We start from the raw sequence: 122,438 nt of genomic DNA, 5'->3' as shown, positions 1-122,438 counted from the left end.
CTGCCCATCATTCGCTGCACGTGGTGGGGTGTTGCTCCAGGACCTTGCTTCACACGTGTAAGCTCCCCCCTCCATTAAATCACTGATGTCTCTGTTGCTGACTCCGAGCTCGCTCTTTGTTCTTGAAGCTGGGCAAGCACAGGCCTCGTAGGCCTGCGGGGTGCAGCCCAACATATTATTAACTATATTTCCAAAACGTGTTTATTGTTAATGGCTGTTAGACTATAAGCTCCATGAGCATTGGGACTATCTTGTTCGTATAACCAGTAACAAGTATGACATAATTTATTTAACCATTTTCCTATTGTTTGACATTTAGGTGGTTTCCAAATTTTCACTGCCATAAATATTACAGTATTCTTTTTCTTTTTTTTTTTTTTTGCGGTACGCGGGCCTCTCACTGTTGTGGCCTCTCCCGTTGCGGAGCACAGGCTCCGGACGCGCAGGCGCAGCGGCCATGGCCTACGGGCCCAGCCGCTTCGCGGCATGTGGGATCTTCCTGGACCGGGGCACGAACCCGTGTCCCCTGCATCGGCAGGCGGACTCTCAACCACTGCGCCACCAGGGAAGCCCTACAGTATTCTTTTTTTTTTTTTTTTTTCAGTATTCTTAATGTATGACTTTTCCCAGTCTTTCCCCATTACTTGACAGCTGTTTTGTTTCTCTCTCTCTCCCACCCTCAGAGGGGAGCTCTATTTTGCCTGTTGAGTCTGAGCTTTTGTGATGCAGATTGAGAAGGAAAGAGGTGAAGCTGAAGTTGAAGAACAAGAGGTGTGTGGGCGCTAGGAGTGCAAGAGGGATTTTCTGAGAATTTTAGAGGACAAGAGATGTGGGAGGTAAAAAGTATTGCAGTGGTCTGTGTAGCCTCTTCACTGTGTTCTTAAAATGTAAGTACAGAAATTGAAGTGAATCAGGTGGGTTTCTTTGCCTGCCCAACATTCATCCTTTAGGATTAGGGAATCCTAGCTTCTGAAACAAACAGCCCCCAAATCTCAGTGGTTTAACATCATTAAAGTTTAGGACTCGCTCACGTCACTGTCCTTTGGGGTGTTCAGTGGGTGAACTTCAGGTGGTGACACAGGAACTCAACTCCTTCTATATGGTGGATCTGATGTCCCACAGGGTCTCCGAGTCTTGCACTGGTCCTTCTACATCCTGCCTGGAGGTAAGGAAGCAGAGAGAGCACCAAGGCCTCGGCAGGAGGTTTAATGGGTCAGACCTGGAGGTGGAGTACATCGCTTTTGCTCCGTTCTGTTTTCCAGAATTCAGTCAGGTAGCCCCCATCTAGCTGCAAGGGAAATTGAGAATGTAGTTTATTGTGTCCCAGAGATGGCTAGTCTCTGTTATCACTTCCTATTCTCTGAAGTCTTGATGAAACTGTTACTCAAGGTGTCTGTGTTCTCTTGGCCAAATGGTAGACAGGGCCCAAGTAAGGCTATTCGGAATCTCCTTCCTTCCCAATTATTTGAATCTTGAGTAAAGTGACAAAAAGATGGAAAACATTTGGGGCTGGTTCATTCTGATGACAGTGCCCTGTAATAACCATTCCTTCCAAGGAATGCAGGAACCATTCCTTCCTGCAAGGGGGACCACCGTAGCCTGGGAACTGTCTTTTACAAGAACTAGATATTCGACTTTTCCTTCATATCCATAATCTACCCACATCCTTACAACAAATTCCTTTGCTGCCTAAGTTAGCTACAGTTATTTTTTGTTGCTTATAATCAAAGGACCCTAATACAGAATTTGAACTCTCTTTGAATTATGTTCCTTTGTTATTATTACTCATCTGTGTTTCTTCACTTATAGCACCACTTTTGGATGATGGTTTTATAAATGTTACAGAAATAATGTTGAGATAAACTGATGTGTACATAAATCTTTACCTTATTTCCAATAATTTTCCTAAACCAAATGCCTAGACCAAATATATTTTTAAAAAGCATTTTAACCCTAATTATGTATTTCAGTCATTTAAAGACCAATACAAAATCTTTTCACATCATAAACATTCCATTTCAGCTTCAGAAATTGTGTTTTCAACATTATAAGTAATAGCAAACACAAGAAAGCACTCATCACACAGCCTAGTGTTAAAGTTAGGTGATGAATCTAATCATAAGTGAGGAAATCCTTCCAGAAACTTTAGATACAGTGTGAGTTTTCTAGAATGCTGTGTCCTCAGTTGCAATAGGATGGCAAGAAAACTTGTGTCATATCCTTAGTGAGCCTTCAGTCGCTTATTTGCTTTTGGTCATGGTCAATTCAGATCTCAGTTTCAGTGGAAGCCATTCTTGGTCCTCTCTCTTTTATTCGTGTCTCTTTTCCTCCACACTGGGACATCTCTTAACCTCCGTGAAGCACCAGGCCATTAAGGTCTGCCCACATAAGTCAGTCAGGTCTTTATGAAATTGCCCATGAGGTTTTGCTGTTGCATGAAGACAAATTCTTTCATAGAGGGTTGGTTTGTCTTCTTGGTTTAGGAAAGAAAATAGGAAAATCTGGCATACAGATATTCATGTATCCCAAAAAGAAAGATAAAGAGAATTTTTCTTTTTAATTTCCAAAAAGAGGAAAAGCTTTTTTGAGCCCTGCATACCTTGGGCAATTCTTTTTTTTTTTTTCATCTACAGCATTACACTTTATTGACATATAATAACCAACTTTTAATAACACTTTATCATTGTAAAGATCTCGCCCTTTTTTTTTTAACATCTTTATTGGAGTATAATTGCTTTACAATGGTGGGTTCGTTTCTGCTTTATAACAATGGGAATCAGTTATACATATATATATATGTTCCCGTATCTCTTCCCTCTTGCGTCTCCCTCCCTCCCACCCTCCCTATCCCATCCTTCTAGGTGGTCACAAAGCACCGAGCTGATCTCCCTGTGCTATGCAGCTGCTTCTCACTAGCTGTCGATTTTACGTTTGGTAGTGTATATATGTCCATGCCACTCTCTCACTTTGTCACAGCTTACCCTTCCCCCTCCCCATGTCCTCAAGTCCATTCTCTAGTAGATCTGTGTCTTTATTCCCATCTTACCCCTAGGTTCTCCATGACCTTTTTTTTTTTTTATCTTAGATTCCATATATATGTGTTAGCATACGGTATTTGTTTTTCTCTTTTTGACTTACTTCACTCTGTATGACAGACTCTAGGTCCATCCACCTCACTACAAATAACTCAATTTCGTTTCTTTTTATGGCTGAGTAATATTCCATTGTATATATGTGCCACATCTTCTTTATTCATCATCTGTCAATGGGCACTTAGGTTGCTTCCATGTCCTGGCTATTGTAAATAGTGCTGCAATGAACATTGTGGTACATGACTCTTTTTAATTATGGTTTTCTCAGGGTATATGACCAGTAGTGGGATTGCTGGGTCATATGGTAGTTCTATTTTTAGTTTTTTAAGGAACCTCGTCTCATAGCGTTGTGGATGGAAAAGATACTTGATACGATTTCAATTTTCTTAAATTTACCAAGGCTTCATTTGTGACCCAAGATATGATCTATCCTGGAGAATGTTCCATGAGCACTTGAGAAGAATGTATATTCTGTTGTTTTTGGATGGAATGTCCTATAAATATCAATTAAGTCCATCTTGTTTAATGTGTCATTTAAAGCTTGTGTTTCCTTATTTATTTTCATTTTGGATGATCTGTCCATTGGTGAAAGTGGGGTGTTAAAGTCCCCTACTATGATTGTGTTACTGTTGATTTCCCCTTTTATGGCTGTTAGCATTTACTTTATGTATTGAGGTTCTCCTATGCTGGGTGCATAAATATTTACAATTGTTATATCTTCTTCTTGGATCGAGCCCTTGATCATTATATAGTGTCCTTGTCTCTTCTAATAGTCTTTATTTTAAAGTCTGTTTTGTCTGATATGAGAATTGCTATTCCAGCTTTCTTTTGATTTCCATTTTCATGGAATATCTTTTTCCATTCCCTCACTTTTCAGTCTGTATGTGTCCCTAGGTCTGAAGTGGGTCTCTTGTAGACAGCATATATACAGGTCTTGTTTCTGTATCCATTCAGCCAGTCTACATCTTTTGGTTGAAGCATTTAATCCATTTACATTTAAGGTAATTATCGATATGTATGTTCCTATTCCCATTTTCTTAATTGTTTTGGGTTTGTTATTGTAGGTCTTTTCCTTCTCTTGTGTTTCCTGCCTAGAGAAGTTCCTTCAGCATTTGTTGTAAAGTTGGTTTGTTGGTGCTGAATTCTCTTAGCTTTTGCTTGTCTGTAAAGGTTTTAATTTCTCCATCAAATCTGAATGAGATCCTTGCTGGGTAGAGTAATCTTGGTTGTAGGTTTTTCTCCTTCATCACTTTAAATATGTCCTGCCACTCCCTTCTGGCTTGCAGAGTTTCTGCTGAAAGATGAGCTGTTAACCTTATGGGGATTCCCTTGTGTGTTATTTGTTGTTTTTCCCTTCCTTGGGCAATTCTTATACAATAATATGCAACTGTGAAATTGGAATAACTGTCACTGGGTAAAATTTACCTCAGCTGTGGCCAACTCAGGCAAGTATTTTGTTATTGTTGTGCAACTTGTGTTGCTTGAAATACATTCTTTATCAAAATGTTAGCATAAAATGTTTAATTAGTATTTAACCCAAAATAGTATATAATATATATATTTAAAGAAAAACAGGCACAAAATTAATTAACAATAGAAAATTTTAACAAAGCAATACAAAAGTAGGAGTGAACACTTTTAATAAAATTAGACTGAAACAAGTCTTTCTTAACTTGAAAGAAAGAAGAAAATGAAAAAGCTTTTAAAAGCCACTTAGCAAAAAGTCCTCATAGAATAATTTTGTGAGCAAATTTTAAACATCTATACAGAATAAATTTTGTTACTGAGCCCTGGAACAGTTTAAAGGAAAAGGAAATATTCCAAATACATGGTACAAACAACATTACACTATTGCCAAATCTTACTAAACTAAAAGAAAGCTACTGACCAATCTTACTTATGAATGTCAACAAAAAAATATCCTAAACAAAATGTTAGTAAATAGAATTGGATAAGACACTGAAAGGATAGTAGATCATGAATAAGTGTCATTCATTCTAGATTGCAAGGATAATTTGATATAAGTAAATAAGTTAACATACTCTTTTAGCTGCCAAAAACATTTAATTCCAAATCTTTTCCTGATTTTTTAAAAAATTTGTGAAGTTGGATGGAATGGATATTGCCTGAATGTATAAGATAAATACATATTGAAAATTTAAGGCCAGTATTTAGTGGATAAATAATGGAAATGTTTCCATTAAAGTCAGAAATAAGGATTTCTTAGATCGTCGCAATTATTTAGTACTATTCTGAACATTTGAGACAATGCAATTAATCAAGGAAATGAAATAAGAGGTATCCATCCTTGAAGGGAGGATGCAAAATTATCATAATTTCCAGCTAATATAATTTTATACTCATAAACGCCAGGAAAACAAACTGTAAAACTTTTGGAACTATTAAGAGTATCAGTAAGGTAGCTAGTTTTAAAATAAATATACAAAAATGCAGTCAGTCTTTTCGTTTACCAGTGATAACTAGTGAGAAAACTACCATGTTTACAACAACTAAAAACAAAGAAAATCAAATAGAAAAATAACTGAAAAGAAATATACAGTAATACAAGTTATAAAACTCTACCAATGCACAAAAATTAACTCAAAATGGATTAAAGACTTGAACATAAGACCTGAAACCATAAAGCTTCTAGAATAAAACATAGTCAGTAAGCTTCTTGAAATACATAGGTCTTGGCAATGATTTTTAAATCTCATACTAAAAGCAAGAGTAACAAAAGCAAAAATAAAGTGGGACTACATCAAATTACAAAGCTTCTGCACAACAAATGCAGCAATCAACAAAATTAAAAGGCAACATACTGCATAAGAGAAAATATTTGCAAATCACACATCTGATAAGGGTTTAATATCCAAAATATATAAAGAATTCATACAACTGTGGTGATCATTTCACAGTGTATACAAATATCAAATCATTATGTTGTACACCTGAAACTAATATAATGCTTTATCAATTATACCTCAATAAAAATGAATTTAAAGACATACCTTGCTTCTGGACAGAAAGATTTGGTGTTGTAAAGATGTCACTTCTCTTTAAAATAGACTACAAATTATATGAAATTTCAATAAAAATCCAACATGACAAAAATCACTTTCAAGTTCATCTGCAAAGACCATAACAAAGGAGAGGTAGGGAGGGGACACGCACTTTCCCTATTAGATAGTAACATCTTGTATTTAGCAGTAATAGTAATAACAACAACAGCAACAACATGGATGGTATTGGCATAGGAAAAGACAGACTGTGAAGCGGGGCGGTGAGGGAATAGAAAATCACAGAAACAGACTCAAGTATTATGAAAGCTTAGTGTTGTTGGTTTGCAAACTCAGGAGCTTCCTGGGTGACATTTGAAACTGTCCCCCCCACCCCTCCATGAGGAGGCAAGCCACTCCCTATTGGTGGGTGGCAGGTTTAATAAGGAAGGGAACTTAACGATGCTTGCCATGGGTGGCTGCAAGATGAGTAGCTCTCTGCACCTGCCCCCCAGAATCTTAAAAGTTTATACAGAGGCCTTAACTGGGTTCAGTCATGCATACAGTCCAGATGGTCTCAACAACACAATACTCTCTCAAAGCTGTATCCTTGAAGGGCTTCTAGGTGGGCAGAGTAGGTGGTACATACATTCTGAGGATAGGGGAGGGGGCAAGAAGTCTCTGATTGCCCGGTGTCCAGCTTGCAGGTCAACTAGTAGTCAGGTCCTCACCATGACCTCCTCCAACAAGTGTATGATAAATGTGGCATTTCAAATCACAGGGGAAAGATTTGCTATTCACTAAATAATTTGGGACAACTGGCAACTTAAGGGAGAAATTACATCTCATGAATTCAATTCCAGGTAGATTAAAATTTTTAATAAATGTCAAAAGTGAAACAAAAGTCTGAGTACACATTTTTAATAACAATAAAGTGCAACAAGTCTTTCCTAACTTGACACCAAAGCCAGAAACCATAAAAGAAAATGCACTTACATAGAAATTAAGTACTTCCTGGCAGCAAAAACAAAAACAAAATAACACAATTATAGAAGTGTAAAAAACTTAGAAAAAACTAGTAACACACAGGATGGACAAAGAATTACTACGACAGGATGAAGAGCTCTTACAAATCAACTATAAAAAGAAAAATGGTCAAAGACTATGAATAATCAATTCATGAAAGAACAAATTAAAATGGGTGAAAAGTATGAAAAGATGTTCAGTTTCATTATTTTCTAAAATAAAAAAAGAACAACAAAAAACAAATCCTTTTAAACCATAAGATTGGCATCAGGTGAATCAAGTGTTGGTCTAGAAGAGGCAAATTTTTACCTCCACCCTCTTACTATTGTTGGCTGGGCCTGAGAATTGAACTGACATAGACAGATTAACAGGAGAAAAGTATACACATTTAAATTAAGTTTTACATGACACAGGAACCCTCATAAGGAACGAAGACCCAAAGAAATGGCAGAACCTACATGCTTTTATATTAGGTTGAAAAAAAGAAGCAATTGTGGAAAAGTAACTGAACACTGTAGAGAGGGTAAAGGAAGGTAAGAATTATTTGAACAAGGTCTGTTTGTACAGAGTTCTTTCTGTCTCAGTTCCATGTCTCTGGTGATAAGAACGTCTTCCTCTTTCCTGGCACAGAGATCACACCTCTCCCATGGGAGTTTTATCTCCTGCTTTCAGGAATAAAAAGGAGGGTCTGAATGCCCATCTTGCCTCTGCTGTTTCTCACGTGCCTTTAATGCAAAATAAGCAATATGCCAAATCTGCGTATTTTGGGGTGACATGCTCTGAACTCCTTCACTGGCAAAGGGGAAAAAAAAACTGGCATTTTTCCAAAACTTCTGATAGGAGTATGAATGGATATCTTTCTGGAAGGCGTTTTTATCAATCCATATCGCAATTATAATGGCACAACTCATTCAATCCAAGATCTCATATGGAGAAATTCTCCACAAAGACATAGTTACAGCATAGGGGGGAAAATGCGTAAACATGCCCGTTGTTTTGATAATGATAAAAGCAAAACTGAAAAAACAAAACACAACAAAATGTCCGTCACTAGGTGATCGGTCAAGTAAATGAGACACTTGGCTACCATTAAAATTTAAGGCTGTAGTTTTTTATCTTTTGAGGTGGAAACACGAAATCAGCACATTTCTGAGTGGGGAAAAACGTAGACTGCAGTAAAGGATGAATTCATTTATAAAGCATATGTCCACATATCTATACATGTGTCCGTGTACATTTAGAAATCTGGAAGTTTATCTCTGGATGGTGAGATTTGGTGATTTTATGGTCTTAATGGTTTTTTTCTCATTTGATTTTTATTTATTTATTTACTTGCTAAATGAGCATGTACCCTCTTAACTATAAAATATTAAGCTTTTCCAAAATAAGTCACCTTGCCAACCAGTTCCCCAACCCTTTTGGTTCTGTCCCTCCCTCTACACCAACAGTAGCACATTTCTTCAGTACTAAACTGCACACTTTTTTTCTCACTAGGAGCCATCTTAAAATATATGGCATCTCACAATTGCTGTTGGCCAGGAGGCTGACATGACATAGCTGTCAGTGCCTGTGTATGTGCAAACGTGGTTATAGTTATTCATATTGTCATCACTTCAGTTAATTGCAGACATCACTGGTACTACATCTGTTGAGTATAACTGGCATTTAAAATTGCTTTGGTTACTGTTGCTACATAACTAATCACCTCAAGACTTAATGGCTTAAAACAACCATGATTTTATTATCTCTCACAGCTTCTGTGGGCCAGGAATTCAGGAAGAGCTTGATTGGATGCTTCTGGTTAAGAAATCTCTCATGAGACTGCAGTCCCATAGCGGCTGGAATCAGAACAGCAGAGGCGGAGGGTGCAGGAGCACCTGGAAACTGACAAAGCATCTTTCTCTCTTTGCTAGTCTCGGGGCTTCTCCATGTGATCCTTCTGAGTTAGAATAGTTTGGGCTTCCTTGCAGCATGGCGGCCACAGACCAGCCAGACTGCTAACATGGAAGCTCTGGGCTCTAGAGCAAATATTCCAGCAAACGAGGTGGAATTTGTATCATCTTTTTCAGACCTGGCTTCAGGAGTCATGCAGTGCCACATCGGATGCTTTCCACTGGTTACACGCAAGTCACAAACTAGCCTAGATTCAAGGAATGAGAAACTAAACTTCCCCTCTTAATGCGGCAGTAGTAAGCTTCTAGAAGCACATGTGGGAAAAGAGTTATTACCGTGATCACCTTTGGGGAAAAAAATATCTGCCACAAAATGTTCTCAAAAAGATTATACTTGCTTTTAGCATTAAAATGTAAAGTTATCGGGCTTCCCTGGTGGCGCAGTGGTTGAGAGTCCGCCTGCCGATGCAGGGGACACGGGTTCGTGCCCCGGTCCGGGAGGATTCCACATGCCGTGGAGTGGCTGGGCCCGTGAGCCATGGCCGCTGAGCCTGTGCGTCCGGAGCCCGTGCTCCACAACGGGAGAGGCCACAGCAGTGACAAGGCCCGTGTACCAGAAAAAAAAAAAAAAAAAAGTAAAGTTATCTTAAATCCAGAAAAGTACTACATGATAAAAACAAATCCCTTTCTTTATGTCTAACAGAACTCTTTCAATAGGTTGTAAAATAAAACTTTCAAGTGATAAGGGAGCAGTGTCTCATAATTTAATTGGCAGAATTTATTCTGTCTTGGTGTCTGTTGCAGAGATGTCTTCCATTCGCCCGTTCGGGTCCACTTCCCACACTTCTCCTTGTGAAGCGCATAGACGTGCTCCTGTGCCCACTGGCTTCAGGTTGGGTTGGACCAGTGGAGAGGCCTGGCAGGAGATGGGTGGGAGGGTGGGAGGGAGGGAGGGCAGGCGGACGGAGCATTCACTTACCTGTTCTCTGCCTGTGAGCTCCTGACTCAGGCTGTCGCTCTACAATTCGCTCCCCTTCCAGGCTTATGTAACATCCCGCATCCCTCTTTCTTTTATACTAAGGTAGTGACAGTTTCTCAGATGTTAGCCCTAGGTTTCTACACTTTCCTTTCTGTTCCCCTACACCTGTGTAATTAGTGCCTTTGTAAATAAGTCCCTGACTGGTCAAGAGGTATATAGAATAATGCTGCATTTTACAACTAACGGCATCTTAGAATAGATTAAACACAGCTTTAGAAGTGACTTCACTTTACACGTTAACAGGATGAACAGAGACTGGCCTGTCCAAGGCCTTCCCACTGTGGGGAGGTAGGCTGGTGAAGCTGGAAGCTAAGCGGGGAGACATCAGGCAAATTCCCTCCTGTAGAGAGGCATGGCCACTGGGCTCTATGGGCGTGATCCACTGTAATATTTTCTGTTGCAATGCCCTTGTGCTACAAACACACTTTCAGTTATGTTTGCTTGGTGTTACAGCCTGATCTCCTCTATAACATAGGCAAGGCCCAAACCTACCCTTGTTGTGTAGCAGAAATACAAGAGCAGCAGGAAGGAGAGACTGTTGCCAAAGCAAGAAACGACCTAAGCAGGATGGAGAATGCTCACACAGAAACAGCTGACTGGAGGGATAAGTAAGAATCAGAATGGACAGGACATGGATGCTTTCTTCGTGGAGTCTCAGATACCTGGGGAACCTCTGCTGCCGTATGTGACTCGGGGTCTCAAAGGAGAGGGGAGCTCCCTGAAGTCTGGGGACACCTAGGTTTCATAGTTTTAAACCTACTTAGGTGAGCCTATTTGTTGAACACTTTTAGGCATGAGCCCACTCTTAGCCATCTCTCTGTGTCTTACTGGTGGGAAGCAAGCCAGAACCTCCTAAATCACCTTGAAATCTGCTTAAAAATTTTAGCCATTTCAGTTCTGCCAGATACACCAGTGGTACACTGCACTGAAAACTAGGCATATTCTTTGCAAGTAGAAATGGGTAAAGGGACATGTTCTTGCTTTCATCTGACACATTACTGATTCTTCTGAAACTTACCAAAATAGAGCATGCAGACTCTAATTGGTTGTGGAAACTGCCTTATAAAAATGCAGTTAACACTTTTTTGAGTAAAACATTATTTCAAAGGTGACTGTCAAGTTAATTTCAACAATTATGAATCCTGTTTTTTCAATAATTCTAATTATTGAAATGTCAAGGAAAAATAGATTATATTCCCAAAAAAGGGATTAAAAAGATCATTAGGAGAGCCAGAGCTTTGGCGCACCGTGTACTGTCTATACTGAAAGAGCTCTTGCAACTCCCTCTTTCTCCACTAATTTGTCTCTTTCCCATATTATAAGAATCCTCTATGTGCAAAGATCTCTGTTTCCACAACTGCAGCAGTTGTTACTTAACTTTCTTCCCTCAGGGTATTTATAATGTCTCCTAAAGATTAGCTGTGATGTTCCATTTTGCCAAAGGTGCCCACCTCCCTTGAACAAGACCTCCTCCAGGGGCTTCCCTGGTGGCACAGTGGTTGAGAATCTGCCTGCCAATGCAGGGGACACGGGTTCGAGCCCTGGTCTGGGAGGATCCCACATGCCGCAGAGCAACTGGGCCCGTGAGCCACAACTACTGAGCCTGCGCGTCTGGAGCCTGTGCTCTGCAACAAGAGAGGCCGCGATAGTGAGAGGCCCGCGCACCGCGATGAAGAGTGGCCCCCGCTTGCCACAACTACAGAAAGCCCTCGCACAGAAACTAAGACCCAACACAGCAAAAGTAAATTAATTAAATAATAAACTCCTACCCCCAACATCTAAAAAAAAAAAAAAAAAAGACCTCCTCCAGCAAGATAATTCTTTAACATTTCAGAGTTAAAAAGAAAATGTACTGAAAATGAGAATTATCTGTAAAACAATCGCATTCTGAGGGCTGTCTACTTTCATTTGTGAATGGATTAATAAACATGGAAGATTAAAAAATAGGTTTATCTTTATATCATTTGGCCCCGACTTAAGATCATTCAGGTCTAGAAAACCTACCTGCAACAGTAACCCTGGGCAAATAGTCCCAGGAATTCCAATTGTCCACATATGCCATGTTTGATACATACATTTTATGTCATAATTAGTAGGTAGAGAAATATAAAATATTATACAATGTGGCTGGTGAGGCAAAATGTTCGCTTTCAAAAATCTGAACTTTGAGACCCTAGAGATAGACTGGGAGAGCCTCTGCAATATTCTTTCAGCAGAGCTTCTCTATAAGTCAGGATTCTCCTAGGTGCTCATGTCAGAAACCCAATTCAAACTAACTTCTTTCAGAAACTCAAACTTGTCTAATAAGATCGTTCTAAAACCCTGGTTAAGATATTTTTCAAAAAAACATGTCTTTTTCTCAGCTTTCCTCACCAATGGTAGATAAATTAAATAAATGAGTGCCCTTTTTTATCTTTGCTGTGGTGAAATGGAAATGAAAACATTTTACCTCAGCCTATATTAGGTAGTGTTGCTATAAAAGCTCACGCTCCACTACAGTTCATGTTATAATGTTGAAGAGATAGTTTACATCCCAAAGATCTGTGCTTTGCATGATCCAAATGGATGATTGGGAATTAGGCCAAATGTTCCCTTAATTGATTTAATTTACTGAATTTTTTACTTTTGCAGATAAGTTAAAAGCCAATATTTAAAAGCTTGCTACAATTAAATTTCTAAGAGCCAAGCAAACAAGTATAAAGAGTCATCTTTGACTATGCACCCAGAAATAGTTTCAGGTGTTAATTTTATCTCCACGTCTAAAATATATTCTAACATTCCATTCAGAGCCATTGATGAGAAAGTCGATGGAGTGACGGGGATGAGAGGCAACATTCCTCAATAGAATTGCTCTCTTGAGCCAGAAAAAGCAGTCAAAGCTGTCTCACAGGTGCAGATCTCCCAAAGACCAGGACTGGGGGCAACTGGCCAAATCTTCCTGACAAACCTCAGCTATTACCTAATTACCCCCATTTGTCTTTGCTTTAAAAAGCTAGGGAATTCTCTCAGTTCTCAGCTTCAATGGAGCGGGAGAGAGACCTGGCCCATGGCGTAGATGGATTTGGTTAACAGCTTGCTTTCAGCTGCAAGGGACCGTGGGGGGTCTGTAAGTAACTGAAAAAGGTCTGATTTGAGCTACTATTGCCAACACTGTCTGAAATTTCTATAAACACTCTCTCAGGTTCAGACATCGATCCAAGGAATGTATCTTGTAAGAAGGGGACATTGCCTCTGAATAATGGATTAGTCTATTTGACCAACTGGCTGACCATAAAGAGACAGCAAAAGAGGAGAGAATGGGACACAGGTGAGTTAAGTTTTAATAAGGAGACTATAGAAAGGCACACATTAAAGGGCAATAGCAGTTAGAGCAGTGTATTAGGGTTCTCCAGAGAAACAGAACCAGTGTTATTTTATATATATTATATATAGGTTTTTAATATACATACATCATATATATTTACATACATATCAACCAATATTCTATTGAGAGATATATATGCATATATATAGATATCTATGTCAATATCTATACATATATAGGGACAGAGAGTTTTAGACACATACATATATAAAGAGATTTATTATAAGGAATTGCTCACATGATTATGAAGGTGGAGAAGTCCCTCGATCTACCATCTGCAAGCTGGAAACCCAGAAAAGCTGGTGATGCAGTTCAGTCTGAGTCCAAAGGCCTGAAAACCAGAGGGCTGATGGTCCCATTTCAAATGCAGGAGAAGACTGATGTCTCAGCTCGAGTAGTCAGGCACAGAGTGAATTTTCCCACCCGCCATCTTTTTGTTCTATTTAGGCCCTCAATGGATTGGATGAAGCGCACCCACATTGGGGAGGGCAATCTGCTTTACTCAATCTATGGCTTCAAATCTCATCCAGAAACACCCTTACAGAAACACCCTGAAAAAACACTCAGCCAAATATATGGACACCCCATGATCCAGTCAAATTAATACACAAAATTAACCATCACAGGCAGGCTGCAATAGAAAGGGATAACCAAAGAAAGCACTGAGATACTAGGTACCTAGAAATGCAGGAATCCAAGAAAAGGATTTGGAAGCAGGAATCACAACCTTTGTTCCCTTCACCATGATCTGGGATTTAACCTTGAACAACTGCTTTTGGGTATTCAGTGTAATATGAAGTATTTGGAAAAGCAAGAGTGAGTCCCCTCTGAGTTCAGATGCATATTTCCAGGCCCACAAAAACAGTCAGTAACCAGTGAGATGCATTTTGTGGAAGGGAGAATGTAAGGAAGAGTACACATCAGCTGGAAAGCTCACATTTATTACTTACAAGTTAATGTCCTTGAGCTCCGTAAACCTCAGTCCCCTTACCCAAAAAATGGAGATAAGACCTTTTAGGGTTGTTTTGAGGATTAGCAGAATGACTGGTGAGTAAAAAACACTCAATTAATGTAAGCTGTATCAATCGCTGCCATAACACACACACACACACACACACACACACACATGATGGTGAAAGCCTGGATCTTGGCCAAGGTCAACATCTCATTCTCAATGGCTAATATTCAACACATATTTGACAAAGATCAACTCTTTGTTTTGTTGACAACATTCTGATCAGCTGCTTGGCCACGGGGACAGAAATATGATGCACTGATTCTTAGCCGACCCTGTGCTAGCACCAATATTAATTAGTTTACGCCAGGAATTCCTCAATAATGTAGGAATTAGCCAGGTCTGCACTTAAACTTAAAACCCATATGTCTTTAAATATAACTGAAAACTATCTAAGATGGCCTGTGGGTTATTTCCTTCCACAAGCTTGCTGGATTTTTGGTACCAAGAGTAGCATGGAATCCTAAAGGGTACTTACAAGAGAGTTTGTGAGAATCTTGTGTATTCCTCTGACAAGATTCTGTAACCATATACAAATGATTTAAATATTATTTCACACTCATCATGCTTTCCATACTAATTGCACACAGAATCAGCTAGATGATTCAGTTTTCCGGCATCTGTGGGAACAGCGATTCTCAACATTTGGAACCCGGATGAGCTGTACCAGAATCATCTGTTAGGCACCCTCCACTGCCCCCCAGGGCATAATGAATCAGAATTTCTGTAAATGGGGCCCGGGAATCTTTACGTTTAAGAAGCTCCCTGGATCATTCTTATTCAGAGTGAAGTTCAGAAAACACTGGGTTTAAGATATAAGGTGGTATGGCTAATGTTAGAATTAACATTTCTAGTATCAGAGCCCTTCGCCTTCAAACTCTGTGGCTGACATTCTAACAAAATTCAGTCTCTTTCTTTGCCTTATTTAAGAACAATTCAGTTAACAGAATCATTCAAAAAATTAAACAGTTTTCCGTGCCTTTGGGTCAGCATTCTGGATTCAATTCAATTGTAGATAATTAAAGAGCAGAAACACAGAAGTGGGGAAAGTTCAGTTGTTTAAAGGCTGTGATTTGTGACCGTGGGTAACTTCTCTGCACTTCTACTACCCCAGGGATAGTTCTCAGGGGTGAGCTGTTCATCACCCACCCCATCAGTACACTCTCCCTATATCACGCTCATCACGTGTTGCGTCCTGCCTTGCATACGTGCCTTGCACACTTGGTGTTCTGCACATGTCATGGTTATGCTACAGTCATTTCTCAGCTGGGGAAGTGCTAGGCTTTCCCTAATTGAGTAACTGCACACTCTCAGTGGAGGATGGTCAGTTCTGTGATTCATTTCTTTTCCTCCACGTGATGTTTGCTCTGACCATATTTACTGAAATGCAGTTTTACATCTATTGAACTTAATAAGGAAAAAAATTGAACTTATATTTTGTAGGTTTTTTCACTTCATTTTTCTTGTAATAATCATTTTTATTATATTTTTAAATGCATAGCTGTGTCACAGATTTAAAAAACATTCCTTCGCCAAAGATAGTTTGCAAAGCGCTGCTCTATATCACATTTTGTCAACAACTTCAGACAAAACAGCTCTAGTTTACCATGTTCTCACTTGCTAACCAGGAGGGGGTTGTATTAGATCAGTCATGAGCTTCTCTAGGTCTGTAATTCTCTGTGTATACAGTATATCTCGTTTACCTATGGGTGGATTATTCACTTGTGAATCATCCATGACAAACTTTTATATCTCCACTGATGTTTTCCTGCCTCTCCTCATAGCTCTGCACCATCTCTCCCACTGTGAGACTGTGTAGGTCTAAAGAACATTTTAATAATAGCCCAATCAAAATATAATTAAGAAAGGTAATTTGGCACTAAAAATATATAATACATAACAAAAACGAATTCTGGATAGTTCTTGCCATCTGCTATTTTGAATTATCACTTCTCTCCCCCACTGAGATTTAAATATTTATATCAATGTATTGAAGTATGCATTTCTTTTTGAACTCCCTGCATGTGCCTTATCACAGTAGACATCATAATTTATTATAATCATTTGTGTAACGTTTCAGCTTCCTCGCTAAACATTTAGCTTCACAAGAATGGAATGCATTTCTGTCTTACCACTTAGTTCTACTGTTTAGATAACCTCTGACATATTAATAAATACTTATGTGATTGAATGAGTGAATGGATGAATAAGTGAATTTCTTAGAGGAAGAAACATGGATGGATTAGTCTTTCATTTCTTTATTGTCTCCTGAGTATTTCTTGTCCACTGCCTTCCTTTTGTTCCATAATCTCTGAGCACAAATTATATAGTTTGAATAGAATCTAAGATTTCACGAGTCTGTTCAGGGAGCCATAGTTACAAGATGTCTTAATTCCTTCTCAGGTTTTTGTAAAGTGTCAAATGCCCAGAATAACTGTTATCTGTTAAGTCTACTTCTGATAAGTTATCAACCTCTCTCCCTTTCTGTTTTGGATTAGACATCATAAATTTTGCTTTTAGATTTTTATTGATGATCACATCACATCTCTCTTGCTTGCATTGTATAAGCAGGGTTTTGGTTTTGTCTTCTTTTTTTAATGTATTTAGCCAGCAGGAGCTTAAAAAGCGAAGTGTTTTAAGTTAAGAAATTACTTTTTTTCTCCAGAGAAAGTGTAGACAAAGCAAGTTGAAAGAGAGACCCAATTAAATAAACTTCTGTCTCTGGGCATGAGATCCCAAGGTCTGCATGCTTCACATGTAATACTAACAAGGCCTTCCTTTTTGGATTTACTCTGCTTGGAGTAAGAAATGACATCACAATATGCATTACTCCCAGTGCTTTCAAAATGTGCTGACTTGCTGAAAGTTTCCAAATGGCTTCTTTGTAAGCTGTTAATGACCATCTGGCTTAGCTGTAGATAAACAAGTTTCAACATATGGACCGTAACACATACAGGGCACTGCTTCACTCGTGCAGAAAATTAAGAAAAGGTCACTCTCCTGACATGAGAAACTCATGCTAAAGATGCAGCACCATGTAGCGGAGGAACTGCCCTCAGTTGCACATAGGAAAGCTTAATTCCAGCTCCTTCCTGCCCACTCACTGCACGTGTCACTTGATTATACCAAGTCTCCTGGATTTCCTCATCTGAAAATTAAAAAGAATATCAGGTCAACGTTGGCTTTCCTCCTTCTCTTTCCCTCCTTCTTCCCCTCTCTCCTTTTTTTCCTTCCTTCCTATTAAGAAATATTTATCGATGTTTTATAGTTCTCAGCACATGGGTCTTTTACGTCCTTTTTTAGGTTTATTCCTAGGTATTTTATTGTTTTTGAAGTGATTTTAAACAAGATTGTTTTTTACTTTCTCTTTCTGATATTTCATTGTTAGTGTAAAGAAATGCAACAGATTTCTGTATATTAATCTTTTATCCTGCTACCTTGCAGAATTCATTTATTATTTCTAATAGTTTTGTCTGGAGTCTTTAGGGTTTTCTCTATACAGTATCATGTCATCTGCAGATAATGACAACTTACCTCTTCCCTTCCAATTTGGATACCTTTGATTTCTTTTTCTTGCCTTACTGCTGTCATTAGCACTTCCAGTACTATGTTGAATAGAAGTGGTAAGAGTAGACATCCTTGTATTGTTTCAGATTTTAGCAGGAAGGCTTTCAGCTTTTCACTGTTGAGTATTATGTTGCCTGTGAGTTTGTCATAAATAGCTTTTATTATGTTGAGATATGTTCCCTCTATACCTACTTTGGTGAGACTTTTTGTCATGAATAGATGTTGAATTTTATCAAATGCTTTTTCTGCATCTATTGAAATGATCATGTGGTTTTGTCTTTTTTTTATTAATGTGATGTATCACACTGATTGATCTATATATGTTGAACCATCCTTGCTGCCCTGGAATGAATCCAACTTGATCATGGTGTATGATCCTTTTTATATATTGTTGGATTCGATTTGCTAAAATTTTGTTGAGGATATTTACATCTATATTCATCAAACGTATTGGCCTGTAATTTTCCTTTTTTGTAATACTACAAAGCTACAGTAATCAAAGCAGTGTGGTACTACTGGGCATATACTTAGAGAAAACAGTAATTCAAAAAGATCCATGCACCCCAATGTTCATTGCAGCACTATTTACAATAGCCAGGTCATAAAAGCAACCTAAATGCCCATCGACAGACAAATGGATAAAGAAGATGTGGTACATATATATAATGGAATATTACTCAGCCATAAAAAGGAACAAAATTGGGTCATTTGTAAAGACGTGGATGGACCTAGAGACTGTCATACAGATGAAGTAAATCAGAAAGAGAAAAACAAATATGCTATATTAACACATATATGTGGAATCTAGAAAAATGGTACAGATGAACCAGTTTGCAAGGCAGAAATAGAGACACAGATATAGAGAACAAATGTATGGACACCAAGGGGGGAAAGGGTGGGGTGAGATGAACTGGGAGATTGGAATTGACATATATGCACTAATATGTATAAAACAGATAACTAATGAGAACCTGCTGTATAGCACAGGGAACTCTACTTCATTTCACTGTACACCAGAAACTAACACAACACTGTAAAACAACTATACCCCAATTAAAAAAAGAAAAACAAAAGTGTGGTATTGGCACAAAAAAAAAGACATATAGATTCAACAGAACAGAATAGAGAGCCCAGAAAGAAACCTATAAACCTATGGTCAATCAATCTTAGACAAAGGAGGCAAGAATATACAATAGAGAAAGGACTGTCTCTTCAGCAAGTGGTATTGGGAAAGCTGGACAGCCGCATGTAACTCAATGAAGTTAGTGCACATCCTCACCCCATACACAAAAATAAACTCAAAATGGTTTAAAGACCTAAATATAATACATGATACCATAAAACTCCTAGAAGAGAATATAGGCAAAAGTTTCTTGGACATAAATCATAGCAATATTTTCATAGATCAGTCTCCCAAGGAAAAGAAATAAAAACAAAAAAAAGTACATGGTACCTATTCAAACTTAAAAGCTTTTGCACAGCAAAGAAAACTATCAACAAAAAGAAAAAACAACCTACAGAATGGGAGAAAGTATTTGCAAACAATGCAACTGACAAGGGGTTAATTTCCAAAATATACTAACAACTTACACAACTCAATGTAAAAAGAAAAAAAGCCCAAACAACCCAATCAAAAAATGGGCAGAAGACCTAATAGACATTTCTCCAAGGAAGACATACAGATGGCCAGCAAGCACATGAAAAGATGCTCAACATCACTAATTATTAGAGAAATGCAAATCAAAACCACAATGAAGTATCATCTCACACCGGTCAGAATGGCCATCATCAAAAAGTCTACAAAGAGGGACTTCCCTGGTGGCGCAGTGGTTGAGAGTCTGCCTGCTGATGCAGGGGACACAGGTTCATGTCCCGGTCTGGGAAGATCCCACATGCCATGGAGCGGCTGGGCCCGTGAGCCATGGCCGCTGAGCCTGCGTGTCTGGAGCCTGTGCTCTGCAACGGGAGAGGCCACAACAGTGAGAGGCCCATGTACTGCAAAAAAAAAAAAAAAAAAAAGAATCCGCCTGCCAATGCAGGGGACATGAGTTCGAGCCCTGGTCCAGGAAGATCCCACATGCCATGGAGTAACTGAGCCCGTGAGTCACAATTACTGAGCCTGTGCTCTAGAGCCCGCGAGCCACAACTACTGAGCCTGTGTGCCACAACTGCTGAAGCCCAGAAACCTAGAGCCCATGTTCCACAACAAGAGAAGCCACCGCAATGAGAAGCCAGTGCACAACGAAGAGTAGCCCCCACTCGCCACAACTAGAGAAAGACCACGTGCAGCAACGAAGACCCAATGCAGCCAAAAATAAATAAATAAAATACATTAATTTTAAAAAAAGTCTACAAACAATAAATGCTGGAGAGGGTGTGGAGAAAAGGAAACTCTCCTACACTGCTGGTGGAAATGTAAATTGATATAACCACTATGGAAAACAGTATGGAGATTCCTTAGGAAAGTAAAAATATAGCTACCAAACTAAAAATAGAGCTACTATATGACTCACCAATCCCACTCCTAAGCACATAACTGGAAAAGACAAAAACTCTGATTTGAAAAGATACATCCACCCCAATGTTCACAGTAGCACTATTTAAAATAGCCAAGACATGGAAACAACCTAAGTGTGCACCAACAGATGAATGCATAAAGATGTGATACACACCCACACACACTAGAATATTACTCAGCCATAAAAAAGAATGAGATAATACCATTTGCAGAGATTGGTTCAAGATGGCAGAGTAGAAGGACGTGCTCTCACTCCCTTTTGCGAGAGCACCGGAATCACAGCTAACTGCTGAACAATCATAGACAGGAAGACACTGGAACTCACCAAAAAGATATCCCACACCCAAAGACAATGGAGAATCCACAATGAGATGGTAGCAGGGGCGCAATCACAATAAAATCAAATCCCATAACTGCTGGGTGGGTGACTCACAAACTGGAGAAAACTTATACCACAGAAGTCCACCCACTGGAGTGAAGGTTCTAAGCCCCACGTAAGGCTTCCCAACCTGGGGGTCCGGCAACAGGAGGAGGAATTCCTAGAGAATCAGACTTTGAAGGCTAGCGGGATTTGATTACAGGACTTCGACAGGACTGGGGGAAACAGAGACTCCACTCTTGGAGGGCACACACAAAGTAGTGTGCGCATCAGGACACAGGGGAACGAGCAGTGACCCCCATAGGAGACTGAACCAGACCTACCTGCTAGTGTTGGAGGGTCTCCTGCAGAGGTGTGGGGTGGCTGTGTCTCATCGTGAGGACAAGGACACTGGCAGGAGAAGTTCTGGGAAGTACTCCTTGGTGTGAGCCCTCCCAGAGTCTGCCATTAGCCCCAACAAAGAGCCCAGGTAGCCTCCAGTGTTGGGTCGCCTCAGGCCAAAGAACCAAAAGGGAGGGAACCCAGCCCAACCCATCATCAGGCGAGAGGATTAAAGTTTTACTGAGCTCTGCCTACCAGAGCAACAGCCAGCTCTACCCACCACCAGTCCCTCCCATCAGGAAACCTGCACAAGGCTCTTAGATAGCCTAATCCACCAGAAGGCAGACAGCAGAAGCAAGAAGAACTACAATCCTGCAGCCTGTGGAACAACAGCCACATTCACAGAAACATAGACAAGATGAAAAGGCAAAGGGCTATGTACCAGATGGAGGAACAAGATAAAACCCCAGAAAAACAACTAAATGAAGTGGAGATAGGCAACCTTCCAGAAAAAGAATTCAGAATAATGATAGTGAAGATGATCCAGGACCTCAGAAAAACAATGGAGGCAAAGATAGGGAAGATGCAAGAAATGTTTAACAAGGACCTAGAAGAATTAAAGAACAAACAAACAGAGATGAACAACACAATAACTGAAATGAAAAATACACTAGAGGGAATCAATAGCAGAATAACTGAGGCAGAAGAACAGATAAGTGACTTGGACGACAGAATGGTGGAATTCACTGCTGTGGAACAGAATAAAGAAAACAGAATGAAAAGAAATGAAGACAGCCTAAGAGACCTCTGGGACAACAGTAAACTCAACAAAATTCGCATTATAGGGGACCCAGAAGGAGAGGAGAGAGAGAAAGGAGCCAAGAAAATATTTGAAGACATTATAGTCGAAAACTTCCCTAACATGGGAAAGGAAATAGCCACCCAATCCAGGAAGTGAAGAGAGTCCCAGGAAGGATAAACACAAGGAGAAACACACCGAGACACGTAGTAATCAAACTGGTGAAAATTAAAGACCAAGAAAAATTATTGAAAGCAGCAAGGGAAAAATGACAAATAACATACAAGGGAACTCCCATAAGGTTAACAGCTTATTTCTCAGCAAAAACTCTACAAGCCAGAAGGCAGTGGCATGACATATTTAAAGTGATGAAAGGAAAGACCTACAACCAAGATTACTCTAACCGGCAAGGATCTCATTAAGATTCAATGGAGAAATCAAAATCTTTACAGACAAGCAAAAGCTAAGACAATTCAGCACCACCAAACCAGCTCTACAACAAATGCTAAAGGAACTTCTCTAAGTGGGAAACACAAGAGAAGAAAAGGACCTCCAAAAACAAACCCAAAACAATTAAGAAAATGGGAATAGGAACATACATATCGATAATTACCTTAAACGTGAATGGATTAAATGCTCCAACCAAAAGACACAGGCTTGCTGAATGGATATGAAAACAAGACCCATCTATATGCTATCTACAAGAGACCCACTTCAGAGCTAGGGACACATACAGACTGATAGTGAGGGGATGGAAAAATATATTCCATGCAAATGAAAATCAAAAGAAAGCTGGAGTAGCAATACTCATATAAGATAAAATAGACCTTAAAATAAAGAATGTTACAAGAGACAAGGAAGGACACTACACAATGATCAAGGGATCGATCCAAGAAGAAGATGTAACAATTATAAATATATATGCACCCAATATAGGAGCACCTCAATACATAAGGCAACTGCTAACAGCTATAAAAGAGGAAATCGACAGTAACACAATAATAGTGGGGGACCTTAACACCTCACCTACACCAATGGACAGATTATCCAAAAAGAAAATTAATAAGAAAACACAAGCTTTAAATGACACAATAGACCAGATAGATTTAATGGATATTTATAGGACATTCCATCCAAAAACAGCAGATTACACTTTCTTCTCAAGTGCGCACGGAACATTCTCCAGGATAGATCACATCTTGGGTCACAAATAAAGCCTCAGTAAATTTAAGAAAATCGAAATTATATCAAGCATCTTTTCTGACCACAATGCTATGAGATTAAAAATCAATTACAGGGAAAAAAATGTAGAAAACACAAACACACGGAGGCTAAGCAATACGTTACTAAATAACCAAGAGATCAATGAAGAAATCAAAGGGAAATCAAAAGATACCTAGAGACAAATGACAATGAAAACATGACGATCCAAAACCTATGGGACGCAGCAAAAGCAGATACAAGAGGGAAGTTTATAGCAATACAAGCCTACCTCAAGAAACAAGAAAAATCTCAAATAAACAATCTAACCTTACACCAAAAGGAACTAGAGAAAGAAGAACAAACAAAACCCAAAACTAGCAGAAGGAAAGAAATCATAAATATCAGAGCAGAAATAAATGAAATAGAAACAAAGAAAACAACAGCAAAGATCAATAAAACTTAAAGCTGGTTCTTTGAGAAGAAAAACAAAATTGATAAAAAATTTACAAGACTCATCAAGAAAAACAGGGAGAGGACTCAAATCAATAAAATTAGAAATGAAAAAGGAGAACTTACGACAGACACCACAGAAATATAAAGCATCCTAAGAGATTACTACAAGCAACTCTATGCCAATAAAATGGACAGCCTGGAAGAAATGGACAATTCTTAGAAAACACAACCTTCTGAGACTGAACCAGGAAGAAATAGAAAATATAAACAGACCAATCACAAGCACTGAAAATTGAAACTGTGATTAAAAATCTTCCAACAAACGAAAGTCGAGGACCAGATGGTTTCATAGGTGAATTCTATAAATCATTTAGAGAAGAGCTAGCTCCCATTCTTCTCAAACTCTTCAAAAAACTGCAGAGGAAGGAACACTACCAAACTCATTCTATGAGGCCACCATCACCCTGATACCAAAATCAGACAAAGATACTACAAAAAAAGAAAATTACAGACCAATATCACTGATGAATATAGATGCAAAAATGCTCAAGAAAATACTAGCAAACAGAATCCAACAATGCATTAAAAGCATTATATACCATGATCAAGTGGGATTTCTCCCAGGGACGCAAGGATTCTTCAATATACGCAAATCAATGTGATACACCATATTAACAAATTGAAGAAGAAAAACCATATGATCATCTCAACAGATGCAGATGTTGACAAAATTCAACACCCATTTATGATAAAAACTCTCCAGAAAGTGGGCAAAGAGGGAACCTACCTCAACATAATAAAGGCCATATACGACAAACCAACAGCAAACATCATTCTCAATGGTGAAAAATGGAAAGCATTTCCTCAAAGATCAGGAACAAGACAAGGATGTCTACTCTCACCCCTATTATTCAACATAGTTTTGGAAGTCCTAGCCCCAGCAATCAGAGAAGAAAAAGAAATAAAAGGAATACAAATTGCAAAAGAAGAAGTAAAACTGTCACTGTTTGCAGATGACATGATACTATACATAGAGAATCCTAACGATGCCACCAGAAGACTACTAGAGCTAATCAATGAATTTGGTAAAGTTGAAGGATACAAAATTAATGCACAGAAATCCCTTGCATTCCTGTACACTAATGATGAAAAATCTGAAAGAGAGGAAACACTCCCATTTACCATTGCAACAAAAATAATAAAATACCTAGGAATAAACCTACCTAGGGAGACAAAAGACCTGTATACAGAAAACTATAAGTCACTGATGAAAGAAATTAAAGATGATACAAACAGATGGAGAGATATACCATGTTCTTGGATTGGAAGAATCAATATTGTGAAAATGACTATACTACCCAAAGCAATCTACAGATTCAATGCAATCCCTATCAAATTACCAATGGCATTTTTCACAGAACTAGAACAAAAAGTTTCACAATTTGTATGGAAACACAAAAGACCCCGAATAGCCAAAGCAATCTTGAGAACGAAAAATGGAGCTGGAGCAATCAGGCTCCCAGACTTCAGACTATACTACTACAAAGCTACAGCCATCAAAACAACATGGTACTGGCACAAAAACAGAAATATAGATCAACGAAACAGGATAGAAAGCTCAGTGTTAAACCCATGCACCTATGGCCCACTAATCTATGACAAAGGAGGCAAGGATATACAATGGAGAAAAGACAGTCTCTTCAATAAGTGGTGCTGGGAAAACTGGACAGCTACATGTAAAAGAATGAAATTAGAACACTCCCTAACACCATACACAAAAACAAACTCAAAATGGATTAAAGACCTAAATGTAAGATCAGACACTATAAAATTCTTAGAGGAAAACATAGGAAGAACACTCTTTGACATAAACCACAGCAAGATCTTTTTGATCCACCTCCTAGAGTAATGGAAAGAAAAACAAAAACAAACAAATGGGACCTAATGAAACTTAAAAGCTTTTGCAAAGCAAAGGAAACTACAAACAAGACAAAAAGACAACCCTCAGAATGGGAGAAAATATTTGCAAACGAATCAATGGACAAAGGATTAATCTCCAAAATATATAAACAGCTTATGCAGCTCAATATTTTAAAAAATGAATAACCTAATCCAAAAATGGGTGGAAGACCTAAATAGACATTTCTCCAAAGAAGACATACAGATGGCCAAGAAGTACGTGAAAAGCTGCTCAACATCACTAATTATTAGAGAAATGCAAATCAAAACTACAATGAGGTATCACCTCACACCAGTTAGAATGGGCATCATCAGAAAATCTACAAACAACAAATGCTGGAGAGGGTGTGGAGAAAAGGGAACCCTCCTGCACTGTTGGTGGGAATGTAAATTGATACAGCCACTATGGAGAACAGTATGGAGGTTCCTTAACAAACTAAAAATAGAGTTACCATATGACCCAGCAATCCCACTACTGGGCATATACCCAGAGAAAACCATAATTCAAAAAGACATGCATCCCAATGTTCACTGCAGCACTATTTACAATAGCCAGGTCATGGAAGCAACCTAAATGCCCATCGACTGATGAATGGATAAAGAAGATGTGGTACATATATACAGTGGAATATTACTCAGACATAAAAAGGAATGAAATTGGGTCATTTGTAGAGACGTGGATCAATCTAGACTGTCATATAGAGTGAAGTAAGTCAGAAAGAGAAAAACAAATATCGTATATTAACGCATATATGTGGAACCTAGAAAAATGGTATAGATGAACCGGTTTGCAGGGCACTAATTGAGACACAGATGTAGAGAGCAAACCTATGGACACCAAGGGGGGAAAGCGGTGGGGGGTAGGGGTGGTGGTGTGATGAACTGGGAGATTGGAATTGACATATATACACTAATATATATATAAAATGGATAACTAATAAGAACCTGCTGTATAAAAAAATAAATAAAATATAATTCAAAAAAGAAACAAAAAAGAAAAACAGAAAAAAATAAAACCACTTACAGGCATCTCAAGCACATAACATCATGGTAAACGCTTTAAGAATTTATGAAACAATTTCCAGAAAACCTAGGCTCTATGAGTGCCTCTTGTTTAATATTTACAGAATCAAACTAAGGCAACAGTCACTATGTTATCTCTTACAAGTACATTACTGCTCAGTAATCCTTTCCCAACATTCAGCCTTACCAAAAGATGATAGCTGATATCCTAGAGTGAGAAGAGAGATTAGAATAGTCATTCTTGCTGAACAGTCCAAAACTATATGTAAAATGTTTATCTCAGTGATCTTCCCAATTCTTAGTTAAAACAAAAGCTGTACCTTTGGCACAAATTATGTCATAGGTGAAATAGTATAAATTGTTTGACATTTTTTCTCATTCTCTCTCAATTTCTACCTTTTCCTTTCCTTTGGCTGCCATACATGGAAAGCACAGTGTCCAATGTCCAGCCTCTGTAGCCAGAATGAAGCAGAGAGTTCAAGGATCAGGCGTTCAAGTCAGGCAGGATAAAGAGCCAATATGAAAATCTAAGGTCCTAATAAAAAAAATTAAACACATATGAAAACCTGCATCAACCCAATTAACCATAATGTCCTGTCTTAAACTACAGGAAAGAAACATGTCGTTCCCTACAAACCGCTACAGCACGTACTATACTATATGGTGACAAGCTGAGAAATGTCTGCCTTCTGATGGCAAATTCCTCAAAAGGAAGGACTGACTTTACGCATTCTGGTTCCCTCGATGTCCACAGTGCTGAATGTAGCAGGAACCCAATAAATGCTCATTAATCAAATCAAGGAGTCACTGGTTTTTTTTTAAAGTTACAAAATGGATGCAATTAATTACAGAACTGTCTTAACTACCTGTTAGGATTGTAGCAGATATATAAAGTTTGCCCTTCTGTTATTCCATGTAGAGCGACATTTATAACATCAGACCGTCAATTAAAAGTCATTTAAGTTGCTTTATTACAGCTACAAATAAACTTTATTTGATGTAATGTAATAAAACATTTTCAAATTTAACAACATTTATCTGACCAGAAATAGTCATTTAAATTATGAATATAATTATTTACAGTTACTTTAGCAAATCTGCGGTTCAGGAATTTGTACAAGCTTTGTTGGAAAGGATAGTGCCCACCTCCCCTTTCAGAAAGGCAGACCCTTCCCCGTGTGTTGTAAGAAGCAATGTCAGTGAAAGTTGGAAGAAATCCACCATCCACGTTGGAATTCCACATTATCCTGTGAGAGAACAGCTATATATATTATAGGAAAATAATATTCTCTTTCAGTTCTCTTTTGTCAAATGAAGGTTGGTATTCATTTTGTCCCCTTAGAGGTACTCTTCTCTGATCTACTGTCTTTCTGTCTCCCTAGCTCATACATATTACACAGAACCATTTTAAAAATATATACTATCTACAAAGGGATCTTTTCTGTTTCCTGCCCTGCCCTGAATGTCTACCACTTTGGGGAGAGGGAGAGGAGAAGAACAGAATTGCCCAGGTGCACATTTGATTTAAGATACAGAGAACACAAAAACCAGTCCTCCAGAAGGAGCAGAATGGTACTCTGGAGGGCTCCTAACACTGGCCCAGGTGACCTCCGATGCACACAGTTTAATAAAACGCTGCTCAATGAGAATTAACGTGTGGATGTTCCATCTCCAGAAGCGTCACAGTCTTCCATGGAAACCACATTATTCCCATACTTCCTCCCCCAATCCTCACAGTTAGGGACCAGCCTGTGGGCCCACTGCACCCAGGTGTAAACAACAGTCACAAGTTCTGTGCCAACCATCATGTTACTATATGGTGTGGTAAGGTAGCCCCCGCTCTTCATCCAGGGAAAACTCCTCACAGGAGGAACCGCCCTCACCTCTCAGAATCCCCCAGAAGAAGAGCAAGTGTGAGAAAAAGCTTTATCCAGGTTTCACTATTCTCTCCATCCTGAGATGTTCCTGAGTTAACACCATAATGAGAGAAGCGAGTTAACAAAGAAAGTACACTGGTGGGGACGTCACAGGGACCCTGCAAAAAAGCCAAACTGTTTGACAGAAGCGGAACAGACACTGCTCTGGGAGATCATTTGTGGTAGCTGATGACGGGGTTCTGTTTTCTAACGTGGACATGCAACGTATTCATCACTATGCTTACCGCAGTTTGCTGGGGAAAACACCCTTCTGTCCCACAACAAAATACATCTGTCTCAAAAACAGAAACAAAAACACATCTGTCTCATACATGATTCCTGAATATTCACCACAACGCCTAGACTCAGAAGCATGGGAAGCGTGCATGGGAACTTTCTTCACTTGCACGGACTTGGACAGAAGCAAAGCACCAGAAACTGTTTCCTTTCTGGAACTCAGTTCTGTGCGAGTGCTCACTGCCGAGCTGACTGGGCTGTTTTCATCTGCACACAATAGCAGTGATCCACAGGAAAGAAAGGAGAGGTCACCATCCCCCTCATAATATACTTTGAATAGCAGGTATACTTTGCTGGTCACATTTTAGCCATCCCAAGAAAGGACAGAAGCCTCATTCCGTTCCGAAGTCTCAGCAACTGATTTCGTTCTGTTTCCACCTCTGTCTTGCCTTGTTTATTTCATCTCCATTATTCTGCTTTTGATCATGAATCATGACTTTTTTTTCTACAGTAGTCAGAGTTTTGTCTATAAAGAGAAAGAGAGAGAAAGAGAGAGAGAGAAAGGAGGCAAGAAAATGATTTAGCAGAACGGTAAATGTGAGTTTTCATTTTGTGGTGGGTGGATTTAATATTTACTGCATTCAGTCATTTGAATTATTTGTGGTTTCTAAGGGGTTATGAGCATCTAAGGGGAAAGAAACAGTGCTATGGCTCTGTTCACACATTTCATAGCTTCTGTAAGTTGCCAGGGCCTTAATATATTTGCAAATCAGCTCCAGATAACCCTTTAGAAATTCACTTTTATAATATAGCTTTAGGCCAAAATGGCTCTACTCTCAATAATCCTTGCAAAATACTACTTGCCATACTTGAAGATAATAATGTTGACTACAGTGCGAGTATTCTCCCCGTCAAACCTAGGAGGGGGCACTATAGTAAACCCTGTGTGCAGAGACCGGGAAACCCCACCTCCCTGACTTCCTTCCTCCCTAGATTCACAGAACTGCCATGAGTCATGGAGAAGTTTTGGCCAACAGCTGAGGAAGTCTCTCTCTCCTTAGTGCAGAGCCACAGTCCCTCTAGATACACACTCTCCTACCTCTGTACCATCACAGGACTCAACTTACCGAACTATATCCATGTGCATGAGAGCCAGGTCTTAGAGGGTCCAGGGCCTCTGCCTTCCCATCCCACTGAAAGTGCCCCTCTCACTTGGCTGTCAAGACTTGTCGGATGGGTTTCCCTGGTGACAGGATCAGTTTCTCCATAAGACACCATCTCTCGCTTTGTGCCTTACCCCCACGTGACGGTGCCTGAGGAGAAGCACCGCGCTTCAGCTCGGACCCGTGGCTCCAGGCTGCTGGGTGTGTGGGTGCAGGCACTGGAAAAAGGCTGTGTCCCCAGTGGGGCTCCACACTTATTCTTAGCCTGGGGCCTCTGCCTCTTCTCCCATAGAGGAGGCTGCACTTCCTCTGCAGCTCACAACGGCTCCTGAACTTTCCTGAATCTCTCCCGGCTCCAGCACCATCTCTGAAGTCCCCCTTTCCTCACCACCCACCTGCTAGTCAACTTCCAAATGTCCAGACATCCTTGGCCTCTTTCCTAGTCTCAATGCCACCCTCCTCGTGCAGGCCCTCCCGACAGGAGACCTCACTTTTACATTGGTCTCCAACCCATCTCCTTTCTCCTGCTGTGAACCCCTATTTACACTGCATACCTTGTCTCACTCCAGCTCAAAAACCTTCCTCTCTCCCCACACCCACTTTGCCTACCTGCCCTCCAAGCTGACCCCAATTTACTCAGTTTCCAGGTCCTGCTGAAGACATACTCCAGGTTCTTTATGTACCTCCATCCATTTCTGTGTCCCTCTGTCCATACTGTCCCCTCTGCTTTGAGTAGTCCCAAACCCACCTCCACCCCTGCCATCCCTTAATCCTACTCTTTATTGAAGACCCACCCCAAATATCACCTCCTTCATGATTTGCACCATGGATATCTTCTTTCTAAGACAGGCCCCCGAGGCTTATTTTTCTTGTAGGTATGTTTGTATTGCTTCATTTTATTTTGTGCTATATGTGTTTACTGTCTATTAAGAAAACAAACAAAAATATTAGAAAAATCAAGAGAGGTCAATTGCCTGCATTTCCTACTTGAAAGAGACTGCGAAGTTAAAATGTAGGCAACTACAAAGCATGAAGCGAACAAGCTATTATTAGTACTAATTGATGATTTAATAAAAATAAAGAGCTGAATTCCAGCTAGTTAATGATGAGGAAAATACTACTCTGGGGAAAGAAAATCTATGAAACAGCCACATTTTTGTTTGTTTCTGTCTTTAAGACAACATCCCACCACAGATATCCAGGTGCTTGAAGCTTCTTCCTAATTTCCACTGGGACCCGTTTCATCTTTTTTTTTTTTTAATCACTGGTTTCTGTAAAGAAAAGGTAGAATCACCCTGAGCTCCAAAGCTTCAGTACAAACCAGGGAGCAGCATATTGACAGAATTCATGGCAGGAACTCAAGGTTATTCCACTAGAATTGCAATTGACAGGGATGATAAGAGGCTCATTGACGAAAAGAAGGGAGAAGGGAAGGCAGAGCTACTTCAAAACCATTTCATGCAATTCTTTTATATGGAAGTATTTTAGAAACTGCTATTCAATATTGTTCACAGTAATGGTGTCAAAGAACAAAAGTCATCTAAATGTGACACTTAAAAGCCATTTATGGTGATTCAAAGCAAATCCATAAATAAAGCCATCAAATTTTAAAAAAAAATCCCTGTTTCTATCACATTATCACATTTGGTTTTATATTACCAGTATTTGAATACTTGTGAAAAGGTGACAAAGACTGTAATTTAGACTAGTGAATTACAATTACCAGTGAAGTATTTATAGCCTTTTCCCTCTATTCACTCCCTACCCAAGGAAGACTCCTGAGTGCCTGCCAGACTCCTGAGCCTCTCACTACGTTGATCAAGAAAATGGGGAAATATTGGGAAGTAGCAATACACAATCCAGTAGACTGTTTTTACAGGAAAGGAAGAAACCTATTATATAGGAGAAAAAATAGAGCCAAGAAGGTGGAATTAGGGACAAAAGTAAAAGAGACTAGGACCCAAGCAGCCAGAGGGGAAGAAAGAGCCAGAGAGATTGGAGGGAGCAGCCCAGAGTCTCTAGGTTGGCCAAGAAGTGTGAGCGCTAGAGAGATAGGGTCGGGGGACAAAGGGTTCTAAGGTTTGCTGTGAGCTATGGACTGGATGCCACATTATTCTTCCAGAGACTCCAGTAAAGTTAGGACTGCTTGGGGTTATCCAACTGGTGTTTACCTGAATGCAGCTGTGCAGAGCATGGACCATGGTGGGAGTTCTGGTTACTAGTCTTTTACCAGCCACCACCACATCTACAGCCACCCAGCCCACTGGACTGTGAGCTTCCAGAGGCAAGGACTGTCGCTTATTCATCCTTATATCCCAGACATTCCTGGCGCCATGCCTTGTACACAACAAGCCCTCAAATGTTTCTGGAGAAAACAAGCCAATGAAGAGATGCCTTACTTCCAGCCTCTAGCTTCTAATTCATTCCCCGTGATGCCACTAAATCAGTCTCCATGGCTTTGGTGAGTCCATTTTCCTACTTGCAGAGATTCAGTTGATGGCTTCCTTCTGCCCACACTAGGGCTTCTCAACCTTAGCACTATGGACGTTTGGGGCTGGGTGATTCTTTGCTCTGGGGGCTGCCTATGTAAGCCAGGATGTTTAGGAACGTCCTCAGCCTCTACCCACCAGATGCCAGGAGGTCTTCCCCTCCCCCAGTTGTGACAACCAAAATGTCTCCAGACATTGTCAAATGTCCCCTGGGGGCAAAATCACCCCAGGTTGAGAACCACTTATCTACACTAAAAATCCCAAATTTCTGGGGCTGGAATGGAAGATCCTTCATAATTTAATTTATTCGACCTTTCCATTATGATCTCTAAATCTCCCCTACAACAATGCTTAGCTTTGGGCAGCCTGTCCTTTGCGTAAGGTCCCACACTGACGCCTCTATAGCAAACGTCTCCTTCATGTGGAATGCCATCTCTAGTCTCCTTTAGTTATAAACGCTTTAACTTTCATAGATGTACTCGAGCCCACATCCTTCCGGAAGTCTTCTCTGATCAGTTAGGGAAATCACTGAGTTACTTTCCTCTCTTTTGAATCCTATAGCTTTTCCTGTCTCCACTTTTCCTGTGTTCTCAACACAAAAAGAGTGAATGAGCATGTGCGTGTTTATGTGCAGTCTGTGCAATAGAAATACATGCGCTAAGGCGGGAAAGACATCATGTGTTTTCTGTATCCTCCTCAATGCCTGACACAGTTATAAACAAGAATTTAAAAAGGAGTCCTCCCACATTGGAACTGAAAAGAAAGCAGCCTGGTATAGAATTTTTTAAATAGCAGCTATTCCAACTCTCTAATTAGAAACTTCCTAGAGTTAATAAATATTTAGGCCATTCATCCCAAATAATTTTAATATTCCATAATTATAAATAAGATCAATAATTATAAATTCAAACAGAGAGATGTAATGAGGACACAGTCATTTTCTGAGGCCAGGGGAGAGCAAACTATGACCCATGGGCCAAACCCAGCTGGCTACTTGTTTTTGTAAATAAAGTTTTGTTGGTACACCACCTTACTCATTTGGTTACTTGTGTCTGGGACTGCTTGCTCACTACAAAGCCAGAAATAAGTAGTTTCAGTGGAGACCGTATGGCTAGCAAAGCCTAAAATATTTACCATCTGGCCCTTCACAGTAAAAGTTTGCTGAGCCCTGTCTTAGATTAACGGGAAAGTAATACCCAAGACTCCGCATTAGCTAAAGACACAGAGGCAAATATCCTTGGATGTTATGTTGGCTGATTTACTTTTATAAAAGTCATAGTAGTGTGGAAGTTAAAAGTACATTTAAACACAGATGTCCTGTGCTCAAATTCAGCTCCACATGGATGGCTGAAAAGATTATTTGACCTCCCCAACAGAATGGAGATGAAGGAACCCACCTCTCATAAAGTCATAGGATTAAGTGACATAATTCACATGGAGTGCCCAGCATAATACGTGAGAGTGAATCATCAATATACGTGGGTGACTATTATTTCAAACTGGAAAGCCTGTTTGTGTGACATCTGAAAATTAGCATTTTGTAAACTATCGGAATTATGTGTGAATTATTAGCTAAAATAATCAATAAAATTATTCTCAAGTTCTTTGACTGTACAGGAGGAAAACTAACAGAGTGGTGTTTCCTAGTTCAGGATTTCAATGGTTCTTTCCTAGTTTCTATATTGGCTACTTAACTGGACCCCCGGCCACCAGTCTTTCTATTTTATCCACCCTTCCCACTGCTGCCAGAGAGACTCTCTTCAAATGCATCTTTCAGCATGTTACTCCTGGGAACTGAAACCAACATGCTTTTCAGCTCCTTTGCTAAACAACTCTGGGGCCAGGCAAAATCACCCAGTACTTGTTCCAGGAAATAGTTGTTTCCAAAAGATAAGACTGTGCACCAACTAAACAAGCTTACTCGTCAATAGTAAGACTATTAGACTTACTGATAGTTTGCTCATTAATACTGACATCGAGGTGCCTGGATGGGAGGGGAGTTTGGGGGGAGAATGGATACATGTATATGTATGGTTGAGTCCCTTTGCTGTGCACCCAAAACTATCACAGCATTGTGAATCGGCTATACTCCAATATAAAATAAAAAGTTAAAAAAAAAAAAAGGCCCTCACTTAGTGATACCCACCAATCCAAAGCTATCATGTCATAATCCCTGCCCAGTCCTTACTAGTTCCGTACCTTAACATGACCCAGCCCAAGCTCTAAAACTCTATCAATATCTTTGCTTATTCCCTCCATCTGAGAAGCTATCAAGTTTCTGTCAAGGAGGTGTCCTCCTAAGCTACAGTGAGTCTAATAAACTTAACTTACTTCTATTAACAAGTTTTTTCTAAATGTCTTCTTAGAGAGCTGATGGCTAAAATCCCCAGCTCAAAACATTCCATAGCTCTTCACTCCTACAGACTCAAGTCATTTGACAAGTAGTGTTGCATAATAGCTAAGAGCACATGCATTGGAGTGATTCATACCATACCTACCACTTAGGGGCTATGGGATCTGAGGTAAGTTACTTTACGTTCCTGAGCCTCAGTTAATTCTTCTGAAAATTGGGGATGCCAGAAGCACCTACTTTACAGGTAGAACGATGTACACCATGACAGCATGTAGTAGGTGTTCAATAATTGTTAGAAATTATTACTTTTATTATCTAGTACAGTGTCAGGCACTGTACTAGATTCTGCAAACAGAAATTTGACTAGGACATAGCGCCTTCCCTGAAGGAATTTAGAATCTGGTCCTGGTGAACAAACACTGGTGGTCAATTCAGTAAGACTCTTATAGGCCTGGAAATATCCCTGGGGATATAGGTTGCTCATTGCATATATTCTGAAACCTAAGATTGTACTTTCTTAAAAAAAAAAACTCTAATTTTTTACTGCGAACAATTTCATATGTACCAAAGAGTGTATATAATAGAAGTAAAAATAAATATCTGTGAAGCTATTTCACAGCTCAAGAATTAGCATATCTGTAGTCTTACAACTTTGAGTTCCTAGGACAGGAAATGATGATCTCTGGTTTCCCTTATCCATATTAAGGAGATGTTTCTGCCTCCTTCATCCTGGTGATGAGTTAGAGAACAAGCTGAGTTCCTTGAGGTTTTCAGAGTCATTTGGGGTGTATCCTAGGTTGGGAGCCCCTAGAGTCTACTGTAATCCACGAGGGCACTTCGGGACCCTGTTCCCCTGAGACAGCTGAGAGCACAGAGGTCTCCCTGGCCATCTTGATCACAGATAAAGGCAGGCTAGTATATGGAGAGTATATAGAGGCAAGACTCACATGATGTGGGATGTAGACCCAGTGGTAACGCTAATCACTGTGGGATATCTCACTTGCCAGGACTCAGTTACCTCTTCTGTCAAATGAAGGGATTGGGCAAGATGACTGAGGAGGTCCCTCTAAGCTACCACCGTCCATGGTTCTCTGGTCTATTCCAGAGAACCATGTTCAGTGAAGAGGGATAACTCTTCTCTCACATCCAACACTGATCTGCTCTCTCTCTCACCAGCACCTTCTATTTCCACAATCCAGTTTCTTCCCCTCAGCTTTCAAACATGAAGATGTCCCCTCTACCTCAAATTTAAAACAAGGTCTTCACTGGACCCGCCAACTTTGCTATATTGTCTCCTTCCTTCTTTACAGTGCCAAATTCAGTCATATGTGTGTTACATGTAAAACCCATTTCCTTATCACCACTGGCCCTTTGTGGTCCTTTTTTGGATCCCAATGCCCACTGTAATTGCTTCTTGGAAAGCTACTAGTGCTTCCCTGACAAACTCAGCAACTCTCTATCAATTCCCAACTCCTAAAGATGGGTAGTACTTTCTAAAAGCTCTGTAGTTTTCAAGACTTTGCTCCATCCTGGCATCTCCCCACACGAACCATTCCATACTGCCCCAGACTACTCGGGCCCTTCTCCCACCCTCCTCGTGCAGGCCCTCCTGACAGGAGACCTCTCTTTTACATTGGTCTCCTACCCACTTCCCTTCTCCTATTTATACGGCATATCTTGTCTCACTCCAGCTCAAAAACCTTCCTCTCTCCCCACACCCACTTTGCCTACCTGCCCTCCAAGCTGACCCCAATCTACCCAGCTTCTAGGTCCTGCTGAAGACACACCCCAGATTCTTTATGCACCTCCATCCATTTTTGTGTCCCTCTGTTCATGCTGTCCCCTCTGCTTTGAGCAGCCCCAAACCCACCTCCACCCCTGCCATCCCTTAATCTTACTCTCTATTCAAGACCCACCCCAAATATCACCTCCCTCATGATTTCCACCAGTGAAGGACGAGGTCATCAAAACAGTTTTACTGGATCTAAGAGTAATAGCAACTAAAATGATAATGTTACAAGAATCAGAGGTATAAGGACCTAAATAACATCCAATTTACGGAGAAAGGATAAAAAACATCACCTTCCTTGTCAGCACTGACATCAATTGCAATTCATCAGCGAATCAGTCTCTTCTTCCAATCCAACTAAAAACCTATCTTTGGCTTTTGGAATTCTACTGGGTGGAAGACTGGAATCTACAGTATTCTAAATTCAAATCTGATACGCTTAGTAGAAAATAAGCTTGCTACTGATTCTGGAAGCTTTCTACGATGTGCTTCCAAAAGGAGTCCCATATAAGGGTTGGGGGGATAGAAGGAAAACAGTGATAAATGACCTTACAGCACAAGCTCAGGTCTCTCAGGCCTCTCGGCAAGCTTCAGGGCCTCGTGCATGCCTGCAGCCGAGAGCTTCCGGTTAATATTCCGGTACTGGCACTGGAGCAGGCTGCGGTAGGTGGTCCTCAGGTCCCGGTTGAAGAAGGCATATATAAAGGGGTTAATGAGAGAGTTTGCATAGCCCAGCCACAGAAATGTCCTCTCCACCCACAGCGGGATGCAACTGCACGCGGTGCCACAGATGAAGGGTCTGGCCGTCGAGAGGAGGAAAAACGGCAACCAGCACACAGTGAAGGCCCCGACGATGATCCCCAAGGTGGTGGCTGCTTTCTGTTCCCTCTTAAAGATGGAGATGTTTTTCCGTTCATGTTTGAGGAGTCTCGAAAGGTTTGCACACTCCTCCACCTCCTTCTGGAGCTTCACCATGCCGTTCAGGGAGACGACGCTGTCGGGCTCCACGGGACGCGGGAAGCCGGGGAACTTGTGTTTGGCGGCGCTCTTCCTGGCGGCCTTGTAAATCTGGTAGTACATGAAAAGCATGACGGACATGGGGATGTAAAACGCCACTGCGGTGGAGTAGATCGTGTAGCCAAAATCCTGGCTGATCAAGCACACCTTGTCATCATTTACGTTCTGAGCCCAGCCGAAGAGCGGTGGTAAAGTGATGGAGGCGGACAGAAGCCAGACAGAGAGGATCATCTTGGCCATGCACTTCCCGTTCTGTCTCACGGGGTACGTCAGCGGCCTCGTGATCCCAAGGTACCTGGGAGAGAAATGGAAAGAGAACACGTGACTGCCGTGATCACAGCAGATCCACTGGGGAGTACCACCAGCCAGGGACTAGGCTGTGTACCTAGCAGCTCTCTTCTTCACACAGCCCTTCCAGGTAGGCATCATTATTCCCATTTCATAGAAAGGTAAACTAAGACTCTGAGAGGTTACCTATTTTTTTCCAGGTCACACAGTCAGCCAAAGGCACTGCCAGCATGTCCATGCTCTTTTCATACCTTGTAGCTTCTCACAGACTGTGTAGTCAATGAACTATAGATTCAACATATGCCTTCCCCCCCACCATGATCACTGCCACTGAAATCAGCCAGGAACAAAATGTCAGGCCTGATGGGATGTTGTGATGCACCCTCGTGAGTTAGCCAAGCTCTACCATACTCGGATATTACACACCCACTGATCTCCTCTGTTGTCTTAATTCAGGCCAGCTCTGAATTCATTTTCAGTTCCCCTTTGCACTGAAATGAAAGCACTTCTTTAAGATCAGAGAGAGCTGTGAGATATTTAGGAAATCCTAGGGTTTTGGAATGGAAAGTAGCAAGTGATCATTTTTTTATCCCCAGAAAATTCTCACGCAAGAGTTATGTCCGAGGAACAATCTATAAAATGAAAGCAGCCTGCCTCGTCTCTCCAGTTCTAAGGAGGATCACAAGGAAGGGCATAATTCTGAAAAATATTAGGCAAATTCTGTGCTTAGTTCTGTATAGAGAATAGATATTTCTCTGTCTCTGTTATCAAGGATTTATAACGCAAAAGAGACTCAGCAAACAGAGAAAACACAGTTGGCAAGATGTTCTGTCAAATGCTTGGTACTTTTCTGCTTTCCAAATTTGTTTTCTCCTCTGTATTTAATAGTCTTAGCTTCTATTTGAGGGAGGATTCAGAGCACGTGAGAAGCTAAGATAGGTAAAAGCTGGCCATTTTGTTGGTTTTCTACTTCATTTATGTACATAAAAGATACACTCGTGAAACATGAAAAGTTATTTTCTGAAAGTAGGTCACTTGGTTGTTTGGAATTTAAAAAATAATTATTTTTGGGATAGAAATAGCCTCACATGTTACGTTTGAATTATTTCACAAAAGTCGCAAAGCATGCTTTCACAATGAAAATTAGCATCAATGCAACACTTACAAGGCAAAATTGAAATACAGTAAAAAATGAATAAGCCAGATTTGCTTATACAGTGAGAATATTCATTCCATCCTTCAACAAATATCAATAGAGTTCCTTCTATATGCCAGATGCCGTTTTAAATGTTGGGAATATGGCAGTGAACAAAAGAAACAAAAATCGTGAATGCAGGCACATGGGGAGATCATGCAGGGGGTGAATGGGAGGACTGAGCCTCGTGGTAATGTTGAAGGGACTTCTGATCCCTCCTCCCAGGGATGCAGGGGTTAGTGGTACCAGTTCTTCATTTCACCTCTGCCTTCCCTTGTCCTTGATAAAGCTGACTCACAAGCACTATCACTAGGTTTTTCAGCTGTAACTAGGATTATGTTTTGGTTCCTGGATAGAATGAAGGGCGAGAAAGAGGGAGGTTCCCCTGAGAACTCAAGAATAAGAGCTGAAAAGGAAGGGAAAAGAGAAAAGGAAGTGGGAAGGAGGGAACAAGGGAAGAAGAGTGGAAAGATAGAGAGAAGGGAAGTGTGAAGTAGCTTCGACCTTATGTGGAATTGCCAAATTATCTGAGTTTTAAGCTATGGGGAAAAAAAAAATTTAAGGAAAAGAAAAGAAAAAAAAAGGTAGATGAGGAAAGCCCTGAAGAAAGGTGTTAGAACTGACTGCTCGCTCACAATTAAGCTCATCCCTGCCCTGAGGCTGAATGCAGAGTTTCCACCAAAACAAAAAAAACAAAAAAAACCCTCCCCTTCTTTGCTTTGGTTCAGGAGCTCTCTCCAAGTTTTTCCTGCTGGAACTCCTTTGCAAACCTCCCTTTTTGGACCTAATCCTTGCTCTCTATCAACTCCTGTGAATGGAGCCTTTGGGCTCCTTCCCAGATTCCCCAGGCTGCCTTTGCCAGGGCTTGGACTTTGATTATTTTCTCCCTTTGCCTGTAGCCACAGGCATAAACTGCTTGTTCCCAAGCCTGGACCTGGCTTCCAGGATATTGTACCAACCCAGGTTGGAGGTCCAATGACAGCGATTAGTTCATATAGTTTCCTAGGTGGCCACCAGATGGCATTGTCAGACCATCTTACATCTACTTACTGGGGGGTTGGGATGGTAGGTAAGTAGCGCAATACTGTAGGTGTTTGTTGGAAGGAGGAAGAAGGATTACTCACGACAAGAAAATAAATTATATTGTATTTGGGGGGGGTCATACAAAAAATTAGCAAGCCTGGAACTCACAACCTGGTAAACTCCAATTCTTGAGGAAGTCAGTTCCGTTTTCCCTTCCATCCTTCACATTTTCATTACTTAAATAGGGACTCATATCTTCAGGCTTACTTAAATCTAGCCTCTCTCCTGCTCATATAAGTAATATCAAATCTACAAAGATTAATCCTGAGAGATTAATTAATTGAGTATCAAATGACATCTCAGAGTATTAAATAATCTCATAAGAATGACATACTTATTCATCCTAATATATTTAGTCTGACTTACATTACATTTCAGTGATGAGGACTCAGTCCTTCCTGGATATACAAATTATATTCCATAAACTTCCCTATTTTAGGCTCCATTCTCTAACAGCCTCAAGTAATGTCTTACAGTAAAGGGAATTATATTTTCTTCTTTAGTCTCCTGGATACCACCTGGGACTTTTAAAGGCTAAAATCAACCAAAAGATGATCAGAAAAAAATATGAGTGCTCATTAAAGTGTCTGGAAATAAAATAAATAAACAAAAGTCAACAACTTTCTAAAAAAGGATTAACAATCAGAAAATATCATGGAAGAAAATAATTTCATTCACAGCAACAATCAAAAACTTAAAATATCTAGAAAAATCTTTTTAAATGACCAGGGCCTATACGAAGAAAACATAAAATGATACCGAGAGACCTAAGGGAATGCCTGAATCCATGAGAAAAAAAAACTTTTAATAAGAAAATCTAGTATTACAAAAGTGCCAATTTTCCCTTAATTAATATAAAAATATATAACTCTAGCTGAAAATCTTAGCATTTCTTTTGTTAGTCCGACCTAATGATTTTTAAGTTCATCAAGTAAATAAGCAAAAATAGACAAAATCTGAAAGAGATGAAAAATGAAGGGATGCTTATAAAAAAAGTATAAAGCCACAGAAATAAAAATTCAATAATAATTATTCAGAAATAGGCAGATCAATAGAACAAAAGAGATCCCAGAAGTATATTCAAATATATAAGGGAATTTAATATCAGAAAGCAAGTCATTTTAAATCAGAGTAAAAGATTAGATATTCATGAAGTCTGACAACTGGCTAGCAATTGGGGTAAAAATAAATCTGAATTATCTTTCTCCTTATTCAAAAATAAATCCCAGATGGATCAAAGATGATCATGTAAAAAAATTAAACCCTAAGAATACTATGAGGAAATATAGGTATTTCTGCAATCCGGCCAAAGTCATTGTTAACCATGATACAGAAGCTTGAAACTATCAAATGATGCATCGATAAATTTTTGACAAAAATTGTATTAAATAAATAAATAAATGACATTTAGTTTAATTTTTAAAAAATCACTACATACAGAATTAAGTCAAATGACAAACTTGCAGTCCAAATAACAATATCTCAACATTCACAGATCTCTTACAAGTCAGTAAGAAAAAGACAATCATCTCAACAAAAATAGTGAAGTACTTAAACAAAAAAGAAATAAGAATATCCAATAAGCACTCGGAAATATGTACAACTTCATTAATAATTAAAGATATACAAATTTTAAAATAAGGACAAGTGCTCTATCATTTTGCTGACAGGAGTTTCAACTGAGATAACAGTTTTGGAGGGCAGTTTGGTAGTTAATATACATTAACATTTGCCTTTTGGCTCAGTCAGGTTTCTAGGAATTTGTCCTGGGAATATGATTGTACAGGTGCAAAATGATTAACGTGCAAGGAAGGATGTTAACTAAACATATAATAGAGGAGAAAAGAGATGCAAGCTAAATATCTATCAGCAGATTAAAGTATAGTGTGTGTGTGTATATATATCATGTAACCATTAAAAATTATGATGTATATATCTATTTACTGATATGAAAACAACCCAACCAAAAGTAGATAGAAAACAATGACTAGCCCTAAAGGACAAGAAACAGTGTATCATATATTCTATTAATCTGTTTATGTAAAACTAGGTGTTTGTATGGGTGTGTGTGCATGTATATATACTGCGATGTCTCGGAAAATATCCACCAAAATATTAGTAGCAATTTTATCTGAGTTGTAGAGATCTGATTAGTTTAAAATTTTTTCTCTTTGCTTTTTTAATGCATATTTTTTTAACTATATAATTTTTAAAAAGCCATTTTAATTCTAAGAACAAAAGGAAAGGTTTAAGAGAATTCTTAAGTCCTAAGTCACATAAGTGGTTTTGGCAACACAGATGATCTGGTGCATAAAATCTGTAAGAAGCTGATAATTAAATCTTAGATAGTTTTATTCGATTAGCTTTTCAAAAGTGTTCTATTACATTCACAAGTTCACACAGAGAAAACAGAACTCACTGGCATTTAAAATCCCATAATTACTACATAAAGTAACATTGGTATTCAGGGAAGTGTTTGTCCAAATCACAAATTCATTCTCCCCAATCTTGGATAGTATAAACCTGATCTTTCGGGGCGGGGTGGCGGGAAGCAACCTAGATTGATTCTAAATATTCCCTAATATGCATGGTTAACATTTGTCACACTAGCATTTTATGCTCACTGTTAATTAGAAAGTGCTGTGCTTATAAAGCCTTCAGAATTTTACTTTAAAATGCATACAAATGTGAAAGTACAGTAAATCTCAGAGACAAAGGCACCAAAGTATTATATAATTGAAAAATGTATGCAGCTCACATTAGGGGTTCCATTATAGTGGGGGTTTAGAGAAAAAGAGGATTAGGGAGTTAAAATACACATGGAGAGGGACTGGAAAGCAGATTAACTCGCTGCCTGTCTTCTATCCTAACTGTATAGAAATTATAGATAATGGTTCTTTAATTAAATGGCTTCTCCTGAGTTTTGTTGCTATAGAATAATACTTTATAGGGTAAAGGAAACTGGGTAGAATTACTCTGTAATACAGTGTTTTGGGGAATGTTAGGCTTAAAAAAGGTTTGCTCACTTAGAATCTCTCTTCCATGAGACCTCCTCCCTTACAGCAGGTGAAATTCACTGCAAGCTCCAGCCTACATCAGTGGTTCCTGAAATTATCAGATTATCAGACTCACCAAGAATCTTCTGAAACATACAGACTCTGGGGCCACCATCCACAGATTCTCTTTCGAGGTCTGGAGACTCAGGGTTCTGTATTTAGGACTGATGATTCTGGTTCTTTACCCCATGCACTTTTAGGGTAACTTTCCTTCATTCAATTACAAAGACTTTACACTTATTGTATGAAGGACTTTACTTTTACTTTTCATATTTCATCTTAATGGTGTGCTTCCAGTTTGGCCTAACAAAATTGTCACAAATCGTATTTCCAATATCTCAGTTATGAGTTCTATCTTTCAGAACTGTGCTAAATGCAAATGAGGTAAGCACGGTTTTTGTCTTCATCAAGTTGTAGATTTGTTTAAATGTGTAATACACAGTAGGGTTTCATAAACCTTTCTGACAATAAGAAATAAGAATATTTTTACAACAAGAAATACATTTCCCACAGTTGCAATATACATATTTATGTATACAAATAAGAAATTGATATACATATGGGTGTACATCTATGAAGGTATATAGATACAGATGCATATATTTATACGTATGAAACTGAAACAAAGTTTCATATGTATAAATATATACCATACTTACCATGACAACTTGCAATTCACTCTCTTCTACTGCCTGCTATTCTACTTCAGATTTTATAAATGCTGGTCTTAATGCACTAATTTCATTTCATGACCCAATAATGGAGCATGACCCAAAGTTTGAAAATTACTGCACTTCAATAAACACATGGAAAGGTATTAAACATCACGAGTCATGAGGGAAATGCAAATTAAAAACACACTGAGATAATACCAACATACATCAGACTGGTTAAAATTTTAAATAATGATGATGGTGACAATAATAGTAAGAATAATAAATTATAATGCCAAGTGTTTTGTGAAGATACATAGCAACTGTCATTGTCATGCACTGCTGGTGGGAGTGTAACCTGATGTAACTTTGGGAAACCATTTCTTAACACCTACTAAAGCTGAAAAAAAAAAACCAATACATATATATTTTTTTCTGTGACCCAGCAATTCTTCTACGTATACAACGAACATTCATCAGAATACATGTATAAGAATGTTCAAAGCAGTGCTAATGGTAATAACCCCAAATAAAACCAACCCATTCTACAAGAATAAAATAAGTACAATTCTGCAACGGTTGAATGGGTACATAAATTGTGGTACGTTTACACAGCAAATTCTATAAAATAACAAGAATGAACCAACTACTGCATCAACATGGATGACTGTCACAAACATAACACTGAGCTAAAGAAGCCAAAGCCAAAAGAGAACACAATGTCCCCAAACAGGCAAAACTAACCTATGGTGATAGAAGCCAGAAGAGTCGTTGCCTTGAGGGGAGGGGGCATGTTCTGGAAATGTTCTATTTCTTTATCTGGGTGTGTACATAGGTATGTTCACTTTGTAGAAGTTAAGTGAGCTGTGCAGTTAGGACTTATGTGGTGTTCAGAATATATATAAATAAAGTTAATTTTTAAAATAAAAAACACCATGAACTTAACATATGCCATTGAACCGGATGTTGACCTGTTCTCTAAAACTTTTTATTTTTATTGGAGTATAGCTGATTTACAATGTTGTGTTAGTTTCAGTTGCACAGTAAAGTGAATCAGTTATGCATATACATATATCCACTCTTTTTTAGATTATTTTTCCATATAGGTCATTACAGAGTATTGAGTAGAGTTCCCCGTGCTATAGAGTAGGTCCTTATAAGTTATCTATTTCATCACTCGGATACCAAAACCAGACAAAGATACCACAAAAAAAGAAAGTTACAGGTCAATATCACTGATGAACATTGAAGCAAAAATCCTCAACAAAGTGCTAGCAAACGGAACCCAACAACACATTAAAAGGATCATACAGCATGATCAAGTGGCATAAAACTATTTTCAAAATGGGGTTCCACTATACTTTTAAACCATTTTCATCAGTGTGTCCAAGCTGTAATTATAGTTAAAACCAGTAAACAATCTAAAATCCCTATTCTGACCTCAGTATTAAGGAAGAGAAGTGGGCAGAGGAGCGGGGACAAAAAAGTAACAAAATTCAACAAAATTTGGAAAGCAGAACAAAAGCTTCCTCTTTGAAAAAGTAAATTATGAAACAAGAAATGAGCTTTTCCCTTTAGGGAGAGAATCAGAATTAATTAAAATACAGCAAATCGCTTTTAAAATATTCATATATTGTTGCTACCTAATTAATGACCACAATTTAGTGACTTGACACCAATCCTGTAGGTGTCCTCACAGTTCTGTAGGTCAAAAGTCTGGACACAGCACAACTGAGTTCTCTACTCAGGGTCTCACCAGGCTGAAATCAAGGTGTTGGCCAGGGCTGAGGTGTCACATGAGGTTCAGAGTACTCTTCCAAGCACATGTGTTTGTTGGCAGAATTCATTTTCCTGTAGCTACAGAACTCACAGAGGTTACCACCTTCAAGCATCGGCTGCAGTTCTCAACCTCTCTGATCTTTAAACCCTCTTTGAAAAGCACTCACCTGATTAGATGAGGCCCATTGACATTCAAGGGAAGGAAGTATGCAGAGCATGCACACTCGGGAAGGGGAATCTCGGGGCCATCTTAGAACTCTGTCTACCACAGACACTTGGTCATAAGAGAAGCTAAGGAGACAGAAAATATCCCACCAAGGGAGCTCAGCAAAGACCTATTTGCTACCTACTCAAGTTGAGACAAGCCTTCCAGTGAGACTAATGTTGTCTACACTCCATCATAAAGCAATGGTTTTTCTGCTGAATTTTTCTGTCATTTAATGCAAAAACATAAGGGTCCTTTTACTGTCCACTTGGTTTTTAGTCACCTATTACGTAAAACTCTTTATGTCTATTAAAAACTACCAAAGCAGTGTTTTTAGGTAATTACAGAAAGTCATGAAAATGAACAATATAGGAGATCACTAGTGACCCCTACATTATGCCTGGTGTTAATCACTGCAGTTGTATCTGAACTTACAACAGAGCCTGAATTTTCCCACCACAGAATTTTTCCACTCAGAGAAACAGAGAAATGGCAAGGCAAAGAGTGAGCCCCAAACTTACCAACAACAATAAAACAAAGGAATGGGGCTTCCCTGGTGGCGCAGTGGTTGAGAGTCTGCCTGCCGATGCAGGGGACATGGGTTCGTGACCCGGTCTGGGAAGATCCCACATGCCGCAGAGCGGCTGGGCCTGTGAGCCATGGCCGCTGGGCCTGCGCGTCCGGAGCCTGTGCTCCGCAGCGGGAGAGGCCACAACAGTGAGAGGCCCGCGTACCGCAAAAAAAACCACAAAAAACCCCACAAAGGAATGGCATAAAAGCTTAGCTAAAAAGTTCAAAGATTACAGGAAGGGAAAAAAATATATATATATATTTTTCTGTTGTATGATTGTACTAAGGGGCTTCTAATCCCACCTCACCCCCAGGAGCAGTACTGAAGAAAAAGGGTAAGTGAATAAAATCCTTAAAATTCGGACTAGTACCCTCTTATTTGGAGAGAAGCAAACTGAGGTGGTAAGAAGCCAGCCTGAAAAAAAGTAATGAAAAACCATGGTGAACAGAAGCCCCAACATACCATTTCAGCAAAGGTAAGAAGGGCCACCAGAATTTGCTCTCTTTTAGGACCCTGGGCTGAACTGGGATACACCAAGGTCCACAAGGGGTAACCCTCAGCTCAGTGGAAAGTACTCCGGTACAGGACATTGAATGAGAATTCAGAAAAAAGAACAGCCCTCCATTAAAGGCTACACTCAGCTGCAGTGAAGTCTACTCCCTTCCCTTCCTCCAGCCCTGCACCTTCAGGCTATGGAGAAGTAGACACAATAAACGGTAGTCTAAAGAATAAAATTAACCGATATCAAATAGGGCTGAATATCAAGAAGAAGTCAACCACACTATGTCAGAACAAACATTAAGCTTTATATAACCCATGAATGAGCAAGATGGGGAAAAATGATATAGTAACTATACCAACATGCTACAAAAATAACCCTGGTGGAAGAAGCAACTGAATATGCATAAGACTGTTGAAAAACAAAGTTCAAAAAGAAAACACAACCCTCAGAAGAGAAGCAGTTTTCCTACAAATACTTTTCACTGTGAAGGAGCTTAACAAGTATATGTTATCACTACAGTAGAGGCTCAAAGATGAGATGTTAAAACAACAGAACAAGACACAAAAAGGGACTGTAGGGACTTCCCTGGTGGCGCAGTGGTTAAAAATCCACCTGCTAATGCAGGAGTCACAGGTTTGAGCCCTGGTCCTGGTCTGGGAAGATCCCACAGGCCGTGGAGCAACTAAGCCTGCGAGCCACAATTACTGAAGCCCACGCGCCTAGAGCCTGTGCTCCGCAGCAAGAGAAGCCATCACAGTGAGAGGCCCACGCACCACAGCGAAGAGTAGCCTCCGCTCTCTGCAACTGGAGAAAACCTGCTTGTGGTGACAAAGAGCCAACGCAGCCAAACATAAATAAATAAAATAAATTAAAGAAAAAAAAGGGGACTGTAGAGTTAAGGAAATAAACTGAGGCCAAAACACCACCAGTGCAGATTTAATAGATAAATTAGAAGCAGCTTGGAATAGAACAGACACACCTGAAAAGCAAATCGATGGCATGAAGTAAAGGCTTGAGGTAATAACAATAAATAAAACACAGAGGGAAAAATGCATTCAAGCAATTAAAAAGAAGATAACAGTCATACAAAGAGAATGCAACGTAAACATCACTGGTGTTCCCAAAGAAACAAAAGAACCCAACAAACATAAACAACAAAATTGAAAACAGAGGTGCAGAGGTAAACAGAGGTACAATACATAAAAAGGATATTTTCCTTAATGAAAGAGCTGAATGTTATGATCCAAGGGACACATAACATAGTGGGGGAAAAAATGACAGAATTATTATCAACGAGATCTATCCAGGTAAAGTCACTGAACTTCAGAACGTGGAAAGACGTACGCAGACATCTGAAATGAAAAAAGAAATCGAGGAATATGAAAGGGTGGAAAAACGTCAAGCTGGTTCTCAACAGCATCAATCCATAACGGGACAAACTTTAAAAAAGTCTAGAAAGCTGTGAGTGTACAATAACATTACACCTGCTATTTAAGGTTATGAAATCAACAAGGAGACTTTCTCAAACATGAAAGAATTTGGGGGGATATAGTGCCCTTTATGGGTTTATCCCTTTTGGGGGTGGGGGGAAACCAAAATTCATCCAACCAAAAGATGAATCAAATTGAAGAATTTAGAACCATGATTCTGAACCAAGGTTATCACTGAACCTGTTTAAATGTAGAAACTAACAGCTGTGGGAATGATATTAGAAAAACAGAATGTAAATTTCACAAAGTAAAAACAATATAAACCACAAGAATCAGGAGCTGAGGGAAACAGCGTAGGATACAGCATTAGAATTCTAACCATGTCAACTTTCACAGTGGGGAACAATTGATACTGTCTAAAATTTTAATATATAGTTTATGTAAATCCAATTTCTCACCGGTTTTCATATTTTCCCCATGACCTTCATACAATCTTTTAGGAACTACTAGCTCTAAAATTAATAGCTCTTACTTGAAGTTCTTCCTTCTTTTTCATTTTTCTTCTTTTAAATTCAAGTAAACTCAGTTTCAATATTTCATGAAAATAACATGTATAGTGTGATCTCATTCTTATAAGTTTTTATCTATCAACTTTCTATCTACCTGCCTGTAGAGTCAGCCAACCAGACCGCCAGCCATCCTTCTAAGTGGACATAAGCACAAAGAGACAACTAAAATGACGCTCACCAAATGTTATCATGGTTTTTTTGCTCTGCACAGGGAGTTTAGATGATTTGTGGTTTTATTTGTATTTTTTACAATTGCTTGAAATTTTTATAATGAGCACATTTAATTTTCACAAAAATTATTTCTCTAAAATATAGCAAGACCTTTTTAAAAATAATGATTTCAACCAGTCATTTAACTCACCTGCCAGTTGGTTCCTTACAAATCTCTCCATGAACTCGGCAAGTTTGGAATTAACTGTTAATTTAACCGTATTCAATCCCTCAGAAAATTTTGCAAATTATCTGTGCTCTCTGAATTCTCACTAACTTCTTGGATTGCAAAGTAAATTGGGAGAGAAAGCCACTTCTAAGCATCCTAACAGTATAATCTCCTAATGAGATGCGGTGGACTAAAGACGGCTATGTATTCTTTGTCCCCTCTCTCTTTGAGAGGTAAACTCTTCCCCTCTCCTTTATTCTAAACTCACCTTGTGACTTATGTTTACCAACAGAGAGTGGGGCAAGTGATACTGTGTAACTTCTGAGGCTGAGCCTTGAGAGATCTGCAGCTTCCACCTTCACTGCTTGGAAAACTCCCCCTTAGGAGTCCACCATGCTGTGAGGAAGCCCAAGCTAACCCTGTTAAGAAAGACAGTGCCACGTGGGGGAGCACTGGGGAGTCAGACATATAAATGAAGCCTTCTTGGACCTTTCAGTCCAGCCTAGATACCAGCTGAGTGCAGCCAAGTGAGTAATCCCACATGATGCCTTTTGGAGTCAACAAACCACCCACATGAACTCTGCCCAAGTTCCTGACCCAGGAAATTAGGAGCAATAATAAATAAAGTTACAGTGTGGTTTATGAGGCAACAGTAGATAATTGAGACAGCGGTAACAATGCCTTATTCTCCTAACTAGCACGTGACCTTAGAAATTGGATTCGCTGGCAAGTCCTTCACCACACCACTAGGAATGAGTCTGTCCAACCCTACTGTTTTAACTTGACACCTGCATCCTCTAAAAAGTGAGCCACAAACACTAGTGTTTAAAGCAGCTCTAAAATCCATTCCATGCCTACACTGGGACTTTGACTCCATCTTGACTGATTAATTTATTCATTCAAAGACTATTATCTGCTGTACACCAGGTACTGCTTTAAGGACTGGGGAGATACAGTAGTGAATGAAACAGACAAAAATCTATGAAGCTGACAAACTGGTGTGGGGCGGAGCGAAAACTCATAAATAAATAAGTAAAAGCATAGAGTAGGGTCAGATAATTATGAGTGCAATGGAGGAAAATAAGGCAGGGGAGGGGACTAGGGAGTTCAGGGTGGGGTTGGGGGCAAGCTGCAACACCGATTTGCATTGTGATCACAACCTCGAAGCCCTTTCACCTCTACCTGCCAGGCTAGGTGTCTGGACCTCAGCTTTTCCTTGAAATTTGAGATTGGCATGTCCCTTTGAGTTGAAGATCCCCGTTATCTCAAGCAGGAGTTTCCTACACAAGTTTTATTCAACAGAATGTAAACCTTCCCCGTGCAAGGACGTATTTAAAGAACACTGACTGTGGGCCTGTGCTTTCTTCCCTCCTCTAAGGCCCAGCTTCTAAATTATTTCTCTTCCTCTCTCTCTAACTTTCCAAGTCTACAGGTTTATTCTGTTCCACCTACAGGTATAAATGTATGGGTGGGTGCATGTGTTTCTACTGTGTGTCTATATTATATTCCATTCAATCCTCCATAGTTCTCATTCCTTTTCACCCCAGTTTTATGGAACACCTTGTCTATCTCAGCTGTTTTTATTTCCTACCCACCCACTTCCTTCTGATTCTCCCAATAATCTGGTTTCTACCCCCATCACTCAAAAGCATTTTACTATAAAAGGTTACCTCCCTTTTAGTCAATTCTAATTGTTTTTTTCTCATTTCTAACTTTTTTTGTTGTTGTTGTTTTGTGTGGTACGCAGGCCTCTCACTGCTGTGGCCTCTCCCGCTGCGGAGCACAGGCTCCGGACGCACAGGTTCCGGACGCGCGGGCTCAGCGGCCATGGCTCACGGGCCCAGCTGCTCCGCGGCATGTAGGATCCTCCCAGACCGGGACACGAACCCATGTCCCCTGCATCGGCAGGCGGACTCTCAACCACTGTGCCACCAGGGAAGCCCTCTCATTTCTGATAAGGCTCGACTTCTGTCCTCCCTGAAGTGTGATTGCAGACTGCCCAGTCTTTCTCAAAATGCTCTCCACCCTCAACTTCTGTGGCACTGCCTTGCCCCCTTCCTTATCTTAGGCTGCATGGAGAGGTACCATCTCTGGAGTGGCTAGATGATAGTTAACCTCAAGAGACAATGAAAACAATCTAAACCTTGCACTGGGCAGATCTGGTTTGAATTCTAGCTCTGTCCCTTTAACTAGCTAAAGTATTCTGAAAAATATCCTCAATGTTCCTGAGCTTTCTCTGCCTCACACATAAAGCAACAGGAAAAGAATATCTATCTTGTGATTCACTATGATGATTACATGAGAACATGTATGTAACTAAAGCTTTTGCCCCACTCTCTACCTAACAGCCACTCAAAATATATAGCTGACTTCCTTTCCTCCGAACCCCCTTTTAAGGAAAGGAATGGGCAAATAAAACTGTAACCTGAGTCGATCCAATAAGAGAGTAAGAGGGCTGTAATACAAAGCATCTGAGAAAGGAAGTAAGACTAGAGGGGAGTTATCTCTACATACAACAGAGTATAGCAGCACACAGTAGGTATTTGTAGAATTCACTGGTGCGATTGCTGGCTGGATCTGAATTGGTGAAGTGGCAGTACGAAGGGTGAAAAGACAGAAGCAAGAGATAATGTTGAAACAGAGTAAACAGAACTTGAAAATGGTTTAGTAAGGATGAGGGATAGGGATAAAGATAAAGGAGGAATTGAAGAAGCTCATCTGTTTTCAAGCCAGGATGACAGGGAAGATGGTGGGCCAGTATCTGAAGTAAGCAGTTCTCAATCCACTGTAATCCACCTTTCACCCAAGAGGCCTCTGAGACGGATCTCGCTGGGATGACTGATGCCCTCTCTAGATCCCGAGGACATTTCTCCATCCTCATCATACCCGATAGCTCTGCAGCTCTCAGTATACACTCACTGCCTCCTTCTTGAAACTCTTTCCTTGGTCCAATATTGCCACACGCTCCCAGTTTTCCCACCCCTCTGCCCACTCTTGCCCAGTCTTCTTTGCTGCCTTGTCCTCCACTAGCGGGCCTTGATGTTTTGGAATTCCTCCAGGCTGCGTCCCAACCCCACTTTTCTTCTATTTCTAATTTCCTAGCTGTCCTCCACAATTACCAGTGCTTCAAAATCTATTGGCTGGTGATCCCCAAATTTGAATCCCTAGCCCAGACCTCCCCTTGGAGCCCCGGACTGACAAATCCAACTGCCTCCTTCACATCTCTACTTTGCTATCTCTGAAATATTTTATTCACTCCTTTGTTCAACAGACTTCTATTAAACACCTTGTATGGGTCTGGCCCCATCTCGACATGTGCACACGTATCATCATCTCCACCAACTGAGCCTTCTTCTATTCCCCTGATTTGTGAATCCATCTAAGGGTGTGGTCCAGAAACCTGGGAGTCACCCTTGACTCCTCCTCTTTCATCATTCCCCTCCCCATTATCGCCACAGCCCTGCCTGTCTTACCTCCTCAGTGCCTCTAAAACCTACCCGCTTCTGTCTGTCTCCACTGCTACCACTCTAGAATCACTCTCTCTCCAGGGATCACCACAACAGCCTCTAAATCGGCCCTCCATATCTCTTCTCCTCCTTCCTAATCCATTCGCTTCATGCATCCAGGGTGATATTTTCTTTTTAAATTTTTTAATGTTAACTTATTTCATTGGATAAGTAACATCTTCACATACTTCAAAATTTTACATATAATTAGGTGTATAGTGAGAAGTCTTACTTCAAATCCTATTTCCACCCTCGTATATGTATCACTTTTATTAGAATCCTGTGCACTCCTCCAGCTTTTCTTTGTACAAAGGCAAGCAAATAGAAATACGTGTTCACGTCCACTTTCTTACACGTGAGACAGCATACTGGACAACTATTTTGCATTTTTCACCTAACAATACATCCTGGAGATACTTTTACACTAGTGCATTGAGAGCTCCCTCATGCTTTTTCAGAGCTGCATAGCATTCCATTGCAGGGCTTAGTCATCGTTTATTTATCCAGTAATCCAGAAATAATAGGATAAATAAATTCAACTGGTATCAACAACATTTTTACCTACGCCACCCACCAATCAAGGACATCCACACTTCAGATGCAAACACCCAGACATATAAAGGATGAAACGATTCCAACATCTTGGTGATATGAACCCTAAAACTTAGGGGCCACCTGTCCTTCAGTTGGCCTTTGAAGAAAAGGAAGGATGTGGTTGGCAAAGGCTGGTGTTCAGCCACTCAAGGTCCCACTGACACACAGCACAGAATTGATGTTTCTTCCCATTAGCCAAGAACACTCCCATTATCTGGAGCCCAGGGCCCAGTTCACAAAAATCCTGCAACGGCTGGAGGTGTGTGTCCTTGAGCCATCCTTGCAGAAGAGACAAGAAGGCAAGTTTCCTTAACGTACCCCAAGTTGCTGCACCATTTGAATCTGAACATCATTTTACTCCTGCGTTAAGAATATCATGCATAGCAGTCTAAATTCATCGATATTCAAGTTATTAAAAAGCATAGAAAAATATGGCATATATAGCTTTGGGAAAGACACGTGTCTCTCTATTTAATATTTTGAAAACACCATTTCCCCTTAAATGAATTGTATGGAAAGTTACAAATGAAATTTACTCTATACTCTTTTCTATTCATTATTGTTGATAATTAATTTGCCCATTTCCATGAATCTTCCCCCAAAGCAATCAACTAGCAAGTATATTTCATCTTCAAAAGCATATTACGTATGCATATGAATACATAATTCCAACGTATTTTCTTTCTGAACTCAATTGCTTATCTGACCTAGGCCCATCACAAATGTTCACATATTTCCACTGAAATAGAGTAGAATATAGATCAGCCTGTACTTACCAAAATGCATTTTCTCATTTAAAGTTTTAAACATACTCAGCTTTATACCTCATGACTAACTATAGCCAAATACATACTTTAAATAATTATGAGAACAATGAACAAAAGATGTTTTGCAATTAGAAAATCAATGATATATTCCAACCTACAAAAGGAATTTTAAAAATTAGGTTCTAAAAACCAAAGCAAAAATACAACAGTAACATCAGAACCAGTTGGCAAAACACCAAATGCCAAGAGTCAGTGCTTTGAACAAAATGAGTAAAATTGAAAATCCCTTTTGTGGACCGTGAGATGAGAAAGAAATTAAAAGAGGAAAGAAACAAAAAGAGGAAGAAAATATCATATAGAAAGACCAATAATTTTCTAAGTAAATTAAAACATACAAGAAAGAATTAAGAAAAACCTCTTGGGAAGAGCCATAAATCAGTATATCTTTAAAAATAATATTTGGGAAGGCATCTCAATTGAAAACTGATGACCAAATTACCATCAAATAATTCAATAACCTCCTAAGTTCAGAGGATATTAAGACAAATTCTTAAAAACAAAACCTCCACATCATAGCAGCACAATTTTATTCTTATCTACATAATACTTTAAAACAGCAAATAGGCATCAGGTATTTGGTTACTTATTCTTGTCTTTCATTTTAATCCTTTATTCTTGCATTTTTTAAAATTATTTCCCCACAAAATGGCATTACTTATCAGTTTGAAATAATATTCAGTATTAGTAGTCTATATGAGCCATCGCAGAGTCTAATAGCTTAGCTGTCTTCCTCTCCTAGGATACACAACGTACATCAGTAAGAGAGAGACGTTCCCCTCCTCTTCCTTCCTCCTTTGGCACACTGATCACTAAAAACCCACTACAACTTTAATTTAAAGGTTATCTGGCATATGAAAGGGACATTTATCCCCCAAGGAGAGAGGGGAGCTACTTAAAAGGAATAAGACTTTTATTAATATTTTTCAATCAAATGTTGCAATCTCTTTATCCTTTTTCCTTTTGTAATTTTCATGTTGGCCTATGTAAGTGCTTTGTCCAGGTAATACTCACCCTTTCTAGGAAAGTCATCAGATGGGACGAGTTTATTGAAAAAGAAACAGAATTAAAAATTCAATGACCAAAAAAACAAAAAAAAAAAACCCTACAACTTTAGTGCAGAGTTTATTTCTATTCTCTTCTTTCCCTTAGTCCTGTTTCACGACATGCGTCTTTACACTAAAGTAAAAACCTTCCAGAATTAAAAATCATAGCTGATAAACTTACTTTCTACATGTATGGGGAAAAAATTGTGTTTTTATACATTTGTCTACCCATAAACCCACCCTCCATTGTGTAAGTTTAATGAAATATGGCTTATTTTTTCCTTTTATCCCCAGAATGATTATGCTAAAAGAACAAGAAGAGCAAAAATAATTCTGCCTCATGTTTTCATAGCATTTGAATAACACCGGCTGATATCTACTGAGCATACAGCATGCCAGGCTCTGTGATAAATGCTTATACACAGCATTGGATTCAGTCCCTACAACCCTAAATGGTAGGTATTATCCCCATTTTACAAATGGGGAATTTGAGGCTCAGAGAGGTTAACTTACTCTCCCAATGTCACATAGTTAATAAAGCTCAAAACTGGGTTTCAAACATGGGTTTTTCTCCAGAGCCTCCCCTTGATCAATACACACTTCTCTACTGAATCAGTTACAAAACGCATCCATATAACTGGTCTAGTATAATCCCTGTTTCCCATTTATACTGGAGAATCATTGAATATCTAGCTGGAAAGAGCTTAGAAGCCCTGACTCTAACTCAAAATGGAAATTCCCACTTAGAGCATGACTAGCTTTTAGTTAAATTCATACACTGACAGAGAAGTCACAGCTGCTTGAAGCAAACAGCTACACTGTTGGATGGTCACAAATGTTTAAAAAGTTCTACGCTAAGTCCAGGACAACTGTACCTTTTGATGGATTCCCTTCCATGGGTGTTATTCTTTTAGAGCAACTGAGACTAATTCTTCATCTTTTCCATATGACAACTATTCAAATGACATCCATTTGTGATCTTTTCACATCTTTTGTTCAGTTAGGTCCTTTCCATTGGAAATGACAGAACTCCACGCTCAGACAAGATTAAGCAAGAAGGCAAGTGTAAGCGTTCACAGATAAAAAAAGTTCAGGTTACACTTCAGGCACGTCTCAATCCAGGGGCCCAAAATGATGTCACCAGAATCTGGGTTCTCTCCAATTCTCATCTCTATTCCCATCAACGTGGCTTAATTCTCAAGCTCAGCGAATGGCAATATGGTGTCCAGCAGCTCCAGAGTTATATTTTGCAAGGTTCAATCTGATTCAAAAGTGTATGCTTTCCCCCAGCACAGCCAGAAAATGTCTTACTGTGTTTTGTTGGCTCTGATCAGTTCACACATCCATCCCTGAACAAATCATGCAGGCCAGGAAAAATACCCAACACCCCAGACTGGGGCATCCACTTCACCAAAACACAAGGAGTAAGAATAGGGGTAGGGGTAGTTTCCCAGACAGAAATAGTAGTTCTACTGAAAACAAATCATCCTTCTTTTCAGTAGAATTTGTCAGTGATCTTACAGCATGACTACAGACTTGAACTCAGGACTCCAAATGTGCCTGGACCAGCATAGATGATGTGAAAAGCAGAATCATTTTTTCACATTTGTGCGTTAGATTTATGATTCAAGCTTATATAATTATATTGGTAATTCAAGGTGTTTCTTCTTTGTTGGAGTTGTTCTTCTCTCAAGTACTGAGCGCTCATTTTGTGCTAACTGTGTCCCTACTGTAGCCTATTCCTTAGGGAGATTCTACAAGCGTATTTCTCATTATGACTTCTGCACTTTTGTCTGACAGGTTTATAATTTGGAGGCTGCTTCACTCGAATTTTGTTATAACAGAGGATCAGTTAGATACATTTGGCTAGGAAAAAAATTTTTTTTCAGAAAAACCAGCTCAAAATGGCCTAAACACTGAGAATGATTTATTATCTCCCCAAACATGAAGTCACAAAGTTGGCTGGCTCTGAGGTACTTAATTTGCCAGCCCAAGAACATCATGCAGGACTGGGTTTCCTTCCATCTTTTCACTCTGACATCCTCAGTGTTGGGACCGGCAGCTCCATGGACAGGTTATGGCAACCGCCATTGCAAGCATCACACACAAACCAAACCCAGTGGGACTCTGATATACCGTTTCTTTATGAGCATCTCTTTTTCAGCAATAAAACCCTCCCAGATGGCCTTCTCCACAGCCTTCTGCTCAAAGCTCTCCAGCTGTGAATGACATCACATATTTATCCCTAAACCAATCACAGATAGAAACACGAGACAACCATGAGTGGTTGAGTGAAACATGACCACGTGTAGAAGAGGGGGCACCTGAACAAAATAAGGTTCTTTTTTTTTTTTTTTTTTTTTTTTGCGGTACGTGGGCCTCCCACCACCACGGCCCCTCCCGTCGCGGAGCACAGGCTCCAGACGCGCAGGCCCAGGGGCCATGGCCCACGGGCCCAGCCGCTCCGCGGCACGCGGGATCACCCCGGACCGGGGCATGAACCCGCGCCCCTCGCGTCGGCAGGTGTACCCCCAACCACTGCGCCACCAGGGAAGCCCCAAAATAAGGTTCTTTTAACAAGGAAGAAGAGGGGACATACTTGGGGAGGTAGCAGAAAAGAGTTAAAATCAATCATACTCTCATCACCCCAGAAACAGATCTGATTAACACTGTGGTGTATTTCCTTCCAAACTTTTTTTCCGTCTTTTTTGGTTGCTTCTCTTAAAGTGTTTTCATTCATTCATTTGCCTGACAAGTATTTATTGAGAACCTACCTGCTTCCCACTACTGTTCTAGGCAATGGAGATACGGTGGTGCTAAAGGCAAGGAAACAATCGGATGTGGCTTTTCCAGGCAGTGTTAGGTGCCAGGTAGATGAATTAAAAAGGGATTGAGAGCGAGGACAGTGCAGTGGGCGAGGACAGGTGGTGAGGTGAGGGCAGGCCTATCTGAGCAGAGTCCTGAGACAGGTGAGAGTGAGTCACAGGAGGAGGATCCAGAGAAAGTGAATCCTATATGCAGAGGCCCTGAGAGCAGCACACGGCCATGTCCAAAAGCCAGCTGAGGGGCCAGAGTGGCCAGCATCATCGGGTGAGCAAGAAAGGGAGATGTGAGTGACACATCTGGCCAGGAGCCAGACCTTGTGGGGCCTGGCAGGCCCTTATGAGGCCTTCGGTTTTATTCTCAATGAGACGAGAAGCCCTTGGAGGGCTGAGCAGGGGAGATGGGGCCTGACTTACATTTTGCGACCTTCACTCGGGCTGCTCTATGCAGGAGAGACTCCGTGGACACAAAATTCTAGTAAGCAGACTTCTTTCAAGAATTTCTGACAGCTTTTTAATGTCATTTTTCCCTCATTTATAAGAACAACGCTGTCTATTCACAAGCTTTCTCCTATGTCTCTGAGAGTCTGTTTCAATTCCTTATTGTAGACAGGCACTGGCCAAGAGAAGTATATAATGAGAGCCACAGATTTAAAGTTTCTAGTAAAAAAAAGAAGTAAAAAGAAATAGGTGAGCTTGAATTTAATATTTTATTTAACCCATATTTCCTAAATATAATTTCCACATATAACCAATATAAAAATTTTAATGAGATATTGTACAGTCTTTTCCTTGTAAAAAAAGCCTTTGAAATCTAATGTATATTTTACACGTACAGCACATCACAATTCTCACTAACCACATGTAGTTACTGCTTACCATACTGGACCTGGAAGTTTGGGACAATAGTTTCTACTCGTTCTGTATTCCTTCTAATGTGTCCCTTATGCTATATCATACCTTTAATATTTGAGGACTTAACTTCATAAATATTTTAATTTTAAAAGGTCTGGCTAACTTTAATATCCAGTATCACTGAGATCTGTTGGGTGGAACTTGTCTCATTCTATTATCTCTTTAGATTAACTTTTTAGTTTCAAATACTTTAATTAAAAAACACACTCATATAGTTGTAGGCTGGCTAGCTCTAGTTCAGGATATTTACTTGAAAAAAGTAGAATACTGGCAATCTTTATATCCTGCAATTAACTGGATAAATTTTATTAACCTTCAAAAAGATGTGAAGCTGAATTATTTTTTCTTTCAAGTTCATGACCTAAATTTAATTTAGTCATGTAAGTAATTTCATAAACTTCACACCTCATAGGTTGAAAGAACTTCTCATAGGCTGAAAGAACATAACATCGTTTTTTAATTTTAAAAGCAGCATTTAAGCAGAGTAAAATAAAATTATCAGGTATAAAAATGCTGATTAACCAGAATACTTAGGGAATAAGATGGTTTTGTTAATTGAATTCTAAAGTTAATGTCTGTTCCTAATTGTGAAAAATCTTTCTAAAATATATTAGGCAGACTTCCACTTAAATAAGTATAGTCTACTTACTATAACATAATTGTATTTGATGATTCTAGAAGTTGTGCAGCTTCAGTGTTATTATTCTGAATAACAGCCATTCTTGTATAGAGATATAAAGAAAATCCAATTATTTAAGGTCTTAGTTTAGCTGAGGTCTGGCCAGAATTCCCTACAGCATGGCAAATGAGAATAACTATTATTTTATAGAGTAAGTGAGAGTGTACCAGTTAGCAATGCCATCAGGGACTTATCCTTCTAAATTCCCATTCCCTATCCTTCTAAATTCCCATTCTTAACAGACTTATTTTGTGACCTTAAGATAGCTCCTACAAAGAGAGGCATAACTTCCACATTCCAGGCAAAAAGACAGGAGAAAGGCCAAAAGGCAAAAGATTAAGCCAACCAAGACTGTCCAGCTGTAAGCCCTTCTCCAGGAGCGGCCCCCAAGAACCTCCATCTCAGTCTCCTTGGCCAGGACTGTGTAAAATGACCGCTCTAGTGCCAAGAGAAGCCGGGAGGCTAGTAGTTCAAGTGGAAGCATTGCCAACCAAACCAACCAGCGTCTTGTTAATAAAGAAAACTGGTAGAATGTATTAGAAAAGACAACCGGCAGTTGCACACAAGGAATTCCCACTGCGGGAAACAGGGAGTTGGCTCCTGGATCCCCTATGTTTTGTGGCAGCTGAACAGGAAGTGAGAAGCAAATAGGATCCGTAATGAGAGGACACAATTTGTATCGACAAGTAACAATGCCACCTCACATCCACACATGCCTCTTCATCAATTCCTCCTCACTTGATGTTGGAAAGTCCTCCATGGACAGACACTCCCAAGTGTACAATTCCTACTTGTTCTTTCCTCCTCTGATTCCCCTGAAGTTGATTCTAACTAGCTGAACCATGGATCCCAAAGGATGTGGACAATGGCATGACTCTTTCTACGCCAGCCGTGCCAGCCAGCAGGCGAGACCACTGGACATGCTGAGGCTCCTGACTCTCCTAAAAGCAGAGACTGTAATATTAAAACGAAAGACAAGCCTCACGGCTCCGGATGCTCAAACATGACCCCTTTAAACGAACTGGGGCCCCCCACAGAAACATACGCTAGATATTCGCCTTCTACCTCTATAATTAATCCAGGCCACTTCCCACTTGCCCGCACCCACCGCCTCTCACACACGGCTTTCCTGTTTCTTCCACCGTCCAAATATGGCTCAACTCTGAACCTGATTTTTCAGCTTTGACTGCAATATCCCTCCAGACTTCAGCACACTCTCCCTCCAGCCCCAGGCAACCTGACCTTTGCCTTGCTCCTGGGTGACCCGCAGCTGGTGTTGTTCCACCTGTCAGAGAGATCAGGCACCCCTAAATTTCTACTTGGAAGTGGGAGAGCTGCCACCCGGATCCTGGCTGGGAACACTGGTGAAGCGCCCGTGGGAGGGAGGATTTCACACAGGCCACTTGATGGCGCTGTTGTCTTGCACAGCCCCCAAGCATGGTCCCTGGGGAAACGTGTGTGCCCCCGAAGATTCATAAGAAGAATTCCAGGGACTTCCCTGGAGGTGCAGTGGTTAAGAATCCACCTGCCAATGCAGGGGACACGGGTTCGACCCCTGGTCTGGGAAGTTCCTGTGGCGCAACTAAGCCCATGCACCGCAACTATTGAGCCTGCGCTCTAGAGCCCACGAGCCACAACTACTAAACCTGCATGCTCTAGGGCCTGCATGCCGCAACTACTGAGCCCGCGTACTTCAACTACTGAAGATTGCGTGCCTAGAGCCTGTTCCCCGCAACAAGAGAAGCCACTGCAATGAGAAGCCCGCGCACAGCAACGAAGAACCAAAACAGCCAAAAGGTAAATAATAATAATAATAATAATTTAAAAACCCAGAATTCCAGCAAGCTCTCTTCCTCTTTCTTCCCCTTTGGAGCAGAGAATGCTGTAACAGAAGAGGGTTACAAATGACAGGGGAAGAGGGACTAACATCATCAGAAATGACAAAACGAAACTCTCTACGTTTCTGAGTCTGCTAAGAAGTAAAATCGGATGTGACTTTGGAAAGCGGCCAGTGTTACATCCCAGCTAGGAAATAGCAAGCGACAGCCAAGGCCCGCTGTGATCTGACCCCTGCCTTCTGCTCCAACCTCACCGCGGCCTACTCCTGCCCTACACCTGCTTTTTGTTTCTCACATACTGTGTTGGTTGAAAGAAGCTGCGTTATGTTCTGAGCAAAAGCAACTCTAAGATCACAACAGTTGTTTATTTTTCACTCATGTCACATCTTCTGTGAGTCCAGGCAACACGGTAGTCCAGCTCTCCACCTTAGTGGTGGCTAAGCGGTGCATCTCTGTGTCAAGGCATGCTTCCACCATCCCCGTGGCAGGGGAAGTGTGCTCTGGAGCCCCACACCCACAGATGAGCGCTCCCACCCAGAAGGAATGCTTGTCACTTCCACCCACATTCCACTGGCTATGGCATATTATGTAGCCTTAACTAACCAAGTGGGACAGGAAGTCAATCCGCCACGTGTCCAAAAGGAGGACGATGGAAACACTGGCGAGCAAGGCTAATCCCTGCCACACAGTCCATGTTCTCTTCCACCTCCACACTCTAGGTCCTCAGAGTGGACCTTGGTCAACTTCTGTTCCCATCACTTATTCCTCACCCTCCAGCCCGGTACCCAGGCTAAGTGAGAACTGTGCTGATATCATTATACTTGTCACAGCATGTTATTATTTGTCTTATTCACAAAATTGCATGCTTCCAAAGGGATTTTACTTGTCTTTTAAAAATTCAAGTATGGAATTCAGTACATGGTATAGAAGGGGCACATAGTAGGGGATTCATCAATGTGCAATAAAGGGTTAAGTGAATAAACACAGAGCAGCTCAGGGGGTACGAAGGAATAGTGAGAGGCACAATGCCACAGGGAAATGGAACAGACTCATGTCCAGTGTGAAGGTCAATCATCACTAAGACTGACAAAATCAAGCTCCCTACATTTGTAAATCTAAGAAGTAAAATCCAATGGAATTATGGGAAGTTATCTGATTTTTTGTTAGTTTTTTAGGTGGTGCTGTAGTTGTTTGTCCCAGCAAGAGACAGACATAGCCCAGTGCCTAGAACATTGTAGGATTCCGTATGTCTTAAGTTTCTCCCTCTCGCCTAAGAGTACCACTGGTACTCTTGAAGAAGAAAACAAGGACAATCAAAACTCCCTTACAGGGAATAAATATTTACATATATGATTGAAATTTTGAAACCTTTTTCAGTTTTTATATTAGAAAGTAATATGAGACCCATAGCAAAAATTTTGAATAATATGAAAAGGTATGAATTCAAAAGTGAAAGTCTCGGGGCTTCCCTGGTGGCGCAGTGGTTGAGAGTCTGCCTGCCGATGCAGGGGACATGGGTTCGTGCCCCAGTCCGGGAAGATCCCGCGTGCCGCGGAACGGCTGGGCCCATGAGCCATGGCTGCTGAGCCTGCGCGTCCGGAGCCTGTGCTCCGCAATGGGAGAGGCCACAATAGTGAGAGGCCCGCGTACGGCAAAAAAAAAAAAAAAAAAAAAAAGTGAAAGTCTCCTTGCCCATTTCTACCCTAGATTCCCAATACTACTCGCAGAAGAAATCGCTATAACGGCGTATTCTTCTAGAAAGTCTCTGTACATACTGCATTCAGACGTGTTGATATGTAATCTTTTCACATAAATGAGATCATACCCTACAAATTCTACAACCTGCTTTTTTCTCTTCACTGTATATATCGGACATGTCTCTATTATGTCTCCTTTATTTTAAAGCTGAATAGTGAGAATAAGGAATTTAAGCCAAACCAATAAGCCACAATTTTTTGGAGTTTTGCTTTTAAATATATCTTTCAAAGAGAAGAAGAGTTTAAGACATTCTCCTATGGAAACAATGAGAAAACTGAGCTCATATTCCACAGAAAATCCAGAAGACATCAGAAGAGTACTATATGGTCAATACAGACCTCTCCAAAAGTCTTTAGAATTACTGACTTCCTAAGTAATTAACTCCCTAGAATCATGCCCCATTACCTTTCCTAGATATCAAGGAATGAGATGCCTGGATCCTTCCAGAGGAAAGGCACTCTGACAACGCTATGACAGTGCCCTGGAATGGCCAAGGAGACTCAACCAGGATCCTCCAAAACAAGGCAAACCCTTGCCCCTTTCCACGTTCTTGAGGCTCCCAAGAGCTCATCTGAGGCTCGGACAATTTTCTGACACTCATCCTGGGGCCTTTTATTTCCTCTTCCCACAAATCTGCCTGGTCATTTTTGATCGTTTTTGTTCCTTGCTCATACTTTCTATTCCATCTTTTACTTCTTTAAAAACAGTAAACATGGGTATCTGAGGTTCAGTATTTTATAATTACATCTAAAGTCTACAGACCCAACTGGGCTGTGAGTAGTGGCTGCTAGCAGTGCCTGGTTTCCTGAGGAGTTTTATGATGTGGTGATTGTGAGCCTGGGCTTCCTGGGACTTTAACTGCAGGGACTCTCTGAGGCCTATAATGAACGTGTGTTTCTCCAGGGACCATTTGCCTCCATTTCTGCCAGGCCGGGCAGCATTGTCAATCCATAATCCCTTTATACCAAATTCTAGTTTGGGGTTTTTTGTTTGTTTTCCTTACACCTCAGGAGTAGTATGAACTTGAACCTAAACCTCCTCAGTGCCTGCTTCTGGTTACAAATCCTTAAGAGAGATTTTGCACCAAACAGTGCCAGGGTTAAGAAAAGCAAATTTCCCTGCTAACTCCCTGCAAGTCCCCACACCCACAGGGCATCCTTGCAAGGGTCCTGAATTCGAGTGGCAGCTTCAATCTCATTCCCCGTTTTGTAAAAACCCAGGGTTTATCTCTTGCCTACAGATTGCAGTCTTTGCAGTCAAGGTTCTAGGTTGCCAAAAATCAGCAGCTCTCCCCAGGGAGGCCACCAGCTTCCATGCTGGTTTTCCCCCTCTGACTGCTTGCTTTCTCTCCATTTCAGGCTTATAAGGATTCCTCTCACTTTCTGGCCAGATCAGCCATGCAATTTAAATGACATATATTCCTTTTAATTTTATCTGGCATTCTAGGGTTTTGCATTAGATAGGCTTTACAGAATAACTAGTCCATCCATAATACTACCAGAAATAGCCTGGATTTTAATCTGATGCTAAAATTTACTCAGTTTTTTGTTCACCCCATTATTTGAATGGTTTGTTTCCCTCTCCTCGTCATCTGCTTCAGTAATCATGATGTTCCTGCTATACTGTGGCGCCTCGTCAAACTCACCTCTGCCTGAGTTGTCTCTTATTATCTCCTCTCATTTTCCATTAAGCTCTGGCCCTTCACCATGGATTTTTCCAACCAGGTCTGCCCAGAGGAGAAAGGTTACTGTATAATTATTATTTTTATCTTGTGACTTCAAGCAAGAGTTCTAGAAAATTTAGTTCGTGACACGTACAACAAAATTACACACAGAAAGATGGGGATTAATTACATTCTCACTAAGACAAGTCCTATTGTAGAGATGATGTGGAATAGTATGGCATTTTATACATTATCTGTCTTAAAATACACCACACACAAAACTATCTAATTATGTTGCCAACCACCTCAGGGGATATAACCATCTACATCCTATAACGCTTTCATTACCTTAAAATTAATCACAAAGGACTCTGAAAAGATCCATTAATAGCCCCCGCAAAACATACTAAATACCTCCATGTTGTTCTTTCTTTGACGCTCAAGCATTGGGATTCCAAGCCCAGCCTCTGAGATAAACAGCCTGGGTTTGAATCCCTGCTCTACATCTCTATGAGCCTCTGGTCCTCATCTGCACAACAGGGATCACAGCTCCTCCCTTACAGGACCACATCACACCACAGAGTTTAAATAAGAACATCTGTAAAATCCTTGGTACAGTTCCTGGCACATAGGTTGTCTTCAATAAACAGCAGCTAAAAGAACGAATTCTATTAATACATAGTTTAAAAAAAAAAATTCCCAGAATTCTCACAAATGGAGTAGTGAGCACAACTGGGCCAGTATCGGTAAAGTGTAAGGAAGCCAAGAGGTTTCTTGAAGGAATGGGAATTAATGTGTGCTGACCTGACCACTCTCCTACTTGGTCCTCTGTGGAACTCACTCACTCTCCAAGATGATCAGTCAGGATAAAGCCTCAATTCAGAATCTGTAATAGCTGGTTGTGTGACTCAGCATCATTAGCACAAGTACATATAGTTCTATTCTACTGCCCAGCTCATGCATCAGCTGTCCGTGCTCTTGACCACTCTGGGGAACACTCACGCTCCCAGCTATCGCACTGGATGCTACTCTGCCTGGAATACTCCACAGTCTTTCCTAGGCTAAGTCCTACTCATTCTCTACATACCAGCTTGGACACAGCTTCCTCCAGACTCTCCAGTGTTACTGAGAGCCCTGCTCTGAGCTCCTAGAGCATCTCCTCATCACAGCATCAACTACCCTGGACCATGACTACACACTTATTTGTTTGGATCCTCAGTAAGGTAAGATGCATTAGGATAGCAACCATGTTCTTCCTTGATCAGCACGAAATCCAAACCCTGGTACAATGGCTGACAGGCATTAAATATTGGTTGGATGAATGAATGAATGAAACACACAAACAACTGTAGCAAAAGACTTATCTGTCCCACAGACATCACTTAGAAGTATAAGAAATATCAAAGGTGTTTGATCACTCAGACAGACCTAAATATCTAATTGAGGTAATCGAACTGAAGAAGTGGCAGAGACATACACATTGAATGCTGTCTTCTTGGTGAAAGCCAAGAAGAGTCTAAGGGATTTTTAAACCCTAGATACAAATTCCTTTTCACCTATTTAAGGTCCCCCATCTGTCTGTTTCTTTCTCTCTCTCTTTTTTCTCTCTCTCTGATACACACACACACACCTCCATATAGTACATGACTTATTACCTGGTACATAGCCACTAAATAAATATTATCTGAATAACTGAGTGGCACCCCTATATTTTCCCCCCATCAATCCTAACACTTTGCCTGTGGTTAAAGTGTTAACTTCCAGCCTCCATTTTTGTGATGTATTTTAAATAATATTTACTATAGATGGATCCTTTTGTTTTTCAATGAACATACACAGTATTTTATTAATATCATTTAAGGACTTCTAAAAATAATACATGCTATATCAGGCAATCACTGATATTTCACTAGTATATGGCCAGGTATTTTTTCCTTTCATTAATTTTGGGATTTGGGCATTTTTTTAATTTATTGTTTTTACTGAAGTATAGTTGACTTACAATATTGTGTTAGTTTCTGGGGTACAGCAAAGTGATTCAGTTACGTATTTTTTTTTAATTATAGGTTATTACAAGATATTGAATATAGTTCCCTATGTTATACAGTAGGACCTTGTTGTTCATCTATTTTATATACAGTAGTTTGTGTCTGCTCATCCCAAACTCCTAATTTATCCCTCCCCACCAACTTTCCCCTTTGGTAACCGTAAGTTTGTTTTCTATGTCTGTGAGTCTGTTTCTGTTTCATAGATAAGTGCATTTTTGTCATATTTTAGATTCCACATATAGGTGATATCATATATTTGTCTTTCTCTGACTTACTTCACTTGGTATCATAATCTCTAGGTCCATCCATGTTGCCGCAAATGACATTATTTCATTCTTTTTTTTTTTTTCTTTTTTTTTTTGCGGTACGCGGGCCTCTCACTGTTGTGGCCTCTCCCGTTGTGGAGCACAGGCTCCGGACACGCAGGCTCAGCGGCCATGGCTCATGGGCCCAGCCGCTCCGCGGCACGTGGGATCTTCCCGGACCGGGGCACGAACCCGTGTCCCCTACATCAGCAGGCGGACTCTCAACCACTGCGCCACCAGGGAAGCCCTATTTCATTCTTTTTTATGGCTGAGTAATATTCCATTGTATATATAGACCACATCTTCTTTATCCATTCATCTGTTGATGGACATTTAGGTTGTTTCCATGTCTTGGCTATTGTAAATAGTGTTGCCGTATGAATATAGGGGTGCATGTATCTTTTTGAGTTATAGTTGTTTTTCTGGATACATGCCCAGGAGTGGGATTGCTGGATCATACGGCAACTCTATTTTTAGGTTTCTGGGGGGAACCCCCATAGTGTTTTCACAAATGAACTTATCTATTAAACAGAAACAGACTCACAGATATAAAGAACAGACTTGTGGTTGCCAAGGGGAGGGGGGAGGGATGGATTGTGAGTTTAGGGTTAGCAGATGCAAACTATTATATATAGAATAGATAACTCTCCACAGTGGCTGCACCAATGTACATTCCCACCAACAGTGTAGGAGGGCTCCCTTTTCTCCACACCCTCTCCAGCATTTATTGTTTGTGACTTTTTTTTTATAGTTGATCCTTATTCTTTACGCAGTCTTAACATCATGGGGTTTTTTCCCCAATATTTCTTACTGCTCTTCAAAGTGCACTGTAATGCCTGATGATAAGGACTGAGCCCTGAGTACAGAGGTCCACAAAGTCCTCCAGCCCTCAGCAGCGCTTCCCAGGAGAGCTAGGAAACAGTCACTGTGTGGCCTGCTAAGCAACCCAACGTGAGAATGTACCTGCCCCGGAGTGTGCTTCCCAACCTAGATTCATGTGCCCATGGGGATGTGGCTTTTCTGTGAGGAGCTTTCACACCACCTGGCTTCCAGACAAAATACTGCTCCTTCCAGGCCTTTCTGGGGAGGAACTTCCTCAGCACATTCTGCCCAGGCTGATCTGCAACCTGAATCAACCTGTGTTTTCATTAAAAACACATAATTTAGAAAAGCAGCTGGAGGACCACCAGCTCAGCGTTTGCCCACACACCCAACAAGCAGGATAACCGCCTTGGGGGCCTTCACGCTCTGTCAGTGCCAAGTGGCCGAGGGTAGGCCTCAGCTAAGAAAGGTTCATCCGCTTCAGCCGCAGGAAAAGGCTGGGTATACTTGCCTGCTGCTAGAGACCTGTTCATATTTCTCTACGCAGGTCAGTGATGTTTTTTCTTCCCACACACATTCTCTTGGGAACTTTGAAGCTAATAAAGAGGCCAGCTGTGATGCCTGGGTTAACACTCCATGTGTGTCTGTTCCTGACCTCAGGGTACATGACATAGGAACAAGATAGGAAATGCTCAAAAAATGGACAAGCGATGAGATGGGGAAAGGGTGAGAAACCCTGACAGAGTCTAACTTCCCTTTACTCTCGGTTATTACCTGAACTTTTATTTTTAAAACCACAAAGCCTTGAAATTCATGAATAATACAGGAAATCTGTAAAATGCCACTTTTCTGGAATAAGCAGGACATTAAAATGCAAAGTGCAGTTCCACACACAGCTGCACTCAATGTGACAAATTAAGCTCCTAGTCTTGACATTTACCTTCAAGATGTTTGTTCAACGTAGACAGAAAGAGCAGGGAAGAAGCAGATGACAGGAGTGGCCACAACAACCCCCAGGAGGCCAGCCCCGCATAAGATGTCCTCAGGGGGTGAAAGGTTACGCTGGGAGCCCTCCTTCCCCTCCAGCAGAGGACACGGGAAGAACCATCTTCTGTGCTGTTGCATTTTCTCAGGAAGACCTTCTCATAAAAACGGCATTCTTTAATCATAACGATCTCTCTTCCGAATGAGCAGGACAGAAATCTAGAAACTGAGTAAACTAGAAAGTTTCTGACTCCCTGTTGGACCCGTAACTCCATCGTTTACTCACTCAGCTAGACTCACAAAGCCCATCGTCACACCCTCCCTTATCATTCAACGTATTTATTCAGGAGGAGTGCCTACTATGTGCCTGCCATGCTTAGGATCCCTCAGTCAACAGTGCAGACCAAGCTCACCGTCTTCTGCCGGCAGCTGGAGATGGGCATGAAGAGCCAACACTTCCATCAGCTGCAGTAATAAGTGTTTTACACGTTAGCTTACCCAATCCCCATTGCAGCCCTGCGAGGGAGGTACTAGGATTATTCGCATTTTACAGATGAGGAAACTGAGGCACAGAGACGGTATCTGGCTGGCGAACTGGTAAGCAGACGAGCTGGGATGTGAACCCACACACCCTGGCTCCAGAATCAGCACGCTTTAACCACTTCACTAGTTTACCTCTCGCTCTGGCCTCCTGCTGCCTTACTATTTGTTTACAACAATGAGCGCACCCTCCCAAGGGCAGGGTCCACACCCTAGTTATTCGGTAAATCGCCATTCACAACCCCTACAGAGTCTGGGTCGTGGGTACTCAATAAATATTTACTGAATAAATGATTCACCTTCTATTACTATTAAATTACCCTGGAGCTACAACGGCCAGTTGTAGGGGAAAGAGGCCTGGCACAGGAAAGACTACTAATATTACCGAGTGGTTGACGGCATTGTCAAAGGCAGCCAAAGGTTACGGCAATTACCTGGCATGCTTAGGGTCCATCAGTAAACAGTGCAGACCAAGCTCACTACCTTCCACCGGCAGCTGGGGATGGGGATGAAGAACCAACACTTCCGTCGGCTGCTAAGTGTTTTACACATTAGCTCCCCCAATTTCCATTGCAGCCCCGTGAGGGAGGTACCATTATTATTCGCATTTTACAGACGAGGAAACTGAAAATGTCAGGAAAATGTCTCCATGTAGGTGCCTTGCCATCATGCTACACACCTCACGCTTGATTTGATAACCAACGCTAGTTGCCTAGTATATAAAGTTAACATTCCAAACCTAAAACCAATCGATCCGTGGTATTCTTAAGGGGTCAACAAAGCAGAACATTTTAAACAGAGCTCTTCTGAAAAATCCACGATCATGGACACAACATAACAAGGAAGATCTCAAATTCTTACAGGAAAAACCTACATATGTGTAGCTACAAAAGACTGTACTAATCTTGTGAAAAGCAGATAAAACCAATCATTTGGAGACCAAGAATTCAACTGGGTCCAGATATAAAGCCCAAAAGAAAATGACTGTTCCTGATGTCTACTTCTGCAGGAACCCAATTCTCTTTGCACATTTTTTTTACTAATACATTGTGATATCAATGTATTAGTACGAGAGAAGAATAAAGGTACTATCTAAACCAAACAAACTGAATTAACTGCTTTTTTAAGACCTCTTATCAAAAATAATAGAAAAAATAAGAGTATCTTATTTCAGTTAGTCACTTGTGGTTGCTTTTCCCCTCTGACATAAAGTGAAGATAAAGAAAGAGAAGAAGTCAATGAAAAATGCTGGGAAGCACTGTCATGGGCCAAAATGCAAATGTCCAGAAGAGTCTGTACACTTCTAATCCCCACTTCCTAACCTAGTAAACTCCTATTCATCCTTCAATACCTTGCTCAAGTGTCACCTCCACTGTGAAGCTCTTCCCTTCTGTGCCCCACCTCCAGCTGCTCACTCTCATTACTGAGATCCTATAGCACCTGAGAAGTAACATTATCATATCATATCATATCATATCATAACTATGTACTGACATCCTTCTCCCACAGAGAATATGAGGCCTTCCTTATGAAGTTTCTCAGTACATCCACCAGCTAAATAACTACTGAAACGAGAAGTAAACAATGATCATTTAAACAAATATTATTTCCTTCTTTCTAAGCTATTTGTATTATTGCACAACAAAAAGCTCTTCAAAGCAGCATAAAGACCCAGCAATTCTCAAGGCCTTTACTTTGACTCTCCTTTTGTGATTTTTTTTTTCCCGTATGGTCTTCAAAACTAGTCCTGCTGAGCTACAAAATCAACCATCACTGAAATGTAAAGTAGAAGAAATAACCAAGAACTTTGGTTTTCAATGCTATTTTTGTCTGTTCTGCCCACGATAAAACTGTCAGTAAGGACACCCCACACACATCAGTGCATCTGCCTGAACTGAAAAGAATGCGGAAAGGCTCACTGGGAACATCAAACCTACTTTATAAATCCAAGTGCCCAGACATGATCTCTTTCTTTAAATGCTCTTGGCAAATGTACGGCTGAAGGTTAACAGACAATTAAGAATCACTGTAGTTCAATGAAAATGATGAATAAAACAGATCAGCCTTGCATGGTTGCATAAAATCAGCTACAATTAAACAAAAATAAGCCACTAGAGAAAGCACTGTGCTTGCTAAATGCATCTCGCTGGTATAGTGCCATGGTTAAATGTTTGGATTTAGGGAGATCACAGAGCCAGAATTTAAATCCATGCTCCGCCATGTATAAGCTGGGCAACACTGAACGTGTTACTTGATCTCTTTATGCCTCAGTTTTCTTATCTGTAAAATGGGAATAATAATAGTACGATCCCAGGTTTGTTATAAGCACTTAGCAGAGTGTCTGGCATATGGTAAATATTCGATAAGTATTAACACTTACCATTCTTTCTCTTATCTCATTTATTTATTCATTAGTTCAAGAAAATAAACATTTAATGCAGACACTAAACATTGTGCTGGAGACTTTCACACACCATTGCGATTCCTATCTGGAAAAATGAAAGGGTTAGACATGATGAAACCTTCCAATGCCAACATCTTTTATCCTAGTTGTGTGAGTAGTCAAACATGGCTACCAGGGTTCTGCAAATATTTGGTTCAAATTTCATTGTTAAAATATATCAATCATTTTTTTGGAACTGTGCTATAGAGCATCAGCCACACTCACTTGTGTTCTCTATCAAATTTTAACAAAAAGCAGACCCCAAATGATTTAATTTGTGCTGCCTGGTTACCTCTGCCTTTTTCTGGAGCCCTCATGATAAAGTTTCCTTGTGGATATATTTGAACTTCTTGGGAATGTGATGCTGATTAAGAAGACTGCAGGTCTTTTCTTGTTTTGTTTTGCTAAAATTCAGACCTACCCATGTCTACTCACATAAAATCATACAAGCCAATACAGCACAACAGACGTGTGCTCCTCTCAATTAAATGACAAGATACATTCATATGGTATTTTCTGCTAAATGGTGACAAATTAAGATGGCCAAGGAACACATTAATTGACTCTTTAAACTGAACACTTAACAATTAATAATTGCATGCACTTGTTACTTGCTGTGATATTAATTTGAAATGAGCATTTCCTACTCTTTTGAGCTACTGTAACAGTTAAATTGAAGAGCAAGCTATTAAAAGATACTACCATGTGCAGCTACTCATCTATGTGAACCCAGATTTTCTGGATACCATGTAAAGAGAGAGTGTGTGTGTATATGAGAGAGAGAAAGAGATACAGAGAGACACAGAATGAAAAGAGAGAGAGAATTAAATCGGATGCTTAGATTGATGTGACTAGAACTGTTTTCTATAAACACAAATTTCATTGGAAGTTTATTAAATCAGCCTCATTGATCTTTTGAATGACTTTATAGTAATCGAATGTCGCAAATTCAAACGAACAGCTTATACTAACAAAATGTCCTTTTAATCTCTTCTCCATATTTGAATCTTACATAATATTTCATTTAAAAGGGGGGGTTCAGAAAACTTTGTTCCAAGCTATTCTCTTTAGTGAGCAATTACCATAGGCCAGTAACTATTATGATTCCTAGGTGGGACACAAAGAAAAATATTACCAAGTACCTGTCCACAAGCTTTAAATCTAGAAAAGACAGACATATGCACATTTACAGTAAGGCAGTACACGGGAAGTGCCACCAAAGTGTGTGTGTGTGTGTGTGTGTGTGTGTGTGTGTGTGTGTGTGTGTGTAATTATATATAATACCTGAAGGAATGAGGAGGTAGATTGGGGGATGATCAATTTGAACTGGGAAGTTAAAGGAAAAGTTATATAAATAATTAGTATTGAAGTTGCACATTGAATACTGAATAGAATTCAATAGGAGGGTTAAATGGCAAGACTCAAGGTAGCAGATTCAGGAAATGTTCAAGAAAAATGCATGGTCCAGTGTGTGTATATACTTTTTTGTTCACATGCACTGAAGGGGGGAGGGGAGGAGAGAGAACAACCTGAGATAAGGCTAGCTTAAATTAAAATATGTTGTAGCCCTTAAAACTGCACGTAGAATAAAGATGTACATTTGGTATTTATCCTATATCTAATGAGCCCAAAGAGAAACTGTTTAAAGTGAACTGTTGATATTCCCTTCCAGTTTTTTCTTTCAGTCAAGATATCATTATCATTTCCAGTAAACTGAAGCTTGATAATCCTCCTGTTTCTTGATCTTTCCTCACAAATGTGAAAATTATTCCAGTATTTGACAAGAGTTTTAATTCTTCAAATTTGAAGTATCTAGTCACAGCTGCTCCCTATAATTCTTTGGTATTTACCTGAGAAATCTCCAAGTCTGCTTTCGGTATAGTCTACAAAAAATACATCATGAAATTAAAGAACTCTGAAGAGGGAAGAAACCATAAAATCATGTAATTCCAATTCCTCATTTTCAAAGGCATCTATGACCCATAAAGGTTAGATGACTCTGTTGAAAGGATGAAATGAAACGGAGCATGAAACCATTTTTTAACTCAAAAAACACTAAAAAAAATTTTTTTTAAGTGTCAAACAAGTTCATCACACAAGTTCTCAGTGCTAGGACTATAAACATGATAGCATGATTCCAATATTTAAGTTTCTTGACTTCCGAGCCAAGCTTATCTTCTTGCAGGGTCCAGTGGGGGATTAAAAATAAGGCAACACCAAGTCCCTGGTTCCAAGACCTCTATGTCTAATTGGGGAGATAACAGATAAAGTCTATAAATAGAAGACTTTTTTTTGGCTACAGCCATACCAGATGGAAATAATCATAATTCTTCATTTATAACACATTATCAACATTGCTCCGTGTATGACTCTCCTTTTATTTTATTTATCTTTACAAATACAGTGAACACCATGAATGCCCCATCCATCCCAAGAACCACAATGCAGATGATCATATCTACCCATGGGCACCTTCCTGTCCCTTTCTCTGCCTTCCCTCACACAGGAGCGGAAGCCCACTTCCTGCTGTTAATAAGGGAAGACTCAGTGGAGTCGGTCCAACTTGAGCCGAGGATGCTCACTAGCATCTGGATACATGGAAAATAATATCCAAACGTGAATAAAATCTTGAACAAAGTTCAAACACAAAAAACTACAAGGCAGGTTTGTGGAGGGAGTAGGAGGGATACAAAGACTCATTCAGCGGAACAATAATTTGTAAACGGGCTTAATGAGAAACAATAGAAGATACACCTTATGGTTAGAGGGCTCTAAACACCACCTAAGGGGTCTTAAGTTTATTCTGGAGACAACAGGGAGATTCTCAAAGGGGAAATGAATGATCAAAGTAGTGTTTGGGGAAAATCAGCAGGATGGATATAACCAAAACAGTCCGAAGGGAAGGAAACCAAAGTCAGAAAGTTCAGAGTTGTACAAGAAAATGTCACAGAAAATGACAACTGGCCAACATTCCAGTAGCAGCCACTCCCTGCTTCCCACAAAAATAACCACCCGTCATGAAAAACAAAGACGTAAGACTTATAAAATCACTTAAGTAAATAATCTAACTATTAACAAGACCGCTCAGATTATCTTTAAAAATATTCAACAAGAGATAGCTTAAAATAAACACATCTATTAAAATCACAAAGAGTTAAAGGATAAACAGAGTCACTAGGCAAACACTAATTTTAAAAAAGCAGATGGCCATATTAATTTCAGATGAAGTAGGGTATACAATTCAGCTGACCTGAAATATCTATAGGAAAATATAAATTTCACAGATAACCCCCTCAAAGAAGTACACAGTGTAAAGAGACTAATTAGTAGTGAAAGAAACTGAAAAATTAAAGGGAAGAAAAAGGCTCCAGAACCAGATGTTCTAATATGGACAAAAAGATGTAAAACCAACCAATTCATTCTATAAATCTAATATAATTCTAATATCTGAGAAAACGAGCTCCCATTAAAAACAAATTGCTGAGGGGCTTCCCTGGTGGCACAGTGGTTGAGAATCTGCCTGCTAATGAAGGGGACACGGGTTCAAGCCCTGGTCTGGGAAGATCCCACATGCCGCGGAGCAACTAGGCCCATGAGCCACAACTACTGAGCCTGTGCATCTGGAGCCTGTGCTCTGCAACAAGAGAGGCCGCGATAGTGAGAGGCCCACGCACCGTGATGAAGAGTGGTCCCCGCTTGCCACAACTAGAGAAAGCCCTCGCACAGAAACGAAGACCCAACACAGCCCTAAATAAATAAATTAATTAAGAAAAAAAAATCCTATAAAAAAATTGCTGAAATTAACTATGGACCAGTCCCATGTCTTTAATTTTAATATCCCTTATCTACCAGGCACTATGCTAAAACATAAGAAAAAATATGTTCTCTGTCTTCCTGGTACTTACAGTCTAGCCATTAAACAAGTAATTATTAGTGTCATGAAGCACATATGTGAAAATCACAACAAAACATTGACCAACATTTTTAAAATAAACTAAAAGAATCATTCATAATGACCACAGAGGAGGTTAATCCCAGGAATGCAAGTATAGTTTAATGTTAATTTATTTATGAAAATGACTATACTGCCCAAAGGAATCTACAGATTCAATGCAATCCCTATCAAATTACCAATGGCATTTTTCACAGAATTAGAACAAAAAAATTTACAATTTATACGGAAACACAAAAGACCCTGAATAGCCAAATCAATCTTGAGAAAGAAAAATGGAACTGGAGGAATCAGGGTCCCTGACTTCAGACTATACTACAAAGCTACAGTCATCAAAACAGTATGGTACTGGCACAAAAACAGAATATAGATTAGTGGAACAGAATAAAAAGTCCAGATATAAACCAACGCACCTATGGCCACCTAATCTATAACAAAGGAGGCAAGAATATACAATGGAGAAAAGGCAGCCTCTTCAATAAGTGGTGCTGGGAAAGCTGGACAGCTACATGTAAAATAATGAAATTAGAACACCCCCTAAGGCCATGCACAAAATAAACTCAAAATGGATTAAAGACCTAAATGTAAGAACAGACACTATAAAACTCTTAGAGGAAAACATAGGCAGAAGAACATGCCTTGACATAAATCGCAGCAAGATCTTTTCTGATCCACCTCCTACAGTAATGAAAATAAAAACAAAAATAAACAAATGGGACCTAATTAAACGTAAAAGCTGTTGCACAGCAAAAGAAACCATAAACAAAATGAAAAGACAACCCTCAGAATGGGAGAAAATATTTGCAAACAAAGCAACCAACAAAGGATTACTCTCCAAAATATACGAACAGCTCATGCAGCTCAATATCAAAAAAAACAAGCAACCCAATCAAAACATGGGCAAAAGATCTAAGTAGACATTTCTCCAAAGAAGACATACAGATGGCCAAAAAGCACATAAAAAGATGCTCAACATCACTAATTATTAGAGAAATGCAAATCAAAACTAAAATGAGGGCTTCCCTGGTGGCGCAGTGGTTGAGAATCTGCCTGCCAATGCAGGGGACATGGGTTCGAGTCCTGGTCTGGGAAGATCCCACATGCCGCAGAGCAACTAGGCCCATGAGCCACAAGTAATGAGCCTGCACATCTGGATCCTGTGATCCGCAACAAGAGAGGTCGTGATACTGAGAGGCTCGAGCACCACGATGAAGAGTGGCCCCCGCTTGCCGCAACTAGAGAAAGCTCTTGCACAGAAATGAAGACCCAACACAGCCAAAAATAAATAAATAAATAAATAATTTAAAAAAAAAAAAACTACAATGAGATATCACCTCACACAGGCCAGAATGGCCATCATCAAAAAACCTACAAACAATAAATGCTGGAGAGGGTGTGGGGAAAAGGGAACCCTCCTACGCTGTTGGTGGGAATGTAAATTGGTACAGCCACTATGGAGAACGATATGGAGGTTCCTTAAAAAACTAAAACTAGAACTACCATATGACCTAGCAATTCTACTCCTGGGTATATATCTAGAGAAAACATTAATTTGAAAAGATACATGCACTCCAATGTTCATTGCAGCCCTATTTACAATAGCCAGGACATGGAAGCAACCTAAATGTCCATCAAGAGAGGAATGGATAAAGAAGATGTGGTACATATATGCAGTGGAATATTACTCAGCCATAAAAAAGAACAATGTAATGCCATTTGCAGCCACATGAATGAAACTAGAGATTGTCATACTGAGTGAAATAAGTCAGACAGAGAAAGACAAATATCATATGATATAGCTTATATGTGGACTCTATAAAGGGGGTACAAATGAACTTATCTACAAAACAGAAATATAGTTACAGACATAGAAAACAAAGTGGATATATGTATATATATATAACTGATTCACTTTGCTGTACACCTGAAAATAACACAACATTGTAAAACAACTATACTCCAATAAAAATTTTAAAAAATAAAATAAAGTTCTGGGGCTTGGATTCAGGTACCTAAATCAATAAAAAAATAAATTTATTTATATAATATAGTTGTATGTCAACATATCTAATATATATATATATACACACATGCTAATGTATAGCTAGTGAAAAGTTTAATTATATTAAAAACAAATTTTTTAAAAAACAAACAAAAATAAGATCAGCTCAGAATTGCAGACCAGTGTAAACTGTGGCCTTAACACTTATATGCTAATTCCTTGATGTATAAAAGAGTATTTTTTTAAAAACCCATAACAGTGTTGGAAAGCAAGAAGGGGAACCTTCAGCGAACCAAAACTCATATGGAATACCTTAAAGATAGAAAGTAGACTGGATAAGATGAAAAGAGGAACCACAGTCCAAAATACTCAGAGAAAATGACTGCTGAACAATGTGGTAGAGCTTCTGGGGGTGTTCTAAGCTAAGAAGTAGAATGGATATAGGAGAGGGATCCAGGGCAACCAATAGTGTGATCTGAGTGGAGATAGTTATCACAGTAGGAACAGACAGGCAAAACCTGTCACTGCCCACTCACCCCTGTGCCCCAAACACTGACCAGTAGAACAGCCCACTGGAAATGCATCCTCCCTCCCTTATCATTACTAGGCTGCTTCAGTGAAAGAGACACCATTAGCAGACAGGCAAGATGAGTCCACAACCAAGAACTCCAAAACATTTGGGGACAACCAAAATCACCAAACTCAACAAGACCTAACACCTGAGGAAGAATTATTGGAACAAACAGGGAGAGACTTTAAAATAAGTATAATTTTTAAAAGCATAATTAATAATCCCAAAATGATCAGGCAAGATATTAGTCATTAAAAAGTAGAAGTTTATAAAGAAATTGTATCTTCGAAATATAATAGGATATTTGTTTTCTCAAAATGAGTCAAGTAATTCTAAAGCTCATCTAGAAGAATACCTAGATGATCTTAGCCAAGAAATTTTGGAAAGGAAATAAATGGTCTTATCAGATAATAAAAAATTAAAACAGCAAGATAGTGGTATAAGAATTGATAATTAATCAGGTAGGATAATAGCCCAGAAACAGACCTCAGTATGTATTAAACCTTACTACAACAACGAAAATAATGAAAGAACTGACTGTAAAAAAAAAATCCACAAAATAGCTAAAATAATTCACAAATATTTAAATTATCAAAGGATAATGACATCCTAAGCAAAAATGCAATCTAAGAAATAAAACAAGATAGTTTTGACTGTATTAAAAATACAACACAGGGCTTCCCTGGTGGTGCAGTGGTTGAGAGTCCGCCTGCCGATGCAGGGGACACGGGTTCGTGCCCCGGTCCGGGAAGATCCCACAAGCCACGGTGCGGCTGAGCCTGTGAGCCATGGCCGCTGAGCCTGCACGTCCGGAGCCTGTGCTCTGCATTGGGAGAGGCCACAACAGTGAGAGGCCCGCGTACCGCAAAAAAAAAAAAAAAAAACTACACAAAAATAAAAAGCAAACAATAAATCAGAAAAATATATCTGCAAAATATATGACAAAAAAGGGATTAGCCTCCAAATATAGAGAGCTCTTATGACTTAATTTTTAATTAGTATAGATACTGAGATACAAAGAAAAAAGATTCCTTGAATATTCACCATTTTAATGGTATTTATCTCTAAGTCGTAAAAGTAAAATTTTACTTCCTTTATATTTTTTTGTATACCTCAAATTTTCTACAATGAACACAGTATTTTTATAATCAGAAATAAAAGTTATTTCCAAATCAGTAAAATGAAGATGAACACACAGGCAAAGACAATTCACAAAAGAAGAAATAGAAGGCCAGATAAGATATGATAAAAGGTGGACATCTCTAATCAAAACGACAAAATAAAATAGAATGCCATGTTTGTTTCTTAAATTGTCGAAGTTTAAAAAACAATTTTTTTTAAATGATACTACCAAGTGTTGACAAGAATTCAATGAAACATACTCTCACATACTCTTGGTGGTGGAAACTAAACTGGTATTATCTTTCCAAAGAACGTGGCAATATATACAGTAAGTATTAAAAATAACAAACTCCTATAATTTCTACTTACAGGAGATTACCCTGAGAAAATAATCATAGCAGCAAACAAGTATTTTCGAATTTTATTTTATTTTTTTATAGAGCAGGTTCTTAGTAGTTATCTATGTTATACATGTTAGTGCACATATGTCAATCCCAATCTCCCAATTCATCCCACCATCACCACCATCACCACCCCCGCTTTCCCCACTTAGTGTCCATCCATTTGTTCTCTACATCTGTGTCTCTATTTCTGCCTTGCAAACTGATTCATCTGTACCATTTTTCTAGATTCCACATATATGCGTTAATATACGATATTTGTTTTTCTCTTTCTGACTTACTTCACTCCGTATGACAGTTTCTAGGTCCATCCATGTCTCTACAAATGACCCAATTTCGTTCCTTTTCATGGCTGAGTAACTTTCCATTATATATATATACCTCACCTTCTTTATCCATTCATCTATCGATAGGCATTTAGATTGCTTCCATGACCTGGCTATTGTAAATAGTGCTGCAGTGAACGTTGGGATGCATGTGTCTTTTTGAATTATGGCTTTCTCTGGGTATATGCCCAGTAGTGGGATTGCTGGGTCATACGGTAATTCTATTTTTAGTTTTTTAAGCAACCTCCATACTGTTCTCCATAGTGGCTGTATCAATTTACATTCCCATCTACAGTGCAAGAGGGTTCCCTTTTCTCCACACCCTCACCAGCATTTGTTGTTTGTAGACTTTCTGTGATGCCCATTCTAACAGGTGTGAGGTAATACCTCATTGTAGTTTTGATTTGCATTTCTCTAATAATTAGTGATGCTGAGCAGCTTTTCATGTGCCTCTTGGCCATCTGTATGTCTTCTTTGGAGAAATGTCTATTTAGGTCTTCTGCCCATTTTTTCATTGGGTTGTTTGTGTTTGTTTTTTTAATATTGAGCTGCATGAGCTATTTATATATTTTGGAGATTAATCCTTTGTCTGTTGATTCATTTGCAAATATTTTCTGCCATTCTGGGGGTGGTCTTTTCATCTTGTTTGTAGATTCCTTTGCTGTGCAAAAGATTTTAAGTTTCATTAGATCCCATTTGTTCACTTTTTTTACTTCCATTACTCTAGGAGGTGGATCAAAAAAGATCTTGCTGTGATTTATGTCAATGGGTGTTCTTCCTATGTTTTCCTCTAAGAGTTTTATAGCATCCATTTTTACATTTAGGTCTTTAATCCATTTTGAGTTTATTTTTGTGTATGGTGTTAGGGAGTGTTCTAATTTCATTCTTTTACATGTAGTTGTCCAGTTTTCCCAACACGACTTACTGAAGAGACTGTCTTTTCTCCTTTGTATAACCTTGCCTCGTTTGTCATAGATTAGTTGACCATAGGTGTGTGGGTTTATCTCTGGGCTTTCTATCCTGTTCCATTGATCTATATTTCTCTTTCTGTGCCAGTACCATACTGTCTTGATTACTGTAGCTTTGTAGTATAGTCTGAAGTCAGGGAGCCTGATTCCTCCAGCTCCGTTTTTTTCCATCAAGATTGCTTTGGCTATTCAGGGTCTATTTTGTCTTCATACAAATTTTAAGATTTTTTGTTCTAGTTCTGCAAAATATGCCATTGGTAATTGGATAGGGATTGCATTGAATCTGCAGATTGCTTTGGGTAGTATAGTCATTTTCACAATATTGATTCTTCCAATCCAAGAACATGGTATATCTCTCCATCTGTTTGTGTCATCTTTGATTTCTTTCATCAGTGTCATATATTCTGAGTACAGGTCCTTTACCTCCATAGATAGGTTTATTCCTAAGTATTTTATTCTTTTTGTTGCAATGGTGATTGGGATTATTTCCTTCATTTCTCTTTCTGATCTTTCATTGTTAGTGTATAGGAATGCAAGAGATTTCTGTGCATTAATTTTGTATCCTGCAACTTTACCAAATTCATTGGTTAGCTCTAGTAGTTTTCTGGTGGCATCTTTAGGCTTCTCTATGTTTAGTATCACGTCATCTGCAAACAGTGACAGTTTTACTTCTTCTTTTGCAATTTGTATCACTTTTATTTCTTTTTCTTCTCTGAATGCCATGGCTAGGACTTCCAAAACTATGTTGAATAACAGGGGTGAGAGTGGACATCCTTGTCTTGTTCCTGATCTTAGAGGAAATGTTTTAGGTTTTTCACCATTGAGTTTGATGTTTGCTTTGGGTTTCTCATATATGGCCTTTATTATGTTGAGGTAAGTTCCCTCTATGCCCACTTTCTGGAGAGTTTTTATCATAAATGGGTGTTGAATTTTGTCAAAAGCTTTTTCTGCATCTATTGAGATGATATGGCTTTTATTCTTCAATTTATTAATGTGGTTTATCACATTGATTGATTTGCATATATTGAAGAATCTTTGCAGCCCTGGGATAAATCCCACTTGATCATGGTATATGATCCTTTTAATGTGTTGTTGGATTCTGTTTGGTAGTATTTTGTTGAGGATTTTTGCATCTATATTCATCAGTGATATTGGTCTGTAATTTTTTTTTTTGTAGTATCTTTGTCTGGTTTTGGTATCAGGGTGATGGTGGCCTCACAGAATGAGTTTGGGAGTGTTCCTTCCTCTGCAGTTTTTTGGAAGAGTTTGAGAAGGATGGGTGTTAGCTCCTCTCTAAATGTTTGATAGAATTCACCTGTGAAGCCATCTGGTCCTGGACTTTTGTTTGTTGGTACAGTTTTAATCAATTTCAGGGATTGTGATTGGTCTGTTTATATTTTCTATTTCTTCCTGGTTCAGTTTTGGAAGGTTATACCTTTCTAAGAATTGTCCATTTCTTCCAGGTTGTCCATTTTATTGGCATAGAGTTGCCTGTAGTAGTCTCTTAGGATGCTTTGTATTTCTTCCATGTCCATTGTAACTTCTCCTTTCTCATTTCTAATTTTATTGATTTGAGTCCTCTCCCCTCTTTTCTTGATAGTTTGGCTGAAGGTTTATCAATTTCATTTATCTTCTCAAAGAACCACCTTTTAGTTTTATTGATCTTTGCTATTGTTTTCTTTGTTTCTATTTCATTTATTTCTGCTCTGAGCTTTATGGTTTCTTTCCTTCTGCGAACTTTGGGTTTCGTTTGTTCTTCTTTCTCTAGTTCCTTTAGGTGTAAGGTCAGATTGTTTATTTGAGGTTTTTCTTGTTTCCTGAGGTAGGATTGCATTGCTATAAACTTCCATCGTAGAACGGCTTTTGCTGCATCCCATAGGTTTTGGATTGTCATGTTTTTGTTGCCATTTGTCTCTAGGTATTTTTTGATTTCCCCTTTGATTTCTTCAGTGATTTCTTGGTTATTTAGTAACATACTGTTTAGCCTCCATGTGTTTGTGCTTTTTACGGGTTTTTTCCCTGTAATTTATTTATAATCTCATAGTGTTGTGGTCAGAAAAGATGCTTGATATGATTTCAATTTTCTTAAATTTACTGAGGCTTGATTTGTGACCCAAGACGTAATCTACCCTGGAGAATGTTCTGGGTGCACTTGAGAAGAAAGTGTAATCTGCTGTTTTCGGATGGAATGTCCTATAAATATCAATTAAATCTATCTGGTCTGTTGTGTCATTTAAAGCTTGTGTTTCCTTATTTATTTTCTGTTTGGATGATCTTTCCCTTGGTGTAAGTGGGGTGTTAAAGTCCCCTACTATTATTGTGTTACTGTCGATTTCCCCTTTCATGGTTTTTAGCATTTGCCTTATGTATCGAGGTGCTCATATGTTGGGTGCATAAAAATTTAAAATTATTATATCTTTTTCTTGGATCGATCCCTTGATCATTATGTAGTGTCCTTCCTTGTCTTTTGTTACATTCTTTATTTTAAAGTCTATTTTATCTGATATGAGTATAGCTACTCCAGCTTTCTTTTGATTTCCTTTTGCATGGAATATCTTTTTCCATCCCCTTACTTTCAGTCTGTATGTGTCCCTAGGCCTGAAGTGGGTCTCTTGTAGACAGCATATATATGGATCTTGTTTTTGTATCCATTCAGCAAGTCTGTGTCTTTTGGTTGGAGCATTTAATCCATTCACATGTGATTATCAATTACATTCACATGTAATTATCAATATGTAAGTTCCTATTACCATTTTCTTAATTTTTTGAGGTTTGTTTTTGTAGGTCATTTTCTTCTCTTGTGTTTCCCACTTAGAGAAGTTCCTTTAGCATTTGTTGTAGAACTGTTTTGGTGGTGCTGAATTCTTTTAGCTTTTGCTTGTCTGTAAAGCTTTTGATTTTTCCATCAAATCTGAATGAGATCCTTGCCAGGTAGAGTAATCTTGGTTGTAGGTTCTTCCCTTTATCACTTTAAATATATCATGCCACTCCCTTCTGGCTTGTAGAGTTTCTGCTGAGAAATCAGCTGTTAACCATATGGGAATTCCCTTGAATGTTATTTGTCATTTTTCCCTTGTTGCTTTTAATAATTTTTCTTTGTCTTTAATTTTTTTCAGTTTGATTACTTTGTGTCTTGGTGTGTTTCTCCTTGGGTTTATCCTGCCTGGGACTCTCTGCAATTCCTGAACTTGGGTGGCTATTTCCTTTCCCATGTTAGAGAAGTTTTCAACTATAATGTCTTCAAATATCTTCTTGGGTCCTTTTTCTCTCTCTTCTCCTTCTGGGACCCCTATAATGTGAATGTTGTTGAGTTTAATGTTGCCCCAGAATTCTCTTACACTGTCTTCATTTCTTTTCATTGTTTTTTTCTTTATTCTGTTCTGCAGCAGTGAAATCCACCATTCTGTCTTCCAGGTCATTTATCAGTTCTTCTGCCTTAGTTATTCTGCTATTGATTCCTTCTAGTGTATTTCTCATTTCAGTTACTATATTGTTTATCTCTGTTTGTTTGTTCTTTAGTTCTTCTAGGTCTTTGTTAAACATTTCTTGCGTCTTCTCAATCTTTGCCTCCATTCTTTTTGCGAGGTCCTGGATCATCTCTACTATCATTATTCTGAATTCTTTTTCTGGAAGGTTGCCTATCTCCACTTCATTTAGTTACTTTTCTGGGGTTTTATCATGTTCCTTCATCTGGTACATGGTCCTCTGCCTTTTCATTTTCTCTGTCTTTCTGTGAATGTGGTTTTTGTTCCACAGGCTACAGGACTGTAGTTCTTCTTGCTTCTGCTGTCTGCCCTTTGGTGGATCAGAGGCTATCATTCTTTAAGTACAGATCAATAATTTCCCCTAAATACATTTTCTTGTATTTGCTCACACTGAGGCTCACTTGCCACTTCTCTACCCACATAATTTTGTGAGAGCCTTCTATAATTTATTCCCAAGTCTTGTTACTTTTTAAATATACCTTCTTTCTTTTAATAAGTGTATGGGAATCATTTAATTATAAAGCTGGAAAAGACCACAGCCTCTTTATCAAATTCATCCTTCTCAGTTTTATAGTACAGCTTGGAGGTATTAAAACACTTGTCTAAAGCAAACGCTCTCCACCTTGCTGCCTTTCTTGGCGGTCGCCGCATTCCCCATGACTGAGACAATGAAAGGAAGTGGTTAGGGAGGGCAAGGGGAGCCGGCGCCATCCCTGCTGCTCCACAGGCTGAGGCAGCTCCTGCTTCTGCACCGGTCAGAGTGGTCAGTGCTCCCGGAGCTGGTGCCTGTAGCGCGGGCGGTAAGACTGGGCTGATTCTGAGGCCAGGGCTTCGGCAAACTCCTCAGCCTCAGCAGCAGCAGCGGTAGCAGCGGCAGTGACAGTGGCGGCAGCGGTGGCGGGAAGACACCAACAAGTATTTTCATCATACTCTTTAATAACAGTCAAAACCCAGAAATAACCTGAATATATCAATAAATAGGGAAATAACTACATAAATTATGGTACACAATTATGCAGTCTCCAAAAGACATACTTTTGAAAAATGACTTAATTGTGGGGTAACTGCACCCAAAATAATTTTAAATGAAAACAGCAAGAGATAAAATTCTATGTACAGTGAGAATTTAAAATGGTGCAGCTGCTGTGGAAAATAGTATGGTGGTTCCTCAAAAATTTAAAAAGAGAATTAGCATATAACCCAGCAACTTCACTTCTGGTTATACACCCAAAAGAACAGAAAGCAGGGTCTTGAAAAGACATGTGTATACCCATGTTCAAAGCAGTATTATTCACAATAGCCAAAAGGTGGACGCAACCCAAGTGTCCATCAACAGAGGAATGCATCATCAAGATGTGATATATCCATACAATGAAATATTATCCAGCCTTAAAGAGGAAGGTTATTCCGACACGTTACAACATGGATGTACCTTGAGGACATAATGCTGAGACAGATAAAACATTCCCAAAAAGACAAATGCTGTCTGATTTCCACACAGATGTGGTACCTGCAGTTGTCAAATTCATAGACAGAAAATAGAATGGTGGTTGCCAGGGGCTGAGGAGAGAGAAGAATGGAGAGTTATTTAATGGGTACAGAATTTCAGTTTTGCAAGATGAAGAGAAGTGTACAGTTAATAATGGTCAAGATTGTAAATTTTATTTGTACCCTACCACAGTTTTTTAAATGGGGGGGGGGGGAAATAAGCATGAACCCACTTTCGAAAGACATTGATATGTAAGAGAAAAAAAATTATCACCTCCCTCAACCACCTCCACTACCACAATTTACTACGTAAACTGATGGTACGAGCGCAAAGCTTAAAAGTTCTCTGAATAATGAAAAATAAAATAGTATCTTCCATAAGATAGCAGAAGTCTAGGAAAGAGGTAGGTGGAAGAAGGCAGGATCTAGTAAGATGGGAGCCCACAAAAGAGAGAGGAGGATTAAAAGGAAAACAAAAACTCCATTGCCAAAGAAAATTTACAATACATTAGAAATGGCTTATAAATACTTCTGTGCAAGTGGATTCTTCTGGGGAAGCTCAGAGACGAGGCTGAGTGGCAGCTGACACCTGGGTTATATAAGAAATGTCTAGGAAAAAAGACTGGAAGGATACCCCCTAATGGTCAGTGATGGTTATTTCTGGATAACAGGACTCCTGGTGATTTTTTTTTCCTTTTCACGTGTATTCATTTATGTATTTTCTAAACTTTCTACAACCAGCATGTGGGGATTTATTTTTCAGTGGTTGTTTTGGAGTGCAGTAAAAAAAAAACAGGGGAGGGGTGATGGGCATGAAAGAAAGGTAAACAAGAGACACTGCCTTGTGAAAGACAAATCTACAGGATTTAGGGGCAGGGCCACTGAGGAACTTTATCCTTTTGCAGTTCATTCATTTGCTGATTCGCTGATCTAACACACATTTATCGATATTCAAAGGAAACTAAAATGAAGAAGACCCAGTCCTTGCTCTCAAGTAGCCGTGAGTCTAACAGACTCATAGTCAGCTCACCATAAAGCCATGTGAGAAGCACTGCAAGCAAGCAGTACCAAGCACACACCATAAGAAGAACTAGAAATCTTGTCAAAGTACCAACTAGAATCTAGGATGGAAAAATACTTTGAATTAGTATAAACCAGTAGATGCAAGATATTGTCGTAACTATCTGAATTATTCCACTGAGGAACAAAACCCCCATAAAACCACGGAAAATATATCAAGGAAGATGTCCCTCTGAGCGGCTTGTTCAAACAGTACACGTTTGGGCAGCAAACATTTTGATAAGCATTTTTGAATTAAATCTTTCAAAAGTAATGTGCTTTCTTTGCATCCTGAAACAGCATATGCAGAACAAAATCTAATGCTCTCCTGATGACTCAGTGCCATCATCCAAAGAATCAAGTATTCTGCTGCCTGTGACACAGCTCTCACATGCTCTCAAGAGCTATTGGTTTCTCTAGGATTATTTCCTCCAGACTGGGTCCAGATTTCTAGGTTTTTCTCATTCTTGTATGTGTTTTTGGCAGCTTTTTATAAATTTTATCTTAAATACATTGAATTTTAGAGCTGGAAGGGAACTCAGAGATTAACCAGTTCAACGCACTCATCTCAGAGGAGGAAGCTGTTTCCTCCTTCACTCTGAAGTTCTGCCTCTAACTTAGTGCCATTTTAATGCTCCTGCCTTGATGAACTCCTCTCCATTTTCTGATTTTCTGCCTCTAATCTGACAACTGGGAAACCAGATAAGCAATCTTGTTAGAACTACACCAAAAATAACAATAATCAAAATGGAAAAAAATATGCTAAGAATACAAAATATGACTTTTTTTTTTTTTTTTTGTGGTACGTGGGCCCCTCACTGTTGTGGCCTCTCCTGTTGTGGAGCACAGGCTCCAGACACGCAGGCTCAGCGGCCATGGCTCACGCGCCCAGCCGCTCCGCGGCATGTGGGATCTTCCCGGACCGGGGCACGAACCCGTGTCCCCTGTATTGGCAGGCGGAATCTCAACCACTGCGCCACCAGGGAAGCCCCAAAGTATGACTTTTAACGTTGTTTTCTTGGGCCATACGTTGTGGGAACATGGAAGCCTCTTTTCCAAACTTCAGGTTTTGCAATTCTGTTTGCAATAAGAAACTGAAGGTTTCCAGGACTGTCACATGAAGAACGCTCATCCTCTGAAAAGGAGGACTTCTTCCCCTTATGAACTGTGTGATCTTGAGTAATCACACATGTAATCATGTGATTCTGAGCCTCAGTTTGCTCACGTGTATAAAGGGAACAAAGTCTACCAGGATAATAATTAGTGGATTACATGAAGTCATGTGCTTTAACGAGTGCTCAAAAAACGGGAGTTGCTGCTGCTGCTTCTCTCTGCTTTTCCTCAAGCAACACAAGAAGGCATGTTTGCAGATGCTCCACAGTATCTTCATTTTACTTATCTCCTTCAGGACTGGATGCAATCCTGCTCAAAGCAAAATGGGTTCTCCCTAGGGCTTCTCAATGTAGACACCATTAGAATCATCTGGGCGCTTTTAAAACGCTTGCTGCCTAAGCCCTGCCTGCAGATATTCTGATTTGACTGGCCTGGATTGGGACCCAGGTGCAGACACTTTTTAAAAGCTCTCCAGATGATTCTCATAGGAGCCCAGGTTGTGAGTTAATACTCTAGAGAAAGACCTCGAGCCGTGCTGAGCCTCCATGCCTGTCTGCGTTGGATCAGGACCCCTAAAAGTCCCCTGTCCACCGGCCAGACTCTGGGTTGGTTTCTTCTTGGTGCTTCCACACTGATACTTTGAGACCCTCCCCTGACTCAACTCCTCTTTCCCTCAAATTGCATGACAATGTCTGGTGTAAGTCTGATCTCATACCAGGTATATACACTGGTATGACTGTACCACTTGTTAATATAATACTTCCATTCTAGCTGGCAAACAGCTACTGCCCCACGCTCTCTGAGTGGCCCCCACTATCTCCATCATCCAGCCCTAATACCCACATCCACTGTAATTGGTCAGTGGTCATAGTTAAATATCTTGAATATCATCCCTGGTGTTCATGACCTAGGACTTTGTCCCAGAGCAATGAAATTTAGAGTCATGGTTTGTAAAGATTATGAGTGGGACCCTTTGCATAGACAGCCATGCAGTTTACAGCCTAATTTTATTCAGGTCTTTGTTCAAATGTCCAAGTACTGGAGAAAATGTGTCCCAGACCCACTCACTCTAAAAAGGCACTTCTCTACTCACCTCACCATGTTTTAATTTGCTGCAAAGCACAAATTACTCACTATTACACTTTTTAGTTTATGTGTTGTTTGAGTCCCTCCACTAGATCCAAGGTTCTGTGAGAACGAGGATTTGGTCTGGTTTGTTTGCTCTCTATTCCCAAAGTGTTGAACAGAATCCATTCCACAGTAAGTGATAATCAATATTTGCCAACAATAAATGAATAAAATAATTCACATACTACCAAGAAAATATATGGATGAAAGAAAATATCTGCAAATCATATATCTGATAAAGGACTTGTGTCCAGAATATATAAAGAACTCCTACAATTCAATAATAAAACCACAAACAGGGCTTCCCTAGTGGCACAGTGGTTGAGAGTCCACCTGCTGATGCAGGGGACGCGGGTCCGTGCCCCGGTCCGGGAGGATCTCACATGCCGCAGAGCGGCTGGGCCCGTGAGCCATGGCTGCTGAGCCTGCGCGTCTGGAGCCTGTGCTTTGCAACGGGAGAAGCCACAGCAGTCACAGGCCCACGTACCAAAAAAAACAAAAACAAAAAAAACCCCACAAACAATTCAACTAAAAAGGGGGGTGGAGTTTTGAATAGACATCTCACCAAAGAAAATACAGGATTGGCTAATAAATTGCTCAAAATCAGGAATGGATAGGAAAATGCAAATTTAATGACAACTAAATTCCACTATACACCCACTAAAGTGGCTATAAGCAAAAAAGACGTGTGAACATAAAGAAACTGGACTCCCATACATCGCTTTTGGGAATGTACAACCAATTTGGAAAATAGTTCGATAGTTTCTTAGAAAGTTAAACATATTCTTACTAGTAATTCCACTCATAGTTATCTGCCCAAGAAAAATAAAAACAATATCCACACGAGGACTTAGAACTGTTCATAACAGCCAAAAAAGTAGAAACATTTCAGATGTCCTTCAGTTGTTGAGTAGATAAACAAAACACGGTATATCCATTCAACAGAATACTATTCTGCAAATATGTGTGTGTGTGTGTGTGTGTGTGTGTGTGTGTGTGTGTGTATAAAAGGAATGATCTACTGATACATACTACAGTATGGATGAACCTCAAAAATATTATGCCAACTGAAAGAAGCAAGACACAAAAGACCACATATTGTATGATTCTATTTACATGAAATTTCAAAAAAAATGGCAAATCTATGGATACTGAAAGCAGAAGACTGGTTGCCTAGGAATGGGAAATGGGAAATAAGGGCACAGGGAATTGGGGGAAGTACTGAAAATTTTCCAGAACTGGATCGAGGTGATATATACACAACTCCATAAATTCACTCAAAATCACTGATCTGTGTACTTTACACGTAAATTTTATGGTATGTAAATTATCCTCACTAAAGCTGTTAAACAACAATGAAAAGATGAAATAAAAACCACTATGGAAATACGTGTTCATTGCGCTCCCTCCCAGAAAATCTCTCCTACTTCCTTTTCACAAATACTGCTTCTTTATCCACTATGGCAAGCAGACATGTCTAGGGCTGGGAACCAAGTCAAGAGGGATCTGCTGGGTTTGGGACATTGTCTTTGAACAGCATACCCCATTCCGCCATAACTTCTCCCAAACAGCCAATGATTTGTGGGTAATTTGGAGTCACAACCCCAAATTGCCCCATGAAGGCTTAACCTGATATATGGTTTCTACTTCTGTGGCCTACCTGCTTCGAACTGTCCTCGTGGTTCCCAAGCTCACTTTTGTCCTGGACACTAGCTTTAGTTCAGCCTTATTCTTCACTGTATAAACCTGAAACAAAACCCCTCAGTTCCATCCTAGATCCTGCTCAAAGAACCTCACTTATACTGGCACCAGCTAGCTTCCCACTAGTTCTGGGGAGGAATAGAGTGCAGGCAGTATCTCACAATCTAAAAGGTATATCCCAGGGATTCCTATCCTCCTTCAAAAATGAGGACCCCTTTTAAATGTCAAAACATTTTTCAAGCCCACACTTAGTAGTAATTGTACTTTTAGTATCGGTTGTCTGAAAAAATACAGAATGACGAAAAGCTATGATAGCTTAAATGCTCTTAAGTAAATTTGCATTTTATTAATCATAACTACATCTATATTTATCAGGAAGGAAAATCTCCTATTTTGAAAAAGGGGGAAACGTTTACTCCAGCTGCTTCTGTGTTCTAAGAAAGTGAAGAATTCACCTCTGGGGGAAAAAGTCATTCTAGGTCGTGAAAGGGAAGGTTCTAGGCTAATCTGATGAGAGAGAAAGGGGCTGAAAGGAAACAAATTGTTCCACATAATAAAATAATACAGATCTTTTAAGTTGTTCCCAGGCAGATTAAGAGAGTAACGGCTTGGGCTTCCCTGGTGGTGCAGTGGTTGAGAGTCCGCCTGCCGATGCAGGGGACACGGGTTCGTGCCCCGGTCTGGGAAGATCCCACATTCCGTGGAGCGGCTGGGCCCGTGAGCCATGGCCGCTGAGCCTGCGCGTCCGGAGCCTGTGCTCCGCAATGGGAGAGGCCACAACAGTGAGAGGCCCGCGTACCGCAAAAAAAAAAAAAAGAGAGAGAGTAATGGCTTTTAGGTTTTGTTTTTGTTGTTGGAGGGTGTGGGCAAAGAGGGAAGGAAGGACCCCAACACATTGAAAGAGATGTTGGGGGGGAAAGAGTTGATGAGAAGAGGAACTGAACATGAATTCAGACCATTATTATTTGGAGCAAGGACTTGGAGGCTCTTAGAACGACCCAACCCACAAAAGGGGGATATTCACTATAGGAAATGTGGCTTCTGATCATTTTCTTGAGTTATTTCTTTAGAATCATAAGAACTACAAGTGACTTTTACAGATACCGGGAGAGGATCCCAAGCATCTGAACTAGTACACACAAGGATTAAAACATCAACACAGACCCCACAGTCCTGCCAAGTCTGTTGTTTCAAAGGACAGCTGTAACACCCTAAAACTACAGTAAAAGCAACAATCTCCACAACTTACAAGAAAAGCACTCTTGCATATACATTTTTATTTTTACCACCAAAACACCCTAAGAGAAAGGTATTACCAACCCAACTTCACAACGGGGAGAGTGAAATGATACCTTACAGTTAATAAGGAAGTCACAGAATGAGAACAAAAAGCAGGGCCTTTCCATTCTGAAAGCAGTGCTCCTTCTACATCAACACAGGTATGGAAAAGGAACAAGAAAAAAAAAGGGCATCGATAAAATTTTAATTAATTTATCAGATTTCAATAGCCAACAGAGAACACCTGCGAGGTCAAAGAATGAATCCCTGCTCTAGACAGATTAGGTGCTACTGCTAACTTTAAACCATCTCCCACTAAACAATAAGAACATTCATTCATTCAATAATTCAACAGACTTTTATTTATTGACTATTTATCTTGTGCTAGTGCATTGACAAAAGCCAAGTTTCAGTAATTACAACTTGAATACAGTTCAATAATTGTTATCAATAAACAGTGTAATGATATTCTTCCTTTGATGGGAAGAACCTGATTCACTGCCATATTGGTTTGTGGATGTTATTAAGCTGATGAAAATCCTGCCTTTCCTAGAGAACAAAAAGCATTTACCCTGAAAGACATTAATTACAATCGCACACAAACCACCCGCCTACACTGCTTTTCAATTTGTAACCAGATAAACACAGAAGACTATTCATGAATTTTTTTATTCTAGAGCACCCAAGGTAAGGCAAAAGTCATAGCTGAGAAGTTGCCCAAGTGCAGTTGAGCAATGACATGGCCCAAAGTCATCACAGGAAGATGTGACCCAGAAAAGTTGCTCTACAAAAAAGGGAAATAAATGAACAACTTCCTCAACTTATGTTGTGCCAGTCACTGTCTTTTGTCACTGGAGTCACTGGACAAGTCAGTCCAGTGTGCCTTCCAAGTTCTGGTTCTGCCACTTAGTTAGTTGTTTCAACAGGTACTTACTTTCTCTGTGCTTCAGTTTTCTCTTTATAGAATGTAAAGGTTGGACTACATAATCTCTAGAATTCTCTATAAATCAGGGTCTCAGCAAGAAATAGACTCAAATTAGGATAATTCAAGGTGACTATTTACGGAGGTATGGGCAGGAGGTAGGGAAACTACAAAGGACAGGGCAGCCACAGAAGAATAATCACCATCCCAGGTCCAAAGGCAGGAGGGAAGGAGGCAGTTACAGGACCCAAAAGGAAGGAGTCATGTAGCAAGGGCCACCTTGAGAGGAGCAGCGACTTCCCATCAAGGGGCACAGTCAGTGCAAGGTGATCACCTTGCAGGAAGGGCTGGATCTCCCTTTGATATCCTTCCCTGGACTTGCCATTGGCTGAACTCAACAAGAAGTCAAAGAACATATCAGTTTTCCAGGGAAGAGAACAGAGTGGAGAAGGGTAGAGAGTAAGACCTGGAGATGGGAACTAGCACAGGTCCCTTCCAGTTTTAACACTCACTGATTCTGTTTGTCTGTTAATTTGACCACTGACATGCCAAACCTGGAACTTCTGGGCAGTTAGGAATGGGTATGGGGCAACATACACACCAAGGTCGGTCCCTATGCTATCACTGTACAGAATATTTCAAGGTGCTGATATCATGCTCCTAGATGAACCTCCAAGGTCTAGATATGTTATCTGATTTTTATCTTTAAAAGAGGATACATGACCTAAAAGGAATAGACCATATTTTCTATCCACTTCTCTGTGAAGCATAAGAGTTAAGACACCAGCGCTGAAATCAGATACACCCAAGTTTGATTCCAGGTTCTGACTCTGGGTAACCTGATTAAACTCTCTAAGCCTCTCCTCGTTTGTAAAATGGTGATAATAGAACCTACCGCGTGGGGCTGTTGGGAAGATTCAAAGAGACGGTCAGCATGTAGCCCAGAGTCTGACTGATACAAGGCAACATTTAATCCTCCACTGGGCATTTATCCAACAAAAATTTCTTGGGGAGTTGTTAATGACTATTACCTGAGTTACCTTCCTCTTCCTTCATTCTGACTCTGAAGGACTCCTTCATATGACTGACTTTCTAGGGTTCCCAAAATGCCAACAATCAATCATAGATTTTTACCGAAGCTACACATTAAACGAATTTGTTTGAAGTTATCACCTTAGACAAGATGAAATTAATAGCTTTCAGTGTAAAAATTGTTCATTTTGAAAATATAAATCTTCCACATTGAAAATAAAATCAAAGAAAATATAAATCAATCATCATGTAATGCCATCTGAAAACTATAATTTAGAAAAAAGAAACTTGGATTCCATCAAAAGAATTTTTTCCGGCAGTATCTTTTATGACTATATAATCCTATTTTTAAAAAACTTGGGGGACTTTATTATCTATAGATACACAAAGATAGGATAAGGATGGGAAAAAGACCACCATAACTATAAAAGAGAATGTGAAAATACAAAATGTCACGAGTATAGCAAACATCAGGTTTTGGATACCTAGCTGGGGAGTGGGGAAGAAATAAGTGAAGAGACTGTTGGTGACACAGAAGCCAAGACCCAAAGACATCACAACTGAGCTGCACATTCTCATCTGGCCCGTCCACATTTCCAGAGTGCGTTCTTGGTCCAGGCGCTGGGATAGGCCTTAGGTGAGCAAATCCTATTAGCCCTGCGGACACCACTGCTGCTTTTGGAGTATCCAAGGTCTGCTGCGAAGGTAGACTTATAAACAGTCATCCAGAGAACATTATGGACATTGTGCTATAACACAAACAAATCAACATGGGAACATAAATTCAGGGGAAAGGAGGGTCAAGATACTAAAGGCTTGCTGTCGGTTAGCCTTTGCTGTGTAAAAACTAATCGAAAACCATGTGGTTTCAACACCAGCCATTTATTCAGCTCCCTATTGGCAGGTTAGGGGGGCCGTTCTGGGCCAGGCAACGTCAGTCCATCTCGGGTGGGTTTTCTTATGTCTGTGGTCGGGTGGTAGACCTGCTGGTGCCTGAGTAGTTTAGGATGGCTTCATTCACCTGAGTGGTAACTGGCAGCCAGGGAAGTCGGAGGACTAAGCCCTGGGTCTCTCGTTGTCCAGCCTGGGCTTCCTCACATGACGGCAGTCACAGGGTTCCCAAAACCAGCAAAAGAAGGCAAATTCCAAGTCTCTGCCTACACCATGTTTGCTAAAGTCCCATCAGCCAAAGCAAGTTAGACGGCCACGCCAAGAGTCAATATGGGAAGGGTGGTAAAGTCACACTTGAAAGGCACAACAGACATGGGAAGAATTGGGAGCCATTTCTATAATCTATCACAAGGCTACACACAAATGATATCTGAGGGGAATGTAACAGCCTCCTAGGAATTTACCAGGGTAGGAGCTGTTCCCTGGAAGAAGAATCAAGATAGGAACCAGCATGTAAATGGAAAAATGCCTCAGACTCACCAAAGATGGAGCAATGAGAGGTTCTGGAGGCAAGGTTAGATTCAAAACGTGATTTCTTTTTGTACAAGTATATCTGAAATATCTGTGGCTGTAGTGCATCCCATCATACTGTCTCCAGTGTCTAATCTTGCCCCTGGGGCTTGGAAGCTAACCCAATAAGGCTGCTGGGGACACTCATATGATACGCTCTGCAGGTAAAAACCCTATTATCCTGACCCTCCTTACAGGGAGACCTTGGTGACAGGACATCCTGGAAATGAAATCCACAGCATCTTCATAAGCCATGAGAAGCAGAACTGTGCCTTCAAAGATATAGAAAAAAGGCTCTGGCTGCTATGATGAGGTACCCACTCAAGGGAGTAAGGAAACAAGACCCGCTGAAGCAGAACTGTGTCATAAATGGTGTGGCTTCTATGTCCCTCTTTCATTTTCCCTTCCTGTTTCATACTCAAGACACAATTAAATAGTCAATTGTTGCCAGTTTCATTCATTCATTCATTCATTCATTCACTTCTCCAGCCAATATTTATTGAGACTTTCCACATACCAACAGAAGCTGGAAGCAAACAGAGATGAATAAGATGTCTCTGTCCCCACGAACCTCAGCACTTGATGTGTGGGGGACAGAGAAATATAATCAACTACATTTCAGCCTGATGGTGATAGAGAAGGAAGCTCAGAGTGGTCAGGGAGAGCCTGGGAGGAGCACCTAAGCCAGACCAAGGTGTCAGGGACAGCCTCCTGGAGACCATGACACTTCCGCTGCGTCATGAAGAATGCTTGGGAAATAGGCAGAAAAGAGGAGGGCATTCTAGGCAGAGGAAACAGAATGTACTGGGACATGGAAGCAAAGGAGGACATGGTATATGCAGGAAAACAGAAGCAGCCCCTATACTTCCTGTGACACATACGAAGTACACAGAGGAAAGGGCAAGCGCAGGAGACAGCTAGGATGTTATCTGAGGAGTGATGGTGCACCACAAACCCTCCCCTCCCCATTCTCTACAACATTATACAAGGTACCCGTCATTTATCCTTCCCGACTGACCCACTGAGCGCACCTCAGCATGAGTGAACTCAAGTCCCTGACGTGCCTCAAGCAGCATCTGAAGGAAATCATGGAACTGACCTTGGCCCCTATTTCTGGCATCACTGGACAGGTAGGGTGGTTTGCAGGCAGGCTGGCATTCCCTGAAGCCTCATCAAGACCCCATATAGACTTTTCCTACGGGAATCCTGGTCTAAACAGCCCCGATCCCTGACCTTTCCACACCAAGCTCCCCTACTCTACTCCCAAATTTACCAGACTCATTTATTCATTCAGGGATATTTTTGCATTCATTCAGGGATATTTTTGCATTCCCACTAGTGTACATGAGCCTGAGGAAGATGAATCAGACACTGTCTTGAGCCTAAAGTGTTTCTACTCTAGTAGGATATTCCTTAATCCATTGATCCATTCATTCAACAAATATGATTCAGCGCCTACTGTGTGCCAGGAACTCTGCAAATGCTAGGAAAATCGAAGTCAAAGTTCTTGCCCATTCTAATGGAATTTAAGACAGGCACATAAACAATTATCTCGAAGGTACAACGCAGCAGATACAGGGTTGGAATGCAGGTTTCCCGACTCCCAGGTGAGTAGCTAAACTTCTTGAAAGAGCTGCTTCTAGTCAATGTCTCTCCTTCCTTCCTCCCAATCTCTCCTCACCTCTCTCCACCGGGGCTTCCATTCCACTGTTTCACTGAAACCTCTCTTCTCAAGATCACCAGTGACTTCAAGGTCACCCAATTCACTGGCCATTTTTCTAGCTTTATCTTACAACAGCGTTTGACACAGGTGATATTCTATCCTTGTCAAAACATTTCCCTTAATTTCCGTGATAGCACTCTCCAGGTGTTCCTACTTCACTGCCCATCCCTTTTTAAACTTTGCTGGCTCTTCCTCTTCTCTTGACCTCTAAACATTTTATCTTGCTAAGGACGGGTAGCTGGACCCCACCCTATGGCTTTAAATATCATTTCCAATGAAGCCCAAATTTGTGTCTCCAGTCCTGACTTCTCTCTGGAACCCGAGACTCTTATACCCAAATGTCTAATGATATCAAACTTAGCATTCAAAATAGAACTCTTGGAAATGCAAATCAAAACAACAATGAGGGATCACCTCACATCAGTCAGAATGGCCATCATTTTTTTTTTTTAAAGACACATTTATTCAGCACCATGATCAGACTATTACATTTAACGATCAACAGCATGGGTGCAAAAAAAAAAAATCTACATTAAGACCCTTTGTTGGAATGCTTTACACGTTCCACAGAACAGAAACTCAAATAACCTGTTATACAATTAGTCACAAATACAGTCCTCGAGTTTTTTTTGCCCATACACGAGTATTGTCTAAAACATGTCTTCTTTGTAGCAGCTAGGCCCTGCCACCACTGTGCTTGACTGAGTTCACAAACCTGTAGCTTCCCTGTCACTTCCCTGGCTCTCCTCTCCTGCTAAGCTTTGTTTCCTGGCGGTAATCAAAGCTTCCTGCCACTGCCATAGCTCCTGCTGCTGCTGGAACAGCCATAGCCACCTTGGTTTCATGGTTTGGCAAAGTACTGACCTCCACCACCATAGGGGCCAGCACTTCTGCCTCCAAAGTTTCCTCCTTTTATGGGTTCAAAATCTGAAGATTGATTGTTGTAAATGCCAAAATCATTGTAGCCTCCACCACCTCCAAAATTGCTCCCATCATTACCAAATCCATTATAGCCATCCCCACTGCCACCATAGCCACCACCACCACGGCTGCCACCAAAGCCAGCTCGACCACTGAAGTTTCCTCCACGACCAAAGCTGTCATTCCCACCAAAACCCCCTCCACGACCACCACCAAAGCTTCCAGAACCACTTCGACCTCTTTGGCTGGATGAGGCACTAGCCATCTCTTGCTGAGATAGGGCTTTCCTTAGTTCACAGTTGTGGCCATTCACAGTGTGGTATTTCTGACTGACAATCCTGTCTATGGAGTCATGGTCATCAAAGGTTACGAAAGCAAAGCCTCTCTTTCTGACACTGCCTTGGTCAGTCATGATTTCAATCACTTCCATACTGTTCAAAATAATCTCTTAGGTGATGTTCTTCAGTGTCTTCTTTAATGCCACCAACAAAAATCTTTTTCACAGTTAAGTGGGCACCAGGTCTTTGAGAATCTTCTCTTGAGATGGCCCTCTTTGGTTCCCCAACTCTTCCATCCACCTCGTGTGGCCTTGAGTAGCATACATGACAACCCGGAAGCCTCTGGAGTGCCTGGTGCTTGGATCCCTCATTACCACACAGTCTGTGCACGCTCCCGACTGCTCACAATGGCTCCTCAGGCTCTCATCGGTTGTTTCAAAGCTCAAACCTCCGACGAAGAGCTTCCGCAGCTGTTCGGGCTCTTTGGGAGACTCTGACTTAGACATGATGGCAGTGGAGCTGGGGGGAGACATCAACGATGCTTACTCGGTGGCGTCCACAGGCAGAAAGCAGAATGGCCATCATTAAAAAGTCTACAAATAACAAATACTGGAGAGGGTGTGGAGAAAAGGGAACCCTCTTACACTGTTGGTAGGAATGTAAATTGGTGCAGCCATTATGGAGAATAGTATGGAAGTTCCTCAAAAAAAAAACTAAAAATAGAGTTGCCACATGATCCAGCAATCCCACTCCTGGGCATATATCCAGACAAAATTATAATTCAAAAAGATACCCCTATATTCACAGCAGCGCTATTCACAATAGCCAAGACATGGAAGCAACCTAAATGTCTATCAACAGATGAATGGATAAAGATGTGGTACATATATACAATGGAATATTACACAGCCATAAAAAAGAATGAAATAATGCCATATGCAGCAACATGGATGGACCTAGAGATTAGCATACTAAGTGAAGTCAGAAAGAGAAAGACAAATACCAAATGATATCACTTATAGGTGGAATCTAAAATATGACACAAATGAACTTATCTACAAAACAGACATAGAGAACAGACTTGTGGTTGCCAAGGGTGGGGGGAGGGAAGGATTGAGAGTTTGGGGTTAGCAGATACAAACTATTATATAGAGAATGGATAAACGACAAAGTTCCATTGTATAGCACAGGGAACTATATTCAATATCCTGTGATAAACCATAATGGAAAAGAATGTGTGTGTGTGTGTGTGTGTGTGTGTGTGTGTGTGTGTGTGTGTATTATATATATATAAGTGAATTATTTTGCTGTACAGCAGAAATTAATACATTGTAAATCAACTATATATCAATAAAATAAATTTTTTTAAAAACCCAAGATAGAACTCTTGATTTTCACCACCAGTTCTGCTACTCTCTTATTTGATCAACAGCATAACCATCGACTGAGTTGCTCGAGCCCAAAGCACATAGTCATCCTTTTTTCTTCTCTGTCCCTCACGCCCCAGATCCAATCCATCAGTTAGTTCTGCCAGTGTGCCTCCCAGACGTATCTTGAACTCCTCCACTTTGCTCCATCTTCACTCCTCTCAATCATCTTTTATCTCAACAACAGAAGCCTTCCCATTGGTCTCCCAGCTTTCACTCACACTACTTTCCATTTCATTCTCCACAAAGTAACCACAAGGAACTATTAAGATTACAAACCAGATCATGTCACCCAAGACTTCAAACTCTCCAAGGCCTCCACTGCATTTAGAATAAAATCCAATCTCTTTACCTGTCCCAAATCCCAATATGAGTTGTGACCACTGCTTTACTCTCATCTCCTTCTGGGCTTTCCTTTGATCTCTCTACTCCAATCACACTGGCCCAGGGCCTTTGCACCAGCTGCTGCCTTTGCCTGGAATGTTCTTCCTCCTGATCTTCACATAGGCAGCTCCATCACATTATTTACATCATGATGTATATGTCACCTCCTCAGACAGGCCTTCCATGATCAACCACTCTAACACATCACTCTGTTTTAATTCTCCATGTGGCACTTATTACTAATGAATCAGTGTGTGTGTGTGTGTGTGTGTGTGTGTGTGTGTGTGTGTTTAGTTTATATGTTTCTTGCCTATTTATTCTTACTAGAATGTAAGATTCAAGACAGCAGAGGCCTTATTTGCTTTTGCTGAGGATATAAAAGAGTAACCAATGAAGATTAAGTAATCAATAAATACTGAAGATGTGACTAGATGAATCCCCTAGGACTCCCATAATAAGAAAAGGCAATTTTTCTGTCAAGAAATTGCTAACATTCACAGGAAGACAGACAAAATGAAAAGGCAGAGGGCTATGTACCATATGAAGGAGCAAGGTAAAACCCCAGAAAAACAACTAAATGAAGTGCAGATAAGCAACCTTCCAGAAAAAGAATTCAGAATAATGATAGTAAAGATGATCCAGGACCTCGCAAAAAGAATGGAGGCAAAGACCGAGAAGATGCAAGAAATGTTTAACAAAGACCTAGACAAATTAAAGAACAAACAGAGGTGAACAATACAATGACTGAAATTAAAAATACACTAGAAGGAAAAAACAGCAGAATAAGTGAGGCAGAAGAATGGATAAGTGACCGGGAAGACAGAATGGTGGAATTCACTGCTGCAGAACAGAATAAAGAAAAAAGAATGAAAAGAAATGAAGACAGACTAAGAGACCTCTGGGACAACATTAAACGCAACAACATTCGCATTATAGGGGTCCCAGAAGGAGAAGAGACAGAGAAAGGACCCAAGAAAATATTTGAAGAGATTAAAGTCGAAAACTTCCCTAAGATGGGAAAGGAAATAGCCACCCAAGCACAGAGAGTCCCATACAGGATAAACACAAGGAGAAACACGCTGAGGCACACAGTAATCACACTGGCAAAAATTAAAGACAAAGAAAAATTACTGAAAGCAGCAAAGGAAAGACGACAAATAACATACAAGGGAACTCCCATAAGGTTAACAGCTGATTTCTCAGCAGAAATTCTACAAGCCAGAAGGGAGTGGCATGACATATTTAAAGTGATGAAAGGGAAGAATCTACAACCAAGATTACTCTACCTGGCAAAGATCTCATTCAGATTCGATGGAGAACTCAAAAGCTTTACAGACAAGTAAAAGCTAAGACAATTCAGCACCACCAAACGAGCTCTACTTCAAATGCTAAAGAAATTTCTCTAAGTGGGAAACACAAAAGAAAAGGACCTACAAAAATAAACCCAAAACAATTAAGAAAATTGTAAGAGGAGCATACATATGAATAATTACCTTAAACGTGAATGGATTAAATGCTCCAACCAAAAGACACAGGCTCGCTAAATGGATACAAAAACAAGATCCATATATATGCTGTCTACAAGAGACCCACTTCTGACCTAGGGACACATACAGACTGAAAGTGAGGGCATGGAAAAAGATATTCCATGAAAATGGAAATCTAAAGAAAGCTGGAGTAGCAATACTCAAATAAGATAAAATAGACTTTAAAATAAAGAATGTTACAAGAGACAAGGAAGGACACTACATAATGATCAAGGGATCGATCCAAGAAAAAGATGTAACCATTATAAATATATATGCACCCAACATATTAGCACCTCAATACATAAGGCAACTGCTAACAGCTATGAAAGAGGAAATCAACAGTAACACAATAATAGTGGGGAACCTTAACATCTCACTTACACCAATGGATAGATCATCCAAACAGAAAATTAATGAGGAAACAAGCTTTAAATGACACAACATACCAGATAGATTTAATTGATAATTATAGGACATTCCATCCAAAAACAACAGATTACACTTTCTTCTCAAGTGTGCATGAAACATTCTCCAGGATAGATGACATCTTGGGTCACAAATAAAGCCTCAGTAAATTTAAGAAAATTGAAATCATATCAAGCATCTTTTCTGACCACAACGCTAGGATATTAGAAATCAATTACAGGGAAAAATTGTAACAAACACAAACACATGGAGGCTAAACAATATGTTACTAAATAACCAAGAGATCACTGAAGAACTCAAAGAGGATATCAAAAAATACCTAGAGACAAATGACAATGAAAACACAATGATCCCAAATGTATGGGATGCAGCAACTAAGAGGGAAGTTTATAGCAATACAAGCCTATCTCAAGAAACAAGAAAAATCTCAAATAAACAATCTAACATTACACCTAAGGGAACTAGAGAAAGAAGAACAAACAAAACCCAAAGTTAGCAGAAGGAAAGAAATCATAAAGATCAGAGCAGAAATAAATGAATAGAAACAAAGAAAATAATAGCAAAGATCAATAAAACTTAAACCTGGTTCTTTGAGAAGATAAACAAAATTGATAAACCATTAGCCAGACTCATCAAGAAAAGAGGGAGAAGACTCAAATCAATAAAATCAGTAATGAAAAAGGAGAAGTTACAACAGACACCACAGAAATACAAAGCATCCTAAGAGACTACTACAAGTAACTCTATGGCAATACTCTATGGCAATAAAATGGACAACCTGGAAGAAATGGACAATTCTTAGAAAGGTATAACCTTCCAAGACTGAAGCAGGAAGAAATAGAAAATATGAACAGACAAATCACAAGCACTGAAATTGAAACTGTGATTAAAAATCTTCCAACAAACAAAAGTCCAGGACCAAATGGCTTCACAGGTGAATTCTATAAACATTTAGAGAGGAGCTAACACCCATCCTTCTCAAACAAACTCTTGCAAAAAACTGCAGAGGAAGGAACACTCCCAAACTCATTCTGGGAGGCCCCCATCACCCTGATACCAAAACCAGTCAAACATACTACAAGAAAAGAAAATTACAGACCTATATCACTGATGAATATAGATGCAAAAATCCTCAACAAAATACTAGCAAACAGAATCCAACAATACATTAAAAGGATCATACACCATGATCAAGTAGGATTTACCCCAGGGATGCAAGGATTCTTATATATATGCAAATCAATCAATGTGAAACACCATATTAACAAACTGAAGAAGAAAAACCATGTCATCATCTCAGTAGATGCAGAAAAAGCTTTTGACAAAATTCAACACCCATTTATGATAAAAACTCTCCAGAAAGTGGGCATAGAGGGAACCTACCTCAACATAATAAAGGACATATAGGACAAACCCAGAGCAAACATCATTCTCAGTGGTGAAAAACTGAAAGCATTTCCTCTAAGATCAGGAAAAAGACAAGGATGTCCACTCTCACCCCTATTATTCAACATAGTTTTGGAAGTCCTAGCCATGGCAATCAGAGAAGAAAAAGAAATAAAAGGAATACAAATTGCAAAAGAAGAAGTAAAACTGTCACTGTTTGCAGATGACATGATACTATACATAGAGAATCCTAAAGATGCCACCAGAAAACTACTAGAGCTAATCAATGAATTTGGTAAAGTTGCAGGATACAAAATTAATGTACAGAAATCTCTTGAATTCCTATACACTAATGATGAAAAATCTGAAAGAGAAATTACGGAAACACTCCCATTTATCACTGCAACAGAAAGAATAAAATACCTAGGAATAAACCTACCTAGGGAGACAAAAGACCTGTATGCAGAAAAGTATAAGAAACTGATGAAAGAAATTAAAGATGATACAAACAGATGGAGAGATATACCATGTTCTTGGATTGGAAGAATCAATATTGTAAAAATGACTACACTACCCAAAGCAATCTACAAATTCAATGCAATCCCTATCAAATTAACAATGGCATTTTTTACAGAACTAGAACAAAAAAATCTTAAAATTTGTATGGAGACACAAAAGACCCCGAATAGCCAAAGCAGTCTTGAAGGAAAAAAAACGGAGCTGGAGGAATCAGACGCCCTGACTTCGGACTATACTACAAAGTTACAGCAATCAAAACAACATGGTACTGGCACAAAAGCAGAAATATAGATCAATGGAACAGGATAGAAAGCCCAGAGATAAACCCACGCACCTATGGTCAACTAATCTATGACAAAGGAGGTAAGGATATACAATGGAGAAAAGACAGTCTCTTCAATAAGTCATGCTGGGAAAACTGGACAGCTACATGTAAAAGAATGAAATTAGAAAACTCCCTAACACCATACACAGAAATAAACTCAAAATGGATTAGAGACCTAAATGCAAGACTGGATACTATAAAACTCTTAAAGGAAAACATAAGAACACTCTTCGACATAAATCACAGCAAGATCTCTTTTGATCCACCTCAAGAGTAATGGAAATAAAAATAAAAATAAACAAATGGGACCTAATGGAACTTAAAAGCTTTTGCAAAGCAAAGGAAACTACAAACAAGATGAAAAGACAACCCTCAGAATGGAAGAAAATATTTGCAAACGGGGCTTCCCTGGTGGCGCAGTGGTTGAGAGACCACCTGGCGATGCAGGGGACATGGGTTTGTGCCCCAGTCTGGGAAGATCCCACATTCCGTGGAGCGGCTAGGCCCGTGAGCCATGGCCACTGAGCCTGCGCGTCCGGAGCCTGTGCTCCGCAACAGGAGAGGCCACAACAGTGAGAGGCCCGCATACTGCAAAAAAAAAAAAAAAATTAAGAAAAAAGATTTGCAAACGAATCAACGGACAAAGGATTAATCTCCAAAATATATAAACAGCTCATGCAGCTCAATACTAAAAGAACCAACAACCCAGTCCAAAAATGGGCAGAAGACCTAAATAGACATTTCTCCAAAGAAGTCATACAGATGGCCAAGAGGCACATGAAAAGCTGCTCAACATCACTAATTATTAGAGAAATGCAAATCAAAACTACAATGAGGTATCACCTCACACCAGTTAGAACGGGCATCATCAAAAAATCTACAAACAAGAAATGCTGGAGAGGGTGTAGAGAAAAGGGATCCCTCTTGCACTGTTGGTGGGAATGTAAATTGATACAGCCACTATGGAGAACAGTATGGAGGTTCCTTAAAAAACTAAAAAGAGAATTACCATATGACCCAGCAATCCCACTACTGGGCATATACCGAGAGAAAACCATAATTCAAAAAGACACATGCACTCCAGTGTTCATTGCAGCACTATTTACAATAGCCAGGTCACGGAAGCAGCCTAAATGCCCATTGACAGATGAATGGATAAAGAAGACGTGGTCCATATATACAATGGAATATTACTCAGGCATAAAAAGGAATGAAATTGGGTTATTTGTAGAGACGTGGATGAATCTACAGACTGTCATACAGAGTGAAGTGAGTCAGAAAGAGAAAAACAAATATCGTATTTAACGTATATATGTGGAACCTATAAAAATGGTACAGATGAACTTGTTTGCAGGGCAGAATTAGAGAAACAGATGTAGAGAACAAATATATGGACACCAAGTGGGGAAAGCAGCGGGGGGAGGGGTGTTGTGATCAATTGAGAGATTGGGACTGACATATATACACTAATATGTGTAAAATGGATAACTAATAAGAACCTGCTGTATAAAAAAATAAATAAAATAAAATACAAAAAAAAAAAAAAGAAGAAGAAATTGCTAACAAAGGACTATCACCTTTGTGACCCAGAAAGGAAGCCAGAGTGGTAGGAGCCTGGCAGTATTCAGAAAACTATCAAGTATAAAACCGTGAGGTAATCTGTTTATTAAACGAGAGAATCTGCAAAGACTTCTCTTGAGAATATCAGAGACTTTTTCAAACCAAACGTATAGAACATACATCTCCCAAAATACAATTCTGAAATATTCAGGCAGCTGGGCTGGATTGATTCTAGATGGATTGAAGCATGCCATTTAAGTCTCCCCATGATAGGCTATAAATATTGATAGCCCCCTTTAGGTGGACGGTTCTGCCTGATGCTCCACATGAAAGAACCATTTGGAAGGAAGAAAGCTATCCAGCTGCCTCTCTTTGAAAGATTGGGAAATACTATCAGAATGCCCAGAAATACAGAATTTGAATCAGAACAGAGGCCAGGATGAAAGTGAGAATACAAACTGGCTAAATGGGCAAAAATAAGCTCCCCAAATAGATGCACTGGAGATGTTCCCCCGAAGTCCCACAGCTGCTCAGCCCCCAGAGGCTGGCATCCTGTACTTGAACAGGCAACATCAGAAGCATGAGCGCTTAGTTCTGACCTAGCAGTCCTCGTTTTGCAGCAGTCCTTAACAAGAGCTCTCCAGGCACAGAAAGGCTGTTCAAAAACAGACCATAGAGTACTGGGGGTTTTATTGATGGAAGTGCTCAAACTAGCCAATTGTTTGCAAACAGAAGCTAAATGACTCATAAACTCTTTCAAGAAAGGTCATATCACACAGGGATTGACTGCAAAGCAACACGTACAACCTAACTTTTTAAAGGTCCAAATTTTCTGGTGTGTGAATAAAATAATCTTAATTTAGGCTCAACTAGATAACCCCTTGAGGACGAGGCTGCGTCTTTATTCAGCTTTGTATCCCCACAGTACTTCAATACCCAGTAGGCAAACAACAAGGGTTTGCTTAGTAAATAAATCTCACCCCCACCATCTCCTCTAGCTTGCTCGCCCATGTATCCTCTCTCTCCCTCTCCCCTCTCCTCCCTCTTTCTCTCTCTCCATCCATATCCCCACCACCTACCTAACCCTCTCTCCATCCCTCTTCTCTCTCTCTCTCTCTCTCTCTCTCTCACACACACACACACACACACACACACACACACACACACACACACACGTATATACACTTGGCCTCTTTGTTAGGACCTCCTACTCATCTAACTTAAAACTATGAAGATGTGGATCTTAACATTCCACAGCGACCTCACCTTGACCATAACCCCAAAGCTAACAGATGGACTGGAGTGGGAGATACCACAGATGAACACTAGAGAAAAATGTGACAAAACACATCTGGCCCCAAGGATATTAGATAAGAGACTACGGACTGATATGAATATAATAATAATTATTATTAACATCATCACTGTCCTGTCTGAACAGCAGGAGAAAACACTTATCACTTGACATGGTTCAGAGATGATGTTCACAAAGCCAACAGCCCTCCGAGCTGGAGTCAGACCTTCCCTCAGCCAAGCAGGATTCACTGCTTTCCCCCTGTGTGCTCTTAGGCAAGTTACTTAACCTCTCTCAGCCTCCCTTTCCTCATCCTGCAGGAGTAGCAGGGATGAGAGTAACCACAGAGTGGTCATGGGGATGAAATGAGATGCATCACATAAATCCCGTGGCACTGGGCCCGGCACATAGTACGTGCTCAATAAATGATATTGTGACTGTCAGTTACTGTGCTTCCCTACTTGGGTATCTCCTTCATGCCTGACACCTATGGCTTTCCTTCTGGGATGCATGAGCTTGGTCGAAATATGTTTTGTTCATTGAAACGAAAAGGATCTGGGATTTTTGTTTCATTTTGTCTGCCTTTTCACCCTGCTTCATGGCACAGCAATGATGACAATAAAGAGCTGACTCCTGGCTCTAAGCTGCTAAATCTTTTGCATCACTAGGGCTTTGTTTATGTCAGTGTTCCTCACCCACGTGTAGAGCAGAAAGTGACTCACCAGCCTACCATGCCTTGATGGGACGACCCCTTGGGACTGTCCCATTGCCTCCACGCTGTTTCTGTTTCATTATACAATCTCCTGACTCTAATTTGGTTTCCCTAAAAAACTTCACCAAGAAGAATATTTCATAAGAAGCTGGAGAATAAGAAGGCAAGGCCAGGGCTTCCCTGGTGGCGCAGTGGTTGAGAGTCCACCTGCCGATGCAGGCGACACGGGTTCATGCCCCGGTCTGAGAAGATCCCACATGCCGCGGAGCAGCTAGGCCCGTGAGCCATGGCCGCTGAGCCTGCGCGTCCAGAGCCTGTGCTCCGCAATGGGAGAGGCCACGGCAGTGAGAGGCCCTAGTACCGCAAAAAAAAAAATAGTAAAAAAGAAAAAAAAAAAAAAGAAGGCAAGGCCAGACATTTGGGAATCAGAGGCACCCACCTTCCCTCTCTTCCTTCCTTCCTTCCTCAGTCAATCCACATGGATTAACTGAACACCTACTATGTGCCAAGTACTATGCTGGGGGCTGGGGATTCAGTCTCCAACAAGAGAGACCCTGGTCCTACCATGCCTGCTGTATGGATGACCCCACAAATCATGAATCCATTACAATTAATTTCACAAACCAGTCATTACAAATTGAGGTGAGTGCAAGAAAGAAAACACGCAGGGAGTTATAAGACTGTCTAAGATAGTCTGGGGATTCTCGGGATGCTTCCATGAGGCAGTAACATCTAGTTGAGGACCTGTCTGAAGAGTGGTAAGAATGAACCAGCCCAAGAGGCACATAAGTGTGTCAGCGGGGTGGGGTGGGGAGTAGGCAATAAAAAGACTTGTGAAGTCCCTGAATTGCAAAATCTCAAGGAATAGAAACAAGCTCAGAGTTGCCAGAATATGGGGGGTGGGGGGGGAAGTGGGGCAGGGGAGGAAGAGAGACGACCTACACGATAGTTAGAGAATTGAACTGACTTGAACAGAATCTTTGGCAGAAGTCGGCAAACTCCAGCAGGGTTAAATCTGGTCCCTTTCTGTTTTTGTATAGCCTCCCCACACACACACGCTAAGAATGTTTTCATATTTTTAAATAGTTGAAAGAAATTAAAAAGACTAATATTTAATAACATTGTGAAAATCTTATGAAATTCAAATTACAGTAGCCATAAATAAAGTTTTACTGGAACACAGCCATGCCCGTACATTTACATATTGTCTATAGCCGCTTTCACACTACAGTGGCAGAGTTGGGGAGCTGCGACAGAGACTATATGGCATACAAGCCTAAAATATTTACTATCTAGCTCTTTGTGGAAAAAAATTGCCAACCCCTGATCTAGTGAGATAGGCAGAAGTCAGATTATAAGATCTTTTCAATCATATTAAAATTTTAGGATCTTATCCCAAGAGCAGGGGAACTCATTAACCCATTAAAGAGTTTGAAGAGGAGAACAGCATAGTTCAGCAGCGTCCAGACCTGTATGCACATTGGGTTAACCTAGGGAGCTTCCAGAATATAATGCATGAGTCTCACCCCCAGAGACTGTGCATCAGTTGGGTTTGTGTATGGCCTGGGTATGGGCTTTGGAATTTTTTGAAGATTCCTAGGTGATGCTAATGTGCAAGTAAACTTTGGGAACCATGGATAGAATCGCATTTGCATTTTTACAAGATCACGGTAACTCAGGGCTTCTCCCTCTGGCTGGATACACATTAGAATCATCTGGGGGATATTTTCAAAGATACTGATGCCAAGGTCCACCCAGACCAATTACATCAGGATCTCTAGAGATGGGCTCCGAGCATTGCCCAGGCGATTCTAACGTGCAGCTAAGGTTACACACTCTGCATTAATGTGCAGCAAGGGTAGATACACGAAAGCCCTGGGAGGCTACTTCGCATGGTCCAAGTGAAAGATGGCAGAGGCTTGGCTTGAGTGTCTGGCGCTGGGACTGGGGAGAAGAAAAGTGAAGGGACAGTGAGCAGGACCTGGCGATGCACTGGTGACAGGGGAGGGCTGGGTGGAAAGTTTCAAAAGTGATACCTAAATGTCTAGCAAAGCAAATGGGTGCAGCCTGATGCCACTTATTGGGATGGGAACCTTGGAAGAGGGAGAAGTTTGGGGGGTAAGAACATTAGTTCTGTTCTGACATCTTGTTAAAAGGGAGGATGCCTATGATGGGATTAGTCAGATTGAGGCTATAAAGAAGGCTGCGTCACGTCACAAGAGGCCTTGAATGCTATCTTAACAATGTTCTCTTTATATAGCAGACAATGGCTACAATGATGTAGAGGAACACATATGGGCTTTTGATTCAGATGGTGTTCCTGCCACATACAATGTGTGTGTTCCCTCAGCTTCCTCATCTACAGAATGGGATTTAAAATGTTCACACTCTGTCTCCTATACCTTTGGCCAGCCGACCTCAATGACAGCACAGGCCTCAATAAATGCCCTTACAAAGGTGTTGTGAAGATTAAATGAGATATTATGTGAATCTCTAGAAATTTATGTAGCACAAAAGACCCTCAAAAATGGTAGTTGTTATTCCTAAAGGAGAATGGCACAGTGACACCTCACAATGATGTTTTAGGAAGTGTATATGGACAATGGTGTGAAGGATAAGCACATAAGATAAGAAACTGGCACTTAGGTTTAGCAGTTATGACAGACAACATGATGGTATCTGTTCATCCATCAGTAAGAAGTCAGAGTCCCGCAATCCTGTGGCGTCCACAGTCCTCCAGAATCCCGGCTACCCTCCCAGTGCACTGCTTCTCCTTCCCAAGTGTGGCTCTGGTTGTCTGTCTTGACCAAGATGAAGGCCAGAGCTCTAGCCACCCTACTCACAGCCCAGGTGACAAGATGGAGAAAAAGACCGAAAGAAGAGGATTCTATCAACTCTTAAGGTGTATATACAAGCTGAAAATTAATTTTAGAGATGAGCAAGGATGACTTCCTTCAAAGATAAAGGGGATCCAGAGACACCAGAATGCACCCTGCACTGCTGATCACAGCAGAATTAAGGCCAAGAGCAGAACTCAGATCATCGAAGCAAATGAGTCATAGTACCTGGCAAGGAAGCAAGGCTTCAGCCAGACACCAGTCAGAACTCAAGCTTATGGCTCTTGCAAGTTAGCCACAGGAGTTCCTGTAACTGTGGACAACCCAAAAATGACCCCTGCCCTCAAACATGAGGCTAAAAACTAATGGATGCTGAGAGCATTAAAACAATAACTGTATCCGCTCAGATTAACCATACATCTGATGTAAATTCATATACACCTCACAAGGTGTCATCAAATAAATACTTCTGTCCCTTTAATGTAAAACAAAATACATATGTAGGAAAGTGCCTAAAATATACATGAATATTTTAATAGTAATTTTTAAAGTGAACCCTCATGTAACTACCTCTACAGGCAAGAGATAAAACATTACACCACCTCAAAAGCACACCTCTCTGATCACAGCACCCCTCCTTCCCACCCAGAAGTAATTAACTACTATCCTTGTTCTCGTGATGTGTACTTCCTTCCTTTTCTTTACGATATTTACACTTATGTATGTCTCTAAACAATGTTGTTTCTTTCATTTTTATATGAATGGAATCATGTGTTCTTCTGGACTCCACTTCTTCTGCTCAGCATTATGTTTGTGGCCCCAAAGAATTTATGGGTGAAATTACATGATGTCTGACATCTGAGTTAAAATACTGTGAGGAAGGAGGAGTTGCAAAGTATACTTTGAATACGGTGGTCATAAATTCATCACTGTTGAAGCTAGGCGATGGATAGATTAGGCTCTTTATACTATACTCTTGACTCTTAAATAAGTTTCAAAAATTTTATAATAAAAAATTGTTTACATTACTTTGTGAGATTCATTTTACTACAACAATTTTCATTGCTATATAGCAACAGTTTTCTAAGTAAGGTCCCAAAACCAGGAGCATCAGAATCATTGGGGAATTTGTTTAAATGAAAATATGCAAATAATTGGGCTCCACCCCAGACTTACTGAACCAGAAACTCTTGGAATGGGGTCCAGTAATCTGTGTTTTAATAAGTCCTCCAGATAGTTCTGATGCATGCTCAAGTTTGATAACCACTACTCAATAGTATTCTATTCTGTGAATGTTCCACAATTGATTTATCCATTCTACTACAGATACACTTATATATTATTTCAAGTTTGGGAGTTTCAAATTTGTGGATATTATAAATATTCTTGTACAAGACTTCTGGTGACAAGAGTCTCTCTGACATATACCTAGTGGTAAAATAATAGAATCCCAGAATCATAGGGTGTATGTATCATCAACACTACATGATAATGGCAAACTATTTTCAAAGTAGTTCGCCAATTCACAGTCCCACTAGTAACGTACGAAAGTTCCCGCTGCTCTACATCCTCGCCAATATTTGGTATTTTTCAGACATTTTAATTGTTGCCATCTTAGAGGGTTTAACACTTTTAAGCTATCCAAGTTGGGATCAAAAAACATGTATTAGGGAACAGAACTCCAGACATGAAATCATAGTATTGCAAATATATTAGTTGGTGGGCTTACATGGAATAGGCCTGATGTAGGAAGAATTTGGCATGATGGAGAAACTGAAAAAGGTCGATATGACTATACTATGGAAAGCAAGGTGAAATACAGTACAAAATGTTGTTGGGAAGTAAGGGAGGAATAAATCAGGGACCTTGTAGGTGTGCTAAAGACTTTGAATTGTATTCCTAGTGAAATGAAAAGCCAATGAAGGGTTTTAAGCACAAAATTTACATCATTATATTTCTATATCTGCATACATTTAAAATCTTTCAGGCACACATCCAGTTCTACCTATGATGGGGTTGCTTAATGCTTCAGACCAATGCTTCTGCTGAAAACAACTAGAAAAGCTGGATAAAGCACAAATACACACACACACACACACACACACACACACACACACACACACACACACACACACACACCCCTGCCTAAAGGCATAACAGAGTTTTTGAGAAAACCAGGAGTGGAGGGGACAAAATCCTAGAAATGAGAGAACCACAAAGAGATGAGCCAAAATTCTGCAGCCACTCTTTACCTTGGGACATTTGCCTAAACTAGGTGAGGGGTAAGGAGCTGAGGATCTAGGCAAAAAGCCTCAACAGAAATGCTATTAAGAGGCAAAAATACCAGAAGAAATTTTGGTAGTCTCTTGAGGAAAGAAAAACAAAAATTAGAGACCTGAGATGCCAAGATCCAAATAAGAAGGAAGGAACAGAAAACTATGCCCAACACTTGGCTCGTATTCCTCTCAAGACATTTGCTGAATTCTGAAGCTGTGCAGGGCAGGAGGCTAAGAAGCCAAGGAGAAATCTCCCAAAAAAACTTTCAGTGAGAGTTTTGATAGTCTCCCACTGCTAAGGAGAGAAAGAAACAGAGTTCTGAACTAGCCAAGGGGAGAAGTCATTGAGAACCCCCTATGCTCTTAGCTGAAGTTCCAAGAAAGCTACACCTTAGAAAGAGGCATTGGCCAGTGGCAGACACAGCTTTATCAAAACTAAAACAAAGCCTACGGTCAGCTAAGTCCCTAACTGGATTACAATAATCAGTCCCCCAATATGCCTGCCTAGAAGCTATTTTCTCTGGAGTAGAATAACATCATATACAACATCCACAGTTTTTCATACAAAACGTTGAGTATACTATTAAAGTTTATTAAGCATGCCAAGACACAAAGCCAAAACCCAGAGCTGAGGGCGGGGTTGGGGGGGGGGAAAGATCACACACAAAGAAACCACAAGTGATTCAGATATTAGAGTTGGTAGAAAAAGAGTCTAACTATGATTAATATGCTCAGAAGTAAAATAGCAAGTTGGAGAAATTCAGTGAAAAGGCAAAGAATTTCACCAGAGAGTTAGAATCAATAAAAAGGATCAAATGCAAAAAATAAAGATCAAATATAATTTCTAGTACTCTAAAATTAAGAACTCAATAGATAAGAGCAAACAACCTATTAAACAGAGCAGAAGAGATGATTAATAAATTGGAAGGTAGGTCAAAATTCTTCAAAGCTGAAGAACAGAGAAAAATATAAAATGGAAAAGAAAGAAAAGAGTGTAAGATACATGTGTGATAAAGTAAAACAATCTAAATTATGTAACTTTGAACACGCAGAAGAAGAAAGAAGAGGATAGTAAAAGTATTTAAAGAGATACTAGCAAACTGATTAGAGATATCAATACACAAATACAAAAGTTACTAAGAACCTCAGCAGGGTTGACAGCAAATAAACAACAGAAAATAATCAATAATGCCAAACCTTGGGACATCACAGAAAAATGTATAAAAACTAAAGACAAAAAGAAAATCCTGAAAGCAGCCAGAGGAAAAAAGACACATTATCTTCAAAGAAGTAATAACAATGTTGGTAAATGACTAATTTTTCAACAGAAATGATGGAAGCCTGAAGATAATGGAATAATGTTTTAAAGTGCTGAACAAAAACTCAAACATAGAATTCCATACTTAGAGAAAATATCATTCAAAATGATAGTAAAATTAAGACATTTTTAGATAAGTAAAAACTGAGAGGATCTGTCACCAGCAAACCCTCACTTTAAAAAATGCTAATGAAAGTCTAACAGGCATAAGAAAATGATCCCAGACGAAGGCATGATAATATAGGAAAAAATAAAGAGCAGTGGAAAAGGTAACCATGTGGGTAAATAAGAATGAATACTGACTGCTTAAAATAACAATAAAGATAATATCTAATAGGTTTTTAAAATATATAGATTAAAATGCATGACAATAACACAAAAGATGTCAGGGGGTATATAGAATTAAAATTCAATAAGGTACCTTATAATCCAGTGTTATATTTACCCAAAAGGAATGACAATATGTACACAGGATGACATAAATAAATATTTATAGAAGCACTGTTAGTGACATATAGAAAATGGAAACAATGCAAATGACCATCTACAGGTGAACTGATAAGCAAATTAAATGGAATACTACTCAGCAAAAATAAATGAATAAAACATTGACAGGCTAAAAACTATGGATGAATCGCACAGCAGACATTATTATTGAGCAAAAGATGCCAGATTTAAGAGTACACACTATATGATGCCATTTTATGAGGTTTTATCCAAGAAAAACTAATCTATGATGCTAACAGTCAGGACAATGGTTATCTTTGGGAGTATTAGAAACTGGAGAAGAGCAAGAGGGGACCTCTAGGAGGTTGGTGATGTTCAATTTCTTGATCTAGCTGCAGATTACCTCCATGGGTTCACTTAGTGGAAATGCATCAAGCTCTACATTTAGGATTGCTCACTTTTCTGTATGTATTTCAAAAAATCGTTTGAAAATATACTTCGTAAGTACAGAAAGTTATATGCAGGATAACAAGACTGTATCAAGCATCAAGATTAAGAAACAAAGTATGACCGATATCATTGATATGTATGTTACTCCCTGATTACACCTCCACCCACCCCACCAGAGATAACTACTCTCATGAATTTGGTGCTCACCATTCCTCTGAACTATTTTATACTTTGACTCCTTATGTCAGTTCACCTAAACAATATATAGAACTGTTTTGCATGTTTTTGAACTGTAAATAAAAGATAATTTGACCTCTATTGTTTAAAGATTATTCTAAAAAGGGCACAAGGAAACTTTCCGGGATGACAAAATATTCTATATCTTATTTGGAGTGTTGGTTACATGGGTACATACATTTGTCAAAACTCATCAAAATGTACATTTAATATCTGTGCATTTCACTACAGGGAAATGTTATCTCACTTAAAACCATTTTAAAAAAAATAGATCATTCTAGCTTCTTCATAGGCAATGGATGAAGACTGGACAGAAGTGGAATCAGGAAGGCCAGTTAAAGTATTACAGCAGACCTAGTGAGGGTCAAACGCACCTATCTGAGGAGTAAGGAAATAAAGTCAGGTTGTGGTCACAGTTCTTTAAAGAGCAGCTTAACTGTGAAGTGGAGCAGTAACTGGAGGGAGGAGTGAAGCCAAAGAAGGAGTTCTTAAAAATGGAATATCAAGCTTGACCCTGTTGAGAGGCAACACTGAAGGCAAAGAAGAGATGAGGGCTCAAGGGAAAAACGAAGTCCTCCAGAATGTGAGAGGGAATAGGATGTGAAGGTGGTTTGGTCTTTGCTGGGATACAGTGTCTTCTTGTTTTTTAACTGGAAGGAAATAAAAACGGTAGAGATGCAGGAAAAATCGTTTGGTGGTGGAAAGACAAAGTAGTTTCCATCCAATGGCTGCTACTTTTTCAATGATCATGGGTCACTATCTATAAATGGTGGGGATCAGAGTGTTGAAGCCTGTGAAGAAGAAGGGCATGAAATTCCATTGGAAAAGGCTGGGAAAGCATCCCAGCATGGTGGGGAGGGGTTAAGAAAAATCAAATGTTCCATTTTAGACAGGTTAAATGCCCAACAGGTAACCAAATTCTTGTAATATAGCATGGGCTCAGAATATTATTATTCATCTTTGCTTATGCTGCACGAAGCACAGCGTAACACATATTAGGTGCCCGAGAGAGAATGGATAAATGGATGAATGAAGATTAAATTCTTTTCATATTTTCTTAGCACACTTTTATATCATTGGCCATATTCCACAATGGAACTGAAGAAAAAATAGAAATAATGCACCTTATCAGTCAACCGATAACAAATGCATTTTCCTTTTGCTCATTTTTAGTTCTGTGTGTTCTTGGAAGAAAGGCAATCTGTGTCTTCCGATGCTATAAATTCTTCATTTTATCTAAATAAATGACATATTCATCTTCTAAGATAAGTGTTAAGCAGAATTCACCAATGGGGCAATTCTCATAAAAAAAACTAAGAGACAGAATCTTCATCCCTATGTTAACACAATTTGTGACAATCGTAAGGATAGAGCTGACAAAGAAATTAGAAGCTCTGGCCAAGGTGGATGGACCTAGAGTCTGTCATACAGAGTGAAGTAAGTCAGAAAGAGAAAAACAAATACCATATGCTAACACATATATAGAATCTAAAAAAAGAAAAAAAAATGGTTCTGAAGAACCTAGAGGCAGGGCAGGAATAAAGACGCAGACGTAGAGAATGGACTTGAGGACATTCTCAAGAGGGGGAAGGGTAAGCTGGGACTGGAATGAAGTGAGAGAGTGGCATTGACATATATACACTACCAAATGTAAAACAGATAGCAAGTGGGAAGCAGCTTTATAGCACAGGGAGATCAGCTTGGTGCTTTAGGACCACCTAGAGGGGTGGGATAGGGAGGGTGGGAGGGAGATGCAAGAGGGAGGGGATATGGGGACATATGCATATGTATAACTGATTCACTTAGTGATACAGCAGAAACTAACACACCATTGTAAAGCAAGTATACTCCAATAAAGATGTTAAAAAAAAGAAAGGATTAACCTCATCTCTGTATTGGAGATGTTCCTGCTGCTGCTAAGTCACATGTGCATCATGAGTAAAGAAAACCTTTAGCTCATGTACAGGAATCTCAGTGTGGTCCCACCCAAACCTGGTCATCCTAGGAGACAAATTAGCACACTGTGCTGTTTGTTTATCATTTATCAATTACGAAATGAAAAAAGCTTATAAATGCATTACTTGCAGCAGAAATTGTTATTCGCTTTATTACACTAAGTTCCATTTAAAAGGACTCCATTCATGCAAGAAGCACCGTTTTCGTTGGATGAACAGTCGGATTTTTACGCTTATAATTCAAGCATATACTTACTGTGTACATTGACTGCACTCTCCCGTTCCTGTTGCCACAGCCAGACTGCAGTCAGACTGTAAATGCATATCTGTGGTCATGCTTAACTACAGTCATTCAGAACTTCAGCTGTCAAGTTTGGAGCTAATATTCTCACGTATGCAGTTCATGCTCTACTCTTAAAAATCATTCCTTGTTTGCTATTAGAAGCTCCTAACATAACATACAAAATGGCAGGATCAATTTTTTTAAATAATCTAGATCTTTAACTAAATGCAAATACAATGTATTTTTCTTCCCTGAAAATATCCCCTTCCTTCAGTAACTATAAACACTGGCCAAGCAGTAAAATAGCACAACATGTTAAATATTAAAAAACAAAACAAACAAACAAAAAAAAACCCACACACACAATATAGCAGTGTTTACAGGGAGGAAAAGGAGGAAAACTTCAGTTTTGTGCTACACCATCCTTTGAGACACTCTCATTTTAAGTGTGGAGGCATCAATTACTTCTCCTTTGCTGTAAGGTCTACACGTTTAAAGGTTCTGTAGGTCCACTAAGAAAATAAGCAACTGTTTCTCTGTATCATTAAACACAACAGGATACCAGCCTGTGCTGGTTTTAAAACACTAGCAAAACTCCAACTGTGAATATTAAGGTTTTACTATTTCAGTCTCCAGAGAAGCAGAGAGTTGTTTTGTTGCCCGAGCATTAGGACCGTACTTCAAGTTGTCAACTGCACAATATTTCTAGGACCAACGACTAGCTCCACCGCAGAATCTTGTAATCCTAGAGTCTGAAGAAACCTTGCAGGTCTCCTATTCCAATCTGACATCCAAGACAGGAATTTTTTCCCCCAGCATCCCTGACTGACAGTCAGCCTCTGTTTCAATTACTCCAGTGGGGGAGTTCTCAAGAGAAGATTCCCAAGGGATATGATGAAATGCTAGAACCAACCATTCAGACAGGGAATAAGGCTCCAGTAAGCCTGGAGGATACAGACAGCCTTGCCAGACAGTAAAACCAGACTTCCAAAAGAATGTGACTCAGAATCAGCAATCATAGAGGTGCAACGTTAAAACATGTAGACCCCCCAATTTGGGGGCCATTCTAGGTCTTTTTATTGGCCTGAGAAGTAGCTTGTGCAATCAGGAAAGCAAGGTGGCTTTTCTCCCGCTGATTTCTTAAAGTAAGAACTGATTCTTTCAGGCTCACAGCAAGGGTTTGTCAGGCTCAGAGAGGATCAAATCCCTTCCTTCTGAAAACCAAGACAAGGGACCCCCTGGTGGAACTTCTAACGCTTAAAATACTCTTAACTTTGGTCTTAAAATTCTCACTACCGTAAACCAGAACATTTCGAGCTCTTCTTTTAAAGGTGTATATAGGCTACGCTGTAACTGAAGTTGTTTGGTTGGTGTCGGGTTGATGTGGGGGGCGGGGGGGGTAAGCGCAGCCCTTCCTCCCACAGGGGAGTCTGGTTTATCCGACCAAGAAAGGCAAGTGTGTGGGGCTGAGCTGCCAGCACATCCCCAGGCGGACCCCGGGACGGGGCAGCCCGGCCCTTACCTGTCGATGCTGATCACGCACAGGGTCATGATCGAGGCCGTGCAGCACATGACGTCCATGGCGATAAAGACGTTGCAGAAGAAGTGGCCAAAGATCCACTTGCCCCCGATAAGGTCGGTGACGCTGACGAAGGGCATGACCGCCACGGCCACCGAGAGGTCGGCCAGCGCCAGGGACACGATCAGGTAGTTGGAGGGCTGGCGGAGCTTCTTGACGAAGCACACAGAGATCACCACCAGGCAGTTGCCGGCGATCGTCAGCAGCGTGATGAGCGTCAGGATGGAGCCGATCACAACTTTCTCGGCGCTGCCGTAGTTGATCTGCTCCCCGCAGCCGGAGGCATTGTCCGGGAGTGCGTCCCAGGTGGGCACGGGGCTGGCCGTCACCTCAGGGACCCCGTGCAGCAGGTGCGGCGCCCAGGAGCCCGCGACCGGGCCGGCGCCGTCGGGGCTCAGGTCGGGCAGCCCGCGTCCCACCTCTGGCAGAAAAGAGCGGAGGTGCCCGTAGAGGTCCGGGCGGCCGCTGCTGTTAACGTCCATCATCGTGCCGCTGTGCGTCGCTGCCCATGGAGCCGGCGCCCCCGCCACGCGCTCCGGCTGCCGGCCCGGGGGCTTCACCTCGTCGGTTCCGCTCCGCTCGGCCCAGCCATGGGGCCCGCGCAGTCCGCTGGAGGGCGCCCCGGCCCGGCCTTGCGGCCCCGCACGTCCCGGTCCTCCAACAGCAGCGGACGACGCGGGAGCGCGGCCACCCGGGGACTCCCTGCGGGAGGCGCCTCCAGCACCCGACGGACCCCCGGGACGCGCGGGATCAGGGGCCGGCGGGCCGGGCTCGGCTGGCCGCACCGCACCGCTCGTACCGCTCGCAGACTTCAGCCGCCGAGTGGCTCGGCCGAGAGCGCCCGGGAGGCAGCGGCAGAAGTTGCGGAGAGCGCCCCGCCCCTCGCGCCCGCCGCCGCCGCCGCCGCCGCCGCCGCTCCCCTGCGGCAACCGCGCCGCGTCCCCGTCGCCGCCGCCGCCGCCGCCGCCGCCGCCGGCCGCTGCCCGCCCGCCCCGGGCTCCGGGACGGGTTTCCCCGGCTGGGCAGGGGCCGCCGTCTCTCCCGCGCCCCCCGGCACTGGGCGGGGGGCGGTGCTCCACGTGCCTCCCGGGATCCCGAGCCGCTTTGCCCGGGAATCTTCCGCAGGAGGCTCACACTCCCTCCGACAGACCCGAACCTCCTCACTAGTGAACGACAGTTTGGTGGGGGAGGACTAGGGAGCCCGTGGACGCTCGGACTCATTGCAAAATGAAGAACCCAGGGAGGGATTTTTTTTTCTTTAATCTTGATTTAAAATAAACCTTTCTTAGCACTCCACCGAGCAACAAACAGATACTTCCGTTTCCTATTTTGACCACTGATGGGAGAAAGCGAAGATGGAAAAAAGAAGCGGCTGAATGGGGGTGGGGGTGGGAGCTCAGAAGGAGAAAAGGGAGAGGGAGGGACGCCCGGGTCCTGACACCTAGGATGAGATGGGGGCTCTGGGGAAGGGACCTCCAGAGGGCTTAAACCCATTGTGACCAACACTCCAGGCGTCTAGAAACAGGCCTCTCAGCTCTGAAAATAGACCTTGACTGCTTTTACATTCAGACTTCAGTGCCTAATGTATTAAAATGAGGGTTAATTCTCCCATGGCATTCTGGAAATCTCGCACGTAAGAGAAGAAATGACCGGTTATAAATGTTTTGCAGAATCCTGGGTGTGTATGTTGATTTAATTAATGCCTATTGCCTAAAATCCCCTTGGTATTGAAACCCTGTCAGAGTGGCTGATTTTTATTATGTGTGAGACTTATTTCACTCCATTTTGTTTAAAGATTTTATCGGAAGCCAGCAGTGATTTCTTTAGTCTAAAGACTAAGAATAATCAAATCTGTTTTCTTTTCTAGTTAGACCCTAGCGGATCATAAATAAGAAAAGGAACAGAAACCTCAAAATGTATTCACGTGAGTGCTGGGTAACACTCTTCATTCTTCAGGGTGGGTGTTAGCCCTGTTTTTCCAGTTAAGGAAACACGGTTGCTATTGCAATCAGCTGGTAAGTAAGAGGTTTCAAACCCAGGTTTATCTGATTACTATGTTCATATTCTTCCCTCTACACATTCCAAAAAAAATTTTTTTTAAGTAGAAAAAATAAATCCCTAAATCATGGGCCAATGCTGACAGCTCTTTCACTACTGTGAACATGTCAGCGGCTCTCCTCTGTCTGGGGTAAGCGGATCAACACATTCAGAGGAAGAGTGCAGCATAACATGTAGACCACAAAAAAATACTATTTCATGGTTAAGAGGATGGGTGAGGAAATTTCTTCAACCTTACTTAAGTTAGTATTAAACATAATTTCAGACAAAAGAAAACTAGTTTGTAGCTGGAAGGCATCTGAGAAACCATTTGTTCACCCTGCAATACAGAGAGGGAAATAGAGGCTGGGACAAGTTTAATGACTTGTCCAAAATCACTCATGACTGCATTGAAA

General features: G+C 40.3%; 1 protein-coding gene and 1 pseudogene across 3 annotated transcripts; both read right to left on the bottom strand.

Moving 5' to 3' along the window:
* Nucleotides 1-27,677: 27,677 nt before the first annotated feature.
* Nucleotides 27,678-120,590, bottom strand: HTR7 (5-hydroxytryptamine receptor 7). Of its 2 annotated transcripts, none has more exons than XM_079899659.1 (3): nucleotides 119,929-120,590; nucleotides 37,150-37,908; nucleotides 27,678-29,328 (listed from the first exon to the last, which is right to left on the bottom strand). In XM_079899659.1, the coding sequence occupies exons 1-3, from the start codon at nucleotides 120,468-120,470 to the stop codon at nucleotides 29,286-29,288; spliced, it is 1,344 nt and encodes a 447-aa protein (XP_079755785.1). In that variant the 5' UTR covers nucleotides 120,471-120,590; the 3' UTR covers nucleotides 27,678-29,285. The 2 variants fall into 2 exon arrangements, with proteins under 2 accessions (XP_079755785.1, XP_079755786.1); XM_079899660.1 differs by lacking the exon at nucleotides 27,678-29,328 and adding an exon at nucleotides 29,333-30,045.
* On the bottom strand, nucleotides 98,567-99,828 carry LOC307174979 (heterogeneous nuclear ribonucleoprotein A1-like; annotated as a pseudogene). Its single transcript has one exon. The product of its transcript is annotated as a heterogeneous nuclear ribonucleoprotein A1-like (transcript).
* Nucleotides 120,591-122,438: the final 1,848 nt, after the last annotated feature.

The sequence above is a fragment of the Stenella coeruleoalba genome (assembly GCF_951394435.1).
Source record: "Stenella coeruleoalba genome assembly, chromosome: 16".
Classification (NCBI taxonomy): domain Eukaryota; kingdom Metazoa; phylum Chordata; class Mammalia; order Artiodactyla; family Delphinidae; genus Stenella; species Stenella coeruleoalba.
This window is presented reverse-complemented; position numbering and strand designations above follow the sequence as displayed.

Bases quoted from the DNA above. Each gene is read 5' to 3' on its own strand.
- HTR7 (XM_079899660.1), bottom strand. From the start codon at position 120,470: ATGATGGACGTTAACAGCAGCGGCCGCCCGGACCTCTACGGGCACCTC. The intron at 37,909-119,928 runs GTAAGGGCCGGG...TTTCTCTCCCAG, and splicing joins TGCGTGATCAGCATCGACAG to GTACCTTGGGATCACGAGGC. The intron at 30,046-37,149 runs GTAAGGTCATTT...TCCTGTCACCAG, and splicing joins GAGAGACCTGAGCTTGTGCT to GGAAACCCATCCGACAAGTC.